This window comes from Helianthus annuus, chromosome 3 (assembly GCF_002127325.2).
Source record: "Helianthus annuus cultivar XRQ/B chromosome 3, HanXRQr2.0-SUNRISE, whole genome shotgun sequence".
NCBI lineage: Eukaryota > Viridiplantae > Streptophyta > Magnoliopsida > Asterales > Asteraceae > Helianthus > Helianthus annuus.
This window is the reverse complement of record NC_035435.2, coordinates 152,368,743-152,479,949: the sequence shown is the minus strand read 5'-3', so window position 1 is coordinate 152,479,949 and position 111,207 is coordinate 152,368,743. Positions and strand designations below refer to the sequence as shown.

The following is a 111,207-nucleotide window of genomic DNA, read 5'->3' as shown; positions in this document are numbered from 1 at the left end:
AGTGACTTAATTGATTAAGGAATATACATTGCAAAGGTAAATACTTTTAACTTATTTTCCCTTATACGGGCTTGGGTTACGGTATATAAAATACCGCTTGATTGAGCATCAAATAATTCCATCGTTTAGGTGGTTAATTGAATAGTTTGATCGGCTCATTTAAACAGTCTTGTTACTTAAAAGCCTTTGGGGGGTTAATGACCATGTCCCGGATATCCTTGGCATCATTCGAAGAAATGGCCACGACCTTGACTCTCGGGTGTAGGCGTACACCCGGTATGATGTCTATACTATTAAAAGACGTAGCCGATGGTTTACCCGCCTCGGTTTTACGCAAATGTGGTGTGTCTATTGATCTTTAACCCGGCACGATCCGGGCTACTGAACGCAAAGAAGGAACATGTAATTCGTTCACAAGATTATAATTTAAAATAATTCTCCCAAGTTAACAAACATGTTTATGCCACGTGCATCCAAACCAAATTTTTATCATTTTACAAAATGAGTCAGTTGATCGTATTTACCAGTGTAAACTGACGTATTTTCCAAAAAGATTAAGTGCAGGTACTACACGTAATTGGCTGGCATTAGCTCCATAGCATCGGTAAGAAGCCTCGCAAGCTTGATGTCTTATCTGTTGAACTACATTTTTATTTATTTTGATCCATCCTGTGGATACTATTCAACTACTTGTGATACATTTGGATATTGCAGTAAATGGTTGAATTATATTTATCTTTATGCTTCCGCTGTGCATTTATATATTGTGGTTTGACTATCTTGTTGCCAACTACGTCACGGTAATCCCCCACCGGGCCCACCGGTGATACACGTGGAAATCGGGGTGTGACAGGTTGGTATCAGAGCCAACATTGAGTGAATTAAACACTATCCTAACGTGTTTAATCTCAGTGACACAATTGCACATACTTGAGTCTAGACAAGAACATAGGACAAATTCGAATTGTTATTCCCAATTTGTCTTTTCTTTTATTATTTTACTTAAAGTTTTTGAAAGCAGGAAATATGCCGCCAGTGATTTTCCGAGGAAGAGGAAGGGGAAGAAGAGGCAGAGGAGAGATCGTTACTCACCACGATCACGAAGCCGGGCCTTCAAATACGCGAGCTCCTTCAACTACAAGGAGTGAAGAACCGCAGAGGCGAAGAGACCTTTATGAGCCTGCGAGGCATTCCACCTCGCACAGCTCGACGCCATCATACCGGCACTCATTCGGGCCAAATTCCGAGAATGACCCCAACAACCCGCAACCCTCCTTCATACCTCTACAGCGTTCGGTATCACACCGAAATTTTGACGACCCTACTCCATACTTCAGAGGTCAGTTTAATCCAGCTGACTACATCCAGGAACCTTTAGGCTTTGTTCCGTTTGGGCCACAAGATCATTTCTCCGAAGATCATATGGACGAGGATACTGATCCGACAGAACCTGCTCGTGGTACGCCCACGCATCCAATAGAAGTCTCTGATGGGTCATCCTTCCATGGCACACCCTATCAGGGACCAGATAGCTTCCAAGCGTTGTTCGACCGACATGAGTGGTACTACACACCACCTCAGCAGTCATCACAACAACCGCGACATCCGCAAGATCCTTCCGAGGATTCACGCTTCGTGGCAGTTACGCCACCACCTCCGCCACTGGCACAACCAGTAATGCCTGATCCGCCAAGGCGTAGGAGGACAAATGCCCGTATGTCCACACGAGGAGGAGGGGATTTCCACTTCAGCACCCCTCGACACTCTAGTAGTAGCCACTATCCGCCACTACAAGAAGAAGGACCTTCAAGTCCTGTACAGGAGGCGAACTCCGCACCAGCTGCACCAAATTCGCCACCATTTGGGTATGACCAACCCATACCTGCTTACACGGGTCCAACGGCTTACAACCCGTTCGAACCGTCATCACAAGCACATTACAACTACAATTATGAGCGCGACCCATATGTGGTGTCGGCTAGGTATAATGCACGCTATCCCGACGGAGCTCATGGGAACATGGGAGTACCGGACTACTCAGCACATGGGTATCCAGCACCTCCCAGACCTCCAGTTCCGCAACATGCGCCACAACCACGTTTCTCTCCTCCCGAACAAGAGGAAATACTCCACCATTTGAGCCGTGTGGAAAGAGACTTCGAGGAAGAACGTAAGAGCCACCGAGGATTCCTCAAGGGCTTAGCGAACCTACTAAAGGGCAAGAAGAAGAAACGTGACCATTAGTCCTTATGTATGTTCTAATGTAATTTTAAAAGAAGTCCCTGCGTGGACATTTATCTTTCAGTCCCTACGTGGACTTATCTTTCAGTCCCTACGTGGACTTATCTTTTAGTCCCTGCGTGGACATTTATCTTGTATTAGTCCCTGCGTGGACTTGTCACTTATTTTTAAACCTCTACGTAGGTAAGTACTATTTAAAAGTCCCGTTTAGGGCGGTGTGTAGTCGTATTAAAATTATGGAATTGTTATATTATGAATTTCATTTTGTTATCACTATATATGAAATAAATCAAAACCAATCCTTTTAATTTGATCTGCCTAAATAAAGAATCTTAGAGTGAAACCTAGCCAGGTGTCTTTTAAGATCCGGCCAAGATGGTAAGACCTAATTGAAAAGATTCTGATTCCCTGTTAACCTCTGTAAGCATGTTAACAAATCATGACAGATGTGATTCGTTAAAGTCACACACGTCATTCTTATACAAGAGTCCCTTAAAGGGATTCCAAAGCCCAAATAAATGATATAATAAATCACGGGTTAAATCATCAATAAAGATGATCACTTGTTAAACATCCATTAGAGATGTAGTGCCTAAGGGCCGAATTATCAAACATCCGTTAGAGATGTAGTGCCTATGGGCCATAATTGTTGTCATAATAAGACAAAAAAAAACAGTGGTGGTTTAAGACTCCCTGTCAGAAGGAGTAAAAGGACTACGGTTCAAACCTTCATACCGTGATTATCTGTAATCTCGGCTAATATTATAATAACGTCCTCGTGACTAGGCTTTTATGCCACTAGCAATATAAATTGTGATTAGGATGAGTATATTCAAATCCTAAATGTAAAGTGAGTAACAAATTAACCAGATATGGTCTTCAATACCATGGTTAATGAATTGCCATAAAAGACAATTCAATGATAAACTCCTAAATAGAATTTTCATTATCTTCTGCAGCAGATACAAGCTACTATGGCAAATCCCAATGAAGGAAGTAGTCATACAAATGAAGATGAGTATGATAATGCCCAAATAAATCTAACGGGCGCTCAACTTAAGGCACTTGTCGACAACGCTGTGCAAGCAGCTCTAGATCGACAATATACAGAATCCCGAAGCAGAACAGTTTCCAAGCCACCATCAAAGCCCAAGACACAATCAAAATCCCACAGCAAACCACTATCCAAACCTAAGAAGGACGACGATAAACACTCGTCCAAGCCCAAGAAAGACGACGACAATCACCCGTCGAATGAAAATAGTGTTCGTCGCGAACGGGAGTATACTGATGCTTCCCGCGCCAGGGGCTGCACATACAAGTACTTCGTATCTTGTAAACCCCGAGACTTTACAGGGGAGAAGGGTGCTGTCGAATGTATCACATGGTTGGACGAGATGGACACAGTAGTGGACATCAGTGGCTGCGCTGAAAGGGATGTAGTGAAGTTTGTGACTCAGTCATTTAAGGGCGAGGCCCTAGCTTGGTGGAGGGCGCTGGTTCAGGCCTCAGGAAAAGCTGTGCTTTACAGCATGACGTGGGAGGAATTCGTTTCTCTCATCAGGGAAAATTACTGCCCTCAGCATGAGGTGGAGAAAATAGAGTCCGATTTTGTGTCATTAGTGATGACAAATCTGGACTGCCAGGCCTACTTGACGAGCTTCAATACGATGTCTCGCTTGGTTCCTTATCTAGTCACCCCAGAACCAAGGAGGATTGCTCGTTTTATCGGGGGGTTAGAACCCGCGATAAAGGCTAGTGTGAAGGCCTCTCGGCCAACGACCTTCAGGTCCGTGACTGACCTCTCTTTGTCCCTCGCGATGGACGCGGTCCGACTGAGATCGCAGAGGAACAAGGAGGCTGAAAAGAGGAAGCGTGAGGATGATACCTCGCGGAGGTCAGGAAAGAAACACCGTGGAAACGGTGATGGCAAGAGAGGGGGCGAGTCGAGAAAAGATGGGCAACAATCGGGAGAGAAGCCCAAATGCAAGAACTGCCAGAAATTCCACTTCGGGAAGTGCAGGCTTGGGTCGAACTCACAGTCGCAGTCAAAGACGTATGCTTGTGGACTGTGCAAGTCCAAAGACCACAAAACTGTGGACTGTAAGAAGATCAAGGACGCAACCTGCTACAACTGTAGTGAGAAGGGGCACATCAGGAGCAACTGCCCCATATTCGCCAAGAAGACTGAAGAACCCAAAAAGAATAACGCTAGAGTCTTCAAAATGGATGTGAAGGAAGCCCTGCAAGACGACAACGTAATAACAGGTACTTTTCTCGTGAATAATATATTTGCAAGAGTACTGTTCGATTCAGGTGCTAATAAATCCTTCATAGACCAAAAATTTTGCAAACTGTTGGATATGCCTATTAAAACCCTAAACGTAAAGTACGAAGTAGAGCTAGCAGACGGCACTGTAGAAACCGTCTCCACTATATTAGAAGGATGTATGATATCCATTAAGAACCATTCTTTTCCCCTATCTCTACTTCCCTTTAATCTAGCTGGTTTTGACATCGTTCTGGGCATGGACTGGTTAGCGCACAACCAGGCCCAGATCGTCTGCAATAGAAAAAAAATTGTGCTAAAAACCCCGACTGGTGAATCGCTCACCATTCGAGGGGATACGCAGTGCGGATTGCCCGAAAATGTAACTATGCTCAAAGCTTCAAGATGCTTAAAAAGAGGTTGTGTCATCTACATGGCACAAGTGGTTATTGAAGAACCTAAAGCAAGGATAGAAGACATTCCTGTCATTTCGGAGTATCCAGAGGTTTTTCCCGAAGATCTACCTGGGTTGCCACCAGATAGGCAGGTGGAATTCAGAATAGATATCATTCCTGGAGCGGCTCCCATTGCTAGAGCACCCTACAGGCTAGCACCGACTGAAATGAAGGAATTGAGAACCCAACTAGATGAACTGTTAGCAAAAGGTTTCATCAAGCCTAGTTCGTCTCCCTGGGGAGCACCTGTCCTGTTTGTGAAGAAAAAGGACGGATCGATGCGTCTGTGCATCGATTATCGTGAACTTAATAAAGTCACGATCAAGAATAGATACCCATTGCCAAGAATCGACGATTTGTTTGATCAATTGCAAGGGGCTAGCTATTTCTCGAAGATCGACTTGAGGTCGGGCTACCATCAGCAGAAGGTCAGAGATGAAGACGTGCATAAAACAGCATTTAGGACTCGCTACGGTCACTACGAGTTCCTAGTGATGCCTTTTGGGCTCACAAATGCACCGGCTGCGTTCATGGATCTCATGAATCGCGTCTGTAAGCTGTATTTAGACAAATTCGTCATCGTATTCATCGACGACATTCTCATCTATTCAAGGAATAAAGCCGACCATGAGAAACACCTACGATGTATTCTCAAATTGCTACATCGCGAGAAACTCTATGCCAAATTCTCCAAGTGCGAATTCTGGCTAAGAGAAGTCCAATTTCTTGGACACGTCGTAAGCGAGCATGGTATCCAGGTGGATCCCGCTAAGGTAGAGGCGGTCATGAATTGGCAAGAGCCAAAGACGTCCACAGAGATTCGTAGTTTCCTGGGATTGGCAGGATACTACAGGAGATTCATTGAGAACTTCTCAAGGATTGCTGCGCCCTTAACTTCTCTAACCAAGAAGAAAGAAAAGTTTATTTGGGGCCCTAAACAGCAAGAATCTTTTGATGTTTTGAAACAAAGACTGAGCAACGCTCCGGTGTTGACGCTACCGGAAGGCACCGAAGAGTTTGTAGTCTACTGCGACGCGTCACACACTGGCATGGGGTGTGTGCTCATGCAGAAAGGCAAGGTGATTGCCTATGCTTCAAGACAGTTGAAGGTGCACGAAAAGAATTACACCACCCATGACTTGGAGCTGGGTGCCGTTGTATTCGCACTGAAACTGTGGAGGCATTATTTATATGGAATCAAGTTTGTGATCTATTCAGATCACAAAAGCCTTCAACATTTGTTCAATCAGAAGGAGCTAAATATGAGGCAACGCCGTTGGATGGAGACCTTGAATGACTATGATTGTGAGATCAGGTACCATCCCGGCAAAGCGAATGTAGTCGCTGATGCCCTGAGCCGGAAAGAAAGGATGAAACCCATCCGAATTAATGCGAGGAGGATGGAAGTAAAGAATAACTTGATTGAAAGGATATTAGCTGCACAGCGAGAGGCTGTGTTGGAAGCTAATTATCCTAAAGAAAAGTTGGGAGTAACTGAGGAGCAGTTAACTCTTCACAAGGATGGACTTTTGAGATTGAATGGGCGGATATGAGTTCCTATTTATGGAGGACTACGAGATGTTATCCTCCAGGAAGCCCATAGTTCCAAATATTCTGTCCATCCCGGAGCAGACAAAATGTATCAGGATTTAAAGGCAAATTATTGGTGGATAGGCTTGAAAAAGTCTGTAGCCGCCTATGTAGCCAAATGCTTGACTTGTGCGCAAGTCAAGGCTGAGCATCAAAAGCCATCTGGCTTGCTACAACAGCCTGAACTTCCTGAATGGAAATGGGAGTGTGTAACTATGGATTTTATCACCAAGTTACCAAAAACAAGCAAAGGAAACGACACAATATGGGTTATAGTCGATCGACTGACTAAATCAGCTCATTTCTTACCCATCAAGGAGACTTATAGCTCCGATACATTGGTTCAGTTGTATGTTGATAAGATTGTCGCCTTACATGGCATACCTGTGTCCATTATCTCTGATCGAGATACTAGATACACGTCTCATTTCTGGAAAAGTTTCCAACAATCTTTGGGCACACGTTTGAACTTCAGTACGGCTTACCATCCTCAGACAGACGGTCAGAGTGGGCGTACTATTCAAACGTTAGAAGACATGCTGCGGGCATGTGCTATCGATTTAGGTGGTAGTTGGGATAAGAACCTACCCCTAATCGAATTCTCCTACAACAATAGCTACCATACCAGCATAAAGGCTGCGCCTTTCGAGGCATTATACGGTAGGAAGTGTAGATCGCCTGTTTGTTGGGTGGAAGTGGGAGAGGTCCAATTATCAGGACCAGAGATAGTTTTCGAGACAACGGACAAGATTGTCCAGATTCGGGAACGTCTCAAAGCTGCCCGTGATAGGCAGAAAAGCTACGCTGATTCGAAGCGTAAGGATTTTCACTTTGAGGTAGGTGAAAAAGTGTTACTAAAGGTATCACCCTGGAAGGGGGTGATGCGCTTTGGTAAGAAGGGTAAACTGAGCCCGAGATACATAGGACCTTTTGAGGTTATCGAACGGGTCGGGTCAGTTGCCTATAAATTAAACTTACCGGAAGAGCTCAATGGAATTCATAATGTGTTCCACATCTGCAATCTAAAGAAGTGCTTCGCTGATGAATCATTAGTGATCCCACACACAGATGTGCATATAGACGAAAGCTTGAAGTTTGTGGAGAAGCCGTTGTCGATTGAAGACCGACAGGTGAAAAAGCTCCGAAGAAAACATGTGCCGATAGTTAAAGTTAAAAGGGATGCCCGTAGAGGTCCCGAATTCACGTGGGAAGTTGAATCCACAATGAAAGAGAAATACCCTTATTTATTTGAGTAAATCTCGGGTCGAGATTTATTTTAAGGGGGTGAGGATGTAACACCTCGAATTTTTGTGTCCAATAATGTATTGACACGTGTCTTAAGTTTACACGTGGTGTATTATATTTAATAAAGGACTAATGTTGACAAACCTTGAAAGTATGTAAATTCAAGGGTTATAAATGTCAAACGAAGGTAAGTATACTGTATAGTAACCCTAAACGATGCTCGTACCTTCAGACGAATAAATCATGGATCGTACGGAAGCGAAACGCGGAAGAAAGTGAGAGATTACAAGCTGCAGGGGTTAACTGTGTCAACATGTTTAATTATACCTCTGAGTGACCCTTTGACGTACCCGAGGCTTTGTAACAGTAAAATACGCTCACTAGAATATACTGTATAAATTCCGCGAAGTTCCGTTTTAAAACGAGAAAGTTATGATCAAATTCGTACGAGAAGGGTTAAAAGCGTCAACAATGAAAGTTAAGGCTTTCCGAATAATTAACAAAGATAACCGGGGACTTAACAATGCGGGTAAATAACACGAGGTCCTTAGTTGTAAATAATCGAGGGCCAAATCGCAAAGTTACCCCTTCAAACCCGAAAGGTCAGGTTAATAAATACCAAAGATTTCGTTACTAATTACCAGGATTTCGTAATCATTACAAAAGATTTAAAATCTTTGAAAAACAACCCTCTCGCGGGCCGCATTACATTTTTGGTTAAGTTGAGGCGGGCCGCGAGCCTCCTAAATTGTACGCGTCTGATATTGAACTCAGGCGGCCCGCGTACAAGATGCATGGTTCTCCCATGCGGGCCGCGTGGGACGCCCAGATGCAGAAAGTTTGGACTTGCATGCCTTTTGAGCTTGTGAACGATCATATGGCCAATAAGTGAGGCATGGGCGCCCCCTACTCGACCTATGACACCTTGGGACACCTGCCCATCATCCATGATCACTTGTAGACCAATGTGTGATGATCTAGGAGCTTGTCTTGCACTATAAATAGGCATGTTGTGTACATAAGTTTCACCACACCACAAACACTTCTCTTGATCATCTCTGGAGCTTCCAAGCTTTATTCTAGCATCCTATTTCGTGTTCAAGCTTCTGTAAGTCATCTAGATCCTTTGTGGTTCAGTTTTACTTAGTAATATAGCTAGAAATCAAACCGTCGTAACTACGGTTTGACTTCAAGATAAATCCTTAATGGCTCAGTCTCATGTCGAATCAAAGGTAGTTATGTGTTGGTGTTTATGTGGGTAATAAACTCCTGAAAGGGTTCCCCATGATCACCACTCTAACTAGTTCAAATTTCGAGTCAAACGAATGCTTAAAAAGTCAACAGGAAGCTATTTTAGCGATTCTTGTATAATTTGTAATGTAGATGATATGAAACCTGTTTTGACACTTATAAAACATGATATTGAGTATATAAACTTGTCGAGACTCGTTTGATTCGGCCATTTGCTATATTAACCCGGTTCGGAGCCGAATGTCGCAAAAGTTTGACTTTTGCTTTGACTTCAGTTCTGAACCGTTTTAGTACAATGTAGATATGCCTTAGGACTCTCTTAGGACCAGGTCACATGATGGTATCACCCTCTGCGACCGGTTCGTTGTTTATCCGAGTCTTTTACGCATTTCCGTTAATTACTTAAAAGTTGACCGTAACGCCTTTTTAAAAATAAAACGAGTATTTCGGACACGTGAAGGGACCATAGCCTTGCTTACTAAATTCTAAGCATGTCCCGAAAGTTTCACGCCAATCCGAGGTCTAGAATGGGAGTTATGCTAAATAGCGCATTTATAAGAAACTTTTGTAATAAACGGCGCAATTAGCATAACGCCTACCTAAACCAAGATTCCGTCACCAAAACTTTTACCCACTGTATTAAAATAATATTTTGGGATTTTTAAAGATTTTTAATTAATTTTAACCTGCTCATAACTTGCGGTTATGGCTACGGTTCGGTAAATACCGAATATGCCCTTTTCGGCCAAAACTTGAGTTCTACAAGGTCTTTTGACCCGATTCCAGTTGCTACTGATTTTAAATAATAAATAAGATATTTTAAACTTATTAAACTGATCGGGAAACTCAGGTTTCCTATAGAACTCAGAAATCCCTTTTAAAAGTCTTTAAAATGACCGGAAAACCCCTACGGGGCGTATAATGAACTAAAACTCGTTACGGGCATTATGGAAGGTATCCTACTGATACCACAACCTCTTTAAAGTATATTGACTTAGGAAAACAGTGTAAGACTCTTACGGTTACCCGTTGCGCCTACCGCGCGCACGGTTCGGCTTATGTAACTAGTTTACATAAATTAGCCGATACGGGTCAAACCATATCATTTTGACCCCAAAATCCAGAGTGTGAATATTAAACCCATATAAAACAAGTCTCCGAACTTGTTGGGTCAGAATCACATTCCATTCTCGGTTTTCGCCTTTCACGCGATTAAACCGTATCTACCCCTCGAAACTAACTGGTCTAGGCTACGGCTAAGATAAAGACCCGTTAGGATTCTAATAGGTTAATTTAAACCTTCGTTCCAGAATAAGGAGCCCTAGTAAAAGATATCAGTGACTTAATTGATTAAGGAATATACATTGCAAAGGTAAATACTTTTAACTTATTTTCCCTTATACGGGCTTGGGTTATGGTATATAAAATACCGCTTGATTGAGCATCAAATAATTCTATCGTTTAGGTGGTTAATTGAATAGTTTGATCGGCTCATTTAAACAGTCTTGTTACTTAAAAGCCTTTGGGGGGTTAATGACCATGTCCCGGATATCCTTGGCATCATTCGAAGAAATGGCCACGACCTTGACTCTCGGGTGTAGGCGTACACCCGGTATGATGTCTATACTATTAAAAGACGTAGCCGATGGTTTACCCGCCTCGGTTTTACGCAAATGTGGTGTGTCTATTGATCTTTAACCCGGCATGATCCGGGCTACTGAACGCAAAGAAGGAACATGTAATTCGTTCACAAGATTATAATTTAAAATAATTCTCCCAAGTTAACAAACATGTTTATGCCACGTGCATCCAAACCAAATTTTTATCATTTTACAAAATGAGTCAGTTGATCGTATTTACCAGTGTAAACTGACGTATTTTCCCAAAAGATTAAGTGCAGGTACTACACGTAATTGGCTGGCATTAGCTCCATAGCATCGTTAAGAAGCCTCGCAAGCTTGATGTCTTATCTGTTGAACTACATTTTTATTTATTTTGATCCATCCTGTTGATACTATTCAACTACTTGTGATACATTTGGATATTGCAGTAAATGGTTGAATTATATTTATCTTTATGCTTCCGCTGTGCATTTATATATTGTGGTTTGACTATCTTGGTGCCAATTACGTCACGGTAATCCCCCACCGGGCCCACCGGTGATACTCGTGGAAATCGGGGTGTGACAGAAATGTTGGAGTGGTAAAGTGTGTTACTTGTGGACATGTACACCCGGGTTCGATCCCTGGTATCTACATGTTTTTATCTCTTTTTTTTTATTAGAGGTTTTAAAAGTTACAACAAGGTCCTTCCACTTTACTAGTTGACTGACTAACACTAACTAGGTTAACTTGACTAGCTTTAAAACCTTAACGAGGCTAACTAGATTATTATTTTTTAATAAAAAAAATAAAACTTTTAAATTGTAAGATTAATTAATTTAATTAGTTAAATAAAATAAATAAATAAATAACCATTTTTATAACGGATTAGACTAACGATAAAAGTCTTTCAACGAGTATTTATTTTGCGAAGATTTCAAGTTGCAGGATTAGGATACGAATTTCATTATTTTGTGTCACACCCCGATTTCCACGTGTCTCACCGGTGGGCCCGGTGGGGATTACCGTGACGTAGTTGGCAACAATATAGTCAAACCACACAATTATATGAATGCACAGCGGAAGCAATAAGATAATATATTTCAACGTTAAGTGTGATATCAAAGTATCATCAATGTTGAAACAAAATCCACAGGGGATCAAATAATAATATCAAAAGTATTGTTCAACAGACTTCAGGCATCTTAAGCTTGCGAGACTTCTAATGATGCTAAGGAGAAATCCCAGCCAATTTCGCATAGTACCTGCATTTAGTCTTTTTGGGGAAAATACGTCAGTTTACACTGGTAAATACATTCAACTGACACTTTTGTAAAATGTTTAAAGAAAATTGATTTGGATGCACAAGGCACAAATTCTTTTATAACTTGGGAGAATTATTTAAATATATAATCTTGTAAAGAATTACATGTTTGCTATGCGTTCGGTCGCCTGGATCGAGTCCGGGTTAAAGATCAATAGACACACCACATAGCATAAACCGTGGCGGGTAACCAACGGCTATACCTTAAATTATAGACATATTGCCGGGTGTACGCCTACACCGGGATGTCAAGGTCGTGGCCATTTTATACAATGATGCCAAGGATATCCGGGACATGGTCATTAAGCTCCCAAAGGCGTAAAGCCAAACAAAACAAATTTTCAAACGGGTCACATTGATAATACCCAACTACTAATGAGTTGGGGTCAATTGCCCGACCAAGCGGTATTTTAGATACCGTAACCCAAGCCCGTATAACGGAAAATAAGATAAAAGTATTTACCTTTGCAAGTATAATCCTTAATTGAATAAATCACAGATAGCTTTTACTGGTCTCCTATTCTGGAACGAAGGTTTTAAAATAACCTATTAGAATCCTAACGGGTCTTTATATTGGCCGTAGCCTAGACCGGTCAGTTTCAAAGGATAGATACGGTTTAATCGCGTGAAAGGCGAAAACCGGGAATGGAATGTGATTTTGACCCAACAAGTTTGAAGACTTGTTTTATAGGGGTATAATAATCACACTCTGTATTTTGGGGTCAAAACAATATGGTTTGACCCGTGGGCTAATTTATGTAAACTAGTTACATAAGCCGAACCGTTCGCGCGAAAGGCGCAACGGGTAGCCGTAAGAGTCCTACACTGTTTTCCTAAGTCAATATGCCTTAAAGAGGTTGTGGTATCAGTAGGATACCTTCCGTAATGCCCGTAACGAGTTTAAGTTCATATTATGCCCCGTAGGGGTATTTTGGTCTTCTTTAAAGGTTATAAAAGAGGTTTTAGAGTTCTACAGGGAATCTGAGTTTCCCGATCAGTTTATAAAGTCTAAAATACTTTATTTATTATTTAAAATCAGTAGCAACTGGAATCGGGTCAAAAGACCTTGTAGAACTCGAGTTATGGCCGAAAAGGGCATATTCGGTATTTACCGAACCGTAGCCATAACCGCAGGTTATGAGCAGGTTAAAAATAATTAAAAATCTTTAAAAATCCCAAAATATTATTTTACAATAGTGAGTAAAATGTTTGGTGTCGAAATCCGGGTTTAGATAGGCGTTATGCTAATTGCGCTATTTAATTACTAAAGTTTCGCAATTTGCGCTATTTAGCATAACTCCTATTCTGGACCTCGGATTGACGTGAAATTTTTGGGACATGCTTAGAAATCAGTAACCAAGGTTATGATTCGTTCACGTGTCCGAAATTCTCGTTTTAATTTAAAAAGGGCGTTACGGTCAACTTTTAAGCATTTTAACGGAAATGTGTAAAAGACTCGGACAAACAACGAACCGGTCACAGAGGGTTATAATACCATCATGTAACCTGATCCTAAGAGAGTCCTAAGGCATATCTAAATCAAACTTTAACGGGTCAGAACTGAAGTCAATGCAAAAGTCAAACTTTTGCGACTTTCGGCTCCGAACCGGGTCAAAACAGAAAATGGTCGGATCAAACAAGCTTAGACTAGTTTATATACTTATTATCATGTTTTATGAGTGTTCAAACAGGTTACCTATCATCTACATTACAGATTATGCAAGAAATCGCAAAATGACACTTCTGTTGACTTTTTCTAAGCATGTTTGACTCGACATTTGGACTAGTTAGAGTGGGAATCAGAGGGTGCCCTTTTAGGGGTTTAATGCCCACATGATTACCAACATATAACTATCTTTGATTCGACAAATCACTGGACCATTCGTGATTTATCGCAAAGTCAATCGTTAGTTACGACGGATTGACTTTTGAGCTAAACTAAGCAAAAACAAAGCCATAAAAGGGGTTGGCATACTTACAGAAGCTTGGTGCACGATTTAGAATGTTAGAAGAAAGCTTGAGAGCTCCAGGAATGATCAGAATGTAAGTTTTGAGGTGTGATTCATTTGTGTGCAATGTAGTGCCTTTTATAATGCAAAATTAGGCCTATGATCATTACAACACATCCTACAATGGAGCATGGATGATCAGCAGGTGGCCCTGGATGCTAGGGGGCAAGTAGAGGGCGCCCATGCTTCATTAATTGCCTTTATGATTGTTCACTAGCTCAAACAATGCATCAGTCCAAAGTTTCTGCATCTGGGTGGTTCACGCGGCCCGCATTAGATTTCATGCAGCTTGTACGCGGGCCGCATGAATCTTCATGTCAGACGCGTATCCATAGGTGGCTCGCGGCCCGCTTCAACTTGCTTGTTTCACTCAGGCGGGCCGCCTGAGGCCTGTTTTCAAAGATTTTTAAATCTTTTGTAATGATTAACCGAATCTTTCGTAATCATTAACCTGATCTTTCGAGTTCAAAGGGGTAACTTTGCGATTTGGCCCTCGGTTAATTACAATTAAGGGCCTCGTGCCATTTACCCGCACTGTTAAGTCCCCGGTTAGTTTAATTACTATCCGAAAAGCCTTAACTTTTATTGTTGACGCTTTTAACCCCTCTCATACGAATTTGATCATAACTTTCTCGTTTTAAAACGGAACTTCGCGAAATTTATATAATATATTCTAGTGAGCGTATTTTACTGTTACAAAGCCTCGGGTTCGTCAAAGGGTCACTCAGAGGTATAATTAAACATGTTGACACAATTAACCCCTGTAGCTTGTAATCTCTCACTTTCTCCCGCGTTTCGCTCCGTACGATCCATGATTTATTCGTTTGAAGGTACGAGCATCAATTAGGGTTACTATGCAGTATATTTACCCTTCGTTGACATTTATAACCCTCGAATTTACATACTTTCAAGGTTTGTCAACTTTAGTCCTTTATTTATTATTTAATGCCACGTGTAAACTCATGACACGTGTTAACACATTATTGGACACAAAATTTCGAGGTGTTACATTTTGCGAGGTTTAATTAGTCTAACGAGTATTGAACGTCCAAGTATAATAAAGGATCAAGAGTCTTGAATAATATATTATTTAAAATGCGTATTTGGTTACAGTTGTACACAAGTCTAACATGAATACATGAACATGATTGAAAATAACTTCGTTTTCATTATGATCAATAGTCTCATATTACAAATTGAAATGAAATGGACCACGACGAGAGTACAAGTGTCTAAAAGTGGAAAGTACAACACGACTTGCTTAAATAAGAAAGTACGAAAATACAAAGCGTTACAAAGACAAGTCATTTATGTATTACTTTTGATTTCCAAGCTTTGGTTAACTTTTTAATTGGGTTTGTATTAATGACTTTAATAACTAGTTTTTTTATATTGAAAGTGAACTTTATTCTATCATCTCTTCATATTTTGTTGATTCACTCACTCGCGTCTTTACGGTCTATATAAAGTGCGTTAAAAATTGCCTGGAAGGGGGGGTTAGAAGGGTGGTTTGGGTAAAGTTCTTGACTCGTTCAGTGTATAGATCCTGCGAGGACTTGATTCAAGCTTATTAGGACTTCTTTTGAGGCATATAACATCAAATCGGGGAAGTAAGAACGACTTGAATCCCTTATAAATAAACTACTATTAAAACTTTAAACCGGCCTTGTGGGACTGTATCCCTGCTGACTCAGACCAATATGGCCGAGGGTAGCGTCGCCTCCATAAAAGGGACATGCCACATTTTGCATTAATAACTTACTTAATTATCTTTCAATATTCCGGCCTTGCGTGACTGTATCACTACTGACTCAGACCAATATGGCTGAGGGTAGCATCGCCTCCAAAAGAGGGATGTGCCACTATAACTAAGATAATCTCTTAAAAAACCCAAAGTGCGGAAATCATCGAAGGATACATAAAAGATGAGTCGGAACCAAGTGATTCTTTCTTGTCTATTTGTTTCTTTTATTTGTTTAGTTTCTTTCTTTATTTTCTCATTCAAAATCTATTCTCAAAATTTGGTTAGATTCGATGTTGACGACATTCCGGTATTAAAAGCTCTTGTGTCTTTGGACGACCTCGGTATCTTACCATTACTTATTACGCCAACGATGGGTGCACTTGTTCTAGCGTGTTGTAGAGAGTGATAGTGTTATATCGTGTTCTATAAATTTAAAGCTTGATAAACGAGTAAAAAGTACTTAAAATATATTAAAAATATATACACCCTCGCTCACGTCATTTATATCAAATGATATGGCAACATGTGTCCGATACACTCTCAAATATTCCAAATATGTTGGACGAGAGGGACTAAATTTTATAAAATGTGGAAGATGTTGAATGAAGGGATCAGATGTGACAAAATGCCAAAATTATGGCTTCTGATGGTCCCGTACAGACCGTAAGGCATTTGAAAACCATGGGCGTAAGAAGGTCCTTAAGGACCATAAGCCATTACCCTTATGGTCCGTAAGGGGTCTTCAAACAGCATACTATAGCTCACAGCTACTGCCTTACGCCACTTTGCTCGCGATTTTGCCACTCTTCTCCACCTTACTACACTTGGTATGCCGTTAATATTCACCTAAGAGCTCCAGGGACATGTGGCATCATCTTATGACCTTTGTGTAAGTATAAATAAAGGTCTCCATGAGGCATTTAAATTTGCACCTCTCAAATTTTCACTCTCACTTCTCTTGGAGCAGTTTCTGAACTATAGAGGCCTCCTACTTGAAGTTCAATCTTCATATTGAACACAAGTAAATGTTCTCCTTCAGTTTATTTCCATTACTAGGCTAGTTATTAGCCGGAAGTCAAACAAATTGACTTTTGCTTTGACTTTCGGTTCTGACTATTTCGGTCAAGTCAAAGTTCGAAACGAACTTGGCTACGTGATTGTAATAATAAAGGTATTAATCTCTTGTGATTGCACCATCTGAAGATCACTTTAAGTAAACGAAATGACGAGTCAAAGTTATTTTAAATAAAAGTCAAAACAAAGATTTTTGCAAATTACGCTAAATGAGTTTCTAAGTATTGAAACCTTAATTTTTGACATTATAACAGTTTGTATAACATATTAAGACATGTTTAATCATGTCTAGCTTGTCATTTCCAGCTTGGAGCTCAATTCACAACTGAAAGTCAAACAATTTGACTTTGATTCTGACCCGTTTGGTCAAAGTTTAGAGCATGTATGAAGGTCATTATATGATCATATTATTGTAGGGAATGTCCCTCTGAGGTCATACCTTTTGATCAAATCATTTGGTAGGTTATTTGATAAGTCCACATAATATTCCTTAAAAATGCTCAAAATGCCCTTATGGCAAAAAAATGGTTTTAAAACCAAATGAACATGTCATCTGACTTTGAAATTGATGATATAAGATAATGAAATATGTTATGGCATATTGGACTTGTCTTAGACCAATTCGACCACCCGATACCGCATATGCGCGTACGACTAGTTTAAATAGCATAAACTATATAAAGTAGCCGAATTGGGTCAAAACCTTTCAATTTCAATTCTAATAAGAATGTATGGTCATTTAACCCATATTATACGAGTCCTTATACTCGGAAGGGTATTCTATCTGGTCTACGCTTAATCTAGCGAACCGTACATATTTATTTAAGTTAACCGGTCAAAGTCAGATGACTTACATAAGACCCATTAACATTCTAACGGATCATAGTCCTGTTCATTCCAGACTAGGAGCCTCCAGTAAATTGTGTTTGTGTTTAAGTTGTTTTGAAATACGATTGTGCTAAACACCTTTGATTTCTAAAGACTAGCACAAGTAAATACTCTTAATCCGTTTTCCTTGATTAGGGATTGAGATACGACATTAGCCGCTCAGTCGGGTATTGAATAAAGGACGAATGATGCCAATGAAATTTAAAAAACCTGTTTTAATCCGTTTTGCTTGATAACTTGAACATTTGGAGTTAATACGACAGTGTCCTAGATATCCCGACTCATTTATTTACAAATGGCCACGACTTAAGCGCGGGGTGTAGGCATACACCTGACAGACGCTATGCTATATATTATATAATATTGAAAAATATGATGTGTCGATTAATCATGTATCAACGTTTAGTTCCGGTTCCCAACTGTATTGAAAAGCATATCAAAAGATATTATTTTGTCCCAAATTATTTCATGTTTCTTATTTTTAGACCCCCTTCGTTACCATAACTCAACCTTCTATCTCTATTGTATAGAAAAAAGTATCTTTGAAAATAACTTTAAATAATTTTGTAATCACCAAACAAACAAACAAACGACACCCACCACCTGCAAAACTATTCCCAATCCCTCACCTGTTACAACTCCACTGTCCTCACCAGTAACAAATACATAAAACTCCAAAATAAAAGAAGAAAAGCTAACAAAGTGCCAAAAGTGAAGAAATTTACCAAAAACAAAACAAAAGATGCCATGCTAACTATCCTTAATATGTAGGTTACCAAATTATTCCCTAACTGCCAATCACAATCATCCACGCACACACTCCACCCGTCTTCACCTTCCTCTATTTCGACACCGACCCGTCACGTTACCATACCCCACCAGCAGTGGCGGTACATGAGAGAGAAACTCACGAAACTATCAACCGATATAAAAGGGGGAGAGAGATTATAGTGAGAGAAAGTTAGAGAGAGAAACACTCATATATACACTCACTCACACACACACGTCGTGTGTATATAATATATTATATAGAGAGAGAAAAGAAAGACTGAGGAGAGAGAAACAAAACAGCACTAATATATATACACACACCGTACACGTCGTGTATATATATAGAGAGAGAAAATAAAGAGTGAGTAGAAAGCAGGACGTGTTGCGGTTTTGCTGTTTTTGCAGAGTAAGGAAGTTGCTGAAGAAACCCTAGCTTTGAAGGTTTTCGTAAGTTTTTGATGAATTTCTGTTGTTTCGATGCGTTTTCTTGAATCTATCTGTGTGTAGCTTCGATCTATACGAAGATGATTTAAAGTGCTAAATATCATGAAATTTGTTGTCAATTTGAGATGATTTATACAACTGTATAGTTAAGTAGGAGACTAGAAAGTTGAATAAGGCTACATGAACAGTAGTTTTTGTTTTTTTTCTGTTTATTGCGTTCTGTTTTGTAATTATTGTACTGTTTCTGCAATTTTGAATGATACGGATGTGTATGGTTGTTAGTTATTGCACTTGAAGAGGACGTTAGGTCATTTTGTGCTTAATTTTTAACTAAATGTACCGTATCTGCAATTTTGATTGATGCGGATGTGTATGATTGTTGGTTATTATTACACTTGAAGAGGCATTAGGTCATTTTGTGGTTGATTTTTAACTAGATTTTGCTTCTGTGAAGTTTCATTGGTGTAATATTGTAGCAGAGTTTTTGAGAAATAAGAGGAGGTGATTGGTATAGTTAGGTTTTTGTGAAGTTGTATATTATGTGATTTGGTTTGTAGGTTTTGATTTAGAATGTGTTTGTTGCAGGAATGGAGTAAATAGTTGTGTTAGGCTGCACCAAAGATAGTCATTCACAGGGTGTTGATTTTGTGGAATTTGCTTATTATTTATAAGTTATTGTGTTTATAACTGAACTTTGCGCTGGAGTGGTTGGGAGTACCTGCAGGGGGAGCCATGTCATCCTTAAGTCGGGAGCTAGTTTTCCTAATCCTGCAATTCCTGGATGAGGAGAAGTTTAAAGAAACCGTTCACAAGTGAGTGTAATTTTTATAGTATATAGAGAATCGGACGTGAGGCAGCATGTGATTATAATCTTATGGATTGCTTGCACATTTCTTGAGGCAGGGGATCTTGCCTCGTTTTTGTTGATTTACAAAAGTGTTCTAAGATAACACTTCTCAAATAGCGTTGTAACATGAAAATTTAGCTGACTAATTGATAGTATATGGTGCTAACTTCCATATGTGAACTACACGTGTTCAGGTTGGAACAGGAATCTGCTTTTTTCTTCAATATGAAATATTTTGAGGATCAAGTTCAAGCTGGTGAATGGGATGAAGTGGAACGATATCTGTGTGGTTTCACAAAGGTTGAAGACAATCGGTACTCAATGAAGATATTCTTTGAAATTAGGAAACAAAAGTACCTGGAAGCCCTTGATAGGCAAGTCAAATAGTACATTTATATCTCACATCTTTTACAAGTTCATTTTCTACATAAAGTCTGCCTTATTAATATTTGTGTTGTTATCTCAGGAATGACCGAGCAAAAGCTGTTGAAATTCTTTGTAAGGATTTGAAGGTTTTTTCCACCTTTAATGAAGAGCTCTTCAAGGAAATCACCCAGCTACTAACACTTGACAATTTTAGGTACTTTTATGACCATCTCACTATCTCTACTTATCATAGTTTTATTGCAAGTTTGACCTTATTATTCTCCTTACGTGTGATTAGGCAGAATGAGCAGCTTTCAAAGTACGGGGATACAAAATCAGCTCGAAGCATTATGTTAGTTGAGCTGAAAAAGCTTATAGAAGCAAATCCATTGTTTAGAGAGAAGCTTGCTTTTCCGGTTTTTAAAGCTTCGCGACTGAGGACATTGATAAATCAGAGGTCTTCAGCCCAACTTTGCATTTTTTATTATCTAAATTTACAATGTGTAATGGGATCTGATCTAACATGATCTTATTTTTCAGTCTCAATTGGCAGCATCAGCTTTGCAAGAATCCACGTCCCAATCCTGATATTAAAACTCTGTTTATCGATCATACTTGTAATTCTAACAATGGGGGTCGGGGTCCTCCCCCTACCAACAGTTCCCTTGCTGGACCTATTCCTAAAGCTGGTGTATTTCCTCCTATTGGAGCACATGGTGTAAGTGTAGTTAAAATGTTCCAATCTCCTGCCTTCATTTAAATATTATTATACACAGTTTATATAAGGTAAACATTTCTCTGTACAGCCATTTCAACCCGTTGTTTCTCCTTCTGCTGGTGCAATTGCCGGATGGATGGCAACTGCTAATCCTTCCATGCCTCATGGTGCTGTTGCAGCTGGACCTCCTGGCCTTGTGCAGCCTCCAGTTGCAGGTAGGTGTTTGACTGTTTTCATTACAGCATTTTGTCATTCCATGTGTTGGTTTCGTAAAAACGATCACTTGTGCTTTCCAGTTGATGTTTTGCTCTTACATGTGTAGCTGCATTTCTGAAGCATCCACGAACGCCTCCAGGTGGTCCGGGATTGGAATATCAAATGGCTGATTCAGAGCACCTAATGAAACGTGCGCGTGTAGGCCCATCTGATGAGGTATGCAATGCTCTTATTGTTTGATTTTCATTACTTTTGGTTATTATTTTTGTCCATGCTAACATGATATAATATTTCGAATAGTTGTCTTTTTCTGGTTCAACTCATCCTCCCAACGTATATTCACCGGACGATCTTCCAAAAACTGTGGTCCGGACCCTTAACCAGGGTTCCAATGTCATGTGCATGGACTTCCATCCTCAACATCAAACTATTCTCTTAGGTTAATTCTCAATCCATTGGATTAGATTCTCAAAAGTTTGTTAACTTGATTTTACATTTTTTGGAGGAAAAAAAAAACAATGAGATTGTTTGCAGCTGACCACATATGGCTTGTTGTGCTAAAATTTCTTGCAGTTGGTACAAATATTGGTGAAATAAGCATCTGGGAGGTTGGGTCTCGAGAAAGGATGGTACATAAACCCTTCAAGGTTTGGGATTTATCTGCTTGCTCAATGCCTTTCCAGGTAAAGTTCCTTTTCCAATTTTGTGTTCATTGATGCATGCCTCTTGTTTATACCCTTAAGATTTTTATGCTTATCTTCATGTCCAGACAACATTGGTAAAAGATGCAGCGGTGTCTGTTAATCGATGCATATGGGCACCGGATGGATCAATACTTGGTATAATTAATAGATTAATTTATGTCATAAAAGTTGGTAGATAGTTGTGATTGTTCTGTTCTCATCTATCCCCCCGCTCTTTCTTCCTTTTTTTCGTGATAGGCGTTGCCTTCTCTAAGCACATTGTTCAGATATATACATACAACCCGTCAGGGGAGTTGAGGCATCACTTGGAAGTAAATCCTCTTATCTTTTTATTCTTTCTTCTTCTTGAAAGCATTAATTCTTGAGTTTGTGATTGATCTTGCACATTACAGATAGATGCCCATGTTGGTGGTGTAAATGATATTGCTTTTGCTCATCCTAATAAGCAACTGTCTATTGTCACATGTGGAGATGACAAGACAATTAAGGTACAACCATAAATGAAAAACAAAAAATTCTCGATCACTTATATAATCCTTTCCTGCAATCTTGGTAATAGGTATGGGATGCTGTAGCTGGACGAAAGCAGTACACGTTTGAGGGTCACGAGGCTCCTGTGTATTCTGTCTGCCCTCACTCTAAAGAAACAGTACAGGTAAGTATCTTTTTGTCTCTTTATCCACACATTTTTTATTGTGCTGATATCCAGCTATCATTAAATTTTTATATTCTAAAATATTCGCACGTGGTCGTCTGCACAATCAACCCCGTTTTTTTGTGCAGTTTATTTTCTCAACAGCAATTGATGGGAAAATCAAAGCATGGCTTTATGATTGTTTGGGGTCAAGAGTAGATTATGATGCCCCTGGCCTTTGGTGTACGACAATGGCATATAGCGCTGATGGAACCAGGTCATATGTTACATATTGAAGTTATAATTAAATTTTTATGAGTGGTCTTTTCTATAATATGGTGTTGTAACAAGCAAATGTTTCTTTTTTTAATTTTTTTATTCTGAACTCTTAATGTACTATTGTTTCAGACTATTTTCCTGTGGAACAAGCAGAGAAGGAGACGCCCATTTAGTTGAGTGGAATGAGAGTGAAGGATCTATCAAGAGGGAATATACTGGCTTTAGAAAGCGGTCTATGGGGGTTGTTCAGTTTGACACAACGAAAAATCGTTTCTTAGCTGCTGGAGACGAGTTTCAAATAAAGTTTTGGGACATGGATAATCTTAATATGCTGACTGTTACTGATGCAGATGAGAAATTACCTGTAAGCATAGCATACAATACCACCCTTATTACATCAATGAAAAGATTAATAATGATGTTAATGGATGTGATGAAACTTCACATTTTTTTTACATTGTTCTCAAACTCTCATTTGTTTCAGTCAAGGCCTAGATTAAGGTTTAACAAGGAAGGGTCATTATTGGCAGTCACTACAAGTGACAACGGAATAAAAATATTGGCAAACGGTGATGGGCAGCGCATGCTACTACGGATGCTAGAGAGTCGATCTTATGAGGGGTCTCGAGCATTTTCTGATACAGTCAAAGTAGTTTGTTTAATTGTTTGATCTCATTTAGCTTTTTCTTTTGTTCTCTTTTAAGTAATGGATTTATCTAATTACTCCCTTAAAACTTCCTCTGCAGCCTGCAATCCCTGGCCCATTAGGTCCGATCCCTAATGCCTCTTCATCTATGGCATCTGCCACAGAACGTGAAAGAATGCAAACACCAATATCCATTGGCAATCTTGTAAGTTAATGTCCCTTAACCATTTACCATGTTTTTATCTGTGGTCGACTTATTTTCTTTTGTGTGTGTTCAAATGCAGGCTAATGCAGAAACGAGTAAAGTTGTGGATATTAAACCCAGAATTGCAGATGGTGCTGATAACACTAAGAGCTGGAAGCTCCCTGAAATAGTTGATTCCTCTCACCTTAAAGCTCTAAGGTTGCCTGATTCAATGGCTGCCAGCAAGGTGTGTTCCATATAGCTTTGTTTGGCCTATTATTAGTTAGGGGTGTAAATGAGCCGAGCCCAAGCTGGCAAGCTCCAGCTCGGTTCATGAGTAGTTTCCGAGCTCGGCTCGTTAATTATTATTTGTTTTATTATTTCTTAACTCATCTATATACATTATTTATTATTATTATTATTATTATTATTATTATATCATTATATTTTTTATTATATGATATATATTATTTAGTTATATGTAGCGTAATTTTGTATATAATAAATTAATAATAGTTATTATGTAAATATATATTTAATAGAAGTTATATAATTTTTAGGCTTGGCAGCCTACTCGAGCTCGATAAGTGAAACTTGGGCTCGTTTGTTTAACGAGCTTATATTTAGGCTCGAGCTCGTTTATGCTCGGCTCGGCTCAATTCGAGCTTTTAGCGAGTAGCTAACAAGTTTTCTTGGCTCGTTTACATCTCCATTTTTGAGCAATCACTGTTTATTAACTATCCGTACCGATTATTATATACAGGTTGTGCGGCTGATCTATACAAATTCTGGGTTTTCTTTACTTGCGCTTGCTTCCAGTGCCATTCATAAACTATGGAAATGGCAACGAAATGAACGCAATCCTTCTGGGAAGGTAAGTGGGCCTAATTAATATTCTAGAGCGACACACTTCTTCCATTCTTGAATTCTGATTGCTCTTTGCACATGTTCAGTCAACTGCATCTATCGTTCCACAATTATGGCAACCTACAAATGGGGCCCTCATGTCTAATGATGTTAATGAGAATAAACCTGCTGAAGAGTCGGCAGCATGCATTGCTTTGTCGAAGAACGATTCTTATGTCATGTCTGCCTCTGGTGGGAAAGTCTCCTTGTTCAACATGATGACTTTCAAGGTATCTAAAAACTGACCTTTTTTTTTTTATATTATTTTAACCTCATCATGCAATTGTGAAATACCGATATGGAACGTCTACTTATTTGGTTAAACTTCAGGTCATGACAACTTTCATGGCCCCGCCGCCTGCAGCTACCTACTTGGCTTTCCATCCTCAGGACAACAATATTATTGCCATTGGAATGGAGGACTCTACAATACAAATTTACAATGTTAGGGTTGATGAGGTAAATGTTTTTTCTTTTTAATTACCCGTGCACAAACTGTATTATATTCAACAATTAACAACATTTGGTTGTAATAGGTCAAATCGAAGCTCAAAGGTCACCAGAAACAAATAACAGGGCTTGCTTTTTCACAGACTTTAAACATACTGGTTTCATCTGGTGCTGATGCTCAGGCAAGTGGTGGATGAGCTGGTGTCTGATAATTATTCTTGGATAAAGAATATTAAATGTTATTAGATTCATGTTTTTTGTTCTTACCACCCCTGGATGTTTTGACTGAATTACAGCTGTGTATCTGGAACATTAGTGGATGGGAGAAGAGGAAATCACGAAGCATACAATCGCCACCTGGCCATCCATCCTCACTGGTTGGAGAAACTAAAGTTCAGTTCCATAATGATCAACGACATCTCCTTGTTGTACATGAAAGTCAAATTGCCATTTATGACCACCAACTGGAATGCTTGAAGTTGGTAAATAGTTGGACTCACACCTCACTTTTGTTCCTAGTTTTGCTTTATCTCGACCAACTTGCCTTAGCCTACTAAGAAAACTAAAGTAGTTAAATCGTCTTTTCAGTGATAATATTGCGGATTTGCATGTTTAGCGTCTTTTTATAATTAGATAATATATTACTTAATTAGAATTTGCTCTTTCAGTGGTCTCCAAGAGAATCTCTTTCCGCTCCGGTTTCAAGCGCAATATACTCATGTGATGGCTTACTATTATTTACTGGATTTTCGGATGGCGCTGTTGGGATATTTGACGCTGATAGTTTGAGGCTTCGATGTCGAATAGCACCTTCTGCCTACATTTCATCATCGATTTCCAGGTATGCAACAAACAAAAAGGAACTAATTTTTTTTATGTAATAGATAGTTAATGAATAAAATATGATTAGCAAAACAATATTATTATGTAATAATTTCTATCTTTGAATGAAGTTTTTTAGGAGGTTGACCCTCAACCAGTTCAGATCTTTTAGCCCAATCTTTTGATTCAGCTCATTTAAAGATAGAAAAATACAATCCGAATCATCACATTCATAATCAAACGGGTTGACATGCCATCTGTAATCATGTTTTTTGTTTTGCTTTGACAGTAGCAACAACACTGCCTATCCTATGGTTATTGCAGCACATCCATCTGATCCCAACCAATTTGCTCTTGGAATGAGTGACGGTTCGGTTCATGTTATTGAGCCAGCCGATGCAGATCCAAAGTGGGGCGGGTCAGCACCTCAAGAAAATGGCACCTTAGCATCAAACCCCTCAAATTCCGCGTTGAATAGTCAACCATCAGAAACACCTTCCAGATAAGAGAGAGAGATGTGGCTGGCTTAAAGAAACCATTAGCATAGTTATGTAAATTCTAGACTACATTTTTGTTTCAACTTGATAGAGAAAGATATATGAGGGTCTTACTACCTCAGCTATTTCAACCAGATGGTTTAATTTCCATAGTATTTTGGTCATATCCTCATTTCCATCAAGTTACAAGAGAGGGTAGCAGTAATCATGTGTTTTGATGCAACATTAATAAGGAATGTTACACGTGGGTCTAAACTTACACTTGTACGCTGCGTGTGACTTGGGATATTAAGCTATTTGAGTTGGTCAAGTTTATTGGAGTCGAGCTTTTGTCATATTTTGAGTTCAAGCTCGAGTATAAAAACGAGCGTCCGGGATATCAAGCTATTTGAGTTGGTCGAATTTATTGGAGTCGAGCTTGTCATGTTTGATTTCAAGCTCGAGTATAAAAATAAGTTTGAAATAAAAACGTGCTAACTTATGACTTAGAAGAGTTATTTGCACGGATGGTCCTTGCACTATGCTTGTATTACGGTTTTGGTCTCCATTATTTTTCTTCCAAATTTTGGTTTGATACCCGTAACTCCGTAAGGCTTCTGGTCAACCGGAATGGATGCCAGGCTTAATTTAAAAGGAAGTTACTATATTACTTCCTATTTAGTATATAAAAACTAGAAGAAAAATTTTGAGTTAAATGTAATTTTAGTCCCTGTGGTTTGAGCCATTTTGCTAATTTAGTCTAAAGGTTTCATTTTTCGTCTGTGAGTCCGAAAAGGTTTCACTGTTGTCCTTTTAGTCCATTGGGTTAACTTTATCTATTTTTTCTGTTAACGAGAAGGGCAATTCGGTTATTTTAAATGTAATTCTGTTAACTAGAAGGGCAATTCGGCCATATAAAATAATCGAATTGCCCTTCTTGTTAACAGAAAAAATGGATAAAGTTAACCCAGTGGACTAAAATGGCAACGGTGAAACCTTTTTGGACCCATAGGCGAAAAATGAAACTTTTGGACTAAACTGACAAAATGACCCAAACCACAAGAATGAAAATGACATTTAACTCAAAAATGTATATAAAAACCCCTTTGATCACCTTCTCTGCTCAACCCTTAATATTTATGTTCTTCATTGATTGGTACTACTTTGATAATCTTGTGTAACATCTAACCTTTTATACCAAACAATATTGTTCATGTTATCCGTAAAAAAGTTGATATGTTTGTTCATTTTAGCTTCTCCTAAAATAGAAAGCTAACACTTGAAATTTATCACATTCTTTATAGTCACACTAACATAAAGGTTAATAAGATTTTCTATAACCTTTTAGGCATGTTTTCAAGTTCCCACCACCATGATTGAAAATACACCAACCTCAAAAGCGAATACCAAGTAAGATGTCACATCATACATGTAGTATGGTTACGAACGTATGATAGCGCAAAAACTACACACAAGCCATATAATAGGATGAAAAAGGTCATACAGGCCTTATGACTTTGTTGGTGGTCATATAAATATTTTCTTTGCCAGTCAAACAATCACAAATACTATGTGATTTGGCTACCATACATTCCTTCCATATGATCGTCCTTATCATACGATACATATGACACTGACACGTAAGAGGTGTTTAAATAGTGTGTTAGCGATGTTTGTCTAGCTTTTCCAATAAAAAAATTATTTTTAATAATAAACAATTGGCAGGCCTTACCCTACACCTACCCTCCACAGAAACCCCATACGTCAGCACAAATCTACCGTTGAAACCAACTCATCACTTGATCAATCACATTTCAGTCACAATCATCCTCAATCAAATCACTTTGAACCTCGCTTGCTAATCTACATACCTCCTTCAACAATTTTGAATGCGATCTCTTCACAAATCCTCCTCAAAAATCCCTTAAATTAGGGTTTTTATTTGAGTTTGATCTAGGTTATTGTTCCAATCGCTAGACCTCACCCCTTTCATTGATCCGTTCGCTATGATTATCGGTAAGTTACCACATCCGAAGCTCATAATTCGTACCTGCGTTAATGTTTAAACTTTAACCTGCTTGTTGATTATGATTAATAATTAAAAAAAAAAGTTTCTTGCTTTTGTCTGTATTTGAATTTTTGGTAAAAGTTTAGTTTTTTCTTTTATTGTTATTTTAATTGAGATAGTGATGTTTGTGTGGTGTGCTGTCATATTTAAATTTGATGAATGGTAGTGTCATATTGGTATATAATATCTTTAGGTTATTTGAATTTGTGAAAATCCCCAAATTTGTGATTTAGGAAGTTTATAGTGGCTTACTGTATAGGAGTTTATGAGGTATGATTTGAGAACATCAATTGACAAACCCCGCTGCACGACAGCACGATGCTCCTGCATGCGTGGGTCCGGGCCCATGTCGCGTTAACTTGAAAGCCCTTTATGCTAATGTGTATGTGTTTTTAAATCCTTTAATAGGATGGTTGTAGGATGCTTTAAGTTTTACTCGTTTTGAGTAATGGGAAGCAGTGAGAAGGATAAACCCGCCAAGGAGGCGAAAGATGCAACGAAGGAGTCAAACACAGAAAATTCCCAAGTTAGTTTCTTTCTCTTTTATATGCAGTCTGTCTTTGGATTTGTGTATTGTAGCTTGTAGCCCTGTATTGTAATAACTTGTATTTATTTTTTTTTCTTTTATATATATTTACTTTCTTTAGGAGCAGACTTCTGGTACGGTCAAGGGCACAGTCACTCCAGATTGGACTGGGTTTCAGGTTCCATCTCAAAAAAAAAAAAAAAAAAAAAGAAAAAGAAAAAAAAGAAAAGAAAAGAAAATTTGAACTTGCACAGATTGATTCTCATTAAGATTTGAGATATTTTACTAATCCTAGGTTGTATGTAATTGTTGAACAGCCTTATCCCCATATGCCTCCACATGGGTTCATGGCGTCAAGCCCTCAAGCTCACCCCTACATGTGGGGGGTTCAGGTATTATTATTATGTATAGATTTTCAGCTTATATCTTTGAACTAGTTGGAAATCTTAGGTAATGCTCCTTGAAGTTGGCAATGGCGATGATTATTTGATCATGTGCAGTGCCATCTTATGCTAAGATGTCAATATCATACATCTTGGAGTATTTTGGTCATGTGATGTTATTTAGCTATTTAGCGTTATGTAGCTTTCTAAAACTTGAATACAAAGTCGTACTTGCCCGTTTAGTAGACTATATGTGGTGTCCAACATCAACTATCAGGACTTAACTGAATAAGATCTGCTGATGTCATTAGTGTGTGAGGATGTGGCATTTGATATAGTTGAGCATCACACATATGCATTTCTTATGTAGTATGACGGATATGTGATGTTCTAAATCCAAGTTTGTTCTGTTAAGAATATGAGTTGAGCTTTTATCTGAAAAATAAAAGAAATGTTTCAAGGCTTGATATTGCTGCCTTGAGAGAAATAAAGTAGGATAAATCACAGCATAACGTTTATATATATTATTAATTCCATACTATAAATTTGCAACATCCTTATACATAGAGAGGTTGTACCCAAGGCTTAGGGAGGTTTTCAAAAAATATTTGATATTACACTTTAAACCCAAAACTATTTGACTTTTTACTTTTAACCTAAAAGTTCTCATCTTTTGCAATTGAGTAAATTACGTTTTTGGCCCCTGTGGTTATATCACTTTTACTATATTAGCCCAAAATAAGAATTTTTAACATAGCCGCCCTCATGGTCTCTATAACTAACCATTTTGGCCCCTAAGTCTAGAGATCATGGGGGCCAAAATGGTTAGTTATAGAGACCATGGGGGCTAAAATGGTTAGACTTAGGGGCCAAAATGGTTAGTTATAGAGACCATGGGGGCAGATATGTTAAAAATTCTTATTTTGGGCTAATATAGTAAAAGTGAAATAACCACAGGGGCCAAAAACGTAATTTACTCTTTGCAATTTAACCTCACAACTTTTTTACTTTCAACTTTGGTCTTCTGTACTTTTCATATTTTGGAGTCCTTTTGTTTTACATTTCGTTCTAAATTTTGCTAGTTATATATAATATATAAAGTAGTGCTTCATTTTCCACTGCCATTACTAGAAGGATCAAGCAGGCTTAACATAGAGTGGCAAAATTGGGAGTTGGGTAAGGGGCCAAAACGGTTGATTTAATAACACGTGTTGGATATACCATCAACTCTATATGTCCAATTTTAGAGCTTAGTTAATTAGAGTATTATATATGATGAAAAAAGCAATATTACTAAATTTACAATCTGGTCCTTTAACAAATCAAATAAGAGGTTGAAATCATTGGAATAAGTACATTCGAGTTTTGACCAGCCTGTTGCGCTTATTCAATCAGTTTCACTTTTTAGCTTAGTTTTTTCAACTTTACCAAAGATGTCAATATCGTCTTTAGGATTGGTCTATTGTTCTTTCACCTTGAACTTACAGTAACATTAAATATACTTTTCCGAAATATATTTAGCTACTTTCAGTCATTTCATATTTAGATTTACTTTCTACTTTTCTGATATCTATATGCCTCACAGCATATGATGCCACCTTACGGTACTCCACCTCATCCATATGTTGCCATGTATCCTCCTGGTGGCATTTATGCTCATCCGTCTATGCCCCCGGTATTTTCTTATTAACATTAATGTACTATTTTTTTTTTCTAAGCGTCTTTACCATCTAAAAAACATTTATAAAATTTGTTTCATATTTAACCAGGGGTCATATCCGTTCAATCCATATGCAATGCCTTCTCCAAACGGTGTTGCCGAAGCTTCTGTGAGTTGCCTGAGTTAGTATACTTTATGGATTTTCCGGAGTAAAACTTATATATTTTGTAATAAAATGTGAATTTTGTGTAGGGTAATACTCCTGGAAATACGGAAGTTGATGGTAAGTCATCGGATGGGAAGGAAAAACTTCCGATTAAAAGGTCAAAAGGAAGCCTCGGCAGTTTAAATATGATTACTGGCAAGAATAATGAACCGAACAAAGCTGGTGCATCTGCTAACGGAGCTTATCCCAAAAGGTATAATTATTGAAATATATGTTACTTTGTATATTCCTTCCTCTTGATGTTTTATAATATGATTTTGGATATTCAGTGCTGAGAGTGGAAGTGAAGGTTCAAGTGATGGAAGTGATGGAAATTCTGAAAATGTAAGTATCGAGTAAATAAAGTACATGGATGATCCATATGGTTTACCAAAATTTTGTATTTGGTCCCTAGCTTTTCAAAAGTACACGGATGGTCCCAGTGGTTTACACTTTGTAATGCATTTAGTCCCTTACTTGGACCTGCTGAAACCTTTAGATTTGTTGGCTGGGGACTAAATGCGTTACAAAGTGCACACCACAAGGACTATACGTGTACTTTTGGAAAGCTAGGGACCAAATCCAAAAAATTAGTAAACCACAGGGACCATCCGTGTACTTTACTCTTAATTTAGTCACCTGTTTGGTGTTACTATTGCCTTTATGCTCGATAAGATTAACGTGCATTCAACTTTTTGCAGGATTCACAAATGAAAGCAGGATCAAGGCAAAATTCTATTGAAGGTTGGGTTTCTATGAGTGCCATGTAGGCAGTTCATTATTTTTTATGCTTTGTGGTACAGACGTAAATGCTATTACGATGATTTTATCGACAGGTGAAAACGGAAACTCTGCAAATGGAGGACAAAGTGGACCGCTTTCTGTGGTCAACCAATCAGTGGCTGGTCCTGCCACCAACTTAAATATTGGTATGGAATACTGGAACGGTACAAATACGTCCAATATTCCCGCAATGCATGGGAATATACCTTCCGCTCCAGTTGCAGGGGGCATAGTTACTACTGGGCCTAGGGACAACATGCAGTCGCAACTTTGGCTACAGGTGCACCTTTTTTTATTTTCTTTTTTCTAAAAATAGTTATTTGATATAAACAAGGGGTGCGTCTATGAAGCCTACACATCTCAACACCTTTATGTTTTTAGCTTTATCTAAACTAACTGAAGTTTTCATTTTTCCATCTTTTAAGCAATATGTACATCCTGTTTTGTAGTTTTTCATTTGTTAGACACTTAGACTTATAGCTGAATTTTCCCGATAACTAAAAAGTATTTTTGTTGGATGTTTAATGAAAAACGAAAGCCCATTTTATTAATAAAAATATTTCGGCAATGACTTGTGGTGAATTGCATATAAGAAGCGTTTATTTGTTCTCCAGTTTATTTTGGGAAGGAGGGTATAGAGATTAAATATTTGGTTGCATCTTTTTGGCACCAAAAACTTTTTTAGTTCCAATAGTGTTCACTGTGGTTCTCAATTTATTATTACCAGCTTCATGAAAGGCTTCCCAAGTTTAAATGAAGTTCAAGTCATGGTTTTAAAAAGCGTTTGAGGCGTGTGCCTCGAGGCGAAATGGCCAAAAAAACGAGTCTGAGGCGCGCCTCATGGTTATTTTAATGTATATGCGCCTCAGAGGGGCTGAGGCGCTAAGAAATCTGCGCCTCAGGTGCACCTCCGGGGATTTTGATAGTTGTTTTTGATGTTTTTGACTTTTTGTGTCAATTTCAAGCATTTCATGTCTTTTTTAAGTGAGTTTTTTTTTTGTTGATTTTGATGAATCTGTTGATGAAATTAGTTAGTATTATTATTTTTATAATATATAATTATATATAATTTTTATATTTATTTATTAATACTACCTCGGCTTTACGCCTCGATCGTGAGGCGAAGGGAAAACGTTTCGAAACTCGTGTCCGTTCTTTTAAACCTTGGCTCAAGTTGGACTCCTATTTTGGAGCACAGGAAACAAATTCTCAAGTTCCTTATTTTGGCACTTGTATGCATTTAATGGATTATATCATTTCTGGTAGCCCTCGATGAAGTTTCAACTATATAGGAAACACAAGGGAAAAGACTTTAATGGTTTTTTCTTATCTAATTGATTAATGCTTTATTTCAGGATGAAAGGGAGCTAAAACGGCAGAGAAGGAAGCAATCCAACAGGGAATCTGCTCGTAGATCCAGACTGCGCAAGCAGGTAAATAATTTTTCTTTAGTCAGAACAAAACGTTTCTCTAATGGTGATTTTGGTACAAGTCCTGAAACACCATTTGTTTAAAATGTATTAATCATGAATAATTAGTGTGTCAAGTATGCTGCAAAAGTTACATGGTTTCGACTTTCAATAATAACCTAATCTTTGAATAATAGTTTTAGGGGGCTTATGCATATACGAAGATATTATGGGTAATTGTATTGTATCGTATATCAATAATAATATGAGAATACATGGATATAAATACAGAACATATTTACATATTAATCCCTCTAATATATGAACATGTATAAACTTAATATATAATGTCTAATATTCCCCCTCAAGCTAAGACCGGCAAACGAGTCGAAGCTTGTCACGTAGAATCTCAAATCTGTCAGAAGATAGCGGCTTTGTGAATACATCAGCAATTTGGTCATGTGTAGATATGAATTGAACAGAAAGTTTCCCCTGAGCAACCTTTTCTCTAACAAAATGGAAATCAACCTCTACGTGTTTAGTTCGAGCATGAAAGATTGGATTTGCTGATAAGTAAGTTGCTCCAAGGTTATCACACCATAAAACAGGAGTTGATTTCTCCGGAATACGTAGTTCACGCAAAAGAGATTCAAGCCAAGTCAGCTCAGCGACAACATCTGCTAAAGCCTTATATTCAGATTCAATGGATGACCGAGAGACAGTTCGTTGTTTTCTTGCTGACCAAGAGACAATATTTGATCCAAGATAAATGGCAAATCCCCCGGTGGATCTACGGTCATTAGGGCAACCAGCCCAATCAGCATCAGAAAAGGCGGTAAGGGACTTGTAGTGAGCATCTGTATAGGCATGTAATGTGGACCCAGAGGCACATTGAAAAAGTAGACCATGCTCTAAGGTTCCTTGTAAGTATCGAAGAATACGTTTAACTGCAGACCAGTGATTTTCTGTTGGAGAATGCATAAACTCGCAGACTTTGTTGACTGCAAAGGCAATGTCAAGACGAGTAAGTGTAAGATACTGAAGAGCCCCAACAACCTGTTGATAGCGAACCGGATTTTCAAAAAGTGGGATGTCACCCAAGGTCAGATTTGTCGAAGTACAGCTGGGTGATCGGACATGTTTAGATTGTGAAAGACCAACCTTTTGTAAAAGATCCCGAACATATTTCTTTTGAGAGAGCACCAAGTCAGAACCACGAGAGGTGATTTCAATACCCAAGAAATAGGATAAGGAGCCCATGTCTTGTAAAGCAAAGGTGTTACTCAAATGTTTAACCACGTTGTCAATGGCAACCGAGTTGTTACCTGTCAAGATAATGTCATCAACATAGACAAGCATATACAAAAGAGTGCCCGCAGAGGAGTAAACAAACAGTGAATGGTCAGTTGTTGATCCCTTAAAGCCCAGCTTGTTTAAGGCCGTACAAAGATTTGTGTAAGAGACATAAATGATGTGGTTTTGCGGGGTCAATAAAACCAGGTGGCTGCTGCAAATAAACAGTTTCATGCAAATCACCATGTAGGAAGGCATTCTGGACATCCAGTTGTCGTAAAGACTAGCCTCGTGTGACAACTAAAGAAAGAACTACACGAATAGTAGTAGCTTTGACAACAGGACTAGATGTTTCATTGTAATAGAACGTAAAGATTGTATTATTGATCTTGAATAATGATTACAGGAATGTCATATATATATAGAACATAAAGATACACTTTAGTACCACTAAATATAATGATATATAAAACTAATCTGTAACTTAATTATATGGTCTATCATCCCCCCGCAAGTTGAGGGCGGGGAACGACCTGCAACTTGGACCTCAGCATTAGAAACCTTTGAGACGGTAGCGGCTTGGTGAAAACGTCGGCTATTTGATCATGTGTGGAGATAAACTTGACCTGAAGTTTTCCCTGGGCAACTTTCTCGCGAACAAAGTGATAATCACACTCAACATGTTTTGTGCGAGCATGGAACACAGGATTAGCGGACAAATACGTGGCACCTAGATTATCACACCAGAGTGTAGGTGTAATCTTAGAGATGATACCGAGTTCATGTAGAAGGGCCTCTAGCCATGTTAATTCAGCAACAGTGTCGGCTAGAGCTTTATATTCAGATTCAGTAGAAGAACGTGACACCGTACGCTGTTTCCGAGCATTCCATGATATAAGATTGGAGCCCAAGTATATGGCAAACCCCCCGGTGGACCGGCGATCATCTGGACAGCCGGCCCAATCAGCATCAGAAAAAGCTCGCAAAGTGGTGTTCCAGTTGACATCAGTGAAGGCATGAAGAGTAGAGGCAGAGTCATGACGAATAAAAAGACCAAAATGAGAGGTACCTTTGAGATACCGCAGGATCCGTTTAACAGCCGACCAGTGGTTTTCTGTGGGAGTTTGCATGAACTGACACACTTTGTTTACTGCAAAAGTGATGTCAGGTCTAGATAATGATGCATACTGAAGAGCACCCACAATTTGTCGATACTTGGTTGGATCAGCAAGAAGTTGGCTGTCACCGAGGGTGAGAAGCTGAGATGTGCTCATAGGAGAAGGAACTGGTTTGCATTCGGATAACCCAGCTTTGTGAATCAAGTCAGAAATGTATTTCCGCTGAGAAAGGATTAAGTTGCTGCCATGACGAATAACCTCAATACCCAGAAAATAATGCAAGTCCCCCAGATCTTTTACCGCAAATGATGTGCCTAATGTTGCAATGACATCATTGATAGCTGTTGTGTTGTTCCCTGTAACTATAATGTCATCGACATAGACCAAAACGTAGACCAAGGTCCCACGGGCTTTAAGTATAAAAAGTGAAGGATCCGTTTTAGAACCGGTAAAGCCCATATGATGTAGGGTGCTGCTAAGACGTTCAAACCATGCTCGTGGTGCCTGTTTCAGGCCATAAAGAGATTTATGCAGCAAGCAAACATGATCGGGTTTAGAATTATCAACGAACCCCTGTGGTTGTTGTAGGTAGACAGTTTCCTTTAGATCACCGTGAAGGAAGGCATTTTGAACGTCTAACTGTCTGAGAGACCACTGATTTGTCACAGCAAGAGACAAAAGAACCCGTAGGTTCATGGCCTGTTGTGTGGGACAAGTTCGAGGGTTGTTGGTTATGGGTTTGATGGTGGTCCGAAGGCTGTGTTTCAGCTCTATGAGGTTCGGTTGAAGGTTGGGAAGTAGAAGTGGAAGTAGAAGTGGAAGGACAGGCTGATGGTATGGGGTAGGAAGAATAGTAGGAAGGTGATTGTGTAGGAGATGTGGGTATGAGTGGTGGTTTGAATGGAAAAATGTGTTCGTTGAAGCGAACATGACGAGCAATGTAAATCCGGTCAGATTGTAAATCTAGGCAGCGATACCCATGATGAACTGAGCTGTAGCCTAGAAAAACACACGGGGTGGACCGGAAGTCCATTTTATGATGATTATACGGGCGTAGGAAAGGGAAGCATTCACACCCAAAGACTCGTAAAAATGAGTAATCAGGTGGTCGGTTGAATAAGTGTTGGAAAGGTGATTTGTTTGAGTTGATTCTTGAGGGCATGCGATTTATTAGGTAAACCGCGGTTTCAAAGGCAAACTCCCAAAAACGTTGAGGGGCATGAGAGTGAGCAAGAAGCGCCAAGCCAGTTTCAACAACATGGCGATGTCGGCGTTCGACAACACCATTTTGTTCACTCGTATGTGGACATGAGCGTTGGTGAATTATGCCAAGAGATGTTAGAAACGAAGCAAGATTACGAAATTCACCACCCCAATCAGATTGAACTCTTTTAAGTTTCGTATTGAATTGTCTTTCAACCATTTTAACAAACAATTGAAAAACAGAGAAAACATCAGATTTATTCCTTAAAGGGTAAAACCACATATAGCGTGAATGATGGTCAACACATAATAAGAAAAAGCGACAACCATTAAAGGAAATAGAGGGTGCGGGACCCCAAACATCACAATAAACCAAATCCAAAACATTGTTACTACGAAAATTTGATAGTTTTAACGACAATTTGGAGGATTTCCCCATTTGACAAGAAGAACATAAAGAAGAAGACACTTTATTGGAAACAGGCAATTGACTACTAGACATTATAGATTGAAAAACTCGAGCATTGGGATGGCCGAGGCGTTGATGCCAGATCGCTGACGGAGCTTTAGTTGCTGTGAAGGAAACATGTGGAAGGGACTTCAATTTTGGAAGATAAAGTGAGTAGAGACCTTGTTCACTTGGGCCCGTGAGTAGGATGGTATGTGTAGACTCGTCCTTCACAACAAAAAAAGAGGAATGAAATTCAAAGAAAACGTTATTATCTAAGCAAAATTGTTGAACTGATAAGAGATTTTGTTTGAGTTCGGGTACATGAAGAATATTATTGAGAGAAAAGGTTTTATTAGGAGAATAGAATTTTGAGGAACCAATATGACAAATAGGGAGAGGATTACCATCGCCAACATGAAGGAAATTGTTACCAAGATAGGCCTCAGAGTTGTCCAAACTTGCAAGGTCGGGTGTAGCATGACCATTTGCTCCTGTGTCAGGTTTCCAGAGTGAACCAGTTGTAGACCCAGCTTCAGAAAAGGCTGCATAATTTGCTTGGGGCGAGTCGCGTGTGGAAGATTGACCAGCCTTGTTAGGACATTGTGCAGGAATGTGGCCAATACCACACCGGTTACAATGACCATACACGGTGTTCTGAGTAGAGGCCCAAGCAAACTGTGGTTGACGGTTCTGGGCACCAGATGTTTGAGACTCATCACGGTTCCTGTTATAATTACCACGATAGTTGCCACGAGAATTACCACGACGGTTACCGCGATAATTGGTTGGTTGACGGTTGGTAAAGAAGGCCTGCGGCTGTTGGTTTTGGGTAAAAGCAGGGCTGATGTTATACCCTAGCTGAGCAGCCAATTGTTGTAAAGTAGCCAGTTGATTCTGTGGTGGTGCCGGGTTGGGGAGAAGGCCAGCAGTGCTGTTGGCCGTAGGTGGGGCTGAGAAAGTGGAGGCTGTGAAGGCAGTAGGAATGGCTGGTGTATGTCGAGTCATCATGAACTCATGATCACTCAGCAGGCCGTGTAATTCAGTAAAGGCAACAGGTGGTGAACGAGCAAGTAAATTGGCTTTAAGTCCGCTATATTCATCTCGTAGACCAGCAAGTGTAAGCATTACTATATCTTTGTCTTTAAAGGGCTCACCAATATTGGCCAAGGCTGTTGCATATTCCTGCACACGACTCAGATAAGAGGCAGAAGTCTCATCAGCCTTCATCTGAAGCTTCAACAGCTGCGTTTTTGGTGTGTATTCCCTGGATGAGTTATTCGGGGCGTAGGCTCTTTCAAGGGACAGCCACAAGTCACGAGATGTTACACCCTGAACATGCGAAAAACTGGATTCAGAGATGGTGGAGATGAGAATCATTCGGACGTGGGCATCATTGGAAACCCAATACAAGTGGCTGGGATTATCAACAGAAGCTGTGTCGGTGGTGGCCGCAGTTCTGGAAGGTGGGCATGGTATGGTACCATCAATGTATCCAAACAGGCCATTAGTGACTAGGAAGGGATGAATCATGTTCTTCCAGAAGCCATAGTTTGTGGGAGTTAATTTAAAGGCGAATTTATGCGAATTGTGGGCAGTTTTCTCTACAGTGGTGAAGGGTGAGAGCATCGCCATTGGAATGGTTGGTTTAGAAGATGATCAGAGGTTTAAAAAAAAGAACAGAATTGCGTGACGGCAGCAAGTTTAGAGAGAAGGAGCTGCGACGGCAGTAGGGTTTGGGTAGGGTTAGAATGGCTCTGATGCCATAATAGAACGTAAAGATTGTATTATTGATCTTGAATAATGATTACAGGAATGTCATATATATATAGAACATAAAGATACACTTTAGTACCACTAAATATAATGATATATAAAACTAATCTGTAACTTAATTATATGGTCTATCACATTGTAATCAATGCCAGCTTGCTGGTTGAAACCCTTGGCTACGAGTCGTGCCTTGTAGCGAGTAATAGCACCATGTTGATCCCGTTTAAGTTTGTAAACCCATTTACAATCTACTACATTAGCATTAGGGACAGGTGGAACTAATGACCAGGTGCCATTTTTCATCAAAGCCTTATATTCCTCAGCGATGGCATTTCGCCACTGAGGACTTTTGTTGGCAGCTGTAAAGGAGATGGGTTCAGTTTCATTGGATGTGGTATGACCAACAAAGGCGGAAGGATCGTAAGGTTTAGTTTGTGGAGGATTTTGGCGGAGATTAGATGGACGAGAACGTGTGGTAGGTTCTGATGGAGCAGGTTGAGTTGTTTGTGACTTTTTGTTTCGACGATGATAGGTTTGTGGCTGTTTTGGGCTGTTTGGAAGATGTGGGTCAGCATCGGTGTGGGCCGATGGGTTTGGGTTAGCAGCGGTATGGGCTGATGGAGCGGTATGGGCTGCCGATGGGTTTGGGTCAGCAGCGGTATGGGCTGGTGAGGTTGGTTCAGCAGCGATATGGATCGGCTGGGGTGATACGGGGGTGTGGTGAGCTGAAGGGGCCGAAGTGTTTATGTGTGTGGGCTGGGCTGGTCAAGTGGGGAATGTGTGTCAGTCAAAGGTGAAGATATAGGCTGGGTAGGATGTGAAGTTGGTGGCTGATTTTGTGAGTTGTTTGGGGTGTGTTGGTCAGGTGTAAAGACTGGAAAGGAAGAAATATGTAAGGCCTCCTAATCCAAGATCTCACTCAGCTAATGCAACCAACAGGTGTGCGGAATCCACCTGATGATCAACCACTGTAGATGAAACACTAGAATGCAAAGATCTGTGAGAGAAATCAAGAATACACAGAGTATTCTTGATGAGGAAGATGAATGACGTCACACACAGTAGCCGCCAGACAAAACACACACACAATGATTAGGGTTAGAAAGGTGCACAAAATTTCACAAAGAATCGCCATCTTGTCTATTCCACATAAATGTATATATACAAGACAAACCACGGACTCCAAGACATACTAGAAGCCCAGACAAAACACACTACCTAAAACCCTGACTTTTGCCTAAACACAAACCTCTGACCAAAGTCTAGACAAAAACTTGGACAAATTGTCCAAGGATAAACCTTGGACTAAGTTTCAAGACATGTACAATACAGACCCTAACAATTGGAAGGCATGCACTTATCACCCAAAGTGCATTAACAAACTCCCCCTTGATCAGTGCATGGTCTTCATGTGGTATTGAATTCTTCATCCTTTCTTCGAGTACTCGCTTTCTGCCCATACCTTGTTCTTCACACAGAATTGAACTACCTTGATGAACTGATCAGATAGCTCACGATCTTCTTTAAGGTATTTCAGAGGCATGCATCAAAGCTTCTTCAAATGTGCTTCCCTTAGGTTGACAAGCCAAATCGGATCCAGAATTTTTGCAATCTCAACAGTCACTTTCTTCTCGGTAATCACCGCTTCCCCAGTCTTGCCATCGAGATACCAATACCCTAAACTGTCAAATTTATCGAGATCAAATTTGCGCATAGAGATTTTACGGAGACATCTCGCTGGAGGATAGACCATCTTCCATTCTTCCTTGCCAGTAAACTTATTGAAGTACTTAACTCCCCGACCAACTGTTGGCTTGAAAGTCTTCCATTTACTTGCTCGAATCTCGGCAACGAGATAAGGAATTAATCCTCTGATGCTAGCAACATTCGTATCGTTGTTGAGATTCAGCTGAGCAATGTGATGGAGATCACGAGCTGGAAGAGTCTGAAGGAACTTGGCCCATGGCCGGAAATACTGTACCCCATCAGTCCTTTTGATCATCACCAAGCTGTGTTCATCAAAATCCCAACTTCGAATCTGACCAGAATACTCACCTTTTGTGTTTATATACCTCTTTCTTTGAGTTTCGTTAGGAAGAGGTTTAAACCATTTGCGAGCTGCCAAACTAACTTCCTCGGGAACTCGAATAGGATTATAGATTTCTTCAGGCATTTCACTTCCAAACACAAAGCTTCTAATATCATCACTGTTAACCGGTAGGGACTCGTACTCGATCCTTTTCCCTTGCGCAGTCTCAATGAACTAAAACTTACCAGCTAGTTCGTCATCAGTTCGCCAGTCTTCAACCAGTACCTCAACCAATTCACCATCTCCTAAAACCAAATCAACAGCAGGATCCAATTCAGAATCAGATAAGGCACCTGTATCAGCATCTACAGGACCTTTATCTCCCCCTGCGGCTACACCCGAGGACTCCCCCTCAATTTGAGCCGAGTTTCAGCTTCAAGAGCACGTGTGCTCCTTGATTGCTCCCCTGCTTCGCTGTGTTGGATCCTTGACCTTGTCCTTGTCGAGATCATCTCTGATTTTCTTTAGCTCATCTATCTTACATTGAGCCTGAATCTGAAAATCTGAATTCTCCCCCTGAGCAGCAAGGAGTGACACGAGATCCGTCACAATACCGAGAAGCCGATCCGTTGTCCTAGCCAAAGTCTCCTGTCGGGATGAAGTCGAGGCATCTTGCGTTATGAACTTTCCCAACTAAATACTTTGGTCTTTGGTTAGACGAAAGAGCTGCGTCATCTGCTGATCTCGAACCGCATCCTTTTTCTTCAAGTTATCAACTTCTTTCTGCTGCTTCGCGATCTGATTCTTATGTTGTACCATGACCTTAGCAGCATCTTGAAATTTGCCACGAAAAAACTCTTGAAAATTCTGCTCTTGACCAGAACTTGACGGTCTCGAGGCAGAAGCTGTCGAAGGTCTAGGAGCAGCAGGTCTAGAACCAGACGGTTGTGCACCGGATGGCCTAGGACCCGAAGACGGTAAAACTAGAGGTCTCTGAGATCCTTTCTTCGATCGCACTGCCGGACTTGGACCGTAAGCAACCTTCGGACGGACTTTCTGTGTCTTTGGCGCTCGCATATCGGTGAAAGCACTAGGCTGCGGTGGAAAGAAAGAACTTCCTGATAAGGCAAACAAATTGCCCGTACCCATTGGAGAAGATAACGACCCAAAAAGCGGTACTGTAGGAATCTGAAAAGACATCATCGGCGTTAACTGTTGAACAGAAGTAGTCATGCTGGTAGCTTCCACAAAGAAAGTTAACGGAAGTGAAGAAGACTGTGACGGAAGAGCAATAGATAACTCCAAATTTAGTAGACCTCTGTAATCTGATAGAGCAGCGCTTGATGTAACTGAAACAACTATCGGACTCGAAGACTGAAAATCCGAAACAGTAACCCGTCGTCGCTTATACGTCTTGAGAGGAGATGACACACGGACAGTATCAGTATCAGTATCAGGACAACGACTGTCTTCATCCTCATCATCAGAAGAAGAAGAACTAAAAGCGATTGAATCTAAATCGTTCGCTCTATCATTCCAACTCGTTAAGCGTATACTCCAGTCGGAAGAGAGACCGAAAGAAGCAACCTTTATGTTAAGGGTATCGGATCAGAGTAGGCTCTGATCCGATACCCTTAACAAGTGGTATCAGAGCCAAAGGTTCAGTAAAATACACGGTTTACACGGTTATCGCAGGGGAAGGAGAGAGCTGGACGAGAGATCTTGATCTGCTGTTGCTGCCGTCGCCGCTGCCTTGTTTACGGCCCGTACCTATTCTCTGGTTACGGCTCGTAAGGTCTAGGGTTTGCGCCGTAGGGTTTGCTGTTGCAGATCTCGTGGTTTTAGGGTGTTTGGCGATTATGGTTTCGGTTGCTTGGTTCCTTGTGGTTTTTTCTGGTTTTTCTTGTTTGCTATGGCTGAAGACGGGAAGTTCCGAATCGAGAAGTTCAACGGTACTGATTTTGCTTGGTGGAGAATGCAAATAGAGGCGTTGCTTGGTGAATGCGATTTGGATGTGGTACTGGAAGAAAAACCTGCTGGAATGGATAAAGCTGCCGAGGCAATTTGGAACTCGAAGGACAAAAAGGTAGGAGGTAAAATTACACTGGCTTTGACGAAGAAACTTATTTCTGTTAGTTAACTGGATAAACAGGGACTAGATGTTAAGTTTGGTGGTGGGAAGTGGAAGGTGATTGATGGAAGTCTTGTTGTTGCCTGTGGGAGGAGACGAGGATCGTTGTATCTAGTTGAGATGCCTGTTGAGGGAGTAGTCGTCCCTGTACAACATAAAGTCTGGTTCACTGAATCTAGTAAGCGGAAGAGGGTTCAAATTGCAAACTTGAATCCTAGTGATTTGGGGATGTCTGTTGAATGTAGTCGGTGGTCTAAGTTTAAGCCAGTCAGGGGAATTGGTGGTAGTGGGAGCACGGGTCGTGTTCCGGGTACAATCACGAAGAACCGTTGGGTTTTGAAGACGAAAGTTCCGACCGAAGAAAAATGCTCTCCTGGAAATAGTTTGCAAAAAGTGAAGAGTGGTATTAATTCTCGGTGTATCTCTGGAGCTGGTGAATCGTGCAAGCCGATTGAGATAGAGAATAGGTCTGATAAGACTGTTGGGTTGGAGCTTGTGGAAGCTTCAACTGGTCTCTCAGGTACTTGATGAGAGGTGTGGTTGCAACTAGGTGGTTTGGATGTGACTGAAGTCTTAGCTTGTTCTTGGGAACTGGAGGCTTGAAAGACTTGAACCGGTGATAGGTTTACTTGGATAGACTTTGTGGTTTATGCAAAGCCTCCAAGTGGGAGATTGTTAGATATGAAGGCTTTGCAGGAATGCAGGAACAGAATAGAGCATCTGCATATGCTCTACTGTTTGATGCGCTAGTGTTTCATAGATGCTCTAATAGATGCTCTAGATGATAGATGCTCTAATCTATTACATATACTGTTCACAGATGCTCTGATACCACTTGTTAGGGGTATCGGATCGCTCGAGCGGAAGCGGAACGAAGCGAAGACATACGGACGGTAAATTCCACTTTTCAGAATCTCTTTGAGGCAGTTCCAGCTATTGATTGGGTTTTTTACATGATCGCAAATCATAAGAACCCCCAGAGCGTATGTCTTCGCTTCTTTCCGCCGCTGAGAAGAAATACGCTCTGGGGGTTCTTATGATTTGTGATCATGTAAAAAACCCAATCAATAGCTGGGACTGCCTCAAAGAGATTCTGAAAAGGGGTTCAGGTTCCGGAGTATTAACCGGTAGTTGTTGAAGATCAACCTGAGGTTGAACAACCACGGGTTCGTGAACATTAGCCTCAAGTGTCTGCATTCCTCCACTAAAGATTTGATCAACTCCATTCCGAATGTTTATCCAAATTGGATCATTTTCCGGATTGTAGTTCTCTTGAACATTTGCACCAAGCAAAGGAGTCGTAACAGGACGAACATCAGTCCTTTTGGACACATTAACCTTGGCAAAATCGGTAAACATACGAGTATGCATGGGCGCTTGAGCGTGCGCAGGTAGAGATACATCGAACGGAAGATTAGGCAACAAGTGTCGAATAATAAGCGAAAGAAAACGAGGATACAGAATCATTAGTCGCTTATCATTTTCTTTCAGACCAATTTCAGACCAATTTGATGTTTATCAGTGAGAAGTTGTATGGCTGGTTGTAAGTTAAGCCAATCATTGCAGAAAGAAGATCATGAGCCATGCCATCCATTCCCGATTTTCGTGGAGCTAAACACTGCATCATTACATGAAAGAAATATCTCCACTGCCCAAGAATCAATCCTTTGGCGATCTCCTTCCTGGTGAAACAACCCACGTAACCGAAAGATCTAGCCCCACGTTCACGAATTTGCTTTACATAACACGTGTTTCCATAATCTAAGGCACCAAACCGCAAAGCCGCACGAATAACGGCTTCTGTGATAACAATAGGGCTTCCATGAATAGTAGCTTCGATAGAATCATCAACAATCTAAGCCGTACGCCAAAAATCTTCAATATACTCTTATACTTGGTGAATATTTTCTGAAATCGCGAAACAAATTCTTGAATTTCGAAGAAAACGTATAATATCAGAATATTCGGCTCCACCACGAACGTTTTCGTTTATCAATGCAATCTGATTGTGATGACGATGAAATTTTCGAACAGGACGAGGTGGATATGCCATATCTATTGGAAATCAAAACAGAAACGAAAAACTCGAAACCTGCTGAACTTTTAAAAATACGAGTGTCGCACGCCCAAGAATCAATCCTTTTGCGATCTCCTTCCTGGTAAAACAACCCACGTTTAAAAAACCCGCCGATGATTCTGTATCCTCGTTTTATTTCGCTTATTATTCGACACTTGTTGCCTAATCTTCCGTTCGATGTATCTCTACCTGCGCACGCTCAAGCGCCCATGCATCCTCGTATTTTTACCGATTTTGCCAATGTTAGTGTGTCCAAAAGGACTGATGTTCGTCCTGTTATGACTCCTTTGCTTGGTACAACTGTTCAAGAGAACTACAATCCGGAAAATGATCCAATTTGGATAAACATTCGGAATGGAGTTGATCAAATCTTTAGTGGAGGAATGCAGACAGTTGAGGCTAATGTTCACGAACCCGTGGTTGTTCAACCTCAGGTTGATCTTCAACAACCACCGGTTAATACTCCGGAACCTGAACCCCTTGAAGAACCAGTTATTGATGAACCAATTGTTGATGCTTCTGTTCAGGAAAATGTTTTTGTTCATACTCCAGTTTCTACGTCTTTGGCAACGGGAGTTGCTGTAGAAACTGATGAGGTAATCCTAGAGCTTGATGCGGCTCTAGAAGCGGGTCCATCGAATAAGTTTCCGTGGATAAGTCTGTTAATGATATGCTAACTGAAAAGCAATACCTCCTGTTAGTTATGAAGGACCTTCAAAATCGTATCACACATTCTAAAAGGGAAAAACTTGAGTTATTTCGAGTAAAGGGTTAGGGGTATCGGATCGCTCGAGCGGAAGCGGAACGAAGCGAAGACATACGGGCGGTAAATTCCACTTTTCAGAATCTCTTTGAGGCACTCCCAGCTATTGATTGGGTTTTTTACATGATCGCAAATCATAAGAACCCCCAGAGCGTATTTCTTCTCAGCGGCGGAACGAAGCGAAGACATACGCTCTGGGGGTTCTTATGATTTGCGATCATGTAACAAACCCAATCAATAGCTGGGACTGCCTCAAAGAGATTCTGAAAAGTGAAATTTACCGTCCGTATGTCTTCGTTTCGTTCCGCTTCCGCTCGAGCGATCCGATACCCCTAATAAGTGGTATCAGAGCATCTGTGAACAGTATATGTAATAGATTAGAGCATCTATCATCTAGAGCATCTATGAAACACTAGCGCATCAAACAGTAGAGCATATGCAGATGCTCTTATTCTGTTCCTGCATTCCTGCAAAGCCTTCATATCTAACAATCTCCCACTTGGAGGCTTTGCATAAACCACAAAGTCTATCCAAGTAAACCTATCACCGGTTCAAGTCTTTCAAGCCTCCAGTTCCCAAGAAAAAGCTAAGACTTCAGTCACATCCAAACCACCTAGTTGCAACCACACCTCTCATCAAGTACCTGAGAGACCAGTTGAAGCTTCCACAAGCTCCAACCCAACAGTCTTATCAGACCCATTCTCTATCTCAACCGGCTTGCACGATTCACCAGCTCTAGAGATACACCGAGAATTAATACCACTCTCCACTTTTTGCAAACTATTTCCAGGAGAGCATTTTTCTTCGGTCGGAACTTTCGTCTTCAAAACCCAACGGTTCTTCGTGATTGTACCCGGAACACGACCCGTGCTCCCACTATCACCAATTCCCCTGACTGGCTTAAACTTAGACCACCGACTACATTCAACAGACATCCCCAAAGCACCAGGATTCAAGTTTGCAATTTGAACCCTCTTCCGCTTACTAGATTCAGTGAACCAGACTTTATGTTGTACAGGGACGGCTACTCCCTCAACAGGTATCTCAACTAGATATAACGATCCTCGTCTCCTCCCACAGGCAACAACAAGACTTCCATCAATCACCTTCCACTTCCCACCACCAAACTTAACATCTAGTCCCTGTTTATCCAGTTGACTAACAGAAATAAGTTTCTTCGTTAAACCTGGAATTACCCTGACGTTCTTTAAGTTCCATTTAGTGCCCAGTGGAGTCTTCAGATTGACATCTCCCATACCCGTAACATTAAGAACATGGCCGTTAGCTAATCGTACCTTTCCAAAGTCTCCTTTTTTTCAAATTCACCATCGTCTCCCCGCTGTGCATGGCGTGAAACGAAGAACCAGAATCCATAGCCCAAGAATCTATAGACTCTTCATAGCAAACCAGTACGTCACCGTCAGATTCATCTGACACAACACTGTTTACATGCTGCTTACCATCCTCTTTCTTAGGATCAGGACACTCGTTTTTAACATGCCCTTTTTCACCACAGTTCCAGCACCTCACATTCTTCCCGACTTTAGACAAGCTTTTCCCACAACTACCACTGCTTCTGTTTTTACCTCTTCCCCTGCTAACGCTGAGCATACCAGAAGTAGATCCTCCACTAGTGTTCCTCCGGCGAACGTCTTCACCTAAAACACTATCCCGGACTCGATCAAACTTTAAATTTACAGTTCCAGCAGTTTCAGTGTCCGTTGTCACAAATCCTGACCAGCTATCACGTAAAGAAGATAACAGAACCACAACCTGAGTGTCATCATCCAACTTCATGCCCACAGTTGCTAACCTGGACAAAATTGATTTGACTTCGTTAATGTGATCAACAACTCAACTGCCCTCGTTCATCCTCATATTAAACAGTTCCCTCATCAAGAACACTCTATTACCGGCAGACGGCTTCTCATACATATTTGACAGAGCTGCTAACATATCACGAGTAGTTGTTTCTTTCATGATATTAAATGCAACACTCCTCGTCAAAGCCAGTGTAATTTTACCTCCTACCTTTTTGTCCTTCGAGTTCCAAATTGCCTCGGCAGCTTTATCCATTCCAGCAGGTTTTTCTTCCAGTACCACATCCAAATCGCATTCACCAAGCAACGCCTCTATTTGCATTCTCCACCAAGCAAAATCAGTACCGTTGAACTTCTCGATTCGGAACTTCCCGTCTTCAGCCATAGTAAACGAGAAAAACCAGAAAAAACCACAAGTAACCAAGCAACCGAAACCCTAATCGCCAAACACCCTTAAACCACCAGATCTGCAACAGCAAACCCTACGGCGCAAACCCTAGACCTTACGAGCCGTAACCAGAGAATAGGTACGGGCCGTAAACAAATCAGCGGCGACGGCAGCAACAGCAGATCAAGATCTCTCGTCCAGCTCTCTCCTTCCCCTGCGAGTTCCCGAGTAAGTTAGTTTGGCAGATCAAGATCTCTCGTCCAGCTCTCTCCTATTAGAAGCTTTGTGTTTGGAAGTGAAATTCCTGAAGAAATCTATAATCCTATTCGAGTTCCCGAGTAAGTTAGTTTGGCAGCTCGCAAATGGTTTAAACCCCTTCCTGACGAAACTCAAAGAAAGAGGTATATAAACACAAAAGGTGAGTATTCGAGTCAGATTCGAAGTTGGGATTTTGATGAACAACACAGCTTGGTGATGATTAAAAGTACCGATGGGGTACAGTATTTCCGGCCATGGGCCAAGTTCCTTCAGAGAATTAATTACTCGTTGCCGAGAGTCGAGCAAGTAAATGGAAGTCTTTCAAGCCAACAGTTGGTCGGGGAGTTAAGTACTTCAATAAGTTTATTGGCAAGGAAGAATGGAAGATGGTCTATCCTCCAGCGAGATGTCTCCGTAAAATCCCTATGCGCAAATTTGATCTCGATAAATTTGACAGTTTAGGGTATTGTTATCTCGATGGCAAGACTGGGGAAGCGGTGATTACCGAGAAGAAAGTGACTGTTGAGATTGCAAAAATTCTGGATCCGATTTGGCTTGTCAACCTAAGGGAAGCACATTTGAAGAAGCTTCGACGCCTGCCTCTGAAATACCTTAAAAAAGATCGTGAGCTAGCTGATCAGTTCATTAAGGTAGTTCAATTCTGTGTGAAGAACAAGGTATGGGCAGGAAACGAGTACTCGAAGAAAGGATGAAGAATTCAATACCACATGAAGACCATGCACTGATCAAGGGGGAGTTTGTTAATGCACTTTGGGTGATAAGTGCATGCCTTCCAATTGTTAGGGTCTTTATTGTACATGTCTTGAAACTTAGTCCAAGGTTTATCCTTGGACAATTTGTCCAAGTTTTTGTCTAGACTTTGGTCAGAGGTTTGTGTTTAGGCAAAAGTCAGGGTTTTAGGTAGTGTGTTTTGTCTGGGCTTCTAGTATGTCTTGGAGTCCGTGGTTTGTCTTGTATATATACATTTATGTGGAATAGACAAGATGGCGATTCTTTGTGAAATTTTGTGCACCTTTCTAACCCTAATCATTGTGTGTGTGTTTTGTTTGGCGGCTACTGTGTGTGACGTCATTCATCTTCCTCATCAAGAATACTCTGTGTATTCTTGATTTCTCTCACAGATCTTTGCATTCTAGTGTTTCATCTACAATGGTTGATCATCAGGTGGATTCCGCACACCTGTTGGTTGCATTAGCTGAGTGAGATCTTGGATTAGGAGGCATTACAAGTGGTATCAGAGCATGGTTACCGATTCGGAATGGTCTAACCGCCTTCCGAATTACCATTGCTCTTGATTTGATGTTTGTTTCCGCTAAACATCTTGAAGACGTGAAGATTCTGCATAAAACATGAAGAAAATGAAGCTGTTCGTCGACTGTGATGGTTTTTCTTGTTGCAGTTCTAGGGGTTTTGATCCAAAAAAGGATTGTCCGAGTTTAAAACTTTGTGTTTGTGTTTCCGGGGTTTTGGTGAACCAGTGTGAAGTCACACTGGAGAAATAATCCGGAAGTTGGTTCTCAAGCTGGGTCTGAGTTTTACACCTCATTTCTTGGTCCGAGTTTTCCACTTTTAGTAAAAGTTGTCCGAGTTTTACTTAAAAGTTCCAGGTTCGAGTTTCATTTTAAGTCATTTGTTGTCCGAGTTTTATAAAAGATTCCAAGAGTCCGAGTTTTGAGAAGTTCAAATCTTCTGAGTTTGAGTTGGTTTAACTCTAAAGGGTCAGAGTTTAGTCTACTCCAAAAGGTCCGAGGTTTGTTTACTCCTTTGATAGTCCGAGTTTACATATAGTCCGATGTTACATTGTCTAGTCCGAGTTTACATTGAGCATTGATAGTCCAAGGTTTAAGTTCTAAGGTTTTGGTGTCCAAGTTTTGGTTTCCAAGTTTAGGTGTCCAAGTTTAGGTGTCCAAGTTTTGGTGTCCAAGTTTTAGTGTCCAAGTTTAGGTGTCCAAGTTTAGTATGTGATCTTTTGTCTAAGTTTATGTCATGGAGAATTGTCCAAGTTTAAGTCATGGACAATTGTCCAAGTTTAAGCCATGGACTTTTGTCCAAGGTTATGTTAGGGACAAGAGTCAGAATTTATGTATTTTGATGCTAAATTCGGAATTATAAGGCCAAGTTCGGACTTAAAAAAAAATCGAATTTATGGGTTTTTTTTTCGGATTTCTTTGCTTGTTCTGAATTTCTTTGTACTTAAGTATTGTTCCGATGATCTGATTCGAGGTTTCAAGAGCTTTCGGGTTTTACGAGTTCCGAATTTTCTAGAATTCCGGGGTACCGGATTTATAGCTAAATTTAGAAGTTTGTGTTGTTCGGAAGTTTCGAGTTGTGCATGTTCCGAGTTTTTCTAGTTATTCCGGGTTACGTGGGGTACCGGATAACTAACTAAGAGTCAGAATTATGTGTAGTTTGGAAACTTGAAGTCGGTTTCTGATTATCGAAAAGTTTTATGGTACTTATGTTGTCCGGATCAAGTGAGGAGGTGAAGAGAATAAGACTTGCTTGGATTTTTGTATTGTTAACAAAGAAAAAGGGGTAGTAAAAATTTCCTATTTTCTTCGTAAATATAAAGCTTGTGCGTGAAATAGCTCGTGTGTGATGGAGTTTTGTCACGTGTGTTTATGTTATTAATCAAGTGTTGACGTGATGAAGCTGAATTCTCGGTTGACGACTAGTTGAAGATTGAGCCTTATTAAGTTGCTGTTTAGAGTAGAGAAGATTAGTTCTGGTCTCGAAATAATGTGGGCTTCTTGATTTGAGGGGAAGGTCGGAGATGAAAGCCATCGGGGATTTAGCAGATTTGTTAAGATAGGAGATTGATCATGAGGATACATGAGGAGATGAGATCATACATGAAGGGTTGAAGACTTTTGATCAAGTTGGTGGATGTACTTTTACAAAGTTCAGTTTGTTATTAACTTATCGAACTGAGCTTCATGTCTTTGTGGAATTTGAAGTGTTCAAGGTCGGTTCGCGTTAACTTGATTCGGGAGTAGTTTGAGGGGGAGGATCTGCAGTGTTTGATGTTGGATTCTTTAGGTTTCTCAAAGCAGCTTTAAGTGATCATCAACAAGTCTTTTATCAGAAGGGTTGAAGATCGTTGTGCTCTACCTAAAAGATTAAGTCTCAGCTAAAGTTGAAAGCATGCATGATATCATCAGTTAAGGGGGAGTCTGTAAGTGTAGTATCCGATGATTGAAGATATCAATGTCAGATAGAACTGATAGCAACAGTTAAGGGGGAGTCTGTAAGTGCAGTTCCTGCCGGGTAACTGTGCTTTATCAGTTCTGGTCTACGGTCAACAAAGTCCAAGCCAAGTCAAGAATTCCGAAGCTTTATCAGTTCCGAGTTTATGATGTTAAACTCGGAATACGTTACTTATCATTGTTCTCCGAATTATTTGTTTTGTATCCCGGACAATATGTTTATCCGGTTTAGTCCCTAGTCTATATATATGTGTTGTATAGGGTAGATTAGGGCAACCCTTGAGAAAGCTTTGTGCACCTCTTCTAACTTCTTGTTCCTCCTGGTGTGCACATCCTAGAGAGAGAGTGAGACTATATGTTAGTGAGAGAAAGCAAGGTTTAGATCTTTGTGATCTAAACCAGCTTGTAGATGATGTATACTCCTTTGGTTTGTGTAATCTGTGATGGCTGATTCAATAATAAAGAGATTCATCTTCTACATCTTGTTCATCTTATGATTGTTCTTCATGTCTTGAATCAAGTGCAATGTTTGATGTTCGTCATCGATCCAGTGCTATAACAAAATATAGGGGTCTGGTGGAGTGGGTGCAGGATGAGAACTAGGAGATGAAGAAAGAGACGGAAAGCATTGTTCATTAAAACGAACATGACGGGCAACATAAAGACGATTTGTGATAGAGTCAAAACAACAATAGCCATGGTGAGAGGTACTATACCCAAGAAAAATGCATGGGAGAGAGTGAAAATCCTTTTTGTGGTTGTTGTAAGGACGCAAGTGAGGGTAGCATTGGCAACCGAATACACGCAAGAATGAGTAGTCAGGCCGGACTTTGAAAAGATGTTCAAACGGAGAAATTTTTGATCCGACACGAGATGGCATTCTGTTTATAAGATAAACAGCTGTGTCAAACACAAAATGCCAAAATCTTTTGGGAACACCCGACTGAGCTAGAAGGGTAAGGCCTGTTTCTACAACATGTCTGTGGCGTCTCTCAACAAATCCATTTTGCTCACGAGAGACGGTGAATAATTCCAAGAGATGAAAAATAGGGAAAAAGAGGACGAAATTCACCACCCCAATCTGTTTGGACAGATTTCAGTTTGGTTTGAAACTGTCGTTCAACCATAGCATGAAAATGCTTAAATGTTGTGATAACATCAGACTTTTGTTTCAATGGAAAAATCCACATATATCTAGTAAAGTGATCAACACACAAAAGAAAGTAATTGTGACCATTGAAAGATTTAATAGGAGCACTCGCAATAAATTAAATCCAAAACACAAGTACTTTGAAAATTAGAAGATAACAAGTGAAGTTTTGAGGATTTTCCCATGTGACACGAAGTACACGAGGTACTCAACTTTTTATTACTAACAGGTAGTGAAAAATTAGATAACATAGACTTGAAAAGTTCTTGATGAGGATGTCCAAGTCTTTGATGCCATATGTCAGAGGATGCACGCACTGTAGAGAAAGCAACTTTTGGAAACTTTTGGAAACGAACGAAGTGAAGGAAGACAAATGGAGTAGAGCCCGTTGTTACTTGGACCAGTGAGGAGGGTATTGCCCGTAGATGTATCCTTCACAGAAAAAAAGAAGGTTTCGTTTAATTTGTGGAACATGAAGGACATCAGTTAAGGAAAAAGTTTTAGTTGGAGAAAGAATTTTTTTAGAACCAATGTGTAAAATAGGCAGGCTCTCACCGTTGCCAACATGAAGTGAATCCTGACCATAATAGGGTTCGGAGTTGTCAAGGCTTTGAAGATCTGGAGCAGCATGGCTATTTGAACCTGGCTATTTGAACCTGGAAGATGTCTGTGCTCGATGCTCTGCATAATTTGCTGAATGTTGTCCTGATCTGATTGTGTTAGGATCACGATTGGGACACTCAGACGGGATGTGACCTATTCCACACCTGTTACAAGTAAACGGTGTTTTGATTGGATGCCCAACTAATCTGGCCTCGATTACCACCATTGTTGTTGTTACGATTGTATCCACGACCGCCATTGTTACGGCCTTGGTTTGGAGGACCACAACCACGGCCACGGCCACGAGAACTATAGAAAGCGTGCGGCTGTGATGATTGGGACTGGACTTGAAGGCCGAGTTGAGACATGATTTGTTGAAGTGCATGAAGAGACTCCGTTGGTATGGAGTTTGCAGCCGCAAGAGGAGATGGCCGATTTGTTGTGGCAGCAAAGGCTTGTATTGGTGTGGTAGCAGGTTTCTTGACCATATATTCATGGTCAGAGAGTAGGCCAGGAAGTTCAGAAAAGGTTGTCGGGAGTTGACGAGCCAATATAGTAGACTTTAAGCCATCATATTCCTCACGAAGACCAGTCATGACTAGGTCTTTGTCTTTAACTGGTTCGCCAATAGCAGCCAAAGCATCAGCATATTCCTTCCTGTGCTCTTGTGAGATAGTCTGATGATGTTTCATTATCTTTCATCTGTATTTTAAGCAATTGTGCTTTGAGAGTGTATTCACGAGAAGTTGTTCCCTGGACGTGTTTGAAAGCACTTTCAGAAATTGTAGACAATAGCAACATGCGTACATGGGCATCATTGTAACATAGTTAGGGTTTGGCTGTGTGGTTTTTGTGGCCTCCTTGTCAGAAGAAGTTGTTGTTGTGATTGTGGGTTCAGGGCAGGGGATTGTTCCATCAACATAATCAAATAAATGATTAGTAATGAGAAAGGGTTGAACCATGGTTTTCCAATAAGAATAATTAGTGGAAGAAAGGGTAAACCCAAACTTGTGGGAATTGTGGCTGTTTTTATCTGTTGTGGAGAATGGAACCAGAAGCGCCATAGTGATCAGCTGCTGGAAAAAAAGAAGAAGAAGAAGAAGAGAGGATGCTGCTGGCGGCGGCAATATTAGGGTTACAGAGACAAGGCTTCTGGGTAATTGTATTGTATCGTATCGTATATCAATAATAATATGAGAATACATGGATATAAATACAGAAGAACATATTTACATATTAATCCCTCTAATATATGAACATGTATAAACTTAATAATATATAATGTCTAATATACGATAGGGAGGAAGTCATATACAAGGGCGCTTATGCATATACTAAATTCACTCCAAACTTTTTTCTCAATTATAAATACCACTGAAGTTTCAATATTGTTCCGTTGTGAAATTTTTCATAATTTCTTAAAACTGAGTGACATAAGCGGAAAAAAGCTACAAGTGGTTTTTATAGTTGGGAAAAAGCTAGACCGACTTTTGTGGAACAATGATGAAACTTGGTACTTTTAGGCCACATGTGATACCTTTCCTATAAAGTACACTTTGGGCTACTTCCAACTCATTTAACACATTCCCTGCTAAGATCATTATTATTTCGGTTTGTTATTTAATTCCAACTCTTACCCTATCTTAGCTTTGCTATTGGTGGGATTTACCGAGTATGATGATGATGATGATGATTTAATTCGAATGTTATTATATCCTTCTATTTTTTATGTGGTGTCAGGCGGAGTGTGATGAGCTGGCCCAACGGGCTGAAGCTTTGAAGGAAGAAAACTCTTCTCTCAGAGCTGAAGTGGGTCGCCTTAGGAGTGAGTACGAGCAACTTCTTGCTCAAAATGCATCACTCAAGGTAATATACAAACAGTTTATTTTCTTTAATATACCACATGCTAAGCGATTAATGGTATCTTTGTACGTGATCTATCTACTTCAAGTGTTTGATTAGTAGGCAAATACACACATACTGACATACATATATATACACACACAACTATATTAGCTAAAAAGGAAATAGGCTAGTGGATCGTAAGTCAACAAAATGTGTTTCTAACGCATATAACCTCATAAACTTTTTTTTATAAACTAGATTAGTATCGAAAGAGTAAAGTACATGGATGGTCCTGTGATTTGCACTTTGTGACGCATTTAGTCCCCAACCAACAAATCTAAAGGTTTTAACATGTCCAAGTTAGGGACTAAATGTGTTATAAAGTGCAAACCACAAGGACCATCTATGTACTTTTGGAAAAAAAGCTGGGGACTAAATGCGTTACAAAGTGCAAACCATAGGGTCCATCCGTGTACTTTTGAAAAGCTAGGGACCAAATCCAAAATTTTGGTAAACCACAGGGACCATTCGTGTACTTTACACTTGTTGAAATAATATAGTTCCTGTGATCACATTAACACAAATACCCCTTCTCTTTGACAGGAACGACTAGGGGAAAGTTCTGGACGGGAAGAAATGACATCTGCCGGGAATGAACAACAGATGGGTACCGAAGATCATCAGGTGGGCAGATAGAACTCGTGCAGAATCATTAATGAAGTTATGGCTTCCCGTGTTTTCTGAGAGCTTAACCTAACGACAATTAGCAAACAAAAATGTGTTTTTACATAGTATTACTACCAGCATCTAGTGAAGATTTCATCGAACACTGACCTTGTTGTCTGTCCTAGATAAGCAGAATAACCTATCAGATTAATCATCGTTCGTTGTTCTCGATCGGCCCGTCTTTTAAGGCCCGATGAACCCGGATGATATGTAGACTATAGTGTGAAATTCATGCCATGCCCTTGTATTCCTAATATGGGTGTTGCTTATTAATTATTTCAACATTTTATGTACTGATATGTTTGTGGTTTGTTAGATGTTGCATTAGGCTTCACTCGGTGTTCATAAATTGTTGAAACCGATTGTACCTTTTAAATCGAAGCAAATTAATCAGTTTGCATGAATATTTAAAACGTTCTAAATTTAACACATGTTTCAAGTGAAACTGAAAATTTTTTGAATTTTTTTTAATCATTTGTATCATTTTTGGTTAGTTCTAATGATGAGAGTATGAGAATGTCAATAATAAGTTTGTTTATAAGGCTATAGGGTATGGTGTTCGTCCCCTGCCCCGTCGAGGAACGGCGACGCCGTCGAACCATCCCCCCCCCCATCGGTCCCCGTCCTCTACGTCCTGCTCAAGACGTTGCCGACGATCCAAATTTGGTGGGCCCCCATTGATGATTTCAACCGTTAATAAAAAGAAAAATTAACAACCCACCACCGCCGGGAACTACAACCACCACCACCACAAATTCGCCTGGAACTAAAACCCACCACCGCCGGGAACTAAAATAGGGTTTTTAGAGAGAGAAGCTAGAGAAATGTAGAAAAAAATGCTGGAAACCTGGTGAACGACTATGGTGGTTGTTGCGACGGTGGTGTGCCGGTGGTGGTTTTTTTTCTTCTGAATATTATGTTTTGCAGGGAAGGTAGAGATGGGGGTCTGGAGTTGGTGGTGGTGATGGGTGTTTGAAAGAGAAGACAACATAGTTTTAGTTTTAGGGCTTGCTTGAGGAACTAAAAGTTATCTTCAAATACAATTCATAACAATTTTTGAAGTCCGAAAAAGAAATTAAGAAAAAAAAAAAACAATTAGTTGTGTATACAACTGACAATTTGAAAAGTCTAAAGCATTTTTTCAAATATCCACGTTTAGGATTTAAAAAAAAAAATCAAAGTTGAATTTTTGGAGTTTTGATTTAACATATAAAAATTCTATTTCTAATTTGTTATTGATATTTTTTTAATATTAATGAAAATATTGTGTTAGTTTATTTGTTAAATGTTAAAAAAAAGTAGAAGATTAAAAAAAACATAAAAGTGGTGGGGTAGGATCATCTAGGACCATCCTCCATACCCTCTAATTTTGTGAGATGAACCATCCTTGGGAGGACTATGACGTGGTGCCTACGTGGCGGATCATCCTCCCTTGAAGGACTTTCACCATACCCTCTAGCAGTATTTAAAAATTGTGAAATTAAATATGATGTATACTAGTCTTTTTTGTCAATGTTGGGTTATTTATTAAGCTAGTCCTACTTATATGCTAAACCTATAATTCTGGTCAATTTAATTAAAGTGTCACATTACTATCACCCATTTAAGTCATTATAAAGGCATCCTAAAATTCCAAGGTTGATAGGCTTAAACATCATTGAAGTTCACTTAATTTAATGACTTGTTTTGTAGCATGTCAAACCATTGATGGATTTTGGAAGGAAAAGAACTACTAAAGTGACAGTCACATTAAAATATAAGATTTTGACTTTATGTTTTAAGCTTTTCACATCATACATTTATGCTCTCATTCTCAAATATTTCAATATATTTTGTAAGCTATTCACGTCATACATTTATGCTCTCATTCTCAAATATTTTAATATATTTTTAAGAAATCAGGTTACTAAAATTCCAATAATATATGTACACACAAACTCACTTTAGAATCAAGAAATATTATAATAAAAATCACATAAACAACACGTAGATATAACAGAAGTGTAAAACAACTTTAAAATCATACAACTAATATTTTTAAGTCATGATAGTCATTTGTAAACTAACTTTGCCAAGAGTGTTTCATAACTTTTGATTTATCAGATACACATAATTACACAGCTACTATCATTTGCTTAATTATTAACGTATTTAAAAATGTCATACGGGTCAAGCTGGTATAAGTTATAAAACAATTATATAATATTTAGACCCCCGTAGTGGGGCGTTTTTTTAAAAAAAAAATTCAAAAATAACACCGAAAAACGCCCAAATCCCATTACATAGGGCGTTTTTGGGCGTTTTTTTCGAAAAAAAATAGGTCCGCGTTGTTTAAAGCACGCTCAAGGGGGGAAATGTTGACCAATCATATTAGAGATTCCATTTGCTTGGCCAATAAGATTTTTAGGTGTTTTTTCTTTATTTTATTTAATGCCCCAATAATGCCCCATCCCCCCACTACACCCATTTTAGAAAACGCTCAATAATGCCCTTTTGCTGACTGGACCGCCACATGGCGTAAAATGCCCTAGGGTGGGGGCATTATCTTCCTTTTCCACTACACATGGTCTTATAAAGATCATTCGTTTATAACATCAATTTTTACTCTTAAATACTACTTACTTAATCAACATGTACTCACATTTATTTAAACTCACACCACATCTGTACGCAACAATCACCAATATCATCGAACCACATGCATTATAAAACTTAGAGTAAATTGCCAAAATCGTCCCTGATGTTTGGGCATGTATGCCATTTTTATCCAAAACAACATTTTTATACCATATAGTCCTTCACTTTTGGGATTTTTTTTGTCATTTTCATCTAAAAGTCTGACTTTCTTTTTTTGCTAAAATCGTCTCTGAGATTTGTGATTTTTTGTTATTTTCATCCAAATATTTGATAGAAAAAATAAAGCAAATTAGACATTTAAATGAAAATGACAAAAAATCACAAATATGAAATACTATATTGTACAAAAAAAAATTGTGTTGAATAAAAATAACAAATATGCCCAAACCTCAAAGACGATTTTCACAATTTACTCTAAAACTTACTCTATTACTTAAAAACTTACTTACATACATACATACATACATATAATATAAATTCTTTTGAACCGACCAACTTAGGTCATCTTCTCACTATAAGTCTACTTTATACAAATTTTTTATAATAATAATTTATAAAAATGATAAATTTATTAAAATAAAAAGTTAGGCATATTTAACTTTTAATTTACTCCTCCAACTCACCCAAAACACAAGGTGAAGAGATAGAGAGAGAAAGTAAAACAATAACAAATAATAATTATATGATTAAGAATGAAGAAAAGCCATTAAAGCTGTACGCCTTCCTTCTCCCCATCATATCATAATCGCACATGGATTTCTCATTCTCATTTTCATTCTTCAATCCTTTCTAGGGTTTCATCTTCCAGATCTACTCTCTCTCCTTCACCATTTCTCCTTCAATCAGGTAATAATTTCATCCAATTTTCTTACATCATTTATCTAGGTTACCGATTTGTTTCCGTTTCTATTGTTCAATTCATGTTTAGTTTCTCCTTGTTTGCTGATAATTGTTAGGGATTTAGGTTACGCGATTGATCTGCATTCACGATAACCGGTTGAATTCTCGAGATTCATTCGATCTGAATCGTAATTGTGTTTGAAAACATTCCGATTATTCGTTCGAATTGAAGTTTTTGATTATTATTAGGTATGTATGTATGTTTTGTGATGATAATGTTTCTGTATACCGTATACGGTTTGTGTTTTAAAAAGTTGAATGCAATATAATGTATGTTTTCTGATTCATAGGATTGGAATCTGAAAGTGTATTTTGAAGAAGTGATTATTCATTTATTTGTGATGTTTTTTAGGTTTTAACTGCTTTTTTGTTTATTTGTTTTATGTTTTGCGGTTGAAGTGTTATTGGAGGATATATTTTGAAGGAAAGTTGGCGCCGCAACGTCGATCACAGCGCCACATGGGCGGCGGCCAGATGCAACAGAGAAATGCGGCTTCTCTGTATGATCAACCTGCAGACGGTAATGCAGGTCCTGCTAGTGATGCTGGAGATGCCGTCATGGCGAGATGGCTCCAGTCTGCAGGTTTACAGCATCTGGCCTCGCCTGTGGCGGCATCTAATGGTGTTGATCAACGCCTTCTACCAAATCTTCTCATGCAGGTATCTCTGAATTTCTCTTGTTTTATCAATTGACATCAATGTTTGTTTACGAAAGTCGTTGTGGTAATGTTATATATGTGCCGTTTTTACTTCTGTTTGCAGGGCTATGGAGCACAATCTGCCGAAGAGAAGCAAAGGCTTTTTAAACTAATGAGGAACCTTAATTTTGGTGGTGAATCTGGTTCTGAGCCCTTCTCTCCTACAGCCAAAGGTTCGGGAGGAATTGGTGCATCAGATGGATTTTATTCACCTGATTTCAGAGGTGATTTTGGAGCAGGGCTATTGGATTTACATTCTATGGATGACACTGAACTTCTTACAGAGGTATGGATCTCATTGTTCAGAATATGTTTTAGCCCTTAAACAGGTTGCTGATTTATAATTGTTAATGAATAAGTATTTTTAAAAAAGTGAGTTTGGATACATGCCTGCTGCTGCTACACTAGTTCTTTTTTGCATTTGATGACTCATGTATTAACTATTAAAATTGGTATTCTATTTTCAGAATGTTTTTTCAGAACCATTTGAGCAATCATCTTTTATTCCTGCTATTCCTAAAGCAGTTGACGACTATGATGTTCTACCCAGCCGGCAGCAAAGAGGACAAGCAGATATAGATGCTTCTTATGGATTACCTACACTTGAAAAAGAAATCAGTTCAAGGGAAAATAATGTGGCTAAGATTAAAGTTGTGGTATGTAGCTCCTCTCTCATATGGTCATTAGTTTCACTTATAACGCGTGTGCAATAATTGATATATGGTAATTATAGATGCCCTGATAGCAATCGGTTCGGTAACGGCTAGGAAAATTAAAACTCTAATAAAACGGATAGATCTAACGGTCTCTTGTGATACATAAACACCACACAAGAAACAATTAGGGCAAAACTAAATGAGAATCAAGACACAGATACACCACTTGATTCTAATCTAGGCTCCAAGAACACCATTCAAGTTGCTACACTTGAATTAGCATGGAAGAATTAATTACTCTCAAAATCCATTGAGAAAAATAACACACAAATTCAAACTCATAAACTCACTGACTTTCATTCGTAAACTGAAGTGAATTACATAAAGGAATTCCTAAAACTAATAACTACCCACTAACTCCGCTAATCTAAATATAACATAAAAACGTGCATGAAACATAGAAAATAAACAAAAGGAAATTGTAAACAAATAAGCTAAAAATGGAATTAGAGTAAAGTGGGACGTGGCTTAAATAATTGTGGCATCCAAACTAAAATCTTGACCCGTTGTTTTTGTTGTTGACCCATATTCGGCTACCGAACCCTTATCATGCCCCATGTGTCATGTAGTACTTATGTATAGGTGTATTAAAGGAGAAACCTAAATCATCTATTAGGTCTAAATGATTTGTGCGTTGTTTATCAAGTTGGTGTTCATATCAGGTGCGTAAAAGACCACTGAATAAGAAGGAACTTGCTCGTAAGGAGGATGATGTTGTGAGTGTATGTGCAAATGCTCTAACCGTCCATGAACCCAAGCTAAAGGTTTGAACATAACTTGAGTTGGAGTTACAATAATTTTCATATTGAACAGAATAAAAAGAACTAATTTTTTATTATTTTAAAGGTCGACCTGACTGCTTATGTGGAGAAACATGAATTCTGTTTTGATGCTGTTCTTGACCAGCAAGTAACCAATGATGAGGTAATATGTCCACACTTGACCCTAAAAGTCGTATCATCTTTTTAATTTTGCTACCAAAGGTTTAATCTAATGGTTCGTCTGAAACAGGTTTATCGCGAAACTGTACAGCCAATCATCCCCATAATATTTCAAAGGACCAAAGCAACTTGTTTTGCTTATGGTCAGACAGGTATGTTATAACCTCTAATTCAGCGTTTGACTATTATTGATTTCTGTTGGCTTTCCTGGTATTGAATTAAGCTGAATGTAAGAGAATACATTGTTCTTTAATTGCAGGAAGTGGTAAGACATATACAATGCAACCATTACCTCTTAGAGCTGCAGAAGATCTTGTGAGATTATTACATCAACCAACTTATCGTGATCAAAAGTTCAAGCTATGGCTTAGTTACTTCGAGATCTACGGTGGAAAACTCTATGATCTGCTGAGTGATAGAAAGTCAGTACTCTACTTGATAATGAACAAATAAACTTGAGATTATTAATTTGAATTTTGATAATGAACAAATAAACTATATGTAGGAAACTTTGCATGAGAGAAGATGGAAGGCAACAAGTTTGCATTGTTGGATTGCAAGAATTTGAAGTGTTAGATGTACAGATTGTTAAAGAATACATTGAAAAAGGGAGCAATGCTAGAAGTACGGGATCTACCGGGGCTAATGAGGAATCTTCAAGATCGCATGCAATATTACAACTAGTTGTTAAAAAACACAATGAGGTAAAGGATACCAGAAGGAATAGTAATTATGATGCCAATGAATCCAAGAATGGGAAAGTTGTTGGGAAAATCTCGTTCATTGATCTTGCTGGCAGTGAAAGAGGTGCTGATACAACTGATAATGACCGACAAACACGGTAATCTGCTCATCCTTCAATACTTAGTCCCCCAACTTCAATATAGATAACTTTAGCCCCTTAACTTTTGACATGTTTAGCCCCTCAACTTTAATAATGACATGTTTAGCCCCTTAACTACATCAAACAACTTTAGCCTTTCAACTTTGATAATAAACAACTTTAGTCCCTCAACTTTAGTATGCCACGTTTAGCCTCTCAACTTTCATAATGACATATTTAGCCCCGTAACTAAAATAACTTTAGCTCCTCGGTAGAGGATCCTGTAAAAAGTGCTCAAAGTGTGAGAAGCGTATTATAACACTATATATAATACTATATAACACCATATAAACACCGTATAATAATATGTAACACCATATAATACCATATAACACTATTTAACACTATATATCATTATATAACAAATATAACACTATAGGTTGTCTGATAGCATGTCTATGATAGATGTATAGTGTTATATTTGTTATATAATGATATATAGTGTTACATAGTGTTATATGATATTATATGGTGTTACATATTGTTATACGGTGTTTATATGGTGTTATATAGTATTATATATAGTGTTATAATACACTTCTCACACTTTAGGCCCTTTTTACACTATCCTTACCCTTAGCTCCTCAACCTTTAATAATAAACAACTTTCGCCCCTCAACTCTAATAATGACATGTTTAGCCCCTTAACTAAAACATCAAACAACTTTAACTCTCGCGATTTGCTTATTTTTATCTACGTTTTGAGCCGCTGCGGAGAGTGGATGGTAACCCACCACTAGTTATGCTAAAAATGTGTTATATGTGACCATTACAGGATTGAAGGTGCTGAAATCAACAAGAGTCTTTTGGCTCTTAAAGAGTGCATTCGTGCACTTGACAACGACCAGATTCATATCCCGTTTCGTGGAAGTAAACTAACTGAAGTTCTTCGTGATTCGTTTGTCGGGAATTCAAGGACTGTCATGATATCCTGCATTTCACCAAATGCTGGCTCTTGCGAACACACTCTCAATACCTTAAGATACGCTGATAGGTATTTTTTTTCATTATTAATTCATCCCGTGTTTCTAGCTTTCTATTAGTGCATATTCTTATGTGGACAACTTTTAATATATTGAAATAAACAGAGTTAAAAGTCTTTCAAAAAGTGGAAATTCCAAAAAAGATCAAGTTGGAAGTTCACAAACAGTTAATAAAGAATCTGCATCAGCAAATATGCTAGTTTCTTCTGATGTAGATGACACTTACGAGCAACATCAAGAAGCAAAATCTATGGATGCAAGTAAACGGGCCCCACAAAGATCTTACAATGCCACATCAGATTTTGAGAAACAACCTCCTCCAAGCTCTTCAAATTATTCCTTCAATGACACTGGCTTCGATAAGGAGAAAGTTGATGTAAAAAGTACTTATAGTGGCTCGAACAATCAGAAAGTATACTCGAGGCCAAGTTCTGTTGAAAAAGAAGAAACAGTGCAGAAGGTATCACCACCACGAAGAAAGAGTTATAAAGAAGAAAAGTTAGAAAGGGATATTAATTGGAACAAGAAAGATAACGGTAATGAAAAATCCGAGAAATTTGGGTGGTTAAAACGAGAGGGTAATAATACCGACATTCCAACCGTGAGTAGTAAGCAACAAGGATCAAGTATTCCCAATGCTAGTTATACGGCATCAAAACAGTCGGAACCCGAGCAGCTTCATGATGAGAATGTCAATGAAATACTTGAGGTAGGTGGCCGGTCAATCTATGATGATTTTGACCAAGTTTGACTTTGATCGTATGAATTTTGGTTACGACTTTATAGGTTATTATGGTTTTGTAGGAAGAAGAAGCTTTAATTGCAGCTCACAGGAAAGAGATTGAAGATACGATGGAGATAGTGCGTGAAGTAAGTAATAGTTTTCATTTAACTGTGAATAAAATATATGCCATTTTCGTCCTTGAGGTTTGGTTAGTTTTGCGCCTTTTGTCCAGAGGTTTGTTTTTTAGCATCTGGATCCAAAAGGTTTGAAATCTTCCCATTTTCATATGGCTCGTTAACTCTTATCCATTTTTCTCGGTTAAGCCAGGGGTATTTCTGTCTTTTTTGTTAACTTAAAAGGGCAATTCGGTCTTTTTCAGAAATATATGGTCTTTTTACATAAAGTGAAAAAGACCAAATTTCCCTTTTAGTTAGCATAAAAGACAGAAATACCCCTGACCTAACAGAGAAAAATAGATGAAGTTAACGGGCCGAATGAAAATGATAAGATTTCAAACCTTTTGGATCCAGATGCGGAAAAACAAACATTTGGACGAAAGTCGCAAAACTGGTCAAACCTCAAGAACGAAAATTGCATATTACTCTTTAACTGTTCTTATTTACATTCATAGTCATCTTTTTTAACCTTGACCGTGTAAAAGGGTATGTAATTAGTAGTTTGACTTTTTGTAAACTAGGAAATGAAATTGCTGGCGGAAGTTGACAAACCAGGCAGCCTTATTGACAATTACGTGACCCAATTGAGTTTTGTGCTGTCACGCAAAGCAGCAAGTCTTGTGAGCCTTCAAGCTCGACTTGCTAGATTCCAGCACCGACTCAAAGAGCAGGAGATTCTCAGCCGTAAAATAGCTCCTCGTTGATGCAAATGGACGGGCCGGGTTAAAACTGGTAATTCTATGTTGTGGGTTAGTAATTTGTTTACAAAATTAGAGTATATTTCAATAAAAATTTGATATTTTGAACCCGTGTGTTTTTGTTTTGTTGTGGTTACAGAAACCAGTGCATGGTGGATGATGATGTGGGTGTGGGTATTTAACCGGGTTAAATCTGAGAGACGTGTATTGATTTGAATGATGTTGTGGGAGAATTTGGGTTGCAAAAGACTTGTGCTAGACAGAGAGAAGTGGAAAAGAAATAGAAAAAAAAAAAAAAAAAAAAACTAGTGTTGGTGGTGGTTTTTATATGTAATATTGAATTACAGCTTCCAACACAAAACACAAACTAATGCTCCTCTCACTGCAAGACTTTTGTTTTTTTATTTTGTTATATGTAAAAATGAAAAATGCATGAGAATGAGAGTATGATTCACTGAACTTTTGTTATTTACTTTGTTATATGTATAAAATCAAACTGATTTGTATTTGTTCCTGTTTAGATGTTACTAATGTTGCATTATTTTGTTAACATTAGTCGCAAAGTTATCAAGGTCAATATATGTTATGCTTGACCATCAACTAGTTCAACGTGATGTTATTACCCACTATAAATGTTGTATGACTAGTATACTGCTAGAAGATTAAAATGGTGTAATATGCTGCACGGTTCGGTTCGGTTATTGGCATTATCCGTAACTGTAACCGAAGTCATCGGTTAATCGGTTCGGTTAATTTGTCGGTTTTCGGTTCTGTTCGGTTAATAACCAATTCAAACAAGGGCTAAGTTTTTTGCTTAGAAATACATGTAATGGAGGTATAACTACATGAAATAGATGTAGAAATACATGAAATTGATGTATAAATAAATGAAATGGAGGTATAAATGAATGAATAGATGTTTAAGTACATAAAATGGAGGTATAAATAAATGAAATGAAGGTATAAATAAATGAAATGAAGGCATAAATAAATGAAATATAGGTATTATTACATGAAATAAAAGTAAAAAACATGAAATACATGAAATAGAGATATAAAAGGTAGAAATATATAAGAAAATAAATGATTCGGTTCGGTTCGGTTCGGTTAATTTCAGTTAACCGATGGTAAAAAAAAATATCCGTTAACCGACTTTCGGTTAATTCGGTTTCGGTTAATTTCGGTTCGATTTTGTCGGTTTTCGGTTCGGTTTCAGTTAACGGTTCGGTTATTGCACACCCTATTATGCCACATGTTTGACTTATAATGGGAATATGTATGTGATTTATCGGTTCTTAACCGCCCTGAACAAAGTATACAAATAAAGTAATCAATAGACATTATTTCGATTTACTGTTGATTGCAAACCTAAATAGTTGTCAATGATCGATAAGAAATATTGTGTGAGCCTATTCGTTTGTGTAATTACCTAAATAGTTGTCAATGATCGATAAGAAATATTGTGTGAGCGGTGAGCCTATTCGTTTGTGTAATTGTGTGTATTAACGTCACTTGTAAATAAATACATATGTCATGGTTATTTTACGCCGTTTGAACATGATTATGAAAATTTTTGCAAACTCAACACTAAGAAATATGAATTCTTATACAATATAAAAAAAATCCTAACAAATACGACATTCATGATTACAAGTCGTATGCAAGTTGTATTCGCGAATGACACTTCAACATAAAAAGCGTGTGTATAGACAAAACCTTAAAGGGTAACATGTCACATGACTTAAAGTTTGATCTAATGGAAAGAAAACCTAATACACGAGTAAAAGCAAAAGCACAACTAAAAAGTTGCGTATGTCAAGACCTAAAAAATGATTTTGAAACCTTATACACAAGTAAAAGCAAAAGCACAACTAAAAAGCTGAGTATGTCATGACATAGAAAAAATGTTATTTTTCCTTTCTAAACATCATTAAAAAAAATAACAGAAGTAGGAAAATGGTTGCTTTCATAATTCTCTTTATAAAAGCTGACAATTTTTGGGTTTATTACTCTCAATTCAAAACTTACAACTTCAACAAAACAACTTTCTTTACTTTAATTATCAATTACATCATTAGTATAAGATTTCTTTTAGTGGGGCCCATTTGATTACATGTCTTCATAGTTCATTTACCAAATAATGTACCAATAAATATGTATTTCATTAATTTTGTAAATTCAAAATTTATAATATAATTGATATACAAAACTCAATTTAAAAAGAAAAAGAAGCCAAACAAGCCCTTGATAAAAAAAAAAAATTATTGGCTTCATATTCTCAGCTAACCTCAACTAAAAAAATTAGCAATTTCTGAAATGGCTGCAAAACACACCATAACTTTCAGTTGGCTCTCAATTTCAATATCTCCTTTGCAGTCCTCACTCTAAAATATGGCATATGCTCCTACAAAAAATGTCAACAAATATCATACATTTGTTATGGCAATTTTGACCCGTTTACTTTTGGATGAGCCGACTGCACTATGTTTTACCCCTACAGGTCTACAGTTACAATTCAAATGATTAAACCAACAATAAATGAAACAGATAGACCAAAAATTGCCAAATTATTTTAGAAATTTAATAATTATTTTAAGAGTAACAAGGCATTTTCGTCCCTGTGAGGTTTGGCCACTTTTGTGACTTTCGTCCAAAGGTTTGTTTTTCCGCATCTAGATCCAGAATGTTTGAAATCTTGCCATTTTCATCTGACTCGTTAACTCTATCCATTTCTCTCCGTTAAATGAGGGGAATTTTTGTCTCTTTAGACATTTTTTATTAAAATAAAAAACACTATAAGAAATAAAGATCCAACTCTGTTGACTTTCTCCCCAACCAAACCCTTTAATCATCACAAAAATGTCTAAAAAGACGAAAATACCCCTGGCTTAACGTCAAAAAATGAATGGAGTTAACACGTTGGATGAAAATGACAATATTTCAAACCTTTGGATCCAGATGCGGAAAATCAAACCTTTGGACGAAAGTCACAGAAGTAGCCAAACTTCAAGGACGAAAATGACATTTTACTCTTATTTTAATAAAAAAAACCTTCTTTAATCATAGTTAACATACTCAGTTTTGGTAAATTTTCAACACAAAAGGTTAAGTAATATTTTACCTGGTTGAAGCATAGTCCTATGTCCCTGCTATAGAAGTCTGCATATTTAATCATGAACATACCACAGTCGTACCTGCCCGATAAACAGAACAATGATCACACCAAAAAATCAAATATTCCTTTTTTTAGTATACCTTTAAAGCATCATTAAATTTTATACGATAATGTTTACAGTATACACACCCGTTCTCTTGATTGGGAAGGTCGGTGACAAACTCTTGCTCCCAAGAAGTAACATCAATATTTTTACCAGTCTTATCTTTTACTTCGTCTGTAATGTACTGGGCCTGGACAAAATGACACGTAACATTTCGTAACTTTATATCTAACCGGTAAAGTTGTTATGCGCAAAAAAGACATGTAGGCTTGACATACCAACGTTCTTAATACTTTCGTGTCAGCTCCTCCAAGTGAGTCAAGATACTGGAATTTTTCTTCTTTTTTGTTGATAACAGCTAAACACCAATGTATTTCTTTGTGGATAGGGACAAATATCTGATTAACGCTAATATAAGCACACCCAAATATATATTATAAAGGCGAATTGGAAATAAATAATCCCACCTAACTCAATTTGGCCGATAATAATCCCAAATCAGTTATTGGCCGATAAGAATCCGAACTGGTCAATTTTTTTTGTAAAATAGTCCGCCGTTAAAATAGCTTAACGGAGTTAAGTTTTTTTTTCCGAATTACAAACCGATGTTTTAGGGGTTTTGATCAGAACAAGGATATGAGTCGATCGATGTAAAACTTACCTGGAAATTGTGCTCGAAATGGCTTGATTTTTGTTAATTGGAAGTTTAAACACCCGAATTGAAGCACCGTTTTCGTGGGTTGGGGCAGTATTTTGAGGTAAGTTTTACATCAATGGACTCGTATCCTCGTTCTGATCAAAAGCCCTAAAACATCGGTTTGTAATTCAGAAAAAAAACTTAACTCCGTTAAGCTATTTTAACGGTGGACTATTTTAGAAAAAAAATTGACCAGTTTGGATTATTATCGGCCAATAACTGACTTGGGATTATTATCAGCCAAATTAAGTTAGGTGGGATTATTTATTTCCAATTTGCCTATTATTAAAAAACAAATCGATATATAAAAAAAAGAGTAAAATGCCATTTTCGTCCCTGAGGTTTGGCCAGTTATGCGACTTTCGTCCAAAGGTTTGTTTTTCCGCATGTGGATCCAAAAGTTTGAAATCTTGCCATTTTCCATGAATCATGGAGAAAAAATGGATGGAGTTAACGAGTCGGATGAAAATAGCAAGATTTCAAACCTTTTGGATCCAGATGCGGAAAAACAAACCTTTGGATGAAAGTCGCAAAACTGGCCAAACCTCAGGGACGAAAATGGCATTTTACTCTACAAAAAATCATTAAAAAATTTACCTTGTCACACTCAAGAAGACCGTATCCCAACTTCTTTTGGGTAGTCCATCTTCTTACTGAATTATAATCATAGCCGCTCCTTCCACTAACTAACTGCCAAATGATTATATATTAGTGCAAACATTAGCTTAAGATTTACCTCCTGCCAAAATAGCCGAATCAAGAAACAAGAAAGGATACGAGGGACGAGGGTTATTGATTAACCAACCTTCTTGTAGAAAAATGTATTGAAGAAATGGCACTTCAAAAACTTTTTGGGCTCCCTATTTTCTCTCTCTTTCAGCAACTCAAGATAGACATTGATGACCTGAAATTAATCAGCAGCGTAAGCCCGCAAACATAATATGTTGATGCATTAAATATAGCATTTGATATTCATATTTATAAATAAACACCTCATCGTTTAACCATGCATAAGGTCTCAAACATTGCAGAACTTCCCCTGTGATCGTAATATTTGAGTTCTCGTGAGTGACCAAAACCTTATTCCTACAAATTTGGAAAGACGTTTGATAAGAGTATCAGAATACATAAAAAGACATAACCACTAGGGGTGTTCAGGATTCGTTTCGAATTCGAAAAATTCGACATTCGTTTAAATTCGATTCGATTATCAAGAATTCGTTTCGATTATAAGAATTCGAATTCGAATTCGATTCAATTCAAGTCAAGTAAATCGAATACGAATCGAATACAAATTTATAATTTCAAATTCGATTCGAAATTCGAATAAAAATTATACATTTTTATTTATTATTTTTATATATAATAAATATATAACTTTTATTAAGCTATGCTATAAATTCTTTTCTAATTTTTTTCCAAGTATTAAAATTACCCATTACATGACCCATAAGTAAAAAACCTAATTAACAAATCTATCAATAGATTTCTAAACATAAAAATATTAACTTATAATGTGGAGTGATTATTCCCGGCTTCTCGTTTTGAATTTTAGACTTGTGGTACTTTATTTGAAACTTTTTAATGTGATATCGTGTTTTATGGCTGCTTTAAAACTTATGTTTCATTTTTATAGTTTTTTACATGTTTTAAAGAATCTGAATTAAATCGAATTTATTCGAATTCGAAATTTTAATCGAATACGAATCAAATACGAATTGGGTTTTTTATTCGAATACGAATTCGATTCGAATTCGATAGGTTTTAATTGAATACGAATTCAAGGAAAAATAAAAATTATTCGAACAATTCGATTCGAATAATTCGAAAATTCGATATTCGATTCGATGAACACCCCTAATAACCACAACACAAAAGTACACTACACACACAAACATCAAAATTTACCGATTAGAATAAGATAATGCATTAGCAACCAAGTCACCTTCTTCCTCGGTAAGAGGCTTAAAAGGGTCATTTTCTACATCCTGAAATAACAATCAAGTTACCGATTAGATTAAGATAACGCATCAGCAACCAATGAGTGTATAAATTTACTTCCAATGGATAAGGTGTGCAATCTTTATACCTCTTTTTTCTTAGCAGGACGCGATTGTTGAAGTAAAGCTCGCTTTGTCTCTAGTACCTTAATATCAAACTTTAATCTCCTCAAACTTAAATTCCGTTTCTCACCACATTCATTCATCAACCTCTTATGTAAAGGCAAACCCACATCTACATCCATATCATCCGAACCCCGATGATTCAACGAAGAAGTAGACGCCCCCTTTCGATCCAACTCCCTATATCTTGCCACTATCTGTTCCGTCTCAACCGAAACATTACTACATTCTCTCTCATCCTCCACCATTTCAACCACATCAACACTCGAACTACCCGAATCATCCTCCTCCTCATCATCATCTTCAACACTCTCATCTTCATCAACATTAATAACCTCAACAACATCATTATCCTCTTTAAAAACAACATCTTTACACCTACCATTTGCAGATTCCTTTGCAAAATTATACTTTGAATACTTAGAATACTTAGCATACAGAGCATTCCCCATATGATCACCAGAAACAACAGATTTTTGTCTAACAATTCCACTTGAATAAGTAAACAATCTTTTTAGAAACCCACTGATGAATCTACAAGGAGCATGAACTTCTCTAGTAATTGGTGTTATCTTTTGGGGATAAAGACTGAGTCTTGATACAGAACTTCTTGAGACTTTCTTTGAATCTATTTGAGATGAACATTTGAGTTTCTTAGCAATGTGAAGATTGTAATCGGGAGATTGAGATGATGCGTCACGCTTGTTGCGATTACTGGCTAATGCGCCCATTCTGACTGAAATGTAATGCGATTTAGGGTTTTATTCAAACCCTAGGAAGAAAATCTGTGAAATTAGTGTGTGTTAGCATAGGAATAAGATCGAATTGGACATGTTGAACCCAAACATACGAGGATTGATACTCAATTTGGAGTGATGATGTTGATTAACGTAATTAGGGTTTACAAGATTCAAGTTCCTAACGTGTACAAGGGGGTAACCGGAAGAACAGGTTACCGGTTACATTTGTCCCTGATGTGTACATAAATTCATCTGCCAAGTTAGCACATAAAGCATCTATTCACACTCCCATTTGGTCTATTCACACACCCAAACGCCCCGTTATGGTTAAAGCAGGGCACTTTGGATTAAAGTCAACAGACAAAAGCTGAGCACGTCACTTCCTGTCCGGCGACCTCGTACCGAAGTGGCCCGCTTTGGCCAAAGCGGGGCGTTTTGGCCTGGCAGTTTATTTTTGGGGGAAAAAGTAGGGTTTTGGTGAAAAAATAGGTTGTTGGTTTGTTGTTTGATTGTATTTGGTTGTGTTTTTTTGTTGAAAGGTTGTAGATTTTTTTATAAAACATATTTAATTTAAAGTTGATTTAAAGTTATTTTATTTTTACAAAACATATATATATATATATATATTAGTGTTATTAATTTATCAAGTAATAAGTTACTTTTTTTATATTTTTTTGTCAATTTATATGATATCTTTGACTAATTTATATTGTTATGTTCTTTTAGTTTTCATGATGAAACCGGAGCTATTATCTCGGTTCTTCAGTACTTTCGTGATAAATACAATGTTCATATTCGTTATCTAGTGCAGAAAAATGCGATTTCTGTATCAGTTATTCAGATCTCTATTCGGTCATCTTTCAAAACTGCAATACTCGAATGTACAGAAAATCCCGAAGAAGTTTAACAGAGATCACCGGAAGGAAATCCTGTTGAACAATAATGTCCTATTAATTGTTTAAGATGACATGCTTGGTAACAAAGAGGAACACTTTCTTCTTTTGCTCTTCGATCTTTGTTAGTTGTTAATATTTTTTTTTTCTACTTTTAGAAAGGTTTGAGAGAGAAAGTTGTAGTCAAATTACAGTAGGTCTTAAATGGTACAAAAATGTGATAATACCAAAAGAAGCAGCACTTTGGACACTGTTGGGTTATCATCTTTCATATTGGTCGATGACAAGATAGATAATCCCAGATTGTATAGAGAATCAATGGGTTCTTCTTTGAATCAATGGCGTCTCCTAGATTTACAACATCTATTGTTATCAGATTGTGAATATTCCTTTTCTTTAAATTGTGCTGAAACATCATCAAATTCTCTACTAAAAGAAGCATCAGCAAATTCAGATCAAAAGTATGCTGACTTGGACAACGGTATCTCAACGAAAGGAATTCTAAAAAGGAAAAGAGACACAACTCGTGTAGTTGCAAAAAGCAGAATCATAGTCCTTTTCCTTCAATTTCCAGAACATTCTCCACAAACTATAACAAATTCCTTTTGCTTCAATTCTCTAAAAGATACTACTAACAATTTATATCCCTTTTCTTTTCTTTAATACAATATCACCACCGTCGGCAATTGTTTTCAATACGTTGTTGTATCCTCCGCTATCTTTTACACTCTAAGATCTGCACCATAAATAGTCCTATCAACCCCCCATTAACCCACCATCACACTCTCTTGTTACAAGTTCTCTACAGTTTGTGCAAATGAAATCCTGAAATCCACATCATCAATAATCGATAGAAACTTCTTCGAGCTAACTGTCGATATCTCATCCTTTGTATCTATTTTACAATCAAATCAACTCATCCTCTGATTTAAGCGACGTTTTCTAATCAATGTTTATCGAATAACTAGCATTTTACTCATTTTGTTAAAATGATTGATTATTCGTTTAAAATATGCACAGACCCTGCATATTCATATGAAAATGGTGGAATGATGAGTTTAGAATATAACAATATGGACAGCGAGGCGAATTAGATAGCAAATGAGTACGTGGATGGGGATGTACCACAATTGCCATGTTCCTCTGTGATTAGGGTTGTAAACGAACCGAACGAACACGAACAAGGCCTTGTTCATGTTCGTTCGTTAAGGAAATAAATGTGTTCACGAACGGTTCATGAACACTTACCGAACGGGATTTTATGTTCGTGTTCGTTCATTAAGGAAATAAGCGTGTTCGCGAACGGTTCACGAACACAAATAAATTTGGTGAATGCAACGAAGGATAAAGGTAGATGACTCAGAGAATAGCACTAGAACTTGAATCTCTTATTGTGGAACGGAGTTCGACTGTATTCGCCTATGTAAATAATGAGAAATGAACGGAAAATGGTGCATAAACAAGGTGAAAGAGGGTTTCCTAGTTTAATTGTTAGGGTAATAAAACGAATAAAAGTTTAATAATATAAAAATTACAGATAAAATATATGAAAGTGCAAAAATATTCAATTAAAACACAAACATACGAACATAAACAAAGGCAAATGAACAAATGTTCACGAACACATTCATGAACACCTTACCGAACGTTCACGAACACAATCGAACGAACGAGACCTCTGTTCATGTTCGTTCATTTAACTAATCGAAGGAAATTTCTTGTTCATGTTCGTTCGTTTATTAAACGAACGAACATAAACGAACTTCCCGCCGAACGGTTCACGAACTGTTCGCTGAACGTTCAGTTCGTTTACAGCCCTATCTGTGATTGATATAACTTCTTCCTCCAATGGTGAAGTCAAGTTCACCTTTTCCATATGCTTTAGAGATTGTTCATGCTTGCGCGTATATCCGATGAAAACAGCTGCCCGAATTGCTTTGGTGGTTGCTTTGGAGAAATTGTAACAAATAGTGAGTTATTTGCACGAAATGATGAAAACAGCTGCCCGAATTGCTCTGGTGAAGGTTAGCTGACACTCGCCATTCTCTTGCACCTTTTGCAGACATGCATCTCTGAGCAGTCACCGAGAGTGAAAAGACGCTCGTGAAGGTTAGCTGACACTTGCCATTCTCTTGCACCTTCTGCAGACATGCATCTCTGAGCAGTCATCGAGAGTGAGAAGACGCTCGTGAAGGTTAGCTGACACTCGCCATTCTCTTGCACCTTCTGCAGACATGCATCTCTGAGCAGTCACCGAGAGTGAGAAGACGCTCGTGAAGGTTAGCTGACACTCGCCATTCACTTGCACCTTCTGCAGACATGCATCTCTAAGCAGTCACCGAGAGTGAAAAGACGCTCGTGAAGGTTAGCTGACACTCGCCATTCTCTTGCACCTTCTGCAGACATGCATCTCTAACCAGTCACCGAGAGTGAGAAGACGCTCGTGAAGGTTAGCTGACACTCGCCATTCTCTTGCACCTTCTGCAGACATGCATCTATGAGCAGTCACCGAGAGTGGGAAGACGCTCGTGAAGGTTAGCTGACACTCGCCATTCTCTTGCACCTTCTGCAGACATGCATCTCTGATCAGTCACCCAGAGTGAAAAGACGCTCGTGAAGGTTAGCTGACACTTGCCATTCTCTTACACCTTCTGCAGACATGCATCTCTGAGCAGTCATTGAGAGTGGGAAGACGCTCGTGAAGGTTAGCTGACACTCGCCATTCTCTTGCACCTTCTACAGACATGCATCTCTGAGCAGTCACCCAGAGTGAAAAGACGCTCGTGAAGGTTAGCTGACACTCGCCATTCTCTTGCACCTTCTACAGACATGAATCTCTGAGCAGTCACCAAGAGTGAGAAGACGCTCGTGAAGGTTAGCTGACACTCGCCATTCTCTTGCACCTTCTTCTCTGAGCACCTCACGAAACGAGGCTTCATAATCATGTGAAACGAAGAAATTTGATCAAGGTCCTATTCACAATCGTTCAAAAGTTATATAGTATTCTCCACAATGATAAGGCACACAAACAATTGGTCTTTTCCCCTTCAAAACCACAAAATTATCCTAATTTGATCGGAAACATGCAGTCATCGGAACCAGATATTTCAACAACCCCAATAAACCCTTTGAAGAGAAACTTTGAAACCATGATAAATAACCCCAACAATCCACAAAGTAAGTGTTTCAAGTTTCTTGAATTTATAAAGAAAAATGTGGGTGAGTTTGATATTATTGTGTGTTTAAATTTAGTTATGTTTTTTGGTTGATTAAATGTTATTGTAAATTAATATCCTTTTTTGTTATTGTTGTTGTAATTTGTTGAAATTAGGTGTGAGTTGGATGTGTTTAAAATGGAAAAATACGTCAACTTACGACAGTTGTAGGTGCATTCTTGAATAAAAGTAATTTAAAAAAAAAACCCAAAGCGCGGTGCTTAGGGTTCAAACGTGACACTTTTCTGGAACTGGAACACTGTGCAGAATACAACATCAAATCAAGGCTTTGTCTGCAGAAAGAACCCTAAATGCCCCGCTTTTTTTTTTAAATCATTTTAATTAAAAAATGAACATTCGTAAGGTATCATTTGAATGCTGGATATGCATTTGTTCGTATTATGGCGTATTTTTAACAATAACAATAAGAATAACAAACACACTTTTGTATTATAAATGAGTTAATAGGATTACTATTATACATGTACTTCAACCTAAGCTTTGAACATCTGGGAAAAGATTACGTACAACGGGTGGCACGTTAGCCTTTGATATGCTTCGAGTTGATCCTTGTATCTGTCATGCCAGGCTGCTGCCCTCTGAGTTCTGTTCGCCTCCCAAAGTGGGTTCGTGGGAGGCATTGGGTAGGAACCTTCAAGTGTTACATGGATGAAATGTCCACCGTCGACGAACACAACCGCAACAACTAGATGAGGTTCTAAAGCGTCTTCCGGACCGCCCAACAGAGGGAAAACTATGTGGCTGCCACGAATGTCCAACGTGTGAACAATCACACCATATCTTTGAGCAATTAGAAATCCCGTCTCAGGCATCTGCATATAATTTCTTTCCCCTGCCGAACCCACTCCCTCAAAATGTATCCTGTTGCAATGGTATTAGTCCATAACTTGCAAGGTATGGGACTTGTTCCACATCGGTTGTATGGGGAACTGATGTGGGGTTTATATACCAAATGAGCTCTCTCATCCGTCAGACTAGTATTTTGGGTTGAGTTCTCTCGTTTGGTATGTAATAATTTGAGATAATAGGGTTTTAGTTTTAATATTTTCCAGTGATCGATCGAAGTAAAATATTATCAAAACCTCATCTAACGTCAGAAGCTAATTTTGATGATGCCAAATAAAAGAAATTGCGAGGTTTTAAGCAAGTAATGTCTAAGGTCAACTAAAGAGACAAGATAACCATCCACAAATTGTCTAAGCTGCAACTACTGGAATTTAATAATCTTTATATATGTAAGCATGTGATAACAGCATCTAGAGGGTTGACTTATAATGTGTTCACATCTTTTATATGCAATTATGGAAGTCAACTTCATTTCTTTACCATATCCTTTAAGTTAAGAAATGCATATTAAACATTTTTTAGGCTATAATAGCTGTATTAAACATTTTTGATGAAATCATGAGATCTGGACATCTCAGCTAACACACACATGCATATGGATTAGTAGAACAAGTTATATCAAAAGTATAAAAAAAATGAAGTGTATAGTTTACTTGTGTAAATTACAACTAAATACTGCCCTTTGTAAGCTTATATAAAGGCATTGTTTTCCATTGATCAAGCACATCTTTTTTTTTTTTTTTTTTTTTTTATGTATTGAAGTCATTCTTCTCGGTTCTTAATCATCATACACTTAGAGACCTGTGAATTTTTCTTTCATCAGAACTAATACAAACACCTTTTTGTCGTTTCATCAAAATCTCCATTCAAGTATTGCAATTGCTTTGAATATTTGATTCAGTTTTTCTCACTATATTATCCCAGCAACAACAATGGAGACTATCTTTGGGGAATTTCAACATCTTAGAATCCAACTTGAAGATATCAAATCAGCCACGGACAACTTTAATGACAGAAAACTAATCGGAGTTGGTGGTTTTGGGAAAGTGTATGAAGGAGAACTGTGTCACCATAAGGGGAGAAGCATGGTTGCTTTTAAGCGTCTAGACCGTAAATTTGGGCAAGGAGAACCTGAATTCTGGAAGGAGGTAATGATGCTATCTCGTTACACACATGAAAATCTAATCTCTCTACTGGGTTTTTGTGACCAAGGTAATGAGATGATCCTTGTTTACGAGCACGCATCCAATGGAAGCCTCGACCGCCATTTATCTTCCGCTACTTTCACATGGATTCGACGTATCAAGACATGCCTTGATGCCGCAAGGGGTCTAAGTTACCTACATGATCACAAGGGCACTCAACAAAGAGTCCTCCACCGTGACATAAAGAGTTCCAACATCCTTCTCGATGATAATTGGAACGTAAAAATTTCTGACATGGGACTGTCAAAAATAGGGCCAGCTAATCAGCAGCACACGGCTCTTGTCACCAACGTTGTAGGTACCCTTGGGTACCTAGATCCAATGTATATGGAGTTGGGCATCCTGACGAAAGAGTCAGACGTATACTCTTTTGGTGTAGTCTTATTTGAAGTATTGTGTGGCAGACTATGCTATGATAATAGCAATGGTAAGTTCCAGAGTCTAGTGCGTATGTGGAAGCAAAAAGCCAAACAGAAGACGTTGGATGAGATTATCTTTCAAGATCTGGTGCAAGAAATGGATCCCAGGTCTTTGGAAATATTTTCAGACATTGCCTTTCAATGCCTGCAGAAACATCGTGAAGAACGACCAACAATGTCTGTTGTTGTGGAAAAGCTTGAGACTGCACTTGAATTTCAGGAGATTTACGAAGAGATGAAACATCCATTGAGTTATGAAAAGATAATTAAGACTGCAGTACATCCGCTGATGTACAAATCAGAAGAGGAACTCAAGTCGTGTCTCTCCAAAGGGATCCTCCTTAACGGTGGCAAAACAGTAATTACCTATTTCTACAATATTTTTGTGAATGGTAAATTGTTGTGTATATGCAGATTAGTAACAGAAAATGTTTGCCAACTATCTTTAATGAACAGTGGTTTTCATTAAATAACAACGGAGAACACTGTGAAATGATATCTGCAGCAGAATGTATCATTAGAGTTAAAAGCTCCTCTGCCTATGATAAATTTGTATCTGAAAAGATTTCAAGGTACGTGTCTTCCTCATTAATTTCCACGTTTTTACACTGAGACCTCCGGATCGTCTAGTGATTCGAATATGTGAGCAAGAAACGAACCTGCAAAACAAGAAACTGTTAGGCTCATCGCAGAGATGGGAGGGCCACTTTGCGACCACCCTCCGGAGTGAGAATAAGTATTTGTTTTAGAGAGAGAAAATTGGACCGTATGATTAGAAAAATGTACTTCAAATGTACATGGATTTAGGTATTTGTACCCTTCTATTTGGTTGACGTCATCCGGGTCAAGTTCTCCTGTGTATTTTGCCCGGTGGCTGCCACAGTACTCCTTGATCCTGATGACTATAGTTTGTGCTTCGATGGCTGAACTTTGAGGTCCGGTATTTATGACATAATCTCTTCATATACTATTACTATTTCTTAAGCACATCTGCCTGTAAATCTCTCTTGCAGATTTCCCCCGGGCAGCTGCTTTCAAACATGGCACGGGGTATACAAAGCACATGTGAGAACTCAGTTCTTGTCACCACACATCACATACACAGTAAACCTTGTGTTCAAAGATACAGATAGAGTGTTGGTCCCTACTGAACTGAGATATGTATGCATTCAATACTCGATGGAAGGGGAGACAGGATCTTGTCATGCATGCCTGGCTGATGTGAGAGAAGATGGATGGATGATGGCTGAATTATTTCAGTTCGAAAGCGAAAGGAGAAATGTTGATCTGGAAATTCGGTTTGGGAGCGGTCATTACGAAGATTGGTGTAGCTATTTAATAGAAGGCATTGAGTTTCGCCCCATTGAAAAAGTAAGCTAACAAATATGACTTTCAATCATTTTTGTTTTAAAGTTTCAAAATGAACCATATGACCACCTACATGGTGGATGGAAAAACATGAAGATTATTAATAGGGTAGTTAATTTCTTCTATGGCTGATTTTTATAGGTGGAACATGTAGTGTTAGATGATGATAATGTGGATATGCAAACCATATCAGAATCAGATGACACATATTGGGAAAAAAAATTGCCAAATAATTATGATGACATAATCAAATGTTCAGAAGATGATTTGAAATGGACAACCAAGAAGGAACTCTACTCTATTCTTTGCAAAGGGTTCCTAATGAGTAATGGTCAAGGGGTATAGTTGATATAAATGATTCATTCTTAATCCTTTTTAATCATTACTAAATGAAACTCATTTACATATTTCTCATATTTATTGGTTAGCAGTGGTTTTCTCTTGCTAAAAATGGGAAGAGATGTCTTATGCTACCAGCAAGATACACACTTCTTGAAAAACAGTGGAAATGGAAGCATCATGAAGAATCAAGGTTGTTTCTTTATATTCAACTACAGTGTTTTCTTGTAGACATGTCCATCTTTTCGGATAAACGTGGAACATGAACTATATGATTTTTGAGTAATGGGAACGTACAATGAACGCTCAACAGCTTGCACCCACCAATTTGCAGAAGCAACTGAAATTTGTTTGCAGATACAAACATATATTACGGATACGAAAACCACTACGTTTCATTGTTAAGATATATCATGCGAAATAACTCATAAACCCTTCTTTAAGAAACTTTCAGGACATGCTCATGTTAATAAAAATAAATGGCTTCTAGTACATGCAATCCTTGCAACTGTCCAAATCCTGTGTGTAAAATTCCTTTCCATGTCTTAAATTTGTATCACTTGTAATGTGTTTTTTTTTTCGCAGATTTGAAGACGTGGCTTATAGTCCTGATCAACCTTTCAGTATCGTATACAATATTAAGACTGAAATATTGTCACCTGCAACAACATATGCATGTTACCTTGTCTACAAACTGCCAGAAAACAGCCCTGAGGTTTTAGACACTTATGAGTTTATTATGCAAGTGAGGGAAAATTATGATGATAAAACAAACTGGAGACTACAGGATGAGAAATGTGGGTTTATCTATATGCTTAATCCTCAAACTCCAGTTATTCGACCAAAGGCCGGCCAAAACTCCCACAAGCCTATGAATAGACCTAAACTGAAAGGCATTCCAAAACAAAGGAGCGATGGTTGGATGGAAGTTCAAGTATGGGAATTTCAAACTGGTAAATCCAAGGAAATAATATCTATGCGTGTTAGCTTAGGCACTATCTATTACGGATTTTTTAAAGTGCTCACTGTGCAAGGCATTGAGTTTAGACCTGAATAGATTGTCAACTATATGATAAGGCAATGTTATATGTTGATATGCTAATTAATAAGTGTGTTATTGTTGTTGAGTTAAATTACGTTTGTTTGCGGGCCGCAGTTCACGGGTCAGCTGGTCACACACAAATGGGTTAATGGGTCAGATGTCATGGGTTCCAAGTGGGAAAGTGAACAACTTGGGAGTTGTTATGCTTACGTAGGACTAGTTGAATAAGAGTTTGACCGAGTTTATTGGATTTAGAATATGGACGTTAAGGTGCACGTTTAGTAAAATAATTTGGTGTACGGTTCTTTAGGTTAAAGTAGTTTCTTTTATTGTTTTCTTTATTCACACATGCTTTGTATATGGCTATATATTGGCCCCATGATTATTGAATACAAGTTACAACAGAAGCTTTCGCACCTTTCCCTCACATTAATATTTCTTCACTACACATACATGTTACATACAACGAGAGGGTGAGTTGTGTGTACGTAAATCAACATTTGGTATCAGAGCCTAGAGCTTGTACTGGGGAAGGCTCCGCCGTCGGCGGGTGTGTCAGTTGGTGGAGGGCAGGCGTGAAAGAAGTAGTAGGTCAGGAACTGTTTTGTTTTGAAAGGGTTGTGAGTTTTTTAATCACAGTTTAAAGAAAACAGCGGATGACGGAGACGTGGTGGTGTTTACGGTCAGTCGTTGTCATGGTGGGAGTACCGGTTAAGACGACAGCGATGACCGGTGATAAACATTTGTGTCCGGGGCTTTTAGTGGTGATCAAAGGAGGAAGATTCAGGGTGTTCGGTTGTCAGTTGCGGGTTTGCGCAACTGGTATACAACCGGTGAAAACAAAAGGTGACAATGAGTGCCTTGATCGGATTGTTTCGTGATAAGAGGAGACCACGTAGGTGCATGAAAAACAAGCGTAAAGGATACTTCAAAGCAGGTGACTTTGGGTTCGCTTCCTTTAGCAATTGAATGAAGACGTTACAAGCGGGTGGCTTTGTTTTCTTAGTCGGTGGAGAGGCCTCTTGGAATAGGTTTGATCGTGAAAAGGTATAGGCTAGCAAAACAAGACATGTTGTGACAACATTGTGGCATTGGAGTTCAAATCGAGTGACTTTGGATTTGGTCGGGGAACCCGTGAAGAGTCAGATTGTTAGTGAACGCAGCGGGATGCCACGTGAGATGTTGCACGTGTTATAAACTTGATTTGGGCTGAACCGAGAAGACTTTAGACGTGACCAACGTTGAGGTCGGGGAACCGAGAAAAGTCGAGATGGTTCAAGAGAAAGGTGACGAAATGTTGTGTGGATGAACGGTGTGAACAACCGATTAAGGGGAGAATGTTGGGTTAAATTGGGTTTGTTTGTGGGTCGAGGTTCACGGGTTAGCGGGCCACATACTCAGGGGTTCATGGGTCAGATGTCATGGGTTCATGCAGACGTGGGAAAGTGAACAACTTGGGAGTTGTTATGCTTACGTAGAACCAGTTGAATAAAAGTTGGACCGAGTTTGTTGGATTTAGAATATGGATGTTGGGGTGCATGTTTAGTTAAAGAATTTGTCAATAGTTGTACGGTTCTTTAGGTTCAAGTAGTTTCTTTTATTGTTTTCTTTATTCACGTGTGCTTTGTTTATGGCTATATATTGGCCCCATTGTAACGCCTCGCTTTTTGTAATTTTCCGTATTTAGAAAGTTTATCTTGTATTTCTACTTTCAGAAGCTTGTTTCCTTTGTAATCGTATTTCGTTTTGAAACATTGTAAATCCGAGACTTTGATCATAATAAAATCGATCATTTTACATACATTTGTTTATTCGTACTTATTTAAACATTCAAATCGTACACCCATGCATTTAAATCATACATATGTTGGATACCTATTCGTGATACGTAACCTTAGATGTTTTATACGAACAAACTATCACAATTACGCATCTTACATGTTCGAACACTTATTTATACATACTCGACACTTAATTACACTTCCGTACTTGATTGACGTCTAAATATAAGTTATATATACTTGATACGCTTAATAATATGTTTTTATACCTTAAAATACCTTATGATATGCCTAAAACCTAAGTTAAAGGACTGAAATTGCCAAAACATAAAAGATCCACGGTTGAACACAAGCCGCGACATGCGCACGGTTTCAAGCTCACTGCCGTGACCCGCGGCGCAGGCTGATCCGCAACCAGATTAGTTCTGTGTGTAGATTGGCTGTTGGTGTGTTTCTTTGGTCTATTTCTCCCCAACTAACTTCATTTAATACACCTAACTCAAACCCTAATATCCCCACTATATAAACAACACTTCCCCCATTCATTTTCCGCTTTACAAACCTTCTAATCACTCCCAAAACACTCTCTAATCCATCCAAAATCACTGAAGTTTGGCAGAAAGTTCTAAGTGATTGAAAGTGAGTTCTAGCTCACTTCTTCAACTATTTCTTGCTTATTTCTTCTTCTAAAACACTTGGATAACCTCTAAGAAGGTTTTCACAAGATTACCTTGGTAATCTAAAGTGAAACCTCAACATATTTGAGGTCTAAAGTGTGCTAAACTTTCGGTTTTGTTTATTGTTCTTGTATCTTCATTTTCTTGATAAAAACTTAGTGGAATCTTGTACCTACCAGACTCACAACCTAGTCTATGGTTGTGGGTTTGTGTTGAGGTGATTTTCATCAAGATTATGAGTTCAAAACTCTTTAATTTCAGTTTATACATGTCCTAATCCGAGTGATGAAAACAAGCTTGGTTCATCATCTTCCATAGGGTTAACTCATGACTTGCGAAGTGTGAACCATGGAAGCTTGGGCTTTCCAAACTAGTTCCACTCCTTCATTTGTGAGCTTTATGTATAAACACTCAAGTGGTTTACTAGTATCAAAGTAACTTAGCCCCGTCTAGCCTCCGACACTTAGGATTACCTTTCCATGTCGTGTTGGCACACCCATGTTAGAGACTTACTTGGCCACTTGAGCTTGCACTAGTTAGATTTATTTCTTGTTATTCATGACCCTCCGAATCATCCTTGTGATGATTTCGTGTAGTGGTGAATTATATAAAGAGGCTTTAACCTCCATGCTTGACTTACATGATACTACATGATATCTACGATTGGACTTAGTTTTAGGATAGTATTATAACTATATGAATTAGTTTTGGCTGATTTTATACACACACACACACATAAGAACATGGCTGATTTTGTGATGGAATTAGTTTTGGCTGATTTGTATTTTTAGCCTATCATGCCCAAGTCTGTCTTGACAAAAATCCATCTTGACCTAAACCCATCCTAAGGCTGGACGGTATGGGGACCGTCCAGAAACGTCGTCCCTATGTCGTCGTCCCCCTCTCCATTTCATGCCCTCCGTCGCCGTTCCTCCATCGTCGCCAACGTCGGGGTCTCGACGGCAAAGACGCCCTCCCCCTCTCTCACACACCTATACATACAATACGTACATATATATATATATATATATAGAGAGAGAGAGAGAGAGAGGCCGGTTAACGTACAATAGGGCTTATCGTACATTACGTACGCGATAACCCCAGCCGTCAGATCTTCAGCTCCCATGCGATTTAATACCTCCATGCGAACTGTACGAGCTGCGCGAATTCAATCTTCCACATGCGATTTTCTCCATCTACACACCCCATGCCATTTTTTACATTACCCCATGCTAACCATTTTTTCACATGCGATATTCAATTTTCCACATGCGATTCCACACACCCCATGCCATTTTTCACATTACCCCATGCCATTTTTCACATGCGATATTCAATTTTCCACATGCGATTCTACACACCCCATGCCATTTTTGACATTACCCCATGCTAGCCATTTTTTCACATGCGATATTCAATCTTCCACATGCGATTCTACACACCCCATGCCATTTTTCCCATTACCCCATGCCATTTTTTCACATGCGATATTCAAATCTTCCACATGCGATTTTGTCCATCTACACACCCCATGCCATTTTTCACACTACCCCATGCTAACCATTTTTTCACATGCGATATGTATTGAATTCGCACCAGATCCGCACCTGATCGAACGACTGGGATAATCGCGTACGTATCGTACGATAAGCGCATTTGTATTTTACTCTTTACCTATATATATATAGAAACGAGATCAGGAGAAAACGCTCAAAAGTGTGAGAACGATGAGAACGCTTCCTGGCCTAACACGTGTCACGCAACCTAGAAAAGGGCGGAGGGGCTTTTTTGTCCTTTCATATTTCTTTTTTTAAACGCGTGTCACATCCCGTTTCCATTTTTTTGGCGTTTAATAAATTCGCCGCGTTTTATTGTTTGTAGATCAGGATCACGGTTAATATTTTTGGCGTTTTAATTATGTTTTGGCGTTTTTATTGTTTTTTTTAAATGAGGATTTCTGTCTATGATGTAAACATCAGTAGTAATTTTCTTGATGTTTATTATATCAAAGTAGGATACATGTCTATAATTTGACAGACAATTATGGCGTTTTGAAAGATAAATAAATTCATTTATCCATGTATTGGCATTTAATTTAATTAATGTTTGGTAATAATGTTACCGTCTCTTCATTTTACTGTTTAGCAATTACTGTTTTCGTTCAATTTTATCGGTGAATTAGTGTTGATTTTTCATTAATACCTTGTTTGGCGTTTTTTGGCGTTTTAAAGGAACATTGTGCTTTGCTAGCATCCGTTCTCTCAATTTTCACACTATCAGTCGTTTTGCTGTTTTTGGCGTTTTATATTAATTTTTTTAGTCGAGAATTAGATAATAAAATCAGAGAATTAGATAACAAACAATAGAAATTGAAAAAAAATACAAATTATAATCTAATTTCTCTTCCAAATCTTCACTGTCATCAGCCTCTTCTGCTTTAACATTTTTGGCGTTTTGAACCTGTTTTTGAATACCTTATGTAGATCATTTTTTCCTACATAATGCCCATCTTCATTAAGGGGTAAAAGTCTTTTTTTCTTCGTTTTTTGTTTTTTGATGAAATTTTGTCCATCTCATTCAGCAAAAGTTTATTTTTTTGGTGGTGTGATCACTTGATTGTGCAGATACGTCTCTCTTGTAGGATGTTTTTTGCGCGTAGTTTAGGCGGGATTTTTATTTATAATAAATGATACTAATAAAGTAGCGGTCTTTTCAGTTACTGTGTGTATTTTTTACTGGTTTTGTTCAGGTTTTTATGAGTTTTTATGGTCTTAGACATTCCATCTTCCAAGTTTGACGTTTTTAATGGCTTTAAGTAGTTTTTGGCGTTTGTTTCCATTTTTAGCTTTTAATAATTCTTCTCTAAATTACTTTTATTATATGTTGGGAGTTTTTGGCGTTTTACTTCATCATGGTTCCCAACAATTAAGACTTTTGGCGTTTTATGAATATAATGTTATTTTTTTTATTCTAAGTTGAAAAATACTTAACAAACAACAGAAAAAGAAAATTAAAAAAAAAATAAAAATAGAAACAATTCATCTTTCAAATCTTCACTATCGTCAGTCTCTTTCTTCTTTGAAACATGTTCACTGGCGGTTTGACTTTGTCATGCTTGTGTTTTTTTGGCCGTTTAGAAAGGCAATATGACATGAGTTTTTTGTTTGAATATGTATCTTCAAACCACTCATCAGTGTCATTCGTCTAATTCTTGTCATTCTAATATTCATCAATAACAAAACACAAAAACTGACATATGTCTGACCCCAGTATCTTTTTCTTGAAGTTTTGTCCATCTCATTCAGCAAAATGTTATTTGAGTCGCAGCACCTCAGGAAAGAATGCATTTTTCGAAACTTCGTGTAGAACAATAAACAATTTTTGGCATTTTTGGCGTTTTTTCTGAGGAAATAATGTATCTGAAAGAAAAGTCCATTTTTTGGAAATTTTTGATATTTGAGAGATTTGGCGTTTTCTAAGATGATTGGTATATAGTAAAATATGACGTTTTGAGTAGGTGTGTTTGACGTTTTGGATTTTTTGGCGTTGTAAGATGAATGTTATATAGTAGAAATATGGCATTTTCAGGTTGGGGGAGTTGTGTTCTTATGTATGAGAATGTTTTGTTTATATAGGGATGCGTTTTGGTCAATAATGGCGTTTTATTCATTTGGCGTTTTTGGTATAGAAGTGTAAAGACCTTTTTACCCTTAATGAAGCGCGTCGACTCAATAGAATTCGTGTTATTTATGAAAACGCCACCGCGCCAATCTAGTCCATAGATTATTTTGATCGGACGATCCATAAGCGTTCTCACCGTTCTCACACTTTTCATCATTTTCTCTAAATCCTGACCCTATATATATATATATATTAGGCCCATCCCCCCATTTCCTTAGCTGCATCCTCTTTGCCCCATCCTCACACCCGATCTACGTGGCGCTTACGTGGCGGATCATCCTCCAAGGATGGACCATCACCATACCGCATAGCCTAATAACCCATTTCTTAATAAACACATCCTAACCCAAACTCATCCTAACCCATTACCCAAACCTGCCCAACCTACCAATTTTATCACCCCTACCCTGAATCATCCTCATCATCTTTAACACTCTCATCTTCATCATGATTAATCACCTCAACTACATCATTATCATCTTCAAATACATGTTTACACCTACCATTCAGATACCTTTGCATGATTATACTTGGAATACAGAGCGCATTACCAAATCAGACTCAATTGTCACCATGTGGTTTAACACTTAAATTAATTAAAGTTAAGAAAACAATACAAATTTGGACACATTCTACTACCCACACACAGTTAGTAAGTTAATATATAGCAACCACGTATATAAGTAATACAATATACAAGATCTCTAACACTTGTCTAGAAAATGAGGACTTTGAGCAGATGAGACATGGGGATTGATTTTTTCTTCTCATCTTCGAATAGCAACCCAAATGCACTATATGACCACAGTACATAGCTGCAATAGGCTTAACTGAATCAAAGAGATACTCATGACATATGGGGCAGTCGTTTTTAATAGCGTTCTCTGAACAAACATGAAAACCTCGCAGCTCTACACTAAGGCAACCTCCACAGTTCTGGCAATGATAAAAGTTTTCACGACCGCCAAGTCTGCATATGCCACAATCATAACAATGAAACTGCTGCTTTGATATATCATCATCATACAACTTGCAAATTGCGCAGAAGTATTCACCCATTTTAACCCCACATTTAATACAAATCTGAGAGACCTGTTGTTTGGTGTTACAAAGCAAACATTCAACTTGAGTAACATCTTTCAAGACCATTTTATGCCTTCTATTCGGGTCATTTAATGAGCTTGTGTATTTGTTGTGGCAGTGGTGGCAGGTGAATAACTCGTTACAGCAAGGAGCAAGGAGTTTGCAACGCCTCTTATAGTGCTCACACCCATGTAGCATCTTCCCCTTATTGTAATCTGGTGCTAGCTGCATTTATATATTCAACATGATTAATATGCATATAGTTAGAGCATCTAGATATTAGTGTGCGTCAAATTGGATTACATAAGTACACGCGAACTAAGGTGAGGACATGAGTTAACAGATTGTTGAACAACATGCTAACAAAGTCAATTTCCGAATGACTATAAGTATGGATTAGTTGATTATTAGTCTAGGAAAATAAACCAAAAAAATAAAAGAATAAGAAATCATACTTGGGTTTCAATTGCACTTTCAAGTTCTTTCACAATCTGAGTCATCGTCGGCCGTTCTTTACGATCTATTTTTAAACACTTATATGCTATTGACGCAAACACTTTCAACGAATCTGGGTTTATTTGTTCCTTTATGTGATCAAAAATAATTCCGTTGAGTGTGTTTTGTTCAAAGCTTTGTTGTGCCAGTTCTACAAAGGCTTGACGCTCATCTTTGTCCTTGATGCACAACCTTCCACACAAGACTTCAAATAACACAACACCAAAAGAGTAAACATCAGATTCTTTTGTTAAAAGTCCCATTGTTGCATATAAAGGATCGCAATATCCCGGGGTGCCCAGTGCGTGGGACACAAGAAATGTGTACTGTTGGTTTGCGGGGCCAAGTTTGGAAAGACCAAAATCTGAAATCTTGGCTTTCCAGTTTTCATCCAACAAGATGTTGGAACTCTTAATATCACGATGTAAGAGTCTCTGTTGTGAGCCCTTTGGATCATGTAAATACTCTAATCCACGAGCAGCCCCAACACATATCTTGAGGCGTTGAATCCATGTGAGATCAGTGCTATTTAGGGACAAGTCCAGACTTTTATTAGGCGCATACTCATACACTAATATTTTCTCACCACGCTCATCACAAAAACCCAAGAGAGAGATAATATTTTCATGTTCGTAAAGGAAAAGCATCATGATCTCCTTCTGAAACTCTGTGTCTCCTTGACCAAACGCACCATCTAGGCGTTTTACAGCTACCATGGTCAGCCCCTCAGAATGGACAAGTTCTCCTTTGTACACCCTACCAAATCCACCTCTCCCAATGTAGTTTCCGCCACCAAAGTTGTTGGTGGCCAATTTTATAGCTTCAAGTCCAATCCTAAGGTGTTGGAGTTCATTTGTGAGAGACATTATGATCGAACAAAAGCGAGAAAGAAACTGTAATTATCGAGTTGTCAAGGAGCTCGTAAATATAACACCCGAGATATAGGCCGATTTCCCAAGTTGGAGCCTCCCTTGCTTCTAATGAATTAATTAAAAAAAATACAAATCCCCCTTTTCTTTAATCATATTCAATTTCTTCTTAGAAGAGGCCAGGTTCATGCCCATTTCAAGATAGGAAGCTTTCAATATATGTTACCATGGGAATTAGTCAACTACAAGTACATGTAATTTGGGTGATTATTAAATCTTTAAAAATCACAAAATCTCTTTCCTTTCTTTCAACTAAGAGGGGAACGCTGTTTGTAACAAGCTAATATCAAACATGCATATTATTCGGTTATTAAAACCCTTTAGCAAATTATATACAGAAACTTGTATGATCAAAATGAAGAACGTAATGTGATGCAGCGTGTGATACGATAAACGAAGATCAACACGTTGATTCTACGAATACCCGTGTGTCTCTTCCCCAACCCCCCAAATTGCAACCCAAAGGCCACGGAATTTGAAGTGAAAAATAACTTTTCTCAAAATTCAAGTCTGATTGTTTCATTCACTAAAGGGACATATAAATAATGACAGAAATTCGAAACGGGCCTAAAAAAAGACAACGGGCCAAACACAAGCCCAAAACAAAATGCCCAAAATACTTGAAAAAACATAAAAATGGAAAAAACTAATAGAAATAAGCGTTTTTTCGGTCCGGACGATGACCCAAACCGCCGTAGGCGTTTGCAGCAAGATAGAGCTCGTTCTCCCGTTCGTTTTGACTGGTCATACGCCCCAAACGGACCTCCGTAGCCCAAGTTAGGGCCATTTTAGTGAAGGCCCTTTTCTTACGCGGTCTTGGGCCTCCAAGTACAAAATAGCCCGTTCCTCCACACTTGGGCCCACATCATAAAGGTTAACCAAGTCCATCCGAGTTACAACCAATGGGCCTCTCGGCCGGTTATGTTTATTTGTTTTTAGTCTAGTTTTTATTATGGGTCAAACAAATGATTATGTTTATGTTTGTTATTTGGGCCGTAGGCCATATGTAAATGGGTCGAACATATTTGATTAAGTCCAGTAGGGTATTAGCGGTTAAGAACAAGGAGTTGGGCCAAGCATCATGAACCGGCACGTCCTGGAGGATAACTACCCAAGCGGTTATCTCTCAAACGTCGTATCCTTTCAATTTGAAACGTTGTGACTCTTGAAACGTGCCTGTTCACTGCTATAAAGCCGCTGCCAACATTCTTGTTCTCCGGTCAGTTAGTTTGTATTCAAACGTGTGTTTACAAGGTTATCATATTCAAGTTCTAGTTTGTTCAAGTATTTCAATTCGGTTAGTTATTATCTTGCAAATCTGTTTTCGTTCAATTCATCATGAACACTTGTGATTGTTGTGGGTTGTTCAAGAACGATTGTGTATGTGGTCACAATACCATCCGTTCCGATTGGTCCTGGGTTTCCGATGACGATGATACCAACAATCAAAGAATGGAATGTAATGAACCAAGTTGACTGAAAAGAAAAAAGTTGTGTGGTTAATTTCATGCATTTAATGTCCAAGGTCAACTAAAGAGACTGGATAAACCATCCACAAGTTGTTTATGCTGTAGCAGCTGGAATTCAATATTTTTTATATGTGATCACAGCATCTAGATGAAATTTTATTTCATTTTTCTATTTTTGTGGAACAGGTTCTGCACATGAGATTGATTGAAATCAGGGGCTGATCCAGAAAAGGGGGTCCGGGTTCACGTAAACCTATGTAGCACGGGAATGGGTACAGGACTAGGGTACAGGGACGATACGGGTACGGGGAACGTCAAAACTCAAAAATCCAGGATACTGGTACGGCAAAGGTACAACAAAAAACAAAGTCCAAAATAGATATATATTGATGTATGTTGTCGTTAAATTTTGAAATATATATATATATATATATATAATAAACGCATCAACATGTTGGGTTTGTATCATGCTTTGATTTGGGCCACATGACTAAACTTTTAAAGGCCAGGTAATCAAAATAATAGTAGGTAGTTAGTTGGGCCACTAAAGCCATGTGACTATTATGCTTTTATCTACAACTCTCGTTTCACCTTCTTCTTTGTTGACCTAAATCTAAAAACACAGAGTTTTTGCCGCCGTCTTTTTTTGCCAGAGAACAACGCACTCATTCTTTTTTGCCGCTGTAGGAAACGTACCCGAAACATCATATGGCCGTCCCCACTTTCCTGGAATCGTTTACATGTCGTCCCCATATTCTCGGAAACATTTGGGGAACGTCCCCATTGTGTTTCCGTCCCCAAACCGTCCCCGGGACGGGTACTCGACGATGCTAGCCGTCCCCGAGTTCACTATAACCAATGGCTTTGATACCAATCTATCACACCCTCAAAATCCACATGCGGATTATTACCGCGAGGCGTCAATCATATTGAACAATAAGTAAAGGTAAATAAAGTCCATCGCAATCAATACAATTAGTGTTTACAAAAAACAAATGTCCAAAACCAAATTTTTAAGTGTCAGCGGAAGCATAATCACTACTCGAAAATTGTCACTATCCCCACGTCAATTTCCGTGGAAAATCCGTGGTTTGCCCACAGATTTCCCACGAAAATGGGTTGCAGGAATTTTGCTCGTGGGTAATTTTTTTCTGACGCATTTCCTATAAATTCTCCTACTCATTTCCCACACAAACGTTTCGTTAGAATTCTCCTACACATTTCTCACGGAATTAATTTTCTTATTTTTCCAACGTATTTCCCACGAAACATTACAATTTTCAAATTTTGTGTTTAAATCAATTATATTTATTTTTATTATATATATTTTATATATTTTAATTTCCTTACACAATTCCTACGGAAATTTTTTTCTTCCTACACAATTCTAACGGAATGTATTCGTTTTTCCTACATAGTTCCTGCTTCCTACGATAAATTTTTTTTCCTACACAGTTCAAACGAAATGTGTTCTTGATTCCTACACAATTTCTACAAAATTAGTCTTCTTACACAATTCCTGCGAAATTATTTTTTATTCCTACACAAGTCCAACGGAATGTTTCGTTTTTCCTACACAGTTCCTACAAAATTAATTTGTTGCCGACTCATCCCATGCGTCCTTAAATATAGAAGTGACTCGTGTCTCGATGGGGTGCATGGATGAGTCACAGACGCGTGGGATGAGTCGGCAACGCATTAGATGAGTCACGGACGCATGAGATGTCTCAAATCTTGCTAAAAGTAAATTTTATGAGTCACGGACGCATGGGCATGGGAAACATGTATGTCATTGAGACACGTGTCACTTCTACATTGGCGGACGGATGAATGAGCCCTGCAGACGCATAAGATGTCTCATAATCGATGATGCCCTGCTCCAACAACGCATGAGGTGGCCATTTTGGTAAGTCAAACTTATTCTTCGCAACGAATGGTTTCTTTTGGTTCTTTCTCAACACCACTCGAGGTATAATACTATAATAGTAATAGCATCACCATTCAAGTACTGCATCTGCAATTGCTTCAGATATTTAATTCAGTTTTTCTCATTATTTGTTATCCCAACAAACAACAGTAATGGATACTTTCTTGGAGGAGTTTCAACATCTTAGAAAGTTAGAATCCATCTTCAAGAGATCAAATCAGCCACCAACTTTGATGACAAAAAAGTTATCGGAACCGGTGGTTTTGGGAAGGTTTACAAAGGAGAACTTTCACACTTAAGGGCCGAAGCATGGTTGCTTTTAAACTAAAAATGAAATAATACTTATGATCTTTATGTGAAGCTTACAACAGATCTAAAATATAAAAATTAGTAAAAATAAAATGATCTTTATTTAAGAGCATGTTTTGCATACCAATATGATTACTAATATCACTTGATGAGCACACATCTTATGGGACATCCTTCTGCTCCATATAACCTTAATGGTAAGCAATGGACATCATATATTCCTGCTTCTATATCTTTAAGTTTCAAACCTTCAACAAGAATGATTTCCTACAAGCACACAACATAGCAGTATTAACAACTTCAACTAGACATATAACACGCAAATTTACACAACACTGAAAATATAGCAGTATTAATAGTTTCAACTAGACAAATACCAGCAAATTTACACAACATTGAGTTGTATGCGTTTGTGCAAAAGCATTTCTCAGTTGGAAGATACGTATCATGTCCCATGAGTTTGCAAGATTTTTCGTTACGGCTGCTTAGGAAAATTTGCAGTATTTCCATTTCTTAGAAGTTTTGAAGTTACAAATACACATTTACTCATGTTAGTCCTCACAAAAATATAGTTTTCATGCGGCGCGACATGGTTAAATGTAAGTTGTAACAAACCACACCGTCTTACAGTTGCAATCTCGTTGGAAAAGGGAAAACATGTTAAGCTTGGTCATGATTTCGGTAGTTGACTTAGATTGACCCGTTCTTGTAATTATTGAAGGGTATTTTAGGTATACAATAATAACTAATCAAACACCGTTTATATGTATGTTCTGAGTCAAATGTTGCGTAAGTTGACTAGGTCTTTTGTCATTATTGAAGGGTATTTTTAGAATTAGATATGCAACAAATAATCTAACATCGGATTCATATGTATGGTCTGAGTCAATGTTACATAAGTGAGAATTTTGTTATAAGATATAAACATAATTTCTATTATATTCGGATATTATTATATATGTTTGTATTCTTTAGGATTATATAACTTATAATTATGTATGTTGATGCACTTGTGTCTGTACTTTGTCTGTATTCGGTCACGATGTAAACGATGTCCTGATTTGTGTTGTAAGTTGACCAAGTCAACCATCCTCCGGTTTGACTTGGACAACAATTGGTAAATGTTGAAAGATGTTCTGTCTCGAAGGATAAGAGATCGAAGGATGATGTGGATCCTTCGATCTCATCGAAAGATATGCTTCGAATGATTAGACCTCGAAAGGTGATCTTTCGAGGTCCATGCTGATCCTTCGAGTGACTTGTCATCGATAGATGATCCTTCGGACCATCTATCTGATCCTTCGGACCAGACATCATGGGCTGGGTATAAATACCCATGCAGTGTGTTGAGTTCATTTAGACAGACACTTAGACAGATTCACACACATCCGAGAGATAGGCTGAGAGCATTCTGTCCGGAAACTCACACACACACTTTGAGAGTTTGCAAGTTAGATTTGTAAACATTGTGCTTGTAACCGAAACCTTCATTTGCATTAATACAAGTTGTGTTAATCGGTGAACCCGTGTGTGTTTGTGTTTATACTTGTCTCATCCCGGTTTGCTTGCTAGCTTGGATTCCGCACTCGCTAGTGAGTTTGTATAACAAGGATTGAGGTTCGTCATCCTCCGACAAGGGACCTACAAGTGGTATCAGAGCTTGGCTCTTTACCTTGTTTAAAACCGGGTTATTCAAGTTCTTGGTGTGTGTTTGAACACTTGGTTTAACACCCGTTTTTGTTGGTTTTTCTACACTTTTAAACTGGAAAACGTGTTTTAAACTTACCGGGAGTGTTCATAAGTGGGTTGGGTAACTTGAAAACTTGTTTTAAGTGACTTTGTGTTTTCCGACCATATTTCTGGTCAAGGATTCCGGTGACTGGTTTGGGGATAAGGTTATCCATTTTGGGAAATTTTTCAAAGTTGGTGGGAAAGGTACAGCTTGCACATCCTTTCTGCCGAAAGTTGACTTACCTACCCATCACCTTTTCACCAACCTGTCATATCAGCGTTAGTTGTGTCAGAAGATCTCGAAAGATATCTTTCGACATCGAAAGATCATCCTTCGACTATCTTTCGATCAAGGAAGGCTCGAAAGATTATTATCCTTCGATCCATCCTTCGAAGTCTGAAACATATCTTTCGATAAAGGAATCTATTCGAAAGATAAGTGTCCGAAAGATAGGGATTTAACTCGAAAGATAAGGATCTTTCAAAAGGGAATCCTTCGAGTTCTTGAATCTTTCGAAGTTATTGTTCGAGATTCAACAGTAATCTTTCGAGTACTGTTGATCCTTCGAACAATAGTTGATCTTTCGATTGTGGTCAGTTTATTGTTAACAAGTTTCTGTGATTTAAGATCTTTCGGAACAGGATCCTTCGGCTGTGTTATCTTTCGGAATTCTTACTTAGCATTTATTTTGCTTATCAATCATGAATCCGAATTGGTGGAATCCGGCCCCAGACAGTGGTAAATATACAAGTTCAGGTGTCACTCCCTCATGGTGGGGCACACCGGCGCCAGACAGTGGAAAATACACGTCTACAAGTCTATCGCCTTCATGGGCCGAGTCTCCGGTATCGACATCTTCTCAGGGAAATCAGTGGGCGTTAGTCTCGAATCAAACTCCTAGTATCCAAAGTATCTTACTGAGCGAAAGCGAAACAGGAAGTTTGAATCGACCTCCGAAGCTGATGCATTTAAACGAGTATCCGGGTTGGGCTGATAGATTCCGTACATATGTTTTGGGTCAAAATACAGAGCTGTGGATACGTTTCACCACAGACTTTGATCAAGCTATCGAGGTCGCTGCTTCAACAACTGCTAGTTTTGCCGATCTTCCAGAAGATCAAAAGAAAATATATGATCTGGAAAAGAAAGCCTACGCCATTCTCACTCAGGCGTTAAGCAAAGACATCTATCATCAGTTTGTCAGCTTCAAGACTACAAAGAAGCTGTGGGACGGTTTGAAAACCAGAGGAGTAGGGAATGAAGCAACACGTCAATTGCGTCATGATCTGCTCAAGAAAGAATTCGACTGTTTCACATGTTTAGATAAGGAGTCTTTGGGAGACATGACAAGTCGGTTTTATCATTTGCTTACTGAGCTGAATAATTTTGGTGTGACTACAACTCAAGCAGAAGTGGTGAAAAAGTTTGCTGATGCTTTGCCTCCCCAATGGAGTAGTTTCTTGGAAATCCTGAAGTATAACGGAGTGTTGAAAACTACAAATATCAACGACTTCGTGCAGCTTCTTGAAAACAAGGATCAGGAGGAAACATTAAAGGCGAAGAGAGTTCCATTGCCACAAAATCCAGAAATGTATTGTGGAACTTCCAATACTTCGTCTACAAGAACAGGTCCACATGCTCCCCTGCAAACGGCTTTTGTCACAAGTACAGATATGTATGGCAATCCGGTGCAAGTTCCTGTAAAGCCACCTCCTACCACAGATATGTATGGAAATCCAATACAACCACCTCCACCTCCGCCTCCTGCTCAACAACAACGTGCATGTTATGGAGGAACATCATCTGCAGGTCAACAATCAAAGCCAAGTACTGTACAGCTCGACACTTCAAGCTTTTCTAAAGTCAGTGTAGAAATAGCTAAGGAACACATGGAGCTACTTAACACTGTAGTGAGCGCGTACTGTGGGTTGATAGAAGGTCAGATTGGCAATATCAATCTGACACAAGAAGACTACCGGCGGATTGACAAAGAAGAGATGGACTTGATGGATATCAAGTGGGCCTTTGCGAGTGCTGTGAGAAGAGCAAAGGATTGGATGGAAAGTACTGGAAGAACCAGCTTGGAAAGTAAGAGAGACACCAAGTATGGGTTCGATAAACAAGCTGTTAAGTGCTTCAACTGTGGTGAACGGGGTCACTTTAAAAGGGAGTGCACAAAGCCAGCACAACATGGGAATCAAAACCCCTTCAGAAATCAAGGCAACCAGCAGAACAGAAACAATGAGCGTACATTGGTGTCTGTCAACAACCAAACCAACCGGGCACTTGCAGTTCAGGTGGATGAAGGTTGTGACTGGTCAATCCAGTTGGGTGGTGATGCTCCCGATGGAACAGCATGTTTTGCTCAGGTTGTGAAGGAGCTAGTTCACACCAGTGGTGGAGAATCTTCTGCCAGTGGTGGTGAATCGTCTGAAGATGAAGACTCCTCTGGGTACAGCAGGAGTGTTGATGAAGAATCATCCAACTCTGGTGATGATCATGTGGGTGAGACATCTAATGTTTCGGATGATGCTGACTTTGATGAACTCTTGGAGGAAGCTGCAGCAGAAACTCAAAGAAGATCTATTCTGGTGGATCAAGCTGCTTATACTTCGTCTTCTCTCCATTCAGCCTTTATGGCTAATGTCGACGGTTCATCAAGTCAGGTATGTGTCGATGAACCCACTGCTGTTAATTGTGATGAATGTGCTAGGTTGCATGCTAGGTGTGCTGACTTAGAAGGAAACATGTCTGAGTTGCAAGCCAAACATGATGCTTTACAAGCAAGTTTGTTTGACTTGCAAGACAGACATAGTTCCTTGAGTGCTGAGTGGTGTGACTTGCAAAGCAAGCATGAGGCTTTGCAAGAGAAATATGATGTGACATTCATCCACAATCAGAAATTGACTGTGGACCTTTCCAAATGCACAGAAGCCAACATGTTTTACGAAAACCATGAAAAAGAATTTAAGTCAATGATTGAGACATTAAAGAAAGATAAAACTGAATTGACAAAAATGGTTTCAAGAAAACAGACGGACATCAATTTGTATATATCTCGCCTGGAGATTATGCAAAAAGAGATGGCTTGTGTGAAAACAGAAAGCGATGCAATCCAGCTTAAGCTAGACAGTTATTTGAGCTCTAGCTATGTGTTGGATCACATCATTGATGTTCAGAAGGAAAAGAGGGATGTCACATGCATTGGCTACAAGAAATGTCCACCACCAGTTAGACACAATTATGATGCCATGCCAGATGAGGAGGACAGAGTGGTATTTGAACCTTCTGTGCCTCTAGATGTGAAGGAGTTTGCTGCAGGACTCGGATACCAAAAGGAAGTATCCTCAGATTCAGATGTGTCAGCAGATACATTTGTAAGTGCTGAACAGAATCAAGATCCTCCAGTTGTGATTGAGGATGCTGATTCTTCTGATGATGAATCTGATGATGCTGTCCCAGCAAAGTCTGATGCGGTAGCCAAAAATGAGGACATACCTCTTGAGAATCACATTCTATGTGATCCCCCTGTACAACCCGCTAAGACTGTTGCAACTGAGTCCTCATCTGCAGAAGAGCCGGAGAGTGTGAATTTGCTGTACACTCTAGTTGGTGATGATAAAATTTACTCAGACAAAGATTTTCCCATTAAGAATGTTAATCAATCCTTAATCTGCAAAGTCTTTGAAAATTCGACAAGTAAGTTTTTGGGAAAGACAGGACCACGTGTTACAGTTACACAGTGTCCTCCTATTCCAAAGGCTGAAATTCGAAAACAATTTGGCAACAAGAAATTACCAACAGTGCCAAAACAGGAAAATCACACCAAGCCCAAAGGAAAATCACCGGCTCAAGTCCAAAAGAAGCCGAACCAAAAGAAGAAGAAAAATGTTAACTTTGTGAAATCGACGGGAACAGACAAAATTGAAAAGTTTGAAAATCAATCTAACTTAGATTTTGTCAAGAAAGCTACGGTTTTGAAAAGAAATGAACAAGACAGTTCAAAGCCTAGTACCTCGGGTTCACAAAGTTCGACATCATCGGCTAAGAGATCACATGATACTTCGGGGTTTGTAGAACGAAGATCATGTTTTGAATGTGGAACCATTGGACATATTATTCGTAATTGTCCATATCTTCATAAACAAAAAGAAAAGGTTGATGTTCCCCGTGACCACAATGACCGTAAGCGATCTGTTTCTATAAAACAAGATCCCCGCCTTGCAAAAGAATGGGAAAAGAAACAGAAACGCCAACAGGTCAAGAAGATTGAAAAAGCAATTAACACCGATGTGGTTCAAAAACAATCTGTTGTTGTAAAACCAGACAATTCTAAAACTTCAAACAATCAAGAAGTTAAAATTTTAAAGAAAGACACTGGTAAAACAAAACAGACCTGGAAACCAAAATCGGTTACTGAATCAGGGGGACCATCACAATTCACCAACCATCAAAGACAAGAGGTTATTGTCATTGATGAAAATGGACGACCCAAGACCACAATGGCTTGGGTCCCCATCTCCAACTAATTCATTTGAGTTCATGTGCAGGGTGCTTCAGGAGGAACTGTCAGTAGTCATTGGATTGTTGATAGTGGGGCATCCAGGCACATGACAGGCGACATGAAGCTTCTCTATGACGTTAAATCTATTAGAGGAGGTTATGTTGCTTTTGCTGGAGATAAAGGTGGATATATAACGGGTGAAGGAATGATTTCCAACGGGATTGTCAGCTTTGACAAGATCAACTTTGTGCAACAACTTGATCACAATCTTCTTAGTGTTTCTCAAATCTGTGACAAGCAGTTCTCAGTACACTTTGATGCTAATGGATGTTATGTGCTGAAACCCGGCTTCAAAATCCCAAAAGAATGGATTCTCTTGTCGGCTCCAAGGATAAATGATTTGTACGTCCTTGATATGAGCCAGGCTATCACTACGTCTGCACAAGCAACTTGTTTCGTTTCCAAAGCCACAGAAAAAGACACTATCTCTTGGCACAGACGAATGGGTCACATTCACTTACGCAAAATGAATCATTTGGTATCAAATGAGTTGGTGAATGGTGTTCCCCTCAAAAATTTCCATCTTCAAGACGTCTGTGTTTCGTGCCAGAAAGGAAAGCAAACAAAGAAGAAGCACCCTACAAAGAAGATCAACACGGTGGCAGTTCCTCTTGAACGCTTGCACATGGATTTGTTCGGTCCTGTCAAGCACAAGAGTATTCAGGGTGATCAATACTGTCTCGTGATAACTGATGATTATTCAAGATTTTCTTGGGTAGCGTTCATGGCACACAAGAGTGAAACCTTTGGTATTATCAAAAACTTGATCATTCAGATTGAGAATTTGTATAAGTTGAAGGTTAGGAGGATACGTAGCGACAATGGTACTGAATTTAAAAATCATTCCATGGCGGAGTTCTGCACTTCAAAAGGTATTCTTCATGAGTTTAGTGCAGCTTATACTCCTCAACAGAATGGCGTCGCTGAACGTAAGAACCGCACATTGATCGAGACTGCTAGGACAATGTTGGTAGAGTCGCAGCTACCCATTCCATTCTGGACTGAAGCTGTGGCCTCTGCATGTTATACATTGAACCGAGTCCTTACAGTCAAAAGGCACAACAAGACCTGCTTTGAGCTTCTTCAAAAACGGAAACCAGATTTGTCTTATCTAGAACCGTTTGGAGCTCCATGCACAATCATCGATCCTAATGGAAAGTTTGGGGCAAAAGCAATTGATGGATACTTTCTTGGGTATGCCACCCCTAACTTACGAGTCTGGAATCTAGAGACTAAAAGGGTCGAGGAATGGTCTGAGGTCAGAGTACAACGGCACACTTTGCCAGTCAAAAATCCGGGTCAACCTTGGATGTTTGAGTACGATGACTTCTTCAATTCGATCAATGTTGAAGCCGTTGAAGAAAATGCTGCGGCTAGGATGTTTTTCGAGAGTGACAATGCAACAGTTTCACCGGTGGTTCGTCCAATTCTTGTTAATCAAGAACCATCTTTTTCGGTGAACAATAATGCTCTCAACAATGAGGATTTTCATGATGCAAACGAAATGAACGAATCTTCAGAGGATGATGAATTTCTAGATGCAGATCAGGAAGCTCCTACAACAGCAGTTCATGGTACTTCAGAGGGTACTCCTCCAGTGGATGCCCATAGAACAGCTGAGGCTACTGCATCATCCTCTTCGTCAATTCCGGGTCTTGATTTGGTTGTTGACCTTAATCTCAACAACCTGGGTATAAATGTTCCAGTTCCAGATAATCCAGAAACAAGGATTCATAATACTCATCCTCAACAAAACATCATTGGAAATGTGCAAAGTGGCGTTCAAACAAGAAACATGTTGCGAAACAACAACAATGCAGGCTTGTATGCGGCTATTCGAGAATCCGGGCAACAAAACGATTGGTCCTTCGCGTGTTATGTCTCACAGGAAGAACCAAGAACGTGGAAAGAAGCCTTGAAATATAACGCTTGGGTTGAAGCAATGCAGGAAGAACTGCAACAATTCCAGAAGCTGGGTGTCTGGAAACTCGTAGAGAAACCTGCTGGATACAAGAAGATTGGTACCCGTTGGGTTTTCAAATGCAAAAAGGATGACCGCGGAGTTGTTATCCGAAACAAAGCACGTTTAGTCGTTCAAGGTTTTCGTCAGATTGAAGGAATCGACTACAACGAAGTCTATGCACCTGTTGCACGTCTTGAAGCAATTCGAATCTTTCTAGCCTATGCGTCCTTCAAAGGATTCAAGGTTTATCAGATGGACGTGAAAAGTGCATTCTTACATGGTGTGGTTGAAGAAGAGGTATACGTCGAACAGCCTCCAGGTTTTGAAGATCCTATCCATCCCGATCGGGTTTGGTTGCTCAACAAAGCTCTTTATGGTCTTCATCAAGCACCGCGAGCTTGGTATGCAACCTTATCTCACTATCTGCTGGAGAACGGTTTTCGAAGAGGTCTTATCGACTGTACTCTCTTCATCAAAGAACAAGATGGAGATCTTCTTCTGGTACAGGTATATGTTGATGATATTATTTTTGGTTCTACTAATGATGTCTTGTGTAGGGAATTCGAGCGCATCATGCAGGATAAATTCGAGATGAGTGCTATGGGGGAAATGACCTTCTTCTTGGGCCTACAAGTACAACAAACAGAGTCCGGGATATTCATCCATCAGACTAAATATGTTGGTGACATCTTGAGCCGGTTCCAGATGTCTGATGCAACGCCCATTGGTACCCCATTGCCAACTAATCACGGAATTACTCCAGATTTGAAGGGAGAAGCTGTTAGTCCTTCAAACTACCGCGCTATGATCGGATCTCTTATGTACCTCACAGCATCAAGGCCAGACATAATGTACCCAACGTGCCTGCTTGCCAGATATCAAGTTAACCCGAAGGCCTCACATCTTGCTGCTGTTAAAAGGATTTTTCGTTATTTGAAGGCGTACCCTGACACCGGTCTGTGGTACCCTAGGGATAATAACTTTGAATTGGTAGCATTCAGTGATTCTGATTTTGGCGGATGCAAAATCGACGGTAAATCCACAACGGCTGGATGTCAGTTTTTAGGGAATCGCCTAGTCACATGGCAGTGCAAGAAGTAGACGTGTGTTGCTACATCAACATGCGAAGCTGAATACATTGCTGCCTCAAGTTGTTGCTCCCAAGTTCTTTGGATCCAACAACAAATGCGGGACTACGGTTTTGAATTCCTAACTACTCCTATTTACGTTGATAATTCTGCTACTTTAGATATCACTAGAAATCCTGTGCAGCATTCAAAGACCAAACACATCGAAATCAAATATCACTTCATACGTGATTGCTTTGAGAAAAGGCTAATCGATGTTGTTAAGGTCCACACCGATGACCAACGTGCCGACTTATTTACCAAAGCATTTGACAAATCAAGATTTGACTTTTTATTATTGGTAAATGGCATTAAGGTCAAGCAAGAGTAAACCAACATCGAAAAATCATTTTTGTAAATATCTTTGTGTGTTTTAAATTTCTCTTAGTTTATTGATTTTAGGGGGAGTAAATCCAAAAATCGGAAAATCCAAAAACATCGAAAAATTTCAAAAACACAAAAACAATAGAAAAACAAAAAATGAGTTTCCTGGCGAGCAAAAGAGAAAATGATAGTACATCAGTGGTCTATCCAAACCTCTTTAAACCTTAAATGAAAAACGATAAGCAGCTCTATATAAGATGTATCGGTAGGCTCACAATCATTTTAAAGTGTGCAGGGTGATATAAATCTTAAACCGACTGAAGACCAGGTGGGAACCATTCATTGGCATATGGTCTTAGTACCGAAATTTCGTTTGATAGATTGCCGAGGTTCTGAGATATTCGGTCTTTATGCTGCTTATCATCTGGGTATCATGGTTGTATCTTTTACCGAAAAATAACGGGGACGCAAGTCTAGATCTTCCATGATACTATACATACGTGTACATATTATATATTGCATACTGCATTCGACCTCAATAAGTGATAAACAATCACATGTCCATATCAAATAAGTGATAAAATATCACATTTATCCGGGTGTCAAGTTCGTCTCTCTGCTGTACGGAAGTACTGACCTGTTCACGGACTTGCACCTGTGTCCTCATGCATATGAAAATCAAGTTCCTCATCAATAAGTGATTATATCACATAGGACTTGTTTTCAAATCAAAATAAGTGAGTATCTCACATCATATACGGTCAAACAGATGATAATCGGTATACTCACCGGTAAGATGAACTCTCGTGCATACCTTGATACGGGAATGTGTCGTGATGTGGATGAACACCGGTCGGTAAGTATAAATCATACCCTAACGTATCTCCTAAACATGATTACATCTGATAAGTTGAGCTTAAGTGGACAACAATACCGATAATTGTTATAGGATGCTTATCTTAATGTTAACTAACTGAACAACAAGAGTGTTTTGGCATGATCGTACACTGATATGATTCTCTTACCCTCGAAACTCACAAAAAGAATGTCTGTAAATATTTATTTACTGCTTAACTTTTATTATTGTTTTCTTTTAAACAGTTTCGTCGTTTGGTGCATATCAGCACGACATTAGCGGTGATGTCGTTTGATAACACTCAAAGGATTTTAAATTGTTGTCTTTTAATTTCAAAAATACCAAAAAGATTTTAGGTGTGTTTTAATATAAACTTTATAAAAGCCAAAAAGATTTTATTTCTGCTTTATTTTCGATCGTACGATGTTGGAACTCGAGTCTTCGTTGCCTGAAACCTGTCTGAAAACCGAACTGACTAAATCTTCATAAACGGTCAAAATTTGCAAGTTTTGAAAGTTAAACTAAAATTGACAAATTTATTAAACTTTCAAACTGTCGGACGGTGTTTGATTATGACATGGTCGTTCGTGTGTCATTTGGTTATACTAACTATTCCAAGCAGTTGTTCTCATTACGCGTTTAGATTTCTTGCATGTGCAGATTCTAAAGGCTAGGAGAACATGGTCGATGACACGCTTTGGAATGAAGACACGACGATCTCACTTCATAAAGATCAAGTTATTCACCACAAGGATCTCACTTCATAAAGAACATGATCGAGTTGCCGCTGGCCATCATCAACACCACAAGGATCTCACTTCATAAAGATCAAGTTATTCACGAGCATAACTCAAGAGGGAGCTTATGTTAAGGGGGAGTTTGTCAACACACTTCCTACATGATACGGGTAGTTTGTTGATACACTCTCTGCTTTCAAGACGTGAAGACTTTGAAGATCCTCCGACTTTGAAGACTTGAAAGGACATCCGAGTTTTGAGAACTCGAAGACCAAAGACCGTCGGAGTTCGAGACGAGTCTACAACTATAGAAGATAAAGACAAAGCTACAGCCAAGGGGGAGTTTGTTGATGCACTTGTGTCTGTACTTTGTCTGTATTCGGTCACGATGTAAACGATGTCCTGATTTGTGTTGTAAGTTGACCAAGTCAACCATCCTCCGGTTTGACTTGGACAACAATTGGTAAATGTTGAAAGATGTTCTGTCTCGAAGGATAAGAGATCGAAGGATGATGTGGATCCTTCGATCTCATCGAAAGATATGCTTCGAATGATTAGACCTCGAAAGGTGATCTTTCGAGGTCCATGCTGATCCTTCGAGTGACTTGTCATCGATAGATGATCCTTCGGACCATCTATCTGATCCTTTGGACCAGACATCATGGGCTGGGTATAAATACCCATGCAGTGTGTTGAGTTCATTTAGACAGACACTTAGACAGATTCACACACATCCGAGAGATAGGCTGAGAGCATTCTGTCCGGAAACTCACACACACACTTTGAGAGTTTGCAAGTTAGATTTGTAAACATTGTGCTTGTAACCGAAACCTTCATTTGCATTAATACAAGTTGTGTTAATCGGTTAACCCGTGTGTGTTTGTGTTTATACTTGTCTCATCCCGGTTTGCTTGCTAGCTTGGATTCCGCACTCGCTAGTGAGTTTGTATAACAAGGATTGAGGTTCGTCATCCTCCGACAAGGGACCTACAATGTATCTTAGAACGGTATATGTGAACGGTTATGTTACAAGGGTTGACACCGTTTAAACGGTTATGTTCCCTCCAAATTTAACCGTCACTATCCATCACTATATAAGAACATAGCCGGCAGTTATGTCCGGTACCAAGAAACAATTTCATTCGATATTGTATTCCAAACAATTCTTATCTGTTCTTTGATAATCATGGTTTCCCAACCAACGAATAATTCCGCTGCAAATGCAAGTTCATTTCCAACAAGTGGTATCAGAGCCACTTCTGAAAGAGAAGAGATCCAGGGAGAAACGCCAACAACACTACCGTGTCTGCACTGTATGAATGAGATTAGAGAGCGATGAAGATTTCAAAGAAGGTGTTATTATTGCAATCTTTCAGGGCATCAGATTGCACAGTGTACAAAGAAGGAAGAAGATGAGGCATCTCAACTCATTCGTTTAGCGATAAACACAGGATCACAATCTCAGAAGGGGGCGGATGATAACAAACAATTAGATCGGAGTTCAGAGTATATAGTGGTCGGAACAGACGGAAGTTACTGGTCAGATATCTGGTACGTCAGCAAATCTTCTAAACGACACTACTCTGGAAATATTAACATATTTAAACGAATCAAAAAACTTTATGAAGTCGAAACAAACACTGGGGAATGTAATTTTTATTTCATTCAAGGAATTGGTGTTGTTGAAATAATTTCCGGAGTAGAGAAATTACGATTGCAAAGCGTGTTTTACACACCAGATATTGATCGAAACGTACTCAGTTTTGATCAATTGATAACACAAGGTTACACGGTAAAGTTCATGGGTGATAAATGTAAAATATATCCAACGTTTAGCATTCCTACGATAGATAAAAGAAATGATTCTGCATGTTACTCTAAAGAAAATGAAGAACAAAGAAAAAGATGAAATACTCAGATCTGAAACGGAATATGAAAAATTCAAGAATGATTACTTGAATTCATATTTTGAAAGTTTAAACATTACATCCGAAGAACCGGACTGGAATGTAATGATCCTACAAGCGATGACCTTCAATGAATTCCAAGATTGTAAAGCCTTTATGGATATGTTGGAAGATGACGAATACGTAGGAAAGTATAAGTTCTTCATAGAAAAGAAATTCGAAGATATGATAGACTGGTTCTTGAAGGTCAAACTAGAAATTAACTCAAGACCATTACCTGCTTATGCCGAGAATAACCGGAAGGTCTGCATGTTAGAGTTGTATTTAGCAGTAAAAAGGGAGGGCGGTCATCGACGGGTGACAGATAATCACATGTGGGCAGTGATAGCAAAAGACATGGGTCTTGATTATGATGATGCAGAACTCATGAGGCTGATGTACGCTATGTATTTAGACGTGCTGGTTTATTACTACAAGGTCAAATGTATTCAAGGCACTGCTGAAGAAAAGGAAGTCGGTGAGGATACCGCTGCAGAAAGAAGGACCAGAAGCATGGAACTTATTCCAGGAACAAGTGGACAAGCTGCTGCAGAACCAGAAGAAGGAACAGACGAACATTTCGCGTTATATGCTGGCAATGACTGGAAAGGATTAAGAAGGCTGCATACGAGAAGAAGATTCGATTTTCAAAGAGCCAAGGCAGCAGTGGATGACGCTAACATAAGTGTTCTGGCACATTCTCGTAAACGAAATCATGTTTAGGGGAGTGTGTTAGAAGATATAAACATAATTTCTATTATATTCGGATATTATTATATATGTTTGTATTCTTTAGGATTATATAACTTATAATTATGTATCTTAGAACGGTATATGTGAACGGTTATGTTACAAGGGTTGACACCGTTTAAACGGTTATGTTCCCTCCAAATTTAACCGTCACTATCCATCACTATATAAGAACATAGCCGGCAGTTATGTCCGGTACCAAGAAACAATTTCATTCGATATTGTATTCCAAACAATTCTTATCTGTTCTTTGATAATCATGGTTTCCCAACCAACGAATAATTCCGCTGCAAATGCAAGTTCATTTCCAACAAATTTTACTTACTCTGTTTTTTAAGAAGACGCGATGAGCAGAAACCAGATGATCATATGCAGCAACTGATAAGTAATCAGTACCTACAAAATGAGAACAAATGACTGATTATGTTATGCACACATCCAAGATAGGTTATGGTAGGTATTTCCTAAAACAAATGTTTCCTGACAGCATTTTTTTTTAACAGCAAACTCACTTTATATATATATATATATATATATATATATATATATATATATATATATATATATATATATATATATATATATATATAAAGAGCCAGCAAGCGGCTGGGAACAAGCGACAAGTGAAGAAAAGTTATAATAGAGGTTTTCTTATTAAACAAAGCAAAGCTGAATACAAAATTTATATTGCTCATTTGTTGTAACCTATGAATATGAGCAGACACATTTTTAACTACTAATAATTAACACTAAAGATCAAATAACTGCAGTAAATAAGATGTCAGTTTCAGAATATGTGATGAAGCTTTAATATTGCTAACATGCCCCCGCAAGCTAAACGGCTGGAGAGACGTGAAGCTTGGACGTAAGAGCTTTGAACCGAACTGCAGCCAACCCTTTCGTGAGAATGTCGGCAAGCTGATACGAGGTAGAAACAAAACGAACTTGAAGAGTTCGCGCGAGAATCATGTCACGAATGAAGTGAAGATCCACTTCTATGTGCTTTGTACGTTGATGAAGAACAGGATTTGCAGCCAAATAAGTAGCACCAAGATTGTCACACCATATGATAGGAGAACTTGTAGGTTGCACGAAAATTTCAGATAGCAAGGATTGGAGCCACCGAACTTCTGCTGCTGTGTGGCAAGAGCACGATATTCCGCTTCCGTACTTGACCTAGCGACTGTATGTTGTTTTTTGGAACTCCAACTAATCAGATTAGGCCCCATGAAGACACAATATCCTGTAGTAGAACGCCGATCATCTGGGCATCCTGCCCAATCTGCATCAGCGTAGGCATTGAGAGAAAAATTGGAAGACCGATGAATGCTTAAGCCATGTGAGAGAGTACCCTTAAGATATCTCAGAATGCGTTTAACAGCAATCCAATGACGATCAGTAGGTGTTTGCAGAAACTGAGAGACTTTACTAACAGCATATGCAATTTCAGGTCGAGTCAAAACTAGGTACTAAAGAGCCCCTACGGTACTTCGGTATAACCAAGGATCAGGTAACGGCGTTCCAGAAAGGCGAGATAATTGGCGACCGGTGCTTACAGGAGTAGGTAGGGATTTGCATTGACTGAGACCAGTACGTTGAAGAAGATCAAGAAGATAGCATTGCTGAGAGAGATGAAGTGTGTCGTTTGAGAAGGTTGCCTGAATTCCCAAGAAAGAACATAAGTCACCGAGATCCTTCAAGGCAAAGCGAGAGTTAAGACGACTTATCAAAACTGTAACAAAGTTAGAGGAGCTGCCGGTAATAATAATGTCATCAACATAAACAAGTATATAGCAAACCATTGAGTCATGGCAATAAACAAACAAAGATGTATCAGAAACACATTGAGTAAAGCCAAAATGATGAAGTGCCTGTGACAGTTTTGAAAACCATGCGCGCGGAGCTTGTTTTAGACCATATAAAGCCTTTTTTAAGAGACAAACATGATGAGGACGCGTAGAGTCAACAAACCCAGGTGGTTGAGTCATATAGATAGTTTCAGATATATCCCCATTAAGAAAAGCGTTATTGACATCAACCTGCCTGATAATCCAATGACGTGAGAATGCTACAGATAGAATTACCCGAATAGTTGTGGGTTTAACAACAGGACTGAATGTATCAGTGTAATCTATTCCTTCAGTTTGATGAAAGCCTTTGGCAACTATTCGTGCCTTGTAATGACCTACAGAACCATCTGAATTCCGTTTAATACGAAAAACCCATTTGCAACCAACAACGTTACCCATAGGAGGAGAAGGAACCAAAACCCATGTGTTATTTGAGTGTACAGCTTGCATTTCGTTGTGCATAGCATCACGCCATTCAATGTGTTTAGATTCTTGATTAAAGGTGGATGGTTCAACGGTAGGAGGAGAAGAGGCATGGTATAGAATGTAATCAGAAAACTGTTTTGGTCGTCGAGTGTTGTCACGAGTTCGAGTGACCATAGGATGGGTAGAAGCGGATGGGGGAGGTGGTGGTGGAGGCGGTGGAGGAGGCGGTGGCGGGGGTGATGGTGTTGGATGAGGAGAAGCGGATGGTGGAGATGGAGGTGTAGAGGGTGTTGGTGGTGATAATGGCGTTTGAGATGGTTGAGGGGATGAGGGTTCTGGGAATGAAGGTAATATGTTGATGGAGGGTATGGTTGCAACGGAGGTGGTAGAGGTGGCAGGAGATGAAGGAAGAGAAAAGACATCTTCGTGAAAAACAACATGCCGGGAGGTGTAAGTGCGTCCGGTTTTAGGATCATGACAAATATATCCGTGATAATTGGAAGCATACCCTAAAAATATACATGGGATTGATTTTGGAGACAATTTATCGGGACAGATGTCACCGAGAAAGGGGTAGCAAAGACATCCAAAGGTGCGAAGATAGGAGTAATTGGGTTTGGAATGAAACAGGAGCTCATAAGGAGATAGATGGTTTAGAGTTTGTGAAGGAATTCGGTTGATTAGAAAGGTGGCAGTGGCGTAAGCGTCATACCAATAGATTTTAGATAAGTTTGCATGGAAAAGTAAGGATCTAGCAATTTCAGACAAGTGTCGATTTTTCCTTTCAGCCGTTCTGTTTTGTTGAGGTGTGTAAGGGCAAGAGATACGATAAATAATTCCAGATTCGGAGAGAAATTTTCTCATGATTCCTTGAGTAAGTTCAGGTGCACCGTCACATTGGAGATGTTTAATTGTTGTAGAAAACAGGTTTTCAACGGAGTTTTTAAAATGTCTAAAAACTTCAACCGCTTGGGAACGGTAAGTTAAGGGGTACATCCATGTAAAACGACTATAGTCGTCAATAAAAGTAATATAATATCGATAGTTCGAACGAGAAAT

General features: G+C 38.8%; 7 protein-coding genes across 13 annotated transcripts; 4 read left to right on the top strand and 3 right to left on the bottom strand.

The window, feature by feature from the left end:
• The first annotated feature begins 18,615 nt into the window (after nt 1-18,615).
• LOC110930065 (protein TOPLESS-RELATED PROTEIN 2) lies at nt 18,616-26,432 on the top strand. Of its 3 annotated transcripts, none has more exons than XM_022173291.2 (26): nt 18,616-18,903; nt 19,492-19,718; nt 19,948-20,127; nt 20,220-20,333; nt 20,418-20,576; nt 20,660-20,837; nt 20,926-21,052; nt 21,160-21,269; nt 21,354-21,492; nt 21,627-21,736; nt 21,823-21,892; nt 21,995-22,068; nt 22,150-22,245; nt 22,317-22,412; nt 22,541-22,668; nt 22,800-23,034; nt 23,155-23,319; nt 23,417-23,521; nt 23,601-23,747; nt 24,264-24,374; nt 24,454-24,636; nt 24,737-24,865; nt 24,943-25,038; nt 25,153-25,338; nt 25,525-25,697; nt 25,968-26,432. In XM_022173291.2, the coding sequence occupies exons 2-26, from the start codon at nt 19,639-19,641 to the stop codon at nt 26,182-26,184; spliced, it is 3,408 nt and encodes a 1,135-aa protein (XP_022028983.1). In that variant the 5' UTR covers nt 18,616-18,903; nt 19,492-19,638; the 3' UTR covers nt 26,185-26,432. The 3 variants fall into 3 exon arrangements, with proteins under 3 accessions (XP_022028983.1, XP_022028982.1, XP_022028984.1); XM_022173290.2 differs by having other exon boundaries at nt 18,621-18,909; XM_022173292.2 differs by having other exon boundaries at nt 18,702-18,909; nt 25,971-26,432.
• Nucleotides 26,433-27,873: 1,441 nt separating this feature from the next.
• On the top strand, nt 27,874-56,350 carry LOC110930079 (bZIP transcription factor 16). Of its 2 annotated transcripts, XM_022173308.2 has the most exons (13): nt 27,877-28,170; nt 28,631-28,748; nt 28,870-28,926; nt 29,066-29,140; nt 30,717-30,806; nt 30,901-30,960; nt 31,044-31,210; nt 31,287-31,341; nt 31,698-31,740; nt 31,833-32,059; nt 33,135-33,212; nt 55,210-55,335; nt 55,918-56,350. In XM_022173308.2, the coding sequence occupies exons 2-13, from the start codon at nt 28,671-28,673 to the stop codon at nt 56,008-56,010; spliced, it is 1,149 nt and encodes a 382-aa protein (XP_022029000.1). In that variant the 5' UTR covers nt 27,877-28,170; nt 28,631-28,670; the 3' UTR covers nt 56,011-56,350. The 2 variants fall into 2 exon arrangements, with proteins under 2 accessions (XP_022029003.1, XP_022029000.1); XM_022173311.2 differs by lacking the exon at nt 55,210-55,335 and having other exon boundaries at nt 27,874-28,170.
• LOC110930080 lies at nt 37,302-38,488 on the bottom strand. Its single transcript, XM_022173312.2, has 2 exons — nt 37,658-38,488; nt 37,302-37,478 (listed from the first exon to the last, which is right to left on the bottom strand). The coding sequence occupies exons 1-2, from the start codon at nt 38,478-38,480 to the stop codon at nt 37,438-37,440; spliced, it is 864 nt and encodes a 287-aa protein (XP_022029004.1). The 5' UTR covers nt 38,481-38,488; the 3' UTR covers nt 37,302-37,437.
• Nucleotides 56,351-59,298: 2,948 nt separating the features above from the next.
• Nucleotides 59,299-65,908, top strand: LOC110930076 (kinesin-like protein KIN-13A). Of its 4 annotated transcripts, none has more exons than XM_022173304.2 (15): nt 59,299-59,523; nt 59,634-59,766; nt 59,977-60,237; nt 60,340-60,561; nt 60,743-60,931; nt 61,654-61,755; nt 61,838-61,915; nt 62,003-62,084; nt 62,192-62,354; nt 62,438-62,773; nt 63,591-63,809; nt 63,904-64,507; nt 64,603-64,668; nt 65,220-65,430; nt 65,536-65,908. In XM_022173304.2, exons 3-14 carry the CDS (start codon nt 60,037-60,039, stop codon nt 65,400-65,402), a joined length of 2,445 nt encoding a protein of 814 aa, XP_022028996.1. In that variant the 5' UTR covers nt 59,299-59,523; nt 59,634-59,766; nt 59,977-60,036; the 3' UTR covers nt 65,403-65,430; nt 65,536-65,908. The 4 variants fall into 4 exon arrangements, with proteins under 4 accessions (XP_022028996.1, XP_022028999.1, XP_022028998.1 ...); XM_022173307.2 differs by having other exon boundaries at nt 65,220-65,447; XM_022173305.2 differs by having other exon boundaries at nt 59,320-59,523; nt 59,642-59,766.
• A 1,631-nt stretch (nt 65,909-67,539) lies between these two features.
• LOC110930075 (putative ubiquitin-like-specific protease 1B) lies at nt 67,540-72,402 on the bottom strand. The gene is made up of 9 exons (XM_022173303.2): nt 71,401-72,402; nt 71,220-71,299; nt 70,304-70,397; nt 70,117-70,215; nt 69,909-70,001; nt 68,893-69,012; nt 68,701-68,804; nt 68,518-68,590; nt 67,540-67,800 (listed from the first exon to the last, which is right to left on the bottom strand). The coding sequence occupies exons 1-9, from the start codon at nt 72,163-72,165 to the stop codon at nt 67,738-67,740; spliced, it is 1,491 nt and encodes a 496-aa protein (XP_022028995.1). The 5' UTR covers nt 72,166-72,402; the 3' UTR covers nt 67,540-67,737.
• Nucleotides 72,403-77,919: 5,517 nt separating this feature from the next.
• Nucleotides 77,920-81,632, top strand: LOC110930074. Its single transcript, XM_022173302.2, has 6 exons — nt 77,920-79,131; nt 79,230-79,345; nt 79,787-80,144; nt 80,283-80,480; nt 80,573-80,673; nt 81,066-81,632. Exons 1-6 carry the CDS (start codon nt 78,082-78,084, stop codon nt 81,535-81,537), a joined length of 2,295 nt encoding a protein of 764 aa, XP_022028994.1. The 5' UTR covers nt 77,920-78,081; the 3' UTR covers nt 81,538-81,632.
• A 6,659-nt stretch (nt 81,633-88,291) lies between these two features.
• On the bottom strand, nt 88,292-90,105 carry LOC118490209 (receptor-like protein kinase HERK 1). Its single transcript, XM_035987598.1, has 2 exons — nt 89,200-90,105; nt 88,292-88,969 (listed from the first exon to the last, which is right to left on the bottom strand). Exons 1-2 carry the CDS (start codon nt 90,103-90,105, stop codon nt 88,319-88,321), a joined length of 1,557 nt encoding a protein of 518 aa, XP_035843491.1. The 3' UTR covers nt 88,292-88,318.
• Between the last annotated feature and the right edge of the window lie 21,102 nt (nt 90,106-111,207).

Coding starts and splice junctions, on each gene's coding strand:
- LOC110930065 (XM_022173291.2), top strand. CDS start 19,639: ATGTCATCCTTAAGTCGGGAGCTAGTTTTCCTAATCCTGCAATTCCTG. Junction 22,413..22,540: donor ACTCTAAAGAAACAGTACAG/GTAAGTATCTTT, acceptor TTTTTTGTGCAG/TTTATTTTCTCAACAGCAAT. Junction 23,320..23,416: donor CATTTTCTGATACAGTCAAA/GTAGTTTGTTTA, acceptor CTTCCTCTGCAG/CCTGCAATCCCTGGCCCATT.
- LOC110930079 (XM_022173308.2), top strand. CDS start 28,671: ATGGGAAGCAGTGAGAAGGATAAACCCGCCAAGGAGGCGAAAGATGCA. Junction 28,749..28,869: donor CAAACACAGAAAATTCCCAA/GTTAGTTTCTTT, acceptor TACTTTCTTTAG/GAGCAGACTTCTGGTACGGT. Junction 30,961..31,043: donor ACGGTGTTGCCGAAGCTTCT/GTGAGTTGCCTG, acceptor AATTTTGTGTAG/GGTAATACTCCTGGAAATAC.
- LOC110930080 (XM_022173312.2), bottom strand. CDS start 38,480: ATGAAGGCTGATGAGACTTCTGCCTCTTATCTGAGTCGTGTGCAGGAA. Junction 37,479..37,657: donor TTTCCTTCATGTTGGCGATG/GTAATCCTCTCC, acceptor TTTGTTGTGAAG/GACGAGTCTACACATACCAT.
- LOC110930076 (XM_022173306.2), top strand. CDS start 60,037: ATGGGCGGCGGCCAGATGCAACAGAGAAATGCGGCTTCTCTGTATGAT. Junction 63,810..63,903: donor ACCTTAAGATACGCTGATAG/GTATTTTTTTTC, acceptor TGAAATAAACAG/AGTTAAAAGTCTTTCAAAAA. Junction 64,669..65,219: donor CGATGGAGATAGTGCGTGAA/GTAAGTAATAGT, acceptor TTTGTAAACTAG/GAAATGAAATTGCTGGCGGA.
- LOC110930075 (XM_022173303.2), bottom strand. CDS start 72,165: ATGGGCGCATTAGCCAGTAATCGCAACAAGCGTGACGCATCATCTCAA. Junction 70,398..71,219: donor GCATTATCTTATTCTAATCG/GTAAATTTTGAT, acceptor CCAAATTTGTAG/GAATAAGGTTTTGGTCACTC. Junction 70,216..70,303: donor ATGCATGGTTAAACGATGAG/GTGTTTATTTAT, acceptor GATTAATTTCAG/GTCATCAATGTCTATCTTGA.
- LOC110930074 (XM_022173302.2), top strand. CDS start 78,082: ATGGAGACTATCTTTGGGGAATTTCAACATCTTAGAATCCAACTTGAA. Junction 79,132..79,229: donor TCCTTAACGGTGGCAAAACA/GTAATTACCTAT, acceptor TTTAATGAACAG/TGGTTTTCATTAAATAACAA. Junction 79,346..79,786: donor GTATCTGAAAAGATTTCAAG/GTACGTGTCTTC, acceptor TCTCTCTTGCAG/ATTTCCCCCGGGCAGCTGCT.
- LOC118490209 (XM_035987598.1), bottom strand. CDS start 90,105: ATGTCTCTCACAAATGAACTCCAACACCTTAGGATTGGACTTGAAGCT. Junction 88,970..89,199: donor AAAGTGCAATTGAAACCCAA/GTATGATTTCTT, acceptor ATATAAATGCAG/CTAGCACCAGATTACAATAA.